Raw genomic sequence first — 121896 nt, 5'->3', positions numbered from 1 at the left:
GTAGCTAGATTCATGATCCACCGTCGGCCATGTTGATGGAAAATGCGAGAAAAACATGTTTACATATTTATTAATATTCTTGAAAATATAAAAAAGAAAAAAAACCTAGTGGCATTAAAGCTTTAAAACAAAGAGGCGAAACACGCCTGTTAGCTTGAGGAGATACATGGAAAATGGTCGTAAAGCTATCTTTTTTCCACCCAAGGTGTCGCTTTTTATGATATCCTAAATGTCGGCAGGTATAATTTTCCCTTAGGGGCTCGTATCCAACTTTTCTTTTGCTTCGCAGAGCTTACCATGTACGTAAATTTATAGAAGCAGCGTAGTCAGTTATGGAGTAATATTTAACGCTTCTAGCGGATAAAAAAGAAAGTATCGCCAGAACTAGTACATTGTACAAAAATTGATCACATGGTTTTCGTTCTGCTCCTTTTTTTTTTGCTTTAGGTGGTACGTGGAAGCAGGCTATGGATGGCAGGCTTCTTCTACCTTCTTCCTTTTTTCCTTCTTTTCATATTAAAAAAAGAAGTCTATATCAGATCACTTCTGTTCAAAACGTGTACCAACTTTGTCTTGCTTGCTCTTCCGGAACTTCATATTACAAATACTCTTTTTCAAAATGGTAAGCATATGTCAAGTAATTCCTAACATTTCAATTATATTCCAATTCCTTGACTTAACAGGCCAATACACTCCGACGATTCAAGCCTTTGATGGACCGCGTTTTAGTTCAAAGGGGAGACGCCATTTCCAAGACCAAAAGTGGAATCCTCCTTCCAGAAAAAGCACAAGACAATGTTCGAGAAGCAACTGTGATCGCCGTCGGACCTGGATCCAGAAGTGAATCCGGAGCTCTGAATCCCATGTCTCTTAAAGAGGGAGACACAGTTTTGTTGCCGGAATTTGGAGGGTCGAAGCTTACGTTTGAGGATAAGGAGTATTCGCTTTTTAGAGAAGCTGAAATCATTGCAAAGTTTTCTGATAGTTAAGCTTTAGTTGCATCACCTAAGCGAAAGATGATAAAGTAGCTATCGTTTTTTAAGAAACTTCCAAACTTATCCTTCTTGATGTCCCATGGTTTATTTGTGTTGGGATATTCAGGTCATTTATTAAGTCATGGACTCTTTAAAAAAAAAAAAAAAAACCCCCAACACCAGAATTATATAGAGATAATTAAATGACTTATAATAAACGAACGGGTTATTAATCATAGTATTCTATTTTATTATATACGTTGCTGTGATGAAGACAATAAAAAAACATTTTTTTAAATCTAATTTATCTTCAATTGAATACATTACCTCAGTGTGGAAAGCTCCATAATACCCCCTCATATATACAAGGAATACCAGGATAAAGAATGTTCCAAGAACGGATTTCTTTTCCAGCTGTAGATTTGTCATGTTATTTCTTCGTTGTATCTCAAACTAATGAATTCCCTACTCAGTTTTCTCGTATTTGGTTTTTATTGGAAAGAAAAAGTCGATAATTACTTACATTTTGACAAGTCTTTAATTCGGTTTATGTCCCTGAAAGCTATTTTTATTTTAGTGAACATGAAGGAAAGCAAAATGTTATGTGGACATGGTTTCACTCCTCCTGATCATAGCTCTTATGAAGGCAAGTAAGAAGAAGTTAGGTCCCACTAATTCTTGGTTTATGTTCGTGTTTCTTTTAGATCTCGAAGGATATAGCTTCGTTTTTTATTTTGTTCTACCTTAATTTTGAGCGTAATTCCCATTACTTAAAGATTATCGTCGTAGATTGTTTTATAAGAGCGTGGTTTTCGTATAACAATACAAAAGAGGAACAAAACATTATTTGAATTATGAGTCAAGATTGCAATTCAATCATAATGTCTATCAAACTTGTCAAAATATACTATTCTTTTTGGTTTGCACTCATGAGAATTTAGTACAATGCTTGCATCTTTAATCATAATAATGTTCATAGTTGAAGAAAGATATGATTTCCTCACTTTTAGAAATGAGTGATTTGGCATATGAATTGACTAAGGTACTCAATAGTCAATACTTATTAATGCCCACCGTTACTTTGCAGTAATTTTGACACTGAACAATTTAACATTCTTTAATTTGATAAAAATAAACATATGTCCAGTATTGACGAAATATAGACCGGCGGGGTTATATGCTAACCGGGAATAAAATCATAGGTTTACTTTAATCATTCAGTCTAATAAAAATTGTATTGAATCACAACACTGTATGACTAATTAACATGGGAAAGCTTTTCCAACCAGAAATATTGAAAACAATACACATAACATACGATTTTGATCTTAAGGTTTTCACCTTCATCTCTCTCTCTTCCAACCATATATGTATCTAATGCTATAAAAAGCATTACGTAATTGTATAAATGAGAATATTCATGAACATATTAATGCATTGTTTCGCCTAAGTATTTCTAATTTTGATGTATGAAAAGAAAAATTTTGCCGCTCGGCATTAATGGTTTAAATGCAGTTTCTGTTATAAGGAGATTTCCCATTTCCTGGACGATATAACTCAACATAATATTAATATGGAAGCACATTTTTCTCAGCAAGTAATATTAATATGTATATATCTAAAAGCGATAGATAATAATTTTACCTATTGATTGTTGGATATAAATAATTAAATACATAATTCAATAGTAATGATTATGCTATCAATGAATTAATATGGTTGGTGGGTGAGAGCTAGATCGCCGATCAAAAAGACCATGTGACAGTGAATGACAGCCTTGAGTCATTTAAATGCGAAATGGATGACGTAATAAAAGAAGATACGCAAGCGCATCGAATTGCAGGGTCCTATGGCTCTTTGATCGGTTTGATGTCCAACTCAAATTCACGAATTACTGCTCGATTATTGTATTTCTATTAAATAATACAATTATATGGCAAAACGCGTTGTTTCAAATTCTCATGGCTACCATTTCTCCCAGGATACAGACGCTAAAGCCTTGTTTAGCAAGTAAAGAAATGTTTTCCTTTATTTCTAGAGATCATGTTTATTTCTTCTTTCAAGTATTAAGGGTGTCTTGAAGGAGATTCAGGAATCCAGCAATAGTAAACGACAAGAACTATCTCTTGATGGAAGCGGCGAGTGGATCCCATCCGTTATTAATCTTTCCAATAATCTCAAAAAAGAATTCCCCGACCTCGACATATCCATTAGAACATCTCAAACTAAAAGGACTAGGGATCAAGGACTTCTACCCCAGCCCAATGTGAAGATCCTCCTCACGCTGCAAGGAACTAATCACTCGGACCCAAGTACTAGTTGCTCTGTAGCTAATGGTAGTAACTAGTAGTCTTAGTCATGTTTTTTCAACTCCGTGAAATCCTCCGATGGTTTGGCCTCACTGTCTTTGAGATCTTTGTGGGTCTCATTTGCTTCACACTCTTCACCATTTTCCTCACATGTAAAGTTGAAGGGCTTCTAGGTCATTGGTCATGGTGGCTAGTATTTTCACCTCTCTTCGTCTCAGATGGCTTAAATGCCTATTTCGTTATTATCATTTATATTAGGATGCATCTGGATGGATCCTACAAATCCGCTCAAATTAGAATGGCTTGGTCTCTCTTTGTCCTTATGGTTCTTCTTGTATTCAAGTATTTCTTATGTCAGAAACTGAGTGGTGAAGCCGTTATGGATTACTCCGAGCTAATGTCTCCCATTTTTATACTTTTACAATTGATTATGGTGAGGGCTTGCCAACTCAGCTAGGATGCTTATCAATAACAGACTTACAAATCCTTTGACTCCTCTCAAGTGTTGTTCAGTTGTTGTCTGAGTTACATATATATCATTTGGAAATCCCCATTTTTACGTCCCACAACAGTTTTAAAAACATCCTTCATAAATGCCTCATTTCCCCACCCCTCTCTTTTTAAACAGTGATTATGATGGTGTATAGATACCTACTGTGATATATTTCATTCATCGGACTTATGTTTTATTCTGGTATATGATTATTTTGTATATATTTTTGCTAAAAGAATATACGTCTAAAATTATGTTGTTATGGTGACCTTCCATTGTAGAAATAAACCAATTATGTACCTACACAAATGTTCCAACTATATGACAATTTTTACTATCTGAACCCCTCGACTTTGTTTGAAATACAGGGGTCGGGTAACTATTTTTAGCAATATCCCAAAAGAACTTGTAGTAAAATTAATTTACCCCAAACTAGTATAATGATGTTTATTTCATTTAACAAAAGACAGTAAAATTCTTTCTTTATAGCATGTAAATACCATCCAATCCAATCACCCCAAAGAATTTTTTATATACCCCATTTGGAGTCATTTACCCCTGTTCCCCGACCACTGACGTAGTATGTTTGATTAGATTGAATTTAAAAAACTTTTATTAGAGAAATTATGCAACTTATTTTCAAAAATAATATCATTATTTTGTTGGATTTTTTTAATAATTTGTACTTAATAAGGCTACTTTTTTCATGCATCCTTAGATTTAGTTATTATAAGAGAAGTGAAAACGCGCTCATTTTTAAGCTTGCGAATATACAATGTATTGTCCACTTGTACAAGTAGATTGTGTTCTCACAAACTTAAAAATGCAAGCATTGTCACTTCTCTAGTTATTACTTATTATAGAGTTTTATGCAATACCCTGAGGTTTTATTATAAAAATTAGTTTTGAGCAAAAATATTGCCATTAAAGACGTCCTGAGGTTTAGAACAGGGTAAATGAATAGTTTGTTTCAGACAATAGACCAACTTCTTTTTTTTCATGACGCAACTCTGTATCTTCCTCTGTTTTGCCATGATTCCTTGTCCAAATAGTCATTAAAAAATACTTATTAAGGACTAGTGACCTCATTTTCAAGCTAGACAGTTCAAATTATAGGTAATTAAAAAGTGGTATGAAAATAGCCCAGGTTCCCAAAGGACTCACATGTTCAAAATCTACTCAATGTACCCAGCCGTTTTGGGGTCAATACGTCAAAAACCTTTATACCTCTAGGAGGAATAGTAATAAATATATATATCAACACTCAGAATTATTTAATAGATATTGACGAATTTTGGATTTAATATATTATCGGATTGATTCGTACTTAATTATGTTTTGGATATTTTTAAATTACGATTTTAACTATAAAAATGAATTTTGTCAATTTCGAAACTAACAATATTTTTAAAATTACGAATATCTGTATTTTTTTTTTTTTTTTCATTTGTTTGATAAGAAGTTTACTAATATACTGAATTGAAGGTAGTTTTGTCTAACTAGCCTTAAAAAGTTAGTTATCTATTCTTTAGATAAAAGGGTAAAAGTATTCATTTTATTTTTATTAATTTAATGTTTTTCCTACAAAAGGAAATGATAATTTGTTGCGTTAGTATATAGAAAAATATTTTTCTCTACTTCTTATGTTTGATCGTTAATTTTGTTATGAACAAATTAATGGGTTGATAAATAACCAAGTCTAAAGTTTAGTTCCTAAACTTTATTTTCCAAAATATCATTTGTATCTTAAAAGGAATCAAATCCATATTATTAGCAAAATGTCAATGAGCTAAAAACTGAAATAGATTTTCTATTATCTTTCTATCAGGATGAGTAGGAATGAGTTATTTTCAACGATTTTGACAACAAAATATTAGTCAGGGGTGCCATCATTGTTCTTTTAAAAGTTATTAACCCCACCGTTGAGGTTGTACGGTAGATCTGGTGCTACTCCCGGTTTCAATAGAACTTACGGGTTGTTTTTATTACTATCCGTAGCTGTCAAAATTTACATGTGACGTCATAGTAGAATAGAGAAGATATTTTTATTAATAAGACTTTTCAAGTAGGCAGTGCGGATAAAAAAATTATTGAAATGGGATCCCTCAAAATACCTCCAATTCCTTCATCTTTGAAGGCCATTGCTCACTTTTTGAATGTTGCCTCCGAGCATGAAAATAGGGATCCGGTCGTCACTTATTGGGCGCGTGTCCACGCCCTGGAAATTGGAATGAAATTGGACAAAAAATCCAAAGAGGCCCTTGGAGTCTTGCTCCCTCTCATGGATTGGCTTGAATCAGAGAAGAAAGTGCTTAATAATAGAGAGGAAGTGACATCCAATGTGGTTGCCAATGCTCATATGGAAAACTACGCACTTAAGGTCACTATCAGTTTAAAAATTGTTAATGTAGATTTTAACAATATTTAATTTAATTAATTATCATTTATGTATTATAGTTATTCTCATGGGCTGACAAAGAGGATCGCGCATCCCGCTTTAACAAAAATGTCATTAAGGCCTTCTACACTGCTGGGAACATATTGGAGATACTTTCAACATTTGGAGAGCAAACTCAAGATATCCTACGAATAAAGAAATATGCCAAGTGGAGAGCAGCCTATATTCATAAATGTCTGAAAGAGGGGATCACTCCTACACCTGGTTCGGAAGAGCATGAAACATCAGATCAAGAAGAAGACGAGGGAAAAGATAACAATTTGACTCCTGTAATTGGAGCCTCCTCTTCATATCATCAACCTCAGGATAGCAACGTTGTCGAGGAGGAAGAAGTTAATCTGCCTGCCTCATCCAGAAGGGAGGAAGAAATGGATCCCCATGTTGTAATTCAGGCACAAAAGTATTGTAAATATGCGACAAATGCTCTAGACTTTGCGAATAAACAATCTGCTATTGAAAATTTGGAAAAAGCTCTACAATTATTGCAAATAGGTGCTTTGAGTCATTAATGATGAGAATTACAATTTCTTCGACGGGCCATTCCATCAAAAATATATTAAATTATATATTAATAATTAATTAACGAAATATTATTATTATTTATTGACTTTGTCATGAGTCCGTGTACGTATAAAAGTCGTCCTAGATTGTGCCTGTCCATGGTTAAATTATAAATATGCACATTTTTATCAAGTATATATTTTCATTATTTCATTCGATTGTTTCTAAGAGAATTTAAATCTACTACTCTTTTAAGCAGAGTTCAACAGTTCAGGCAGAATAAAACTAAATATTTATACCTACCCAAAAAAAAAATTAAAATAGAAACATCAGGAGATCTAAGATATTATTGAATACATCAGTCTAAAGAATATCCGAAACGGGTCTTTTCTAAATGTATTCTAATTCATCCACGCGGATATGGAATTTAATATTTCGAATTATTTCAGAAAATTAATCGATGCCATTTTCTAAAATAATCAAGTTGACAAATCAAATGTTTTCTATTAAAAATGTCACATCGAAAATAAAATAAAAAACCCGAGAATTTCGTTCCACGAAGCTTGAAAATTTACAATATTCCCCAAATAATTTAACATCTCAAGTCTGAACAAGATGAACTGCATGCAATTATATTGTATATATAATTAGACGAATCCTCAATAATCTTTTAATCAGAATTAAGGATGTTAGTAATGATGGATCTCGAGTGACAGAATGACAAAATTGATAACTGAGTTGTGGTTCTACATGTTTGAGAATAACCTTAAAATGACCAAAATCGCGTGTTTGACCCAATGTATTCAGATACGGATCTGGAAAGCGGTACAAATCGTATATTAAGAAACCCGAATCGTGTTGTGAGTTAAAGTAAAGTTTCCAAGGGGGCGGAACCATAGTGGCCATAGTCTCACTAAATTTTGCAGAACTTTTATAGTTATAACAATTTAAAAAAATCTTCTTGTATAATATTATAATTCATAATTAGTGATGGGATGATTAATTAGAGAATCGGGTGTTTTTTCTGGAATCGGCATCAGGAAAATAATGTTTCATTTGCGATTCCGATTTTTATTTATTACTAGTATTTAACTATTTATTACTTTTTTAGGTGATGAAAAAAAAATTGCTCCCTCCAAAATTAAGGAATTTTTGTTTTTTAGAAGAAAATTTAATTAAATTTTTGAAGTTTTTTCATAAAAATATAACTTTCTGTGAATAACTAAGTATTTTTGAAATTTTTCTAAGAAAAATGTAATATTAAATTTTTTTTTTCAAAAAATTTTATATTCGAAATTTAATTTTTGAATTTTTTTACATTTTTTTTAGAGCAGCCATGGATTTTTAAAATTTTTTCAAAAAATATTTATGTTTTGTGGATTTGGACAAATTTCCTTCAAATTTTTTTAATTTTTTGCGAATATATATTGTTTTTTGAAATCTTTTTCCTAAAAATTCAACTTTTTGTGATTAGTTGTATATTTTTGAAAAAAATTAATATTTGAAATTTAATTTTTCAATTTTTTTTCCAAAATATCCTAAATCCATGGCATCCTCCTAAAATATAACCATGTAGACGCCTTTGATAGCAAAATTGTATTCTTTAAATGTTATTTAAAATCGGTATTAAGATTTTTTTTTTTTAATTGTCGCATCACTATTCATAATAAATTCTTGCAGATCATCTAATAAAAGGTAATACTCTCCTTCTAAACATTCTTCATATTGTCAGTTTAGAAGGTCATATTTGGGGTTTTTTAACATATCGGCATGTCATATTTTTTACAATTCTAATAGTGGTCCTTGGTCATTACGAATTTATCCCTCTAATATGACGACTTATAACGTAATAGCTGTAATACCGGCCATTGTCCATAGTAAGTAAGAATCAACAAACAGACAAACTTTACTTTATTAAAAATTAACTTCCCAACAAATCCTCAGTAATACTTTCCGCTTTTCATGAGCACACCTAGTGTGCCGGGACCATAGGAAACCATTTCAATAAAGTTATTCATTCAAATTTAGTCTATTTCCCAAAAATTTAACACTAAAAAGCTTTGAAGACAAATGATAAAAATTTGGCTTCTAAAATAATCAAAAATATCCTGTCGAAAATGTAAGAAAAAAACCTGACTGCCCCACCTCCATCCCCCCCCAAATGATGCTCATTCCCTATATGACGTCACCTATATAATTTGAACCCCAATTTCAAATACTTTCTAGCGCCAGAGCCAAGTTGTTATAATTTATGCCTAATGATGTTAATCCTATGAACTGTTTAGGAGGCCAGTGTTTTTGGAATGTGTAATATAAGAATGAATTTTCTTTTCTTTCGACGTTGTCATTATTATCTAATTCGTGAGCAGTGAACATCCTTTCCTAAATAGTTTCTGTTATATTCTAAAGCCGATTAAACATTCGTATGTGTCCATAAAAGACGGAGTGTATCCCTGAGGATTTGTTGTGGGGTTATAATTGTAAGTCATCGTTGGACTCAGAGTAGAATTGGGGATCGACATTGGAGTAATATTTGGAATTGTTCTTGTTTATTTCGTTCTCACCGTCCTCCATTGTCACTGCTGATTGTAGCTGATCTCCTCCAAAACATTCCATGTTGATTTTGGGTTTCTTTTTTTTAACATGCCATTATACACATGATTTTGATCACTGCTCATAAAAGACAACCTTGCCCAGTCTAATCCTAGTCATTTTGAATAAGGAAGTTAAGAATTGAACGGAGAAAATTTAAATTATTGTTCTTGGTGGTACTACAATCGAGATCCGAAAAATTTACTATGTTCAGCTCTGGCTCCAAGAACTGAAAAGTAATACAAATTATTCTATTTATATATATATAATAAAAGAACTGAATCTACAATGAGGAGCCTAAATCCATTATTAGATGGCAGATTGGTGTTAGTTAGAGTTATGGACAAGACCTCCCACCCCCTAATCCAGGATTACGGTATTGAGAAGCTAAGCATAGAGCATAAATGTTGTAATATGGCAATTTAAGCTTTATTAAAATGAGTTTATTCCAAATCGAATTGATAAACAGGTTTATCCCTTGAGACTGGTTCTAAAGTATCAGAAATCTTAACTATAAATCATATTAGTAAAAACAGAGTAGTAACATTTGGCTCTTGATTGGATAAGTTCGTTCGTTCTGAAGGTTCGTTCATCTTTTTATTTATAATTTTTTTGAATTCGTTCATTTAATAATTGTAACATACTTATTTGCTTCCTCCAGCCGTTTCCGTAATGATTTTCAACTGCGTAGCTCAACGCTCATTTTCGCTCATTACCCAAGCATCTCGTGGTAAACGACATTTAGGACCCTTAGGAGGTGTTCGTTGTATAACGTCTAAAAAAACAGATAAGATCATTTATGATAAATTTAACGATCGTGGCGATGGGGAGCCCAGGTGGGTTTTTTCTTTCGTCACCGTTGTTGTGTCGAGCTTTACTTAGGATTGAAGACTGTCAAATTCAATCTTAGTCCGGTCCAGTTCAGTCCTAAAAACTTATAAAATGTAGTGTTCGATGACGTCACGCAACTTTATTACTTCTTTTTGAATCAGTTCTAGTACTGAGAGTCCGGCGGTCTTAAGGATCAGTCCCAAGACTGGACTGGACCTAATAAATAAGGACCCCCACAACACTCATTTCTATTAATTATATTTTTTTTTTCTGTATCATATCCTAGTGTATCAAAAATGAATATTGCCAAGTACAAAGCGAGAATTTTTACAACAAATTGGATGATTGCTATTTTTGCATTATTTGGTTTCGGTTTTGCCGCATACCTAAAGTTCGGGCCAAAGAACACAATAACAAAAACGATTGAAAAACGTGAACCATGGTGAATTAATCATTATTCCCTTGTTTTAAAGGATGATTTCGTCTGAAGATTTTTTACCACCAATTTGACTTATTGAATTCATTTCCATACAATATTACTAGTTCTATTTGTCATAGATTGTACGATTTTTAATGGATTATATAGTCATGAATAAATAATGATGATTGAAAGTAAAATTATCACTACTTACTCAAAAATTTACATTGTATTTTGTATAATTAGATAGTGGGGAAAAGTTGCCTAAATACCAACTGATTTTGCGCCTTCTCTAATATACCCATAATATCTAAGCAAGAGAGAATAAAAATCCCACGAAACCTGTTAGATTTAAACTACATCATGCGAGCGAAGGAAAAATAAACAAAATGATTTAGCTCTTTAGGTAAAAATAGTTCGTTACTTCTCAAGGTTAATAGATATACAAGGTTAAACCATCATGTAATCGGGGTTGCAAGATTTTCAATTTTATGTATCGTACCGACTGCTATGCAAGATAGGCAGATTGTCAAAAAACACACAACCACTCATCTGCTATGACGTCAATATTAAAAGCGTGGTGGAAGTCAAAGATCAGTTGTACACGCGTTATGGTATAACCTTGTATTTCTATTAACCTTGGTGATTTCTATTAGAATAATTTGTATATATGAATCTCCGTCCATTCAGATTAATTGAATTCATATATATTTATGACATTCGGATATGCAGATATAATATTCAAATTAATTTCAAAATCAATTAACCACTCATTGCCATTGGTAACTCCATCCCATTTGGTGTCGAGTCCCACCTGTTGGGGGAAACAGTTATGACGTCGTTAACTTTCTTGTATCACGCAACCTGTCCTCCGAAAAATTAAAGAAAAAAGAGTTAGGCAAATAAGTCAATCATACAAGCTTCTATATATCACTTATGTAACTCAGCTTCTATATATCACTTATGTAACTCCCAGACTATCAGCGTCATATTACTTCTTAAACCTCATTTTTACAATGAATCATATACATATTTCGTAATATTAAAATCTACATAGTATATTATTCGATACGGTATTATTATATTCCTGAGTAATATTCTATTATAAGCGTAGCTATCAATTTGTATTGCCATGTGATAGCCAAAGTTATTGTATTTTCTTTTGGAAACGGAGGATAAGTATAGACAATGAATTCTTAGAAATCTGAGGGAATCGACAGCTGACGACAAAATATATAGGACATTTTTGTGTTAGTGAGGTAACACCGTGATAGAGTAATATTCAAATATACGCAACACCCCCAGCGGACAAAAAAGTTATTGCCAAGTCAACCTATTTGAACAAATATTGATAAAATTCTCTTCGTCTCTTCACAATGTTTATAGGCTTGCAGGAGGACAAGGTCCTCCAGATTTTCAGGTTCTTGATATCCAATATGAAAAATAAAAATATGTAACTTTATTCCTAAGAAAAGGCCCCTTTGTTTAAGTTTTATCTTTTTTTTTTAAATCTTTCATATATTTTTTTCAAAAAATACAAAATCCGTCAAAAAAATTAAATTTTTTTGTGTGCGTAATTGAAAACTAGAGATTTTCAATCTGTGGACTAGGGGAGCAACATTAGCCATACTTTGTACAGATCTTGGCACATTTTTAATCTTCAAAGTACCCTCCATCAAATTTGATAATGCCCCTGGTGCACCGGTGGAAGCTCTGACAGGTGCTCATAATGTAATTGTGTGCAACTGAGTTTCAACGTACATCTTGAGAGCTTTGACATTCCGTGCCTGTGTCTGGCAGGCCCTACCCTCGAAATGCGTCCAGAAGGAAAATTTGAGCATAATACTACATTGCTTTCGGACATAATGGAACTTTGGTCTCAAACAAGGACTGCGTAACCTCTGCTGTGTTTGCCGGATCACCATCTTGTTGAAGCTCGTCTGTATGCCAATACAGACATCAATTGTCTTCGTGACGTTGTAAATACCGAGTGGTGCATTAAAATTCGAACACATTGAATCTGAAACTTAAACAAGATATAATTTATAAATTAACAATAGAATTTCAAAAAACTTAATACTATAGATGGATTTGTGCCTGACTCTGAGCTCTCTTAATCATTTATGTAGCCATCCTTAGCGGCTATGATGGTTTCCAGGAGGATGCAGAAGGCAGATGTAGTCCTCTGTCCAGGCGTCCCAGTGCTGCCTGACAGTGGCTTTGAGGGTCTCGGTGTTTGGATAAAGGGCACTACATGCCTTCTTCTTGACATACACCCAAAAGGTGACGTTGAGTGGGTTGACATCGGGTCTGTAGGAGGGCAGAAAGTGTCAAAAAAGTTCAAAAGAACTCAAAAAACTCATTCAAAAGAGTTTTGCATAGGAGGAGATTGGTTACTTTCCTTGCTGGTGTCAAAAGTGGCCTCTCTACCCTTACAATGCACTTTCCACCAATTTTTTTAAAAGATCTCTGTAGAGTCTGGTGTTAACCCCCGAGATCTCTTGTATTTCCCCTTATAGACTTGAAGAGATTGACCTGGGCTGTTTTTTTTTAACTCCTCCGAGTACTGTTTGGTCTTTTTGTCAGAGCACTTCTTCCTCTCCAACGTTTTGGACTTGCTAACGGCGTCGAAGTTGCTCTTGGAGAAGCTCAACTGGTTGGAGTGCGCGAATGGAAATTTGTGAATTGTGTACTAGTCTCATTTCTCAACTCAATCATTGGTTGATTGTGTTAATTATGCAACAGTTTTTATCAATTACTCGTATGTTTCTTTTTAATTTCTTATTCCTGTCTTTAATAAGTGTCAAGATATTAACTACGCACCTAGTAGTCTAAATCAGTGGCTCCAAAACTTTTTTAAGTTTCACCATTAAAATATGTGGCTAGATAATGTGAGACCCCTTCATTTCTCATTGCAATTTGAATATATAAATTTGTAGTGTATTTTGTAAAAATAGATAACTTGGTTTTTGAAAAAATTTCAAAAATTTCAATTTTCTCTGTGCTACATAATTTGAATCCTTGTTTTTTTTTCTTAGAAAAAAACACGTTTTTTGCTCCTATATTGCCATAAAAAAATTTTATCCTGAAAAGTAAAACAAGTTATTGTCAAAAACAAAACTTTGGGAGGGGGGACTATAGCCCTTCCATCCCCCTCCCCCTGCAGACCCCCTTCGTCGTATCTAATATGTTTTTGTGGAGCACCATCTTCTGGAAATTTCTTTTTTAAATGATCCAGAAGAGACTTATAAAAAATATGGCCATTCATCATAATTTAAATTTTGATAGCACAATTTAAATTGTATTCTTCTCTTTTGGAAATCATTTCGCAGCCCTTTGTTGTTTACCGACACCCCCATTTTGGGAACCACTGCTCTAAATAAAATGTCAGAATACTGAATACTGATAGTAAACATAATTTGCTATTGATATATTCCAATAATTATATAATGAGTGTTTTGTCAATTACAATTATAAAAACAATTTTTTTTTAGTTTATAAAAAATGCTGAATCAAAAGATTTAAATCGTCTTCAAATTAATATTAATTATCCATTGATTGTATAATATGTTATGAATTCTTTTACAACATAAAAAAGTCCTTACAATTTTTTAGTAAATGCTTCAAAAAGTACGACGTGGCAAATATCACAAACTCTTGATGGTTTTACGGACGACGTCAGATTGATCTTGTTATCGCTACATTTGTCACAAAAAATCTTGCCACAATTTCGACAATGATGCTGAAAATATAGAATTATATAGAGGGATAAAAATTAGAGTTGTATAGGTATTTATAACATGGAAATTTTTACAAGGACGCTATATTTGTTTTATTTGGATTCAAAAAGTTTCGTGTCATCACTAAAGATGGCACGAGGTTCGGATCCAGATCCGAAGTAACCAGGTATACTATAAGTAACCTTGTATTATATTAAAAGGTCAGAGATCCGAATCGTCCTCGGGTACTTGAAATTTGATGGATCTTAAAAAGATCCAAGGGATTTTTAAGATCTTAAAAATATTATATTATTTCTTAATAAAGATAGGCTGGGTATAGGATCCAGGTTCGAAGTACTTGGTTACGCTGTTGGTAAATTTTTACTATCCGAAATCTGGGATCAGAACAGCCTCTAGGTACTTGACCTTTAACGAATCTTAAAAAAAAAGTTCTTGAATAGCTTATAATATTGCTTAATAAAGTTAAGACGGGTCTTGCATCCCGATCCACATTACTTGGCTACGATATAAGTAAATTGGTATTATCCCAAGGTTAATAGAAATCCAAGGTTACACCCTCCATAACGCTTGATGTTTGACTTCCAACATGCTTTTTAATTGTGACGTCAAGGAGTATAGTATACTTTTACTTTTAATCATATCATTTTTGCATTATATGCTGTTAATATACCATTGATATAAGCTATGACGTCAAAATATATCTGTCTTGCCCAGCAGTTGGTATAGTACATCAAATTGAAAATTCTGGCAAGGCCAATATCATGATGGTAAACCTTGTATATCTATTAACTTTGTATTATCCAAAATCTGGGATCAGAACCAATTCTAAAGGCCCTTTAGGATATCTGTCCGTTCCCTAATATCAGTGCTCGAAAAAGTCCGAAATTTTAAAGCACCCTAAACAAGGATTAATTTTTACTAATAAAAAAAGGAGTAAATTATGTCAGTTTACAAATTGAATAAGTTTAAGTTATCTGTCAGTTTGTATTTTTAATGCACAAAACTACATAGTTTGTCATTATTCTAAAACTTATGTCTAATTAAAATATATATTATTATTCTTAAAAAAAATTAGCCAATAAGATTTTTCAAGTGACAGCTTTTATCTCCAATTAAAACGCATATTTAAGGACCGATACATTTTTAATGAAAAAACTGAAAGAGAGCCACCTTTCTCCGAAAACTATTAAACTCAATGGTACAACTTCCACACTCCTTGACTTCATTATCCTTTTGCCAAGTTTGTCCATAAATCAAGTCCTTTTCTTCTTTTAGGGTATCCATTTGAAGCTTAAAATGACTTAATTGTGCGCCAAGATCCTCCATAGTGGTTTCATTTTCAGAAACTTCTATTTTCAACTTTCTGTTCTCCTCACAAACTTTGTCATAGTCCTTTAATCGCTCTTTTAATTGAGTTAACTCCTTTGAAGAAGTGGTATGCTCTCTTTTGTACTTTTCAACCTCCGTTTGGAGATGTTTCTTGAGGTTCATTTCAATCTTTAAGTCCGCTCTGAGAGATTTGGAGTCTGCGTAGCTTCGATCCACTATGAGGTTTAAATTTGTGATTCTTTCCATTAGTGTTTTTTTCTCTTGTTCAGAATATTTAAATCTGGAAGAAAAGGATTAGATATTTATTATTTTTAATATGAAGAAATTTGGCCTTTGCTCCAGGATTTCAAAATACTTTTGCCCAAAGATTTTTCAGGGATTTGCACTAAAAAGAAATTACCGACGGAAAGAATATTCCCGTTGAAATTTTATTTTAGATTTTGTACAAGAATTATACAAGAATGAGAATAAAACTTTCAAAAAATTGTTTATTTATCAAAAATAGATATTTATTATAAAATGCTTTATTATGACTTATTTTATGGGTAAAAATTCTATAAATTTCTTAAATTTAGAAACCTTTCAACATCGATATATATGGCTTAAACTTATATTACTAATGTGTTCTTTTTGATAAAAATAAAGAAATATAGTCGGCTAAGAAAATAAACAGGAACATAAGCAGGAATTATTCACAAGCTGATCCTCAATTTTATGCTGAATCCAACAAAGGCTAACACTTATAACTTCACAAGGGCGTCCACAGGATTATATTCATGGGCTAGGGGAATTTTTTTACAAAAAAATAATTTAAAAATTAATTTTTTTAGAAAAAAGTTTCAAAAATTAAATTTCAAATGTTAAATTTTTTTCAAGTAGTTAATTTTTTCGAAAAAAATACACAGCTGCTCACAAAAAAATATTTTTTTTTGGAGAAAAAATTTAATTTTTCGAACAAAATTTGAAAAATTAATTTAAATTTTCTATTAAAAAGAAGAAATTCCTTAATTTTACGGGAGTGGGGGGGGGGACTACAGCCCTCCAGCCCACCCCCTGTGGACACTCTTGCTTCCAAACTATTCATCTATATTACCCTCCGTCGTTCCTGAGCGCACACACTCGTGGTTTCAGTTTATACTTCTTTTTTTTTAGCTCGTCCGTTTTTTTGTTTTGTTTTTGAGTTGGAAACCTGAAGAGGGATATTTTTTTTCATAAGCTGCTATCATTATTATTGACATTCCGAGGAGTGAACTTCCTTTTTTTTAACACATACAAGCTATGATTGATATATACAAAACTGGATTAAATATTTGCGAGTACTCATAAAAGACAAAGAGTAACTTTTAGGATTCTTTGAAGAGTTATAATTGTAAGCCCTTCTTGGAATCAGAGTAGAGATCAACATCGGAGTAATCATTGCCTATGCCCTTGTTTATTTCCTTCTCCCCTCGTCACAGTAGCTTGTAGCTGATCTAATGAAACGTCATAACAGCTAAGCTGCTCTACTCCAAAACATTCTTCAAATTGTCAGGGTTACCATGTTGATTGTCGGTTTCTTTTTTTTAAGATGCCCAACATGCTCCCAATTAGCATCACTACTTATATTTTCTCTCCTCAAGCATGATGAATAATGAAAACAATTTTAGAAAATTAAAAACACTGTTCAAGTCTCAACTTGTACAAGCAAATTGTACAAGTTGAAATTTCTTCGTATTAAAATTCATTTTTTAATTGCAACATTGAGGATTCTAATTACCAACTGTACATACAGCCTATCATATTATTTTAATCTATTAAAATTACATGGTTATCATGTATTTATGAGTAATATCACTCTGGGCATTTGAACTATATAATGTGCTATAAAATACTTATATTTTAGTAATTTTGAATGATTTAGTCAAAAATATCAGCTTTTAAAATATGGATCATCCATGGAATATTCAATTATTGCATGAGCCTCATGCCAAGTACTATAACTCCTTCCTCTAAAATTATCCATCTCATTTTTTGGTTGCAACTTGTACAAGTTCTAACTTGTAAAAAAATTGCAAAGACTTTGTGCAAAACATATACATATTATGCATTATTTCGTTCATTATTTCATTGAATGATACTTTTTTTCTAGGAAAAACAATTTTTAATAATTTTTTAAAATTACATTCTTTTAAAAATTATTTATTGCCTTTTTTTAAAAATGTATACAATTAAATCTGTATTATGTGGCCAGACAAGGGACATTGAATAGCCACCACTTTGTGGAAATTACCTCTTAATATATATTACAGAGGTATTGTAAGAATTTAAAAAAAATTGATAACTGAATATGACCGCTTAGGGTTATGACACGTTTAAAACAGGTGACAATTCGCTAAGGTTACAACAAAAAAATCACGTTTTGTTTCGTGGGACTGCAATCTACAGCGGTACGTATGGTGCTTTCCCAAAGGTAACCTAAAATCCGCCCGGCACATACATACATTCGTTAAATATCCAAAATTATATCGCTTGGGCGGGTAAGACTAGCTTAAATTTATAATTTTTCTACATAAAATTAACTACTTAAATTTCACTTTATTTATGTTTTTCTATCTCCTCCCAGAGTTCCCAGGGATCTTGAAGTTATAAGATTGGTTTCCCAGGATTTTGCTGAAAAACAATTATGGATGAAATAATGAATTCTTACCTGTCTTTTAGAACTTTTAGATCATCTTTATTTGTGATTTGGTCCGAATGAATATTGGACAATTGGTCCGATGCATTTTTCAATGAGATTTGGCAATCCTGTAAAAAGGAAAGGAGTCGATTAATTGGTTAATATATAAGGATTTGAGCATCACAAATGAGAGTTGACAGAAGGGTATAACTAATGGACGATCCTTCTGATATTAGAGAGTGTAGGAATGTACATTAGGTTTGTATATGGTTAGATTCAGAATGTGTTTGTTTCGAGGAGGATTAAATCGATCTTAATTAACAGGGGTGTCCGCAGGAATATATGAATATATTTTTTTTCTGAAAATAAATTTCAAATATTAAATTTTCTGAAAATAAATTTCAAATATTAAATTTTCTGAAAATAAATTTCAAATATTAAATTTTCTGAAAATAAATTTCAAATATTACATTTTTTATTGATAGCTAATATCAAAAATCAATAGCTATTTACAGAAAATTAAATTTTTTGGGAAAAAAAAAATGAAATTTCAATATAATTAAATATTTAATTGTCAGGTAAAAAGCAAAAAAATCCTTGATCGGGGAAGGGGCTACATCCCCTACAACCCACCCCCAGCGACGCCCTCGATTATGTACTGACAAGGTTATAGTCGTGATCCTTTTACCACTGAATGACTGGAGCAATGGATCACTTTCAATCCCTTGAACATATCAATTATAATTGACTAATTAATTGTTTAACTATATATTTGTAAAAGACCTTGATGTGTTTTTATGTTGATAATATTTATTACAAGGAGAGAGAAAATGATGAAATGAAGGGAAAATATGCTTTATTTTGCTCAAAAACAGCCTCTAATTGACTTTGGAAGCCCAAAAAAATATCATAAGAATATGCTTGGTTATTTTATAGGTCTAATTGCTAAATTCCAGACTGATTTGTTCCACTGTTTTGATTCCACGTGTGATAACACCAAAAAAAGACTTATTAATATATAGAAGATTTTACATATAATTTAAATAACATAATTGATTATATTTTAATAGTAAATATCAGGTCGATTTTTGTCGGAGCAATGGGCAAAGTGCCTTCTGGACTCTTCTCTATTGTCCTTATCGTTTTTCGTAGAGTTTGTAGGGTATAATTTAATAGTTCTACTTAATCTCTTTGACCAATACTCCATTGACCTAAATAATCTGCGACAAACGATACCGGCAATTGAGAATTGAGTTCCACCAAAAATCCACTATTTTATATAAAACCTGAAATAAATACAATTATGTTAATTAAGTAATGTGTTTGTTTGTTTTTTGTCTGTTTGTCGACGCCTAATAAATCCGAACAATGTCGGATACTCCCACTAGTAGTTCATAATTAATTCATTATATATCTTTGGCTTAGATCAAAAGTTTAAGTAGTCATTTTTTGTCAGTAATTAGATCTATTACTTGATTAATCATAATTATCCATATATTATTTAACAAATATTATTCAATAGTAGTAAATTATAACAAAAATAAATGGAAATTCTTTTTTTGAGAGGTTATAAGACAATATAAAGGACTGACCATTTCTAAATAAAAGTCTCTTTTAAAAAGGAAAAATTCATATTTCTTAAAATGTTATTCAATATGTATCCGATCTAATAAAAAAGGCCGTTTGAGAAAATAAAATTTTACTTATCCCTCTCTTTAAAAAAAGGTCGAAAAAAGACACGAAAAAAATATTCAATTTTACAAAAGGGAAAAAAGATCTGATTTTTTTTTCTCGAATAAAAATACAATATCTGTTGTTCCCCTAACAATGGGTCCCATTAAAATAAAAATAGATTTGTAAATGCGTACGGATGCTAAAATTTACTATTGACATATCCTATCAAAATCGGGTAACTCTTCCATTGCCTAACAGTTGATCAGCGTCCTTACCGTATACCGACCACCAAATATCCTTCAGAGCCACAATAATATGTGTCTTTATCTACATAAGTGCGCAGGTCTTTGCTAGTCTTCCCATAAATTGACTCCAGTTTGAGAAGCTGGATCCTTAATTTTGATTCTTATTATAGCGAGAACTTTCTTAGGTTACGGTTTGCCTTTGAAGGCAAATATCTTTTTGAGGCACAACTGATATTAATAATCTTTTCTCGGTCATTCCATGTAGGGGGGGGTTGAGTACAGGGTTGTTCAGATAAATCCGGTTAATCTTTAACTAGATCCTGAACAATAAGGAAAATATTTTACTCTGTTATTTCAATTTTAAAGTGTGAGGTTGAGCCTTAGTTTTGAGTTAGTTGTACAATTTTTAATTGAAAACAAGTATTTACGATGGAAGTGACCCAAAGGAACACCATCATTGAATTGGCTTGCGCATGACACAATGTAGGGTGCAGGATGAAAATGCTCGTGTACCCAAAGAGTACAATAGACAGCCACTGGAAGGAAGGGAGGGCATATAAGAGAAAAACTCACTCCCAGACTCTTCGTAGGTCTGAAACGGTCCGGGAAGGCATCTCCTGGGTCTCCGATTAACGATCTTGCCAAAAAGTGCTAAGTTAGCCATTTCTCCAAGGCCATAAGCTCTGCTCTGAGGATGAAGTCATTTAACCTCTTGAAAAGACATATTCTTACAGAGAAAATGAAGGCCAACCAGGCTGCCCATGGAAGAAAATTGCTGAACAATTCGACGTCCCTAATAGATATCGAGATCCATTAATTAATAAGATATATTGTGAAATGTAACTATTTATTTTTACATTTTAAGAAGAAAGATTAAATTTTAAAATAGTCTTAATTAAATCCCTTGCAGGCCTTAACGATGTAGGTATACTTGAGCTTAGTCCACTCCTTCTCGATGGAAGCGTCTAGAGACTGGACACTCATGTGATGAGTACCAAGTACCCTCTTCCAGACACACCTAGATAGAGTAGTCCAAGGGGTTCGCGTCTCGAGAGGAGGGTGTCCACATGTTGAGGTCTAAAAAGTCCAGAAAGTTGTTTCTCAGGAAGGCGCAATGACACGGAGCTCCGTCTCGAGTGAAAAAACAGTTGTCCCCGAACTTTTCTATGGCCCAAGGTAAGAATATCTTATCCATAAGTTTGATATAAGCATCTGCATTGAGCCACTCTTTATCTCGATAAAAATGGGAGTTCAGACTGCGCCTGTACTGGCCACAACGTCAAATACAATTGTGGAGGTGAATAAGTCCCTTGTACGATAAACAGAGGTACGGGTTCACCCGAACTCCTTCAATATGTCCATGGTGTACATGCCACGTGAGAGAAGCTCCAAAATTTAACGCCTTGGTTGCTCCATTTTTCTCGTTTTCGTTTGTTTTGTTTGAGTCGAAACTTTCCATAAGGAATCCTGAGTCACAAAACCTATCTTTTACGAACTTTGAAGACAATCGACGAATAAATTTCTGATTTATTATTTTTTAAATAAAGTGTACCACTATATAAGATGAACCCTGTACATAGATTTTACCTTCGGTTTCACCCTTCAATCTCATGCTAAGACATAATACAAAAACTTCAGAGCCCCTTAAGCAGGAAATTCCCATATACATATATATTTATGTACAAATAGGGACTGTCTGTTGTACAAGAATGGTGAATAGCCCAATATTCAATCAGAACTTGACAGGATCTGAATTTTTTAATCCTCATAGGATATCAAATTTTTGTTGGAAAATTCAATGTAATCCGTGTCATCATTTTCTTGTGAAATAAACTTTGTTTTGAGGTTGGAATTTTCACATTTCCTAATGTTTTCAGTCATAATTATCCTTTTAAAATCATATTGAGTCTTGCCCCAATTCAAGTGCCGTGGATCTGCAGACAAGTCGTGCTGGACATTAAACAGTCTATAATTAAGTTATTGATGACAAAAAGACATGAAAGATATGCAGTCATTATATGGTTTTTTAGTAGTAGTTGTGCATCTCTTGGGTGGTACTACAACTGGAGGATTTCAATTTAAACATCAGTGAATAATGAATAGTGATGTAAATTGAATTGGGGATCCACATCGGAGTCATTCTTGCTAATGTCTACTCATTTTCCCCCTCCTCCATTGTCACAACTGATTGTAGCTGACCGAATAAAACACCATAGTATCTATGCTACTCTCCTCTACCAGGTGGCCCAGTGAAATCTGAACGCTTACTTATTCAATAATTCATTAAGGTTGATAGATTGAAATTAATTCATATTTCGATACATTAAAACATAAAAAAATATTTACAAAACAAAACAAATCTGAGCTCTCTAGCTTACGTACAAGTCGAGAAAATGGCACTTGACCGTGATCGACGAATTTCCATTCGCACACTCCAAGAAATTGAGTGACTCCAGGACCACCCTCTACGCCGTCAGCAAGTCCGAAAAGTTCAAGAGGAAGAAGGACTCTGTCAAAAAGTCCAAACTTGTCCAAGATGAGTTAAAGAATACAGCCCAGGCCAATCCCCTCAAGTCCATGAGGCCTATGTAGGAGATCTCCGGGTTTTATACCAGACTGTCCAGAGAGCTATCAAAAAGAGGGTGGAAAGATACTTCTAAAGGCGGAGAGGCCATTTTTGACACCAACAATAAAAGAAACCCATCTCCTCTGTTGCAAAACTCTTTTGTAACTTTTGGTTGCTTGTCGAGAGGAAGGGCTGCAGTGTCTGTCAGCCAAACACCAAGTCCCTCAAACCCAATGTCAGCCAGCACTGGCACCCAAATACAGGGGACTATATTCATAGCTGATGCTATACCTTCTGTCACCAACTAGAAGGCATCATTGCCGCTAAGGGCGGCTACATTAATGATAAAGAGAGCTCAGACACACATCCATTTACAGTATTAATTTTGTTGATATTCTATTGTTAATAAAATAAATTATATCTTGTTGAAGTCCGAAAGTTTTAGATTTTAATGGAATACTCGGTATAGCAAATCTATATTTTTCATAAAATTGTTAAATTTACAACTTTAAGTGCTATGAGTAGTAGTAACCTTTAAACATTGATTAATAGGGATCAAATTGTATATTTCTTCACTTCTTATAATAACAAACCATTTCTACTTGGTCCGTCACACATTTCATTTTTTTTAATTATAAGAATCAGTTTGATATTTACCTATATAAATAATAATACAGACATTATTTGTCTTCTATTTAGTAAGTTTACAAATATATATTATAATGTGATGTAAATCACCACATTAATATCATATGTATTAGCCAATGTGTAAATTAATTATGACACAGTCCAAATAAAAATCATATTACATAATATTTGTATAAATATATAATATATGGATAATCAATTAATTATTTTGAGAAGGATAAGATAATTAAATAGACGATCAAATTCATTGCCTTTGAATATATATTAGAGCGATACTTACTTTTTAAATAATTATTTCTTTATGAACCCCTGGATATCCTTTGGAAAATCTATGGCAGAAACTTTTTAATACCACACATCATTACTTGTATTTTATGACGAAAACTTTTCTCCGAAATGAAAAAAAAAGGGACAAGGTCCAAAAGGATTTGCCAGTCAGCCAATTATTCCAACTATTTGAATCAAGGACGGTTTTGGAGAGGCTATAGCCCCCCCCAAAAAAAAAAAGGAGTTTTTGCTGTTTACTATAATTTTTTTCCTCGTTTCGACAAATCATGCAGAAAAACAAACAAAATTAATATTTGAAATTTTTTTCAAAAAATTTAATTTTTCAATTTTTTTTTTCCCCCAAAAATTAATTTTCCGTGAATGACTATGGATTTTTGAATATTTTTTTCCGAAAAAAAAAAAAATAGCATTTGAAGTTAATTTTTGATTATTTTTCCAAAAACAAAAATAGTATTTGAAGTTAATTTTTGAATTTTTTATCAAAAAAATAAATTTTTCTAATTATTTTTCTAAATAATTTAACTTTCTGTCAATAGCTATGGATTTTTTATATTTTTTTCAAAAAAAAAAATTTTTTTTTTTTTAGTGAATAGTTATTTATATTTTTTTCAAAAAATTTAAATGTTTTGATTTTTTTTAAATAAGCATCCTAAATATATATATATATAGTCTTGCGAAATTATATTCTTTAATAATGTGGGAAAAATAACTCATTCAAAATTCAACCAATCAACGTTCAGAACATTGATTGGGAGAAAAGAACCAGAATCAACGACAGCTGACAACAAAATACACAGTATATTTTTGTGTTTCCAATTTATATTCATTTTTGGTAGAGGTTGCGTTATTATTTTATAAGATAATTGTTTTTAAAATATAAACAATATAAAAAGATAATGGTTTACTTTAAAAAATATAGTTAATTTGAAGTTTGTGAAGTAGTTTGAATGTTATATTATAGCCAGAAATAAATAGTCATCTCCTAAAGCTTTTAATTTAAATTTCTTAAATGCAACGAATAGAATGATTATTTGAAGCATCAAACTATCATTTATATGATTTCCTGGATTTTAGATCGCAGATAGTCTGAAATTTGTATCATAATATTTTTAATCATTTAATCTCTACCATACATTAATTCAAATTTGAAATCGACATTTATGAGTTTCTGTTCTAAATATTTTGGGAAAACAAAAATATTTGAACAATTTTTGTTAACAAATCCCGTGGTTCACAAAGAAAACACCATTTAATAAAATAAGGATCCCCCTTGATAAATAGGTACTCACTATTACTTATGTCAATAGTTATTTGATTACAAATGGAACATCATTAATAATTAAAATCAATTACAAATAGTAGAAGATACAGAGACTAGCAGAAGTAGTCTGTCTTGAAATCTGTCACAGTGAAATAAATAAAATAAAAATTGGAGTTATATAGAATAGAAATAAAACACTTATAAGGGAAGCAAATAATTACTTATTCAAATCTGGATAAAATACCTTTAAAAAAAACATCCTCACGATTATAAAATCTCAAATAAAATGGGATATTATATTGGATAATTAATTGTGCGAGACACATTTAATTAGAATACTCTTACAAAATCAAATACATATATAATAATTAATTTATAATTACATAATATTACACTTAAATGAGAGAAAACAAAAGTTCTTAGTCAAAAGCTTCTCAATTCTTGAGATGTTCGAGGATACGGTTCATATCCTGCGTCTTGCTCTCCAATTTGGCAACTGCCTCTCCTTTCTGAGAGATTTCTTCCTTACACTCCTGGAAATAAAAGATCAAGGGGGGCACAAAGAGAAATTAGCCGTAACTCTCATAAAATGTGATTCAACTCAATTGACTAGATTATTTAGGTTCAGAGACTCTAAGGAAAAAGGAGACTAGCTATTCAATAGAGAAAAAATATAACCATGAATTCTGATCAGTGATCTCATCAGTACTTTAATTGTATCTCGCAACCTTTCCTTTAAAAAGAACAGAAAAAGGGCCCACAATCCGTTGGTAGTCAGCCAATTCTTTTCAATTCATAATTATTATCCAATAATTGTTCAGAATTATTCGCAGCTTAATAACCCTCGTGCAAATGCAATCAACCAACGTTCAGAACAATATTTAGCAGAAAAGAAGCAGACAAATCGATAAATGGAATTGACCAACCCCGAACCGAATTTGGGACTTTCCTTTCAAAGGAAAGGTTGCATGATACAATTCAAAATTGTTGACTGCTTAAGTTCATCTTTTGTATGACAAACCATTGCTAGGGAGGTTATTTTTGTAGAAAAAATTAATAATTTTATTTTCCTCGCTCTTTACAAAAGTTCCATCCCTAGTCATTGCTAGAAGCTATATACAAAGTATGTACGCAAGCAGGGGGGTGTTAAAAAAAGCGAATAGAAACTATAATGTCCATACATGAAAAGGAGAAGTATTTTTGTGTATGATTATTCTCGCCTATGTTCTTATTTAGAGTCTCTATAGATTTAGGTATGTAAGGATAATCATGATATACATTTACTCACCTGAAGCTTGGAATACATTTCCAAATTAATCCTCTTGATATCATCAAGCTGATCTCGAAGGGATATAATTGTGTCTTGCTTTTCGTGCACGTCTTTCTCTAGCAATTTCATCGCCATTTCCATTTCTTCACTGATGCGGACCTGTTATACATATATGGGGATTTATTAGCGTTCTAGTAAACCTCCCGTGGAAAATGGTAATTGGCCACGAGGATAATTACCATTCATTTACGAAAAATGGTAGGTTAGATAAAATACTTCAATAATCATATAAACATCGATTAATTAGTATCAAAAGAGTCAAGCATCGTTTCAAGGACGAACATAAGCATTTGCAGTCGCAGTCAATCCCACACTTTCAATAGGCCAAGGGCTTATTTTAAAAAAAAGTCCATCAAAATATGGTATAGCCTCATAAACGGCTACATAAGTTTATTTTGTCTTTATTATCAAAATATTGCTAATATTCTTTAAAATGAGAGTATTTTAAAAGAAATATTTTCTCGTTCTATGCTAAGGATTGGAAAAGTATATTTTAGTTAGTTCAATTTTAACCTTTTAAATGTAAGACTATGTACTAAAAAAATATTAGGTTTTGAAGGGAGTATTTGGCATAGAAATAAAATATTTTTTATCAATTTTTGCGCATGAAAATGCAATGTTATATCCTTTTGAAACTAATTAATCCACGTTTATTCAAGTATTATGTAATCTGAAATTTTTAGTAAACGACAGAGTTGGGAAAGGTATTTTTACTGCAAGTCCAAGTCGAGTCTCTAGTCAAGTCCTTGAATATTTCCATCGAGTCCCGTTCAAATCATGATAAACTAAAAGATACTTGAAAAAGTACTTTATTCCCAGTTAAAAAATTGAAAGGACTTGCGAGTCCAAGTCGAGTCGTTAATCCTAGCTTTAGAGTACAAGCCAAGTTTCAGGTTGTCTTTGATTATGCGGTCAAATTAAGTTGGAAGTCGTCAAAATATGGACTTGAGTCCAAATCCCAACTTCTAGTAATTGACTGGGAATTTTCCATGCACAAATATTATCATATGTAAGCAGGATTGAAGGATCTTAGAACTAACGGCTACATACCTGTAAATCCATCTTCTTTTGAAGATTCTCCTTCTGCAGGATTTCACTCTGAACACGTTTTTCCATTTCTTTGTACGTCTGTGGATTTATATTAATTGAATAATTATAATTAATTACGTATCATCTCATGTTCACCTTAGAATCAAATGAGATATCTACATGGGATATTTGCATTTCATTTTTATTCCCCTCGTCATTAGAGGAGTCAAGTAAAGTCATGCCCATAGTGGAGAGTAGTTTTTGGTTCTCTTCCTCGGCACAAAATAAAGAGTTTTTGCTGATGGCCAAGTCTTCTTTCATGAGTGCATTTGTAGCAGTGAGACTCTCTACTTTAGCTTCCAAATTAGCTACAGTGGCGTTCAAATGACGATTAAGCTCCTCAATATAATTCTTTTGATCAAGTACTGCGGATATTTTTTCGGGTTTCTTTCCATTATAGTTCTCAAGCCCTCCTTCGTCTTCGACAACTACTCCATCATCCTCATTTGGGGAATAGTCTTTTTTACTCCGGAGATAGAGTGAAAAGTCTATAACTCCTTGTTGGCTGTCTAGATCCTCTTCCTGGGCGAGATCATGTTATTTAGGAGTAGTCTTAATAAGGCGTAAGGTTATAATTACCTTTACACATAAATTACAGTCAACTACATTTAGGGACACTAAATGACCCATGACAATAATGGCTTCCTCAGATCGGAGTAGTGCTTGTGGATCGTAAAACTCAGACAAGTCCTCATCCCTAATTAAATTTTGATTTAAGTCAATAAGTATTTGAAAGTAATCTGACAATCTTTTCTGCATTAGAGCCAATCTTAACCAGGCTCTGGCTCGTCCAATTTGAGTTCTATGTTGATAATGAAGAAGAAACAAGGTTAGTTCATAATTAATGTATGGCTAAATTATAATAATTATTCTCATCATGAGCCTTTACCTGACGGTGGGAAGGTCTCTGACGGAGGCAGTAATATCTGCGGCCTCAATATCATGTTTCTCAACTAACTGTAGGATATCCCATAGTTCCTTCTTTGGTCCAAGGAGACCCTATGAAAAGTTACAAGGATGAAGAAGAGACTATATTTAAGTAGATATTTTACCTTTTTGGGCCTAAGTCCATGTCTTAGTACATGCTCAAGAACTATAAAAAAATGCTGAAGAGGAATATGATCCGAGTCCAGTTGTCTGCCAAAACGTAGACTCGAGTCAATAACTTCTTTTATCACAAGTTTGAGTATGTTGACAAGGTTACTTCTTTCAATAAGTATGGGATCACGATCTGCAAAATTGGATCATGATAATTGGCGCATTAAAATATGGATTAAACATATTTTATATTTGAGAACAAAAAGAAACACAAAAAACCACCTTTTGGGCCATGAATGGGATAAGTGGGATAGGTTGCAGAGATCTTTTCAAATTCTGGAGACTCAGAAGCAGATCTTGCTTTCCATGAACCATAGTAATAATTACGATAGCTTTCAATTACACCACCAGGGGATGATAAATTTGAGGAGAAAACTCCTGGGGAGTGTTTCTGATAAATTGGATCATCCTTCCTTTCCAATTCCTTCAGACAAAGCCATTCCCCATCAACAGACACTCTAAAATTGCAGAGATAAATGGTTTCTTCACTAGCCACATGCTGTAATAAATTAAGAGGATGGGGGAAAGAAGAAACGAATTTAGTTTTTGATATTTCAAGAAAGAAAAAAACATTTGAAAAAACTAGTGAAAAAATATATCCTTTCCTTGAAGGTGGGGATATTCTCATCCTGTTGTTCCTTGTTCATTTTTCTATCAAACATTATAATACCAAGAGTCAAATCAGTGAGATATGGAGAGGAGAACCATTTCTTTAAAGTCGAAATAAAGAAATGATAAAGATGATGACGTCAAATAATACACGAATAAAACTAAACTTATATGTCCATCAGTTATTTTGCAATACAACGGATGGCAGGGGGCTCCTTACCCAAAAGTGTCTATCTTTGCTCTAAAAAGAGGTTCAACGCGCATGTGTCGTTTTAGAAAGCAAATATATTAATATTAAAAAAAGAGGGGACTGATGCATTTATCTATGTCACGTCATTATCCAACTTTGTATCTCGAAACCTTTCCTACAAAAAGAAACAAAGAGTCCAAAATCAGTCGATACTTAGCCGATTCCTCCCAACTATTGAATTATATATAGTTAATAATTGTTGGGAATTGATCAAGGCTTAACAATTTTTTTAATGAAATTCAACCTAATAACACCGTTTACAACATTGATAACGGGAAATAACACATAAAATCAAGGGCTTACATCAAAATACAGTGTACCTTTGTGTGATGGTGAGGTAAATCTGTGATGTATGTATATAATTTATAGGCAGATAATAACAGCTCACAATCTCAAATGGCATTGAGCTAAGACTTTGGATTAGCTCTGATGGAGAAAAAAAATATTTTGAAGTGAAATAAAATGAAAAAGACTGATGATGTCAGGATACTAATATGAATACAAATTAAATTGATATTGGTATTTCGATACTTTTCGTAACTTTTTTTACTAATACTAATTACATAAGTTTAATTAATTCAACTTTTAATTTGGTGATTGTTTTTAAGGTACAAAATGACTCTGAACGATCATAGTCTCAAATTATCATAATCCTGGATATTTCAGAATTCAGATGACTGAGGTCAATCTTGGATTCTGCCCTCAAAGATAAATTCCTTTTTTGGCTTGAATTCATTTGCACAAAATGAGTATCGTCCCCCTGTGTAATCATATATAAAATAAACAATTATGAATAATTACCCCGCCATCTACTACGAGAAACTGAGGGGTCCAAGGGGGCTATAGCCTCCTCACTCTTTGAGAATTACAATAATCATATAATGAGGGGGGGGGAAGATTTATATGGTTCATTATAGTTGTTGGCCTCCCCACTTTCATAAAGAGTGTCCCTTCATCACTGGCTCGGCTCAAGCCATTGACGTAGTAGTTATTGAACACGTAGTTCCCTTTACTGTACCTGAAAACCTTTCTTTCAAAAAGAAAGTGGAGAAAAGGTTCCAAACCAGTTGGAAAAGTACATTATGAGCTTACATAGTATTAATAATAGTTCAGAATTCCTCACGGGCTAACAAGAGACCATTCAAATTCAATCAATCAACGTTCAGAACATAATGATAAAGGGGGGAAGCAGAAACATCGACAGCTGACAACAAACTACAGTGTAATTTTTTGAGGTAATACCGTCTGGAGCCTCCAAAGTTATAAACAAGTTGGTAAAGTGCTCGATTTATATCCAAATATAGTTGGCTATGAGAATACTTTTTTGGTAGCAGATATTGGATGTTACCCTATAGCTAACGAATAAAAAAAGTCGACTAGCACATCTCTAATGCACAAGCAGTAATTATATTTATTTCACAGATAAATTCATTATTTCAGAATTCTAATTGTGTTAACAAAATATTAACTAATATATATCCAACTTTTTGAACAATCCAATCCCTTAAATTAATTTTTCTTTTCAATTTCTTTTTAATTAAGTCTTGCCTAGAATGCAATAACAAGCTTGAAATACACCATGATGACGCAAAAGGAAAGCCAAAAATCATGTGATTATTACCGGACTCATCATCAGGTGTTCATAATTTGTCTCTATGACAACCAAATGTTTACAAATACCAAAACACTATGGCTGATATAGGCAGTCGGAGTGAAGGTATATAATTTTACAGGACAGAAGTAGAAAGTTCATGGGAATAACCCAGGAAATACATAGTACCTTTTTCATGCCTCCTTCCCTCCCCGAAAGGCACATCACTATATACAGAGGTGTAGAAAGTATGTCCTAGAAAGAGGGAGTGGTTTTTTTAAATATTTTCCACAGCTTTTGTCATTATTATTTAATTCTTGAAGACAGAACATATAAGTAATAAGTAATAACTAAAGAAGAGACCCAAGTAAAACGAAAAATAATTGTTTGGCAATTACAAAAGGAAAAACGGTTGTTTCGTGTGCTCTTTTTTCTTCATTTTTTAATAGGTCGTTGTAGTGTTAACTTCTCCTGCCGATGTAAGGATTCTCACCTATCTTTGGTGTAAATTGTTTAAAAATGCATAATAGAATAAATATATTTGAATAGAAATATATTTAATTCATATTTTCCCTAAACTAATGATATTTTAAATGTAGAAGGGTCTCCTTAAAGCTTTAAACCAAGTAGCGAAACGAGCACGAAAACAATAAACATGTGAAAAAAGGTCTTGGTCCGAATTTGCTTTTTTTATCCACCAGGGAGATTATTTCTATAGTAACAACTCTAGCTATAAACTAAAATGTATTTGCGTATTAATTAAAATAGCTATATTTGAGTTAAAACTGAATATATTCAAATTCTAGTAATAATAAATAGCTATTAACTTTAGTTTATTTATTTTAGTAATACATTATGAGAGGTGATAAGTTGAATGTTTGGGAGTCTTCCTAGAAAGATCGGCCTTGACAGCTATGCATCTCGTCCTTCCAGGAGCGGATAAGCTTTAAACCATATCAAGCGTAGTTATAGAGAATAACTCTGCTTGTCAATTGACCCCTACAAGTACTGTATGGCTTTGCTTTGCACTACCGGATGAAACCTACTGGAATATTAGTCTAAATGTTCTCCATTTTTTGGATTAGTTCAATTCTAAAATTAATCATACTCCTCCAAAATATAGAACTGAGAATGTTCGACTAAGTCACCGACAATCAGGAACATAGCCTTACAATGCTTGCAGTTGAAATTATTGAAAGAGATTGAGTTCGACGAAGCTTTTTCCTTCCCTTCAAAATGAGTCTTCGCATGATCAAAAAATTTGTCTGCTCCATTGAAGGACAGATTGCAGACCTTACAGATTAAAACATACAAATACTCCAAAAGAGTATTCTTGTCAGCTGACATAATTTATTTATAATTTAAAAGTAACATAATTAACTAAATATATAACTATTTAAATACTAGAATATGATATAATATAATATATTGATAAACAAGAAACACATGTTACCGTCGTCAGTAAAAATAAATGAGTTAATTCATAGGAAAAGCGACATCTAGCGAAAAAATATGAAAAATACTGACCAAACTATTTTCTCAGGCTAACGGTCGCGTTTCGCTACTTGGTTTAAAGCTTTAGTTCTACTCTTTATAGAAGTTAATTCATTTCCTCCCCTTCCCCCCTTAAAATCATATAATAGAAAACTGATATTAAAAAGGGTCTTAATTCAGTAAACCATATGTCTCATTCCATACTTCTCCTCACCCTCTTACAAAAATTCCATCTTAGTAATAACTAGTGCGTGTACTCATGAAAGACGAAGGGTAACAATGAGGGTTTGCTCGGGATTTGTACGTCCCAGTAGGGCTCGGAGTAGAATTGAGGATCGACATTACAGTAGCTCTAGTTAGATTTGTGTTTATTTCCTTCATCGTTGGCTGCTTGCAGCTGATGTAATAGAACATCATGACAGCTAAGCTACTCCCCTTCCAAACATTCTTCAAATTGTCATGATTACCAGGTTCATTTCGGGTTTCTTTTATTTTTAGATAGCGACAGGGCATGCTTTATAGATATATTCGAAATAAAGTTTATTTCTGCAACTTTTAATAAAAAATATTTTTGTACATTTGAAATAATTACTATGGATTCAATACAATCTAGCGGTTTCGTAGTTTATAAGCTGAAATGTCGTTTTAGAAAAAGAAAGATAAATACAAGGTTATATACAAGTTGCAACGTCTGTACAAGTTGTCTAGCAGTTTTTCATAAATAAAATACAGCTACTACGTCCCGTAATTGTATCTATATCCAAGAAAGGACATTCAAAATTCTAGAGAGGGGTCAGAGTCGTGATTAGCAAAGATTCAAATAATATTAATGTCAGTATGGTAAAAGAAAAAAACGAAAATAACATGGCAACCCTGTCAATTGCCTTAATGTTTTGCTAAGCTGTCATGACGTTTCATTAAATTAGCTACAAGGAGCTGTGACGAGAGGAGAAAGGAAATAAGCAAAGTATAGGAATGTAACAAATTCTAAAAAAATCAAAATATGAATCTGAAAATGGGCATAAATACCTCCATTATTAAGATCCATTGTCTATAAACTGAGAAATCAGAAAATTAATGGTCGAAAAATAAACCGTCTTCCCCTTTAATCGAACGTACTAAGAACTGGTTTCTTAGGACTGACGTATTAGATATGACGCACGGACTTTGTTGATTATTATGGCAATCAAATTATGTCTATTTTCATTTAAAACTGTCGTAGGTTCAATCACTGAATATACACTCTCCTAGATGTGAATTGTACGATGTTCAATAACCAAAAAAGAATGAGCAAAACCCAAACATATCACTCCTCTCATAATTTATTAGCGTCTACAAACTTCTTCATCTTATAAAAACTGATTCCGTGTATTAATTTATATATTTTTTTACTAATGACTAGATAATGTTCCAGGTTTCGTAGGTTTAAAGAAATATATATATATTAATTAGAAAGGTCATTTTTACCCCAAAACCCGAAGCCAATTTGAAGATAAATAAATAGTCCTATTATTTATTAGCGACAACAAATTTCTTCATTTCATAAAAATTGATTTCGTCAATCAACTTTTATATTTTTTTCAGGAATGAATAGAAAAATGTTCAATCTTCTTTTGGTGTTTTTAAAATTTTTCTTTGTCAACTGGAAGGGAGGATTTTTTGCCCGAAACTGCCACGCAAATCTGCAGTTCATTACAATCTTTATTTATTAGCGACTACAAATTGCTTCGTCTCATAAAAACTGATTATGTCTATCAATTTATATATTTTTTACCCTAATGAATAGAAAAATGTTCAAGCTTCCTGAAATTTAAAAAAAATTCTCTATTCATTTTTGGACCAAAAAAAGTGGAAGCCAATTGGGGTGTCATTTGAAGTTATTAAATAAAGCTGTATATTGCGACTTTTTCTTGAATTTTTGCAAAGCCAAAATAGTTTAAACCCTCTAGAACATTATTTTGGTAAATTTTTTGTGATGTCTTTAAGAAAAAGTCATCAATATATAATTTAAAAGAAGTATATATTTATGGCGTTTTATGCGCCACGAAACTTCTTATCGATCAGTTGTTCAAGAAACTTAATACGTGAGGGCGAAAAAAGATTAGAACATCCTAGAATACATAACATACCTAGACAAAGGGACTCTTTTATCTGCAGATCCACGGAGACTATCGCAGCAACAATTAAGAGGATTTTAAACAGAAATGAGGCTATAGAACAGTAGAAAATGTGAAAAATCCAAGTTTATATCAATAGAAACCCCACGAAGTAATTTCAATTTTTGAAAGAAACTCTACTTCCTCCTTATGTTTTCAATTTGAGATCCTCTCAGGGTTTGATGGATAAGGAGCCCCCTAGTGGCTATTTTGTACATCAAACAGTTCCTATAGGCAAGAATTACTTCTATGTCGATCCTCAATTCTACTCCGAGTAGAAAAAGGGGACCTACACTTAAAGCTCAACAACAAATCCTCTGAGCTCACCAACTGGTGATTATTTTTAAGAATACTAGAATAATGATGGCAGCCTTACTAAATATAAAATTATTTTGAGGTAGCGATTACAAAAATAGCACAAAATTCATATATTCATATAACTTCTAGTTATTAGAATTTTTATTTTTAAGAAGTAGAAGGTCATCAGCACAGAAATTTCAAGTTTCTTTGTACTTTCGTGCGATGATATTTATATTTTTAATTTTAAAATTTTGAATTGATTTTTTCACGGAAAAAAATATACATTTGACAATACATTTCACAGACTAGTTAAATTCTATTGTACAAAAATTTAACGTGTCCTTGGACGATTTAAAAATAAACAATTGTTAAGCACAATAATCGAATATGTGGTATTTAATATAACATTAACAGGCTTGGATATTGTGTGGACAACGAGCGTCGTTCTTGCTTACCGTTCATTTTTGGGCATTTGATCCCCTGAACGGAAAAAATTGAACGACTATACGGTGAAAAATCTTTTAACGACGTTTGTTTTCTTTTTTCCATATTTATTGTTCAAAAAGGACATCTTTTATCTCAAAATCAAAGATAAATAACCAAGTGGCGAAGAGATGACGAGTGATCAGTTTTTATACTTTTTACTTTCTTGGGAAGGTTCTATTGATGGAGTATTTATTAGTCAACTTAGGCTCAAATGAGCTAATTAACTAAAACAACCTATTTGGAACTTAGAGTCAGTCTTATAAAGAAGGATATATCACCTCTGTTGGAGAACTTAAGAGGGGTTACGGAGTAGGGGTAGAAGTTTCCACTAGAAACATGATTGACTAAGAATTTGGCCCACTTGCTCTAATTTTCATGGTAATTCGTACGGCCGAATCTAAAAGAATCCAAGATTTCTTAATTCGAAGAAAAATAAAGACGGTACCTCCAAATTTAGTAAAGAGAGGACTGGAAAAGCTCAGTGATATTTCACAGGAAATATGTCCTCAAATCATTCATACCAGCTCTTGTACAACTTTACAGCAAAAATGGTTCCGATATAGACTTGCAACCATTTTACTTGTCTCTATTACCAAGATAGGAAAATCAAAATTTGCCTAATTTTATATTCAACTGTAACCCTTGCATAGCAAATGTTTGTCTATTGAATTAAATGGATAGCTTCCAAGATTAATAGAAATAAAAGGTTATACTATACAACACTTTTTTCCGAATGATGTTTAACTTCCACAACACTTTTCAATAGTGACGTCATCGGGAATAATTGTTACTTAGAGTACCCAAATGTCACCCTACATGACTATTACTGATAGATTGCCAATGTTATTGTCAATGACGTCAAAATTTGTCTGTCCTGCCTAGCAGTCGGTACGATACATAAAATTGAAAATTCTAGAAAGCCCAATTACATGATGGCCTTAACTTGTATTTCTATTAACCTTAGATATCTTCTAGTTTTTCATCGAATTATAAATTATGTTGATCATTTAAAATAGTTTTATATAACTTAATTCTCTTTTGTACTATGTAGTCGGATGGATATATTTATTTAATAAAAAAACTATATAAAGACATCCAAATCGGTTTTTTTATTTTATTTTTTTGCTAGCGAAAGTATTCTATCTTTGGTGCAGTATTAAAATACAATGGAAACTTTCCGTCCGACATTTTGAACAGATACAAGTTTTGACATACTTGATTATGTCATTCTCTTGTTCTTCTTTACTATTCCGAATGTGGATTCATTAGTTTCATGCACGTTCCTGAAGATCCTTCTTTTTTGTTCCACCTTAAGCAAGATAATTGCGATTGAAATTCTTTTAATCACCTATTTCCATGGATGATCTTGATTTGGGTTCAAAATGATGATGGAAAATTATAAGAGGTGGGCATTCCACTAATAACTTCCGGTAATCCGCTAATTAGTGGACAAAGAAAAAATTAGCGGATTAGTGATTAACAGAATACCAAAATTGATGGAATGTTAATCCCATTATTTACTTCTTACTTACTTAGAGATCTACTGTTTTGAAGATTTGATATTTGAGCCTATAGTTTCAGTAACGCTTTGAGTTTTCCAATTTTCAAATGGATAGATTTATAAACCCGTTGTCTCTGTCATATAGCCCTGATAGCTTCATTTCTAGGAGGTCAAGTGAAGAATAAGTTCAATGACTAACACTCTTAGCCTGGAAGACAGACAACCCGACCAAGACAATGTGCCCCGATCTTTTTCCACTTCAAAAATTACTCATAATTTCTCCCTTGTTGAGAAACACACAGACCTAGAGAGCTTCCTTGGTAATCAGCAGATAATTTGACAGACATTTGCATTAAAATAGTGTAATTAGTAGAATAAGGTTAGCAGATTAGTGTTGGCTTCTGATAGAGTTGGTTAGAATAACTTCTTACATGGGTTGGGGTAATCTGTCATGAAGGATTATCTAAACCCCTTTGCAAGGAACAAATTTGTATAACTAACGCTTTTATAAACGACATGCCGGGTGGAAACTTGAAATTTACAAACTTAGAAAGAAAATACCCAGCCAATCTTTAATGATACATGTAACAAAAACCTTTATAAATCTTTTTCAGATACATTAATTTATTTTATTCGGCCCCCTTAGCATCATAGATGGCTACAAGCCTCTTGTGAAAAGATTAGCAAGTACTGCAAATTAAGTTCTTATCCATGGCAGCCCACTCCTCGTCGACGGAGGCCTTCATGGCTTCAACGTTTTGGGTGACATATGCTACAGACTCTTCTCAATGTGCGGTCAGTAAGAAAAGTGGAGGGTGATTGACATCTAGACTATGTGGTAGCCACATTCTCTTTTCTGATAAAGCAATGTTGTTAGCTAAGAAGGCCTGTGTATTTTTGGCAGTCTGAATATACAACGTCTCGGAAATTTTCTTGGATCCAGGGAAGCAGTTTGGTCTTGAAAACGTCGATGTACATGGCTGCTATGAGTCTGTAACCCTCCAGGAAAAAGATCCGCTCCTTCTTGATGCCGTCCTTGAGAGCATCCACATTAATGATGGGTTTTTCCCCGGACCCCTCCTAACATTGTAGATTGTCTTACAAACTAATCCCAACAGCCTGGCCAACTCTGTTGGAGTGTGCCCCACACGAAGGACAGTTGATTTCGAAAACATATTTATGTCACTTATACCATTTGTATTCATATTTCTAGGGTAATTTGAGATACTTAAGGTTAACTCTAGTTTAAAGCCGTTAGTTTAGTTAGAAGGTTTAATTTGAAGCCGATATGGCCTTCCAGATAAAATCTATTCATTTCTATTTTTTTTTTTTCGTTGTGACGATGAATTTTAAATACTTTAATTTTCAATTTCCAAGGATTAATTAGAATAATTCCTGGTAGAAATGAACAATAATTAATTTGTCGAAATTAAAAATGTAATTCAGAGTCAATTGGAAGATAAATCATTTATACTTTTGACAAACAACACAACATACAAAATACATTCTTATCCATGAGTAAAAATGTGTTACAAATTTAATAAATTTAGCTTCTGTTGATCATTTAAAATCTTATTATATTTATTGTCTTCTACATAACGAGTCAAAACTTGATTCGAATCTGTGAATAGCTTTGGAGATAAAAAAGGAGAGTAGAGGTTAACCATCAAAACAATTCACGTATATGTTTGTTTTTTATACGTCATTTAGATAGGATAATGTAAAATTAATTAACTTAGCAAAATATAATATTTTAATTATCAAATTATAATAATTTATTCCTCAATCTATACACTTATCTGTATGAAACCGACATTAAGTCACATTCACTTCAAATTATACTATATATAGTCCATTAGTAGTTTATAAATAGTGATGAAAATCGTGTGTATTTTGGGCGTGTTAAAAAAAGAAACCGAAAATCAACATGGTCACCCTGAAAATTTGATGAGTGGTTTGGAGGAGAGGAGCTTAACTGCACTTAAATCAGCTGTGACAAGGGAGAAGGCAATAAACAAGGACATTGGAAAAAATTACTCGAACGTCGATACTCAATTCTATTCTGAGTCCAAGGAGGACTTACAATAATAACTCCTCAACAAATCCTCAGGGTTACGCTCCGTCTTTTATGACCACAAATAAATGTTCAGTCAAGTTTTGAATATAGCTGGCTACGAGTGTTGTGTCAGTACTTATTTAGGACTGAAGACTGCAGTCTTGTCCAGTTGAGTCTTGGTCCGGCCCAATACAGTCCATCATATCACTGTCAGTCCTAAAATTATAATGTTCGATGACGTACCTCAAATATATTTCTTCTTTTTTAATCAGTTCTTGAGTACTGACAGTCCACAGGACCGGTCTTAAGACTGGACTGTGCCGAATAAAAGGAATGAAACGACATTAATGAAAACAGCTGAACAAAATTCATTCTTCAGATCCGGGCTGCGCAGTCGGTGCCTTTTTCGGTGGATTCGTAGTTGGAAAATGTATACAGACTTATTTATGTATAGTCTAAGGCATACATTGAGTGTAATTTTGTTGTTGTTTTTTTTCTGAATGGTTATAAATTATAGGTATTAAGTACTATTAGTCACGATCCATGAAAAATGAGATACATTTTTAAATGAAAATTTGAAAAGCCTCTTAAAAATATAAAACTTTTAAACCTGTAATTAAATTATATATCGACACAATTTGGGAAATAGTCCTTCAAAAAAACAACTTTCATTAATCAATGCCCATACTTTAATTTTCCAAAAAAAAGTAATGTAATATTTAAGTTAACATTAACTTTTGAAGACCTAACTGGACTTTTTTTTTTTTAAATGGTCACAAATTAAATATTTTTCTTTTTTTTTTTAAATTAATTTATCTTCTAAAAAAAGAAGTTGGGATCGAATCAAGGCCAAATTTTACAACGATCTCGAATTTGGACAGAATTAGTTAAAATTATAAGTTGGAATTAATTTCCTTTCTCAGTAAGGGCTAAGACTTCTAGACCAAAACACAAGACTACTTGCTATATTGTATACATACAAAGCATATAAAGCCGTAATTAATCAAATTTCCATAGCATAATCATCATATAATAATCATATAGCTCTCTACGGAAAATATTAAATAAAATTGATTCATTATTATATAACTAATTTGATATGATTTAGAACAAGAAAAGGAAGTGAGATTTTCTAACAATAAATATAACCGAATAACAAAGTATAAAAAGTATTATGATTTATGAACTAATTGCAGTCTTGTTCGCCATAGGAACAAACATCCTACTGATTAGTCCATTGAGTTTGTTTTTCTGACTAACAGTATGTGGTATAACTATTTATACGATATACTATAGGAAGTAGATCTAGTTTGCTTCTAGTTGATAAATATAACAGTATAACTATAATATTAATTTGTAGATTATATTACAAGTATCTACGATATATGCAAACCCTCAGCATAAAAGGAAGCTATCCCCTTGACTAGTTCAATATTTCTCAATCATGGGGCTGAGGCTCATCATTTGGCCGTGAATGTAAGCAATTGGGCATTAAGAATAATAAATTCTGCTCTCGTATCTTGCAAGGGCCGCAGTATATAAACCTAGTTATCAAATGAGGCCTCCTTGACATTATCAAACTGGAAGTCACACTTTTCTGTCGTAAAGTGTACATGGTACTACCGTATGATTGGAACGCGGAACAGAACGGAAAACATGGCTGAACGAAACAAAAAAACGGAAGATAAAAATCATCGATGATTTGCATAAAACAGGATCACATCAAACATTGCTTACCTCGAAATAGAGAATTTCAAAAATACAAATAAACAGGGGCGTCCGCAGGATTATATATTTTTTTTATTGGGGGGGGGGCTTAGTCTTTGGATTTTTTTTTGCAAAACAATGAAAAATTAAATTTTTTTCAAAAAAATCCATAGCTATTCCGATAAAATTAAAATTTTTTGGAAAAAAATTTCAAACAACTATAGCTGCTCACAAAAAATGAAATTTTTGGGAAAAAAATTCGAAAATTAAATTTCAAATATTAAATTTTTCGGAGAAAAATTTAATATTTGAAATTACTTTGGGAGGACTACAGCCGCGCCGAAAACCCTCCCCCTGCGTACGCCCCTAGTATCCAAAAATTGTGTTTTTTTATATACTTCGGATATAAGAAAAATCCGGATATAGTCAACTTTTCATCTGAAAATATCAGTTTCTTTTATCAGGATTTGACTGGTTTAATAAATTATGATAACGGTCACTTCATAAATTTATAATAAAAAAAGTCATCCGACGGGATTTAAAAAGGGGACATGTCCTGGCAAAAGAGAACGGTTGGTCAATCTAAATAAATTATCAAATATCTAATATTAACAATAAATTAATTTAATTAGATACAAACATCATTACAAAACTACCTATTATTCATTATAATTTATACGGCATATATCCCTAATTTTTTTAGAGTCTACACACAATTAAGGCACTACTAAGATTAACAACATTTAATATATTAAAATGACATAATAATGACATTCAGGAGCTTACCTTTAAATTTCCGAATCTTTTCGTTGGGATTCCATGTGGTAAAGAGATTAGAAATACTAGAAGAAGGAAACTCTTCCGAGACGTTATTATTCGTTGTTGATGAGGATGTTGCTGACTGAGGAGGATAGAGAAGATCCTGGGACAAAGAAGACCAGGAACGAAACCAATCAAATGTCTTTTTGTGACTAGTATTCGGTGGAGCACTCAATGGAACATCTTGATCCATTTTCAGAGCAAAAAACTCCCTTGGAAAATGATAAAAAACTATCTTATATACACTGTTTATATATGTGACGTCACAAACTATGTCCTATATTTTTCTCTCTACCATTTGATTATTTGTGTTTAAAAGTGCTTTTCTAATGGCAATATTGCTTTAGAGGCGTATGTACAACTTAACATCCAAATGGGAGCTCTGTTTTACTTCGTAGATATTGTAATACTTGTTACTAACTCATTTAATATTATGATAAACTAATTGCTTGCGTACTTCTTTTATAAGTTATATATTATATCTTAACATCAACATTTTATAATAATAAAATAACTTTAATCATTCGGAATTACAAATATAAGTATGAATAACAGGACATCTTAAAAATAATAGATTAATCTAAGTATATGACGTGTACAAGTTGTCATTTTTGAACAAGATAACAGTTGGATAGAGAGCTTTTATAAACGAAAATTTGCATTTCATATATAGAGGACAAAATTATTATCAAAATTACATTTTATGTTTAATAGGTTATTGCATCATGATATTTACAAATTTTAATTCGTGTTTTTCAATAGAAAAATTAAGGATCTACACTGCACGGTAGTAGGATCTGTTGTAAATACAGTTATGGCTATTAATAAATCAATTAAATGATCTGTTCAGCTTATTAATATAAATCAAAATTAGTGATGTTCTAACTGAATAAGTAGTAAAAAAGTTTGGTATTCATTCCATTTCACATGTGAGTTGAAAAATCTATCAAAAACAGGATCTAATCATATACGGGTTGCCTCGAAAATGGGAGCTTCAAAATGAGTTATTTTCATTAGTATCAAAAAATGTATACTTCGGATTTCCGTTATCCAGATTTGACTAAAATTGTTGTTAAATAAGATAATTAATTGCGTAATTAAGTTGTTCTCAAACTGTAGTATACGAACTTCCTTTTTTGCTTAACATCCTCTCGTAAATGGTTTAATTATAAATAATGATGGAAATCTCAACACTTTCTTATGTGGCACACAATATAGAAAGTTTGAGAACCACTTGTACTTTTAATACTTCATCTCTAGTAAATATATAATTAATAAATAATACTATTAAGTATAAATATAATGATCAATCTACTTATAGTTGACAATTAAAATGACTGGTATTATCTACGTTGAACATATGAGTAAAAAAGACATTATTAACACAAATTGTAATATATATTATAAAATCCCAACTTGTACATAACTAGAGATATTATGTATCAAATAATTTATAAGATTATTTGAGGAAGAATTTCACCAACACGACTATTAATTTTCAAATCCGCTAATTTATCCGCTCTAGTCGGACCAATGTTCACTATTGCAACTTTCATTCCAACTTCTTTTGCCCATAAAACTATTCTATAACCAGAGAAGACTGATAAGGAGGAACCTAAAACGAGGAGTCTTTCTGAATTCAGAAGAGAGGACTTGACTTTATTGACACGCATTTTTGGAACATTATCACCAAAAAATACCACGCTTGTCTTAATAATACCATCTCCACAGCGTGGGCAAGGAGGAACCACGAAATTGTCGACTTCTTCCTAAATGGAAATAAGTTAAATATATATTTTATCACGGTAGTCATTTCTCATAGTCAACTGATTATTTTTATCGAAAATAAAGAAATGAAAAATGTCAAACTTATAGAATATAAAAATAAAAATATATTTAAATAAAAACAAATCCTCCCCAGAAATTAAGGAACAATAAATAAAAGACCATATTTTCAAAGTTTAATACAGTTTTTGTAGTTCAAAATGATAAATTGAAAAAATAAGGTGTCTCATTTGGCATAAATGAACAACAAAAGTACATTTAGTAATAATATATTTAACATTTGATATCAAAAAATGAGATTAGTAATAAAAATGAAGAGAAACATCAAAATATATGCGCGTAATAAGCGGTACCAAAAGAGAATATTTATTCATTGACAACATGTTTGGAACTAAAATACTCACACCATGAGGCAAGTTAAATATAGACTGTTAAAATATTTTTGCAAAATATATGTTTAATCTTAAATACTTAATAAAATAAAAACCCTGTAACTTGATTCAAATCGATAATTTTAAAGAAACAACATCAAAATTTCATTTTTTCGACATTTTACAGATTTAAAAAAAAAACTGCGTGCATGAAGGACCATTTTTGTGGACGTTTGATGGTGATTTTCTTGTTTAGATGAATATAATGTCAAATAAAAAATATTCGGCGATACCAAATCCCCAACTTTTGTCATTACGGTACACCCTAATATACATATATAATAAATATTAGTAGGTGACACTAAATTGGATTCAAGTGACTCACATAAATTTGAAACCATATTTTAAAACATTAAAATTATATAAATACTTTTGCATTTAAACAATTTAGATGGCGTCAACTTTGATGCCGTATTTGGCATCGAAAAGTTAGTACAATCATAAATATTTTTTTTCATACCATGAAATTTATAAAGTAATATACTCAATGTTCGTCTTTAATAGATACAAGATAAGGTCCTTGTAATGACATAATTCTTGTTATTTTTTTAAATTGAGATCATCTTATTATGAATGACATTACAAAAATTATATATGGTGCATCAACATAAAAACAATCTCCAACAAAAATCAAGAAAATGTCAAAAAAAAAAAAAAAATTTTTAGGGATCAATCGAAATCCCGTTTCTCCGGGTTTTACACCAACAAGATATCACGTATTTCATTATTTCATAATATACGTACAATTTAATTATATATAATCCACCATATATTAGCCAGTTCATTACTTATTATTTAAGTTTTTAATTCCGGGTAAGATTATCGAGTAAGGGAATTTGAAAATATGTACCCACGGACTTTAAAAAACAACACGCGTACTAGTAATCATAATAATAAATATGAAGAATATGAGAATTGGGGATAAATTTATGGGTAATACGCGCTTAAAAAGTATTAGTTCCTTCTTAAAATATAAAATAAATACTTAAATTTCAAAATATTTATTATTTACTAACGGGATCTCGGTATTTCCCAGGATCCTGTAGTTTACAAATTTGTTTAGCAATACATATTGCATAAAGGCATAACCGACTATTATGGGTATTGTTCTCCAATTTCTCAGATGAGTTAATAATCCAAAGAATGTTAACTATACATAATCAAGGTTAATAGAAATATTATATGTATTTATATTAACTTTGTACTTTAGAACCTTCATTTGATTTATGAGAAGGTTAATTTGGCCCCGATCCTATAACTCCTTTCAAATACATAAAATCTATAAACTTCTAATTATTTTATAATGACGATTAATTTTTGCTACATTAAATGCCATTAATCATAATAATTTGTTGGTAGAAATGAACAATAACTAATTAGCTGAAGAATACAAATGTAATCATTCAAGCTTGCATTAGTAATGATGGAACAGGCGGCAAAGTATATGAAAACTTTTTAAGCGCAATTAGGTCATACATTATTAATGTGACATTACTTAAGGAAATACATAAATTATCATAGTGCAAGGGATTACAGTAATATCCTAAACAGCTAAGATAATTGGTTCCACAGATTTACTCTTCTGTTTGAATCCACTAGACCGACGCAGGTTAGTGATACGAACTAATAATTCAATCATTTTCTCTATGTAAATTGTGGATTGTATTAAAATAGCATTCAAATGAAAAAACGTACAATAACAAAATCCAGACTAAACGGGATATTGCTTTATTTCAGTAAATTGCACTAAATCAGAGTGAAACAAACTTTTTTTCGGTGCAGAATGTTTCTTGTACTTCTAAATATAATGTATAAATTGCTCTGAAAACGTTTTTTTGAAGAAACCCAGGCTTTTAATGAATTCCCTATGATAACTACATTCAAAATATATAATTCTTATAATATATCATCAATATTAAATGGCGAATTTTAAACCTTTAGGACCATCCCATAGCAATCTTTAAATATAACACAATACAAATTACTTATTTTTTAAGGGTTATTATCGTTTGATAGCTTTAAAAATTTTTAGAGGATATTATCAAAGATCAGACTAATATGAAGAAAAACTTTTTTAAATGAATATACCCCTGAGTAAGAATTGAAATATAAACTTCACTAGAGACAAATCCTATACATTTTTGTCACTTACAGAGGTTAAATCCACATCACCATCGGGTCTCATTAATCCTTCAGACACTAATTTAACACCCAACTCCGAATTAAAATCTGAGAGAATTAACTGAAATCTTTGCCGAGGCATATGATGATTACAACTCATACACGTAACAATGGAGTTGGATCCATGAAGCTCTGTGACTTGAGAACTACCGGATTTAAAGTGAAGCTGATCAACATTTTGTGTCACAATGCCATTTGAGAGTTTTCCCAGTCTTTCCCAACGAGCGAGTGTGCGATGACTATCGTTTGGAAGTATGCTTGACCAACGAGGCCATCCAAGGAAGTTACGAGCCCAATAACGTCTCCGTGTCTTTTCTGAGTTCATAAAATCTGCGAAAAAAGAGGATTTTAAATCTTAAATAAAAAAGACTCAGAAACGATTTACCCTGGTGCTGAATTGGTCGTGATTTAGATCTGGCATAGACACCCACGTCTTCGGAGCGATAGTCCGGAATCCCACTCTCTGTGGATATTCCAGCTCCGGTCAGAACGTAGAGTGCACCTTTACAACCTCCAACGAACTCACTCAGGTTTTTGAGATCGATTTCACTAGGAGATCCGTGTTTAGGAACGAAAGGCGAGATACATTTCGTACCGTAAGATGCCATGGTCTTGATATTTTGAGTTGAGAACTCTCCAAAATTGCATAATCCTTTAACATTACATAATGTTTACTATTTAGTATTTACATTTAACTATTTTACGCAAAAATCATATTAATTCTACGTCATAGTCCTGGTATATGAAACACAAGCGAATGTTCTAATATAAACATTAACACAACCTCTCTCTTTCTTTGTACCACTATGGAATGACTAGCTTGTTTATTTTCTCTCTCAACCTTGAATGTCAAAGTGAAAAATGACAAATTTGAAAAAAACAAACAAAAACATGTTAGCTAGCCTTTTGTATTTTTTCTTGTTGCCAAATGTTCATTATTTTACAGAAAACTATGTACATTGAATTGATAATCTTATCAATAACTGATTATGAAATAACAAGAATTCTATACTATAAAAATCCAAATCTTTTGTAATACCTTATTTTTCTTCGTAATACGTAGAGTCATCCGCTTTAAATTATATAAGAGTCAACTCATAAAAACCACAATACTTAGAGTTTCAAGTAAGTAAGGGATGTGTGCTCTTACCGTATAATACTCAAGCCTTTTATGCACTAGATATAATTCATTCTGTTCTTTGCTTTTATACTTCAATCCTATCTAGGAGCAAAGAAAATAAAAAATATACCTAGGACCTGGAGTGATTAAACATGGACTAAACGAGATAATTTGACTCTGCAACACATCACAAAGTTTCAGTACTCACAGCTAATTTACTCATAAATGAGTAATTTTAATAGATTTATAATTAAATAATACTCAATGAGTTATAGTTGTTAAAAATGGTTGGTTTTGTAATTAAATTAGCAGAAGTACCCGAACTTGTACAGCTTTAAAAAATAATTTTGAAGCTTAAAACAAAATAAACCCTTTAAATATAAAGTTTTTTGACCATTTTGAGCAAATAGATGAACTCAAGTCAAATATTGACATAAATAAAACTTGCTTTAAATATTCTCAGCTTATTTTTAAATTTATTACTTTTCCAATATAAGATGTTTTACCTCTCATGGTCTCTCTGGGATTATTATGATCTTTTTAAGACCTATTTAAGTTCATTAAATTATTTATTCGTTAATCAAATTTTTTGTTCCATTAGTAAAAAAGGGTTGAAACCCACTTTTCTTTGCTATTTTAAGGGATTATTACAAAAAAAAATGCCAATTTTTTTTGAAGCAGCAAACCAAAAAAGAAGTCAAACATTCACTTCTTAAATTTCAGACTGATTGGTTCTCCTGTTCGCCAATTTACCCCCAAAGAATACATACTGTGATGTATACCTTTCAATGTTTTTATTAATATAGAGATATATAGTATTTAAAGTCGAATAAATTGCAATCTATGCATTCTGCATTTACAAGTTACAATATTTTGTACAATTTAATTCGACATATAATTTGAAAGGTTTTGTTAGTAAACTGGAAGTAATATAAAAAAGTCTGTATTAATAAATTTTCACATAAGAGGAAATTAAATGTTATTATATATACCAAGGTATAATGAATTTCATTTCTATTACCCTGATATATACATAAAATTCTTATACTCTTGCCGTAATTATTGAGCGATAGCAGAAAATATTCGTCTCCCTGGATCAATTAAGATTTAGATATCTCATCTTTGTTTTAATTTCTAAAAGTAACATTTTTAATTAATAGTATAATACGTGTATCAATGTACTTTCAAGAATTAATCATCTCTATAAATTAACACTATAGAGGATAGACTATATTAATAATAACGTTGAATAAACTTATCACACTTCCGTTCTTTGGGGTAATCTGGCAAATGGGCGAAACAATCAGCCTGAAATTTGCCAGGTTAAGACTTTTACTGCGTTCGTGGTAATGCGGTAAAATAAAATTTGCCCATTTTTCGAATAAATCCTTAAAATAGCAATATAAATTACTTATTTAATTTGTGTAACTAATGAACCAAGTTTTTTATTAAATTAAGAATGAAATAGGGAGTAATCATAAATCAAGTAAAACCCTTTTTTTGGATTTAAATACTCCCAGGGAGGCTAAAATATCTTATATTGAAAAAGTCATTAATTATAATAAATTATATACTTAGGTTTCTGTCGATATTTGATTTGAGGTTATTTTTGTCCTCAAAAAGTTTTTATTTACGTGATTTATTTCGCTGTAAGCTTCAAATAAACTTTAAATAATCGAATAAATTCAAAGTTATATAACTATTTACTTAGTTATGAAGATATGATTTAGATCTGATGAAATATTTTATATATTGTCAATATTTAATCATTTGATAAAAAAACAAAATGCCCGTTGTTGTTGCTGTTATTTTAGCGAATTTAGTAGAATAATATATTCATTGAAATCATTCTTGTGTCTTCATATTATAAGAAAATCTTATGAAAATTATCATTTTCATGTAATACATACTAAATAGTTGAGAATTACGTTTTTACTATCTATAAACCTTATCACCGCTTTTATAATTTTGCCTCCCACCTATTTACTCATATTCTAACTAATATTAAAAAATCAATATTGAGTTATATAAATACGTTTAATTTCTGTTAAATCACCTTCATTCTACTTTTTTATTTTAAAGAGAAAATTGATTGAAAAATGGATTCCATCTTCAAGTACGTAGATGACAATAAAAGCAAGTTCATTGACACTCTGGATGAGGCAGTAAAAATAAAATCCGTATCTGCATGGAACCATACTCGTAGCGATGTGGAAAAGATGGTCAAATGGACTGGAGATAAGCTCAAGAAGTACGGAGCGAGTGTGGAATATTGCAATATTGGGACGCAAAAAACTCCCGAGGGGGAAATTCCTTTACCTTCCGTCATCATGGCTCAATTAGGAACGGATCCTAATAAAAAAACCCTTCTTATTTATGGTCACTTGGATGTTCAACCTGCCGCAGTTGAGGATGGATGGGACTTTGAGCCATTCGTCATTACTGAAAAGGATGGAAAACTCTATGGAAGAGGAGCATCTGATGACAAAGGCCCGGTTTTAGGTATTAGTCCAATCAACATATAGGAGGTTCTATAATCTATAGTATCTTAATTTTATTTTATACAGGATGGCTCAATGCCGTTGAGGCTTTTCAAGGCACAGGAAAAGAAATCCCCCTGAATCTTAAATTCTGCCTTGAAGGAATGGAAGAATCCGGTAGTTTGGGATTGGATGAGCTTCTTATTGCCCGAAAAGATACTCAATTTATGAAGGAAGTAGACTATGTTTGCATATCTGATAACTATTGGTTAGGAAAAGAGAAGCCTTGTCTAACCTATGGCCTTAGAGGAGTTTGCTACTTTTTTATAGAAGTAGAGTGCTGTTCTAAAGATTTACATTCTGGAGTGTTTGGTGGTACTGTTCATGAAGCCATGGCAGACTTAATTGCCATGATGAACACCCTTGTTTCAAAAGAGGGAGAGATTCTAGTAGAGGGGCTAATGGACACTGTTGCACCTCTTACAGTCGAAGAAAAAGCATCTTATGAAAACATCGATTTTGATCCCAAGGATTTTAGAAAGGATGTCGGCACAAAAAAGCTCATTACTGGTGAAGATAAAATGAAAACTCTTATGGCACGATGGAGATATCCCTCTTTGTCCCTTCACGGAATTCAAGGTGCTTTTAGTGAGCCTGGTGCAAAAACTGTCATTCCTCGTAAGGTTATTGGTAAATTTTCCGTTCGAATTGTTCCGGACCAAACCCCTGAAATAGTTGAAAAAGTTGTTGTGGATTACCTTAATAAGAAATGGGCAGAAAGGGGGAGTGTAAACAAATATAAGGCCTATATGCACCATGGCGGAAGATGTTGGATCTCTAACCCTGATAACAATAACTACGTCGCCGGTAAGAAAGCAACCAAGCTAGTTTACGGAGTTGAACCTGACCTGACCCGTGAAGGAGGATCAATCCCTGTGACACTGACTCTACAGGAAGCAACTGGGAAGAATGTACTATTACTACCCATGGGTGCCTGTGATGATGGAGCTCATTCTCAAAATGAAAAAATCGACATTCGTAATTACATTGAAGGAACAAAGTTACAGGCTGCCTACATCGAAGAACTTGGAAAACTTGCTTAAGTTTAGAAATTAATTTCAGAAAATTAACTACTCTGTTTTTCATTTTATTTTATATTTTAATAAAGAAGGATTCATCCTCATTTTAGACTTACTTCACCTACTGCAAATTAAATTTTATTCGTGAGCCTATTTAATAAGGCTGGGTTTCGATATTTTATTAAAACGAGCAATAAGCTTTGTAATTTGTAAAACAACTATGATTTTAGATTGAAGAAAATGATGAACAACTGAAGGGAAATTCGATATTAGTCAGCTTTTCTGTTCAAACAGAGGTTTTGATGGGCCTTTTCTACAAAAATTAAACATTGGTGGTAAAATTAGACTAACAATTAGTGATTGGATTGATGTACATATATAGACTACTCCACGAGAAATTTTTACGAAGCAACTAATTTGACTCAAATTTGGTATGTGGTATCCTACTCGCAAATGAAATATTGAATCTCAACCAAACTTTGAGTACTGAGGTCTTACAGATGAAGAAATTAGCTTTTTGACGGACTTCTAATAAGTGATATATCCATAAAGACATAAAGTTAGGAATAATGGCTTTGCTTATAAAAATTAAACTTCATTTATACAATAAAAAAAAATGAAAATAGGATTTCATTGAGCATACCCTCTTTTTTTTACTAAAATATAATAAATGGACGACAAAAATATTATATACCTATATAATTTTTAGAAATCACACCATTACGACTAATTCCATAACTTGACCACTCTACACTTCCTTTTTTAAGATTTAATAATTAGTCTCCTATCTTTAAATGCCTAAAACTTCAAAAAATCAAGACTACCAGTCCTAAAATATTTAAGGTCACAGTTGACTTCTTTTTTTCATAACAAAATGGGAAAAATTATATCATACGTTTTGTTAAGCCAACTATTAGCTTTTCAATGATGTATTATACTTGCCAATCATTGATTTGATTTATGATATAGGCATCACTAATCAAACTGCCGATTCTTTGTCTTCTTTTAGAAACAATTAAGGGTTTTTTTTGTGACCATATATATATATATATATTACTTAGGGCTGATAATATTTTAATTTACAATTAGAATAAGCTAATTTGGCTAACCTTACTTTTGGAGTGTGATCATAATTTGATTATAAAGATAGCTTAAAGCTTAAAAATGTATTTTAAGGTTTGTTAGTGCATATCATTTTGATTTATAAAGATTTAAAAGATTAACTAAAATAATTATTTGAGCTCAGGGTATTGAGTATTTACAAAATACTTGTTCTAATTAAACTATCAAATACTAAACTTAATGTAGGAGTTTGAACAAGTTTTTAAGGTAGCATGCTAAATCAGAAGGTAGATCTAGGAGGTCCTAGTGATTAAGTTTTCATTTAAGTTGACCCTTGAAATGAATTTGCTATCGGCCTTTAGATCTGAGTAAAACTTGGGCACTATTTATGCAGGCTCTTAGGCAATATTTGGTTAGTTGTAAAAATTTTAGTAAGTAAAAAATGAAAAATAAAAGAGTTGCATAGACTTAGAGTGTACCGAGGACAGGAGAGTTGCTAGACCTATGCACGCTTCACGTACCAGGTTTGATCAAAATCGATCCATAACTTTTGCCTTAATCCTAGTGATTAACAAACAAAAAGAGGCAAAAACATTAATTTTTTTGTTAATAAAAACGTAACAGCCTTTCGTATACTTAGTCACATATGCAGAGCATTTTTACTGACCATGAAGGAGATGCCATCTTAGGGGCTCATAATTAATATTTTTACTACACACCAATTTCCAATGAATATTGATCAAAATTCATCCAATGACTTTAAGAATGAAAAAAGACTTTCGAAGCTATATGTACCGAAAATCCCTGACTGTCTAAATTTGAACATTTTTAATCGATTAGGGATGAGAAATGTAGAATGATTAGAGTAAAATAACTCATTCTTTCCATTGCAATAATTAATTTTTATCTAGACTATGGAAATAGATCGTAAAACAAATCAATAACGTACTTTTAATACAGTTTAGGGTAAGATATATTATAAAACTAGGCAATCAATTTTTGTTAGATTAGGGCCTTATATTTGTAGTTCCCATTTAGGCATTCAATACTTCAACTAATTTTTCTTAATATTAATATTAAAAAATGATCTTCATTCTTTTAAAATTTGGGTTATTTAGGCCCCAAAATGAACGACATTAACAGTTATGACGTCACTTGAAAACCACAAATACAAGATTATAACATTTTACGAGAACAATCGAAAATGAATAAAGAATCAATGAAGAAGAAAAAATTGGACTTCTACATTTTTACCATAACAAATACGCCCAATGACGTCACAATAAAGAGTAACTAGTCTGCTTACGTTGTTATCTTTATTGTATCACGGAACCTTTCCGCCAAAAAGATCATCTCGTAGTTAGCAAAATAACACAATCATACCATCTGCCATTTATCTCTGATATACTCTCAGACCATCACGGTTATATTATTTCTCCTAAAAAATGTCAAAATCAAGACAATAAAAATTTTTTATAAATAAATTCATTGAATCATTTTTAAAATTAATGACATAATAATAAAATCTACATGGTATTTTATTGCTGAGTAATATTTGATTAAAAGAGTAGTTATAATTAGTTATTATTTCTATGAAGAAATAGCCAAAATTTCTTCAAAGAAATAATAAAATGGCCAATATATATACGACGAGGGATCAACAAGAAAAAATATTCATGTTCTTTTGGAAACGGGGCATAAGTATAGAATAACTTATTACTTCGTGAATTTATGAAAAATAATAAATTATGAAATAGCCATGACATATCAAGTCAGACGAGGGAATCGACAGTTGACAACAAAATACAAGGTGTATTTTTGTGTTACCAAGGTAACGCCGTGTGCAGTGTTCATCCTACGATTTTTTTATTGCTTTACCTTGTTCCAATAACATTGGTAAAACCAAGTATAATTAGGTATATTCAGCCTTGTGAGCGATCAGGAAAAAAATTGCATCCGATCAAAAATTGAGATCAGAAATTCACTGGGATATAACGATCAGGGTCTTTTTCAAGCAGCGATCCTATCAATTTAATTGCAATCATATTCAAATATACAATTTCTTTAAACCTATATATGCAGAGGTACCAGAATAAATGTTTCTCATAGCCTATGAGCTCCAAAACTCTGGTTCCTCAATTGGCGTCGTTCTGTGTATATATTTTTTTTCCTCTGTGAAAAGAAGAATAAAAGATTTTATTATTATAGAACCATTTCTTTTTCCTCTATTTTCCCGAATTCTGCAAATTACCAAATATTGATGTATATAGATTTTGCCAGGAAAACCCTACTTACATATACATAGTTCTTCTATTCTTTTAAAAGTGGGAATTTTAAGTGAATCTATTACCATAACGCCTTCTCCCTCTCTTCAGTAATTGCAGTGCCAAAAAATTATATTTATAAATATCGACTGAAATCAGTTCCCACGACATATATAAGTATCAAGACTGAGGTTATAAAGTTCGAGACGAAAATCAACTGAGAACAAGACAAGATTCTTTATTTCGAGACCATGACACAATCTTGGCAGTAGGTCTAATAGACTCGCTGTGTATTAGACCCAATACCACGACTATGATACGTAGAGACCGAGGCAAGACCAAAACTATTAACAAGAAATCTCGAGAGCAGCCTCCACACAAAGACCTGTCTCGAGAACCACTGCACTATTGTATCATACGTAATTTTGAACAAATAGAACAGATCGCCATGTTTTTTGCTATTTCTGTTGCGATATTAAGATTAGGATCGATTGCAATACTGCTATATAATATCACAATTGATCGCCTTTCAGAAAAAAAATACGATCAACAAGCATGGTCAAATTATGGATTACTTAACTAGATAGACTATTTATATTTAAAATCATATTATCTCTATTATAACCATTACTATTTTAATTGGATAAATGACGTCAGGTTAGACAATCTATAAATAAAATATATTCATAAAGATATTTTCTTCTCGAATATAAGCGAAATATGATGAACTACGAAGGAACTGACAATATAATAACTATGTCGTGGATAGTCCCTTACAAAAAATGTTGTCCTTTGATGATATTTTATAAGAAGTCCTTCCTCCATACTCACTAATAAAGGAAATAGGGGATTAGAAGTTAGATTTGAAAAGAAAGATATCCTATGGAAAACTAGCTCTTTCTTTGAATAAATTGAGTGATACTTGATAATTGCCCAAAAAATGAAATTTTCCAATAAAATATTTTGTCTTTCCACAGCTTCATGATTAAATCACACATGAGGATTTTCAATGGACCAGGGGACAAGCCCCTGACTCTTTAATAAAAGTTAATTCTTCTCCTTAAAAAAATTGTTATTTAATGGAAGAATTATTTAGTTATGTAATTTATGATTAAATAATAGTTCCATAGTTGGGGGGAATGAGGGAACCAACTACACATGTACATACCGGGTGGTCATTGAAATCTAAACACTTACTATTTAATTAATGTTGAGTTATTAAAATTGATTTATATTTCGATATATTGAAGTACAAACAATTACTTACAAAACAGAACAAACCTGAGCTCTTTAGCTTAGATACAAATCGAGAAAATGGTAAGTGATCGACGAATTTCCATTGCCGTCAGAAAGTCCGAAACGTTGGAGAGGAAAAAGAGCTCATTAAAAAAGGCCAACTGGATCCGGAGGAGTTAAAGAAAACAACCCAGGCGAATCCTCTCAAGTCATTGAGGGACCATACAGGAGATCTCGGGATTTCACAACAGACTGTCCAGAGAGCTATCAAAAAAGTGAGTGGAAAAAGCCTTGCGAGGGACGACAGGCTACTTCGGACTCCAGCAATAAGAGAAACAGTCTCCTCCGTTGCAAGACTCTTTTTGTTTAACTTTTGGCCTACCTGTAGCCTTGATGACATCCTCCTCGACTACAACATTTGGATGCAAATCGAGGGGAAGGCCTACAGCGACCATTATTAAAACACAGAGGCCTTTTAGACCACTATCAGTCAGCACTGGAACGCCAGGCCTTTCGCCACCGTTTAGAAGCCATCATTGCCGCTAAAGTTTTAATTATGTTGAACTTCAATTGTTAATGAATCAATTATATCTTGTCTAAATTAAAAAAATCAAAGTTTTCAGATTTTAATGAATCAATTGTTACTAACTAATTTTGGACCATTATAGGAGGATGAGAAGGAAAGGTTGCGAGATACATACAATAAAGGATACGACGTGACCTCACACACTCACTTCATATAATATATATTTATTTATTATTTTTTTTCTTAAAAAAATGCACGAAATATTTTTTATGTGGATTTTCCGATCTTTCTTTCAATACAATTAAGAAAGAAAACACAGAATCATGTGTAGCTGACAGACAACAACACAACAGACAAAGAGAGAGAGAGATTTCAATAACCGTTTGAAAACATATAATATAACTATGGTTATATAACGAAGAATCAATAATATCTAAAAATGAAAATACTGGTAAATTATTATTTGTCTTCTTCATGATAAATGAATAGATTATTCATTAATATTATTTTCACACAATAAGTATTTAAACGAAATAATATTGGGTATATTGTTTATACATCATCATAGATAATATGTAAGTTATTGGTTGTTGTATGTGCGTTGAAATGTCTATAAAAATGAGATATAGAAATAGAGTCAAAAGCTATATATGATGATCGGGCGATGGACTACAGGTGTACGTGAGTAACTTATACTGACACTGCCATCGCGGCTTCTTCTCTTCCTTCGAAACTATCTCTTAGTAGTAGTAGTAGTAGTAAAAAACAACAAACAAACATTAACAGCAGTAATAATGAGGTGAGCCGTCATTATTCTTCATATTATCAAAATATAATATTAGGAAGAGTAGCAGTATTCGTCATGGCTCGCGGCGTCCAAAGAGATGAGAGAGAGATAAGGGAGAAAAAAAAAGGAGGGGGGAGGTCCGTTGTCCATGTGTCTCTATTTGTGGCACAAACAATCTCACACATTAACTGGAAATTAAAATACTGAGGTGAGGTGGAGCAAAAGTGAACAACACACTGTTAACACTAGTCACAGCCATTTTTTTTAAATCTTCGGAGCGAAGAAGTAATAGATAGTGTAGTTGAAGTTGTAGCAGGAATGTAAATTTCTTAAAAAACGTCTAATTTTATAGAGTTCACGCGTTTTTGTAAAAAGACATTATTATATTCTCTTTATTTCGTCATTGGAGAGCCAATGGGTCCACCAACACCAGGGGGTCCGCCCCCTCCTCCTGGGCCACTAAAAAAGTTCTGACCTTGAGGAGGACCTCCACTGCCTGGAGGTGGTGGGCCTCCACCGCCCATATTACTATTTCGACTTGTGTTTGTTGCATAGAGTTGTTGCTGAAAGTTGTGAAATTGCTGTGCGTAGTTGGGGTCATTCGTGGTGTGATTGTTCATGAGTGGAGAGTTCTTGAAACCTCCAACTGGTCCACCAGGTCCATTAGGTCCGGGTACACCACTATTACCATTTCCAGCTTGATGACCCATACTATTAGGAGGTAATGGCTGATCAGGACCAGGACCACCCATACTCATAGGTGATCCTTTAGGACCAGGTATTCCACCCATAGGACCTCCGCATCCCATTGGACTACCCATTCCAGGACCCATAGGACTTGTGTTATTGGGACAGGGTCCCATTGGTCCACCAGGACCATTTTGCATGTTACCCATAGGACTGTTCATTCCTGAATTTGGACCACTATTCATGTTATTTAAAGGACCGTTAGGACCCATAGGTCCCCCAGGCATAGGACCATTAGGTCCCATGGGGCCCATAGGACCGCCTGGACCCATAGGACCACCCATCATCATGTCAGGACCACCATACATACCAGGATTAGGACCACGCATTCCTCCTGGACCCATCATTCGAGAATTGTTAGGCATTGGTCCATTAGGACCCATAGGCCCGAGAGGACCGTTTGGGCCCATTGGACCGTTAGGACCCATTGATACACATCCCATACCAGAGTTAGGCCCATTTGACAAAGATCCATCAGGTCCGAGGGGACCACTCCCTCCACCTTTTCCATCAGGATTTGCGAAACGTTGAAGGAAATCTAAACTAGGAGGACCTCGAGGCCGGGTATCGTTGTACTGAGTTCGAGTAGGTAGATATTGTATGGTATTAGGTGCACTAGCTTTGACAGTTGTAAATGTACTGGGACCTGATGATTCAGATGTTTCTGGCATCATACGATTGTCATTGGGACCTGAGGTATTGGGACCACCGGGACCCATAGGACCTCCCATCATTCCTGGGCCCATCGGACCACCAGGACCCATCCCTGGGCCCATTGGACCACCTGGTCCCATAGGACCCATCGGTCCACCCATATGATCACGCATTGGTCCTCCTATCATATTAGGTCTCATTGGTCCACAAGGACCCATCATAGGACCGTTTGGCCCCATATGCCCCATGTGTCCCATTGGGCCTCCTGGGCCCATATGACCCATTGGACCTCCTGGACCCATCATAGGACCACTCATTCCTGGAGGAGTCATTGACTTCATTCCTCCTTGGCTAACTGGAACACCATCAGGGCCTAAAACTGCATTACCGTTTGAACGTCCCATATTCATCATACCCATATCCATGTTGCACATACCGTCATTATTATTCGGTGTTCCACAAGGAGTTGAAGCATTTGTTGTGAGTTGCTGACTCATTTGAGCCATTGACGTTATTGGATCAAAGTTACGATTCATTCCCATGGTGGAGACTGACGAGGGCGTACTTGGGTTAAGGGGTGTATTATCTGAACTAGAACTGCACATTGGAGGTGGAGGAGGACCGTTGTTTCCCATATGATGATTAGGAGACATTCCACCACTGGGTCCACATGGAACCATATTGGGTCCTGGGAAACGACCTCCACACATCCCTGGACTTGGAACATGATATCTTGAATGAGGTCCCCCATGATTATCTACCATTCCACCTGGACTTTGAGAGGGAAACCTTTGGTTTTTGGGATTATTATCTGAGGAGGAAGGACCATTGGGTCCGTTATTTGGACCTGATATTCGTTGTTGTTGGAGATCATTATTTGGACCACTAGAATTATTACCAGGACCACCACCACCTGAGTTCCCTGTATTTGAAGGAGCCATAGATGGACTTCGAACTGGAAAGTTTGAACTATCACTAACACTTCCCGGTGTGTTTGGACCAGTGTACTTTGGCGGCATATCCATTGATACTGAAGATGGAGTAGGCGGTCCTCCCAAAGGAGTTGTTCGACCTTTACTAAGGTCAGGCTGTGGTGTTCGTGGATCTGTGCATGAGCCCCTGCAAATAATAATAGTTTAATGTTAATACAAAATAAAGAGTGCTTAATAATAAAAAACATACGAGGGTGACAAAATATCCGTTGGATCTCTAAGACTTGTGTTGGGTTGTTTTTGAATGGTGAGCTCTTGACCTTCTAAAGGACTTAAATATTGAATTTGTTGCGGTGAAGGAACAGGCATTAAATTAGCCTCTTTGTTGGAAGACGACGAACCCGACTGGGAGCCTTGTTTGTTGAATGAACCTAACTGACGACCAAACATTGCATCTAAAAAAATAGAAAGGAGTAAAATATAATGAAATCAATAAAAATGAACCCAAGAAAAAGAATATATTATGTTTAATAATTACCTGGATTCCCTCCAGAGGGAGGACCACCTTGAGAACTGGGAGAATTTTTCGAACCTGTAACAGGTGAAGACATGGTTGGAGCAACAGAGACAGGAGTTCCAGGATTACTTCCCATTGGCCTAGGAGAGTGCATCATGCCAGCTGGTGAAGACATAGGTAACGAGGTAGCAGGTGAGCTGGGATTAGGACTCGCCATGGCACCTGGAGGAGCGCCTCTAGGACCAGGTTGAGGGTAAGGAGGAGGAGGTCCAGTTAAGCGATTGCCCATAGGTGCTCGAGGACCCATCATTGGACCACCCATCATCATATGGCTGCCCATCATTCCACCACTTCCTCCTTTTTTTCCTTTTTCATGCATGTACTGCTGATGCATTTTTTGCCATTCCAGTTGAGCTTGCATTGAAGTTGGACCACCAGGCCCCATGGGTCCTCCTGGACCCATAGGACCCATCATTCGATTGCCTGGACTCATCATGACACCGTGAGATCCGTCAGGTCCAATTCCACGAGGCCCTCTCGGACCCATAGGGCCCATTGGTCCTCCCATTAATCCATCAGGACCCATAGGACCGCGAGGTCCCATTAATCCATCAGGACCCATAGGACCACGAGGCCCCATTATTCCATCGGGACCCATAGGACCACGCGGTCCCATTGGCCCTCGAGGTCCCATGCTATTATTAGGACCTCCCATCATGTTATTACCATATCCCATTGGACCACAAGGACCCATAGGTCCTCCCGGACCCATAGGGCCACCCATAGGACTTCCTGGTCCCATAGGGCCATTGGGACCCATTCCTTGCATAGGTCCAGGATTCATTCCTCCGTTTTCTTCGTCAGGAAAGAGTTGCTTTTTCATTTCGTTAAGGAAACCAAGTTTTTGCGCTCTTGATTTTCTTTGCTCTGGGTTGAGATTTGCGTCGGGAACTTTGACAGCTGTAAGAGTTTAATGATGTATAGTTAGAATTATTCAGAAGATAAAGAAAATCATATTTCTTAAATTGCCAGCAACAATAAATAGATGAAAAAAACCAAAAAACATGGGAATAAGCAGAAGAAAAAAATAAAAAAAATAGGGTTATTACATTTTTTACCTAACCCCGAGCTTTCTGACTCGGATGATGATGGAATGTCATTTGCCATGGATGGAACTATTGAATCTTCATTAGGACCATTGGAACATGAAATTGACATAGATTGAGATGAGATAGGTCCTCCAGGTCCCATATGACCACCAGGCCCCATAGGACCTCCCATGTGTCCACCTGGTCCCATATGACCTCCTGGACCCATAGGGCCACCCATATGCCCTCCCATATGAACACCAGGTCCCATTGGTCCGCCGGGGCCCATATGAACACCAGGCCCCATTGGACCTCCAGGCCCCATAGGACCCCCCATATGACAACCAGGACCCATAGGATTAGGTATTCGTACACCACCTCCAATGATTGGTCTCATTCCAGGCCCTGGCATGGGTTGACCTTTAGGCCCTTTTATCATTTTAGCCATAGAGTTCATGCGCATATTTGGATTCATCATTGGTTTGGGATATTTTTGATTCACCATCTGGAAAAAGTGTTGCTAAAGTTAGAAATGAGTTCAGAGGTATTAAAAATTCGGGTAAATATAGTATGATATTAATTGTGGACATATACCTTATATACCTCTAAATGTTTTTTCGTCTCAGGTTGGGACTCGTGCCATGAAATGATACTAGGGTACTGATCTTCCAAAACTGCTTCAGCTCCTCTATTCGCCCACTTCGTAGAAAACACATATATCTGGCTGGATTGCTGCATGTACTGTGAATCGAAAGACCGATCTCCTCCCTTTTGGAAGACATTGGAAGGTAGGGGTTGTGCAGGAGGTGCGCAAATGGGAGGCCCGCAAGTACTCATAGGTGGCATTCCTCCAGTAGAACATGGAGGACCCACAGGACCACCAAGGTTCATGTTTCCTCCGCTACAAGGAGGAGGTCCTCCGAATCCTCCAGGACCCATTCCGAAATTTGGTTCTATAAAAAAGGCACATTAGAGCAATAGTTTTTTTTTAAACAAGTACATAGATGACAAAAATAGATGGAAAAATTATAAAATACCCTCTAAGGCATCAACATCACGAGAGTTATCATAATTATCAAAAAGTAAGAAGTTAGGTTAAAAAGAAACTAATGTTAAAATTCAATGGGAAAGTAATTATTTATTAATATTTTAGTTAATCCAAGAAGGAATCAACTCTCATGGACAAAACCTCAGTATAAACCAATGATATTTATCCTTTTGACACAGGAGGTATTTAACCTATCCTTTAACCGTTCCTCAATTACCCTTAATGTATTTATTTTTTTTTGCTTTTATGTTTAAACCTATAACACCCACTAGAGATCGGTCAATGCGTGACTGGTAATAATTTTCTTCTTTAAAAAAAAAAAAAATTAAGATCATTGTACATATTGATCATGGTTGAAAATGGCCAATTTATTCTTATGCTCCATTTTTGAATGAAGAAGTTCTATGATCTAAAATATTTCTTATTTGGGGAAGTGATAAGATTGTAATGATGCATTCAAAATTTATTTTTTATTTCACTCCTTCAACCAACCAACATTCTAAATCACAGAACCTCTACCATTTTTAAAATGAATCATTGTTGAGGTTTGAAGATTAAAATAAAAATTAACCCTTGGTCTGTTACAAAAATATTCACGTATTTACATGTACAGGATTTATTGATGAGGAAATTCACCTTAAGAACAAATTTTTCTTCTTATGGAAAATCATTTTCAACTATTTCTGCCAATGTTACTAAATAAAGTAATTTTCTCGTTATAATAATAATAATCTTTAAATTAGATATGTCATTTAAAAAAAACACAAAACCGGTAGTTCTAATAGTTTTTCTATGAGGCAATATGTTCGACTGAACAAGGTCAAAATTCGAATTTTTTTTTGGAAATGGATCCATTCATTAAATATTTGAATCAAAAAAATTATCTAACTGCTGAAATTAAGGAATTGAGGTTGTTTTATATATGAATATTATTTTCTTCAAATTAAATAAAATCAACAATAAAATATAAATTAATTTTGATACATGTTTTTTTCTTTTTTTTTTTAAATATACACTTTGGCTTTAATTAAAAACTATTTGTCCCACTAAAACAAAACATATAATGAATTTAAATGTATATTTTTAGAGCCCCAGACGCACCAGACAGGATTTAAAAAGTAGAGGACGGTCAGCAAGCCTAGAACATGATACATATGGCGTTACAGGGTAAAAACAAAGTAGACCTTCAAGGATTAATGATTAGTTTCATGTGTGTTTAACAATTCGAAAACTCTCGTGACGATTTGCCAAAGAATTTTCGTACCATTAAAATCTCCGCAAGCGTCAAATTGATCGGTTTTAAAGTCCGTTAAATTTTCCGGATCGCAGGATTCATCTTTAACTATAATAAAAGGAGAGGAGAAAAAAAAGGAAAGAGAAAGAGAAAAAAAAAAACGATGATGAGTATTGTAATAGATCATTATTCTTATGCAATATTTATTAATTAAGGTCAAGGAGGATAGAGAGTGGATTTTGTTTGTTTAAAGTACAATATTATGGTGTATAAGGAGACTTGATTGATGAGTACATACAGAAATAAGGAGGAAAATATATCTTCAAGGGTTTCTCTCCGGGTATAACAGGATTTCTCAGGGTTTTACACCTACGAGAAATTTAAGATAATATTACTCTTCCCAGGAAATCCCTTATTTAAGTATTTCATGATTTAAGCTTCATTTAATCTATATTAATCAAACAAGTTTGCATGTCTGTCTGTCGACCCTTCATTCTTTAATATGTAGAGTTTTATAAAGAAAAAAACAGTGCAAGAAGAAGGATAGAGGGAGACTTGTGGTATACCTGAATTAAGACCTTTTTAATTGTCATCAACCTGTTATGTGATTTTTATGCATTCTTAAAACAATTTACACCCAAGATAGGCGATAATGTTTACTTCAGAGGGAGAAGTGAACACCGTCACGACCTATTAAATAATGAATAAATAAAAAAAGAGCACAGGAAACAACCCTTTTTACTTTTCTAATTTTTAGTCGTTAGATTACAAATAGGTTAACTCTACTAGCATCTTAGAACTGTATGATTTTCTTTGATTAGGGAAATAATGATGTAGGAGCGAGCGTGTGTAGTTAAAACTCAGCGCATCATAATAAAAAAGAAAATATGCATATACATATTAAAACAAAGTTTTTATATGTCTGTCGACGCCTCATTTTTTTAATGTGGACCTTATATCTTAGAACTGCGCGAGTTTCTTTGATCTAAGAAATAACAATGTGGCAATATTGCGTGTGAAGCTTAAGCTCAGCGTGTGATATTAAAAAATAAAGATATTTTTGGAAAAAAGTTTGTCTGTCTGTGAATTGACATCTAATAATTCCGAGCAATCCCGGGTTATAACTATACTCCTGGATAGTTATAACTATATTAAATTAAAGGCTTATACTTCATACATATTTTCACAAAAAGAGTTGCTTTGATTCTATAAAAGGATAGTGAGGTGGCTCTTAATCTGCAGGCCGGGTTATATATTTTACAATTATACAACCCCCACCCCCTGGTTTCATAAAAAAATAGTTTGTTCAACACATACTATTAAAGTTTCATTGTTAAGAGACTGATCAGGTCATGGGAATTTAAAAAAAGAGGGACTCACGGACCCTAATAAAACCAAGGACTGCATTATTAGTGATAATGCTACAAATGAAGAAAAAGGACATGAGCATACGTGTTAATCCGGTGGGTTTTTTAGCTGGCCCGTTAATTTGTAATTGGTAGTATAAAAAAGGAATTTTATTTTCCTGAACAGTTGTCATTATTATTTAATTCCTGAGTTTCATAAATAGATTCAATTATATTCAAACCCTGTTTTAACGTTTATATGTGTCCATAAAAGACCTGATGATTTGTTGCAAAGTTATAATTGTAAATCCTTGTTGGACTCGGAGTATAATTGGGGATCGACATCGGAGTAATTCTAGCAAATATCTTTGTTTATATCCTTTTTTCCTTCCTCTCTTGCCACAGCTCATTGTAGCTGATCTAATGAATCGTCATGAGCATTATTCTTTCCCACCTCCAAGACATTCTTCAAATTGTTAGGGTTACCATGTTGATTTTCGGTATTTTTTTAAACATGTCCATTCCACCCTGGATTTTCACCTTTGGATCCGGGTAATCTTGAACCCAGCACATCAATTTAAAAAATATGTGTTAACACTTTAATTAATATTCTTATGACTATCCAGCCTGTTTTTTTTTAGGGGAGGGGGCGCGGGTTAAGTCAGACGACATGTCACATGTGATACCGTCTTAAATTGCATCTAATATTTGCATACTTAGAGTACTTTTTCTCTGTCTATTAATATATATATATATCAAAGCTGCAACAATTATGTAATAATTTTTTTGCGCATTTTATTTCTTGAGCAAATTAATGATATGATGAATCATCATGGAAATATTGGCAAAGTTCCAATGTGCATAAAAACCACGCCGGACAGAACTTTTGCATGTCAACTCTCCTGACAGAGATCACTATAAATAGAGCGCTATAAAACTTGGCCAGGAACGCGTAGGAAACATTTTGTAGTGGTAACTTGAACAGGATTTTTTTATTTTGCAAAGCTGTTATCATTATTATTTAAGAGAGAAGATCTGAGTGTAAAGTAATTCTGAACCTTTTTTAAGTGATGTTCCACTAATAAAATATAGTTTTTCAAAATATCAAGTATTCCCAGGGGTACGCATATCCCTAGTGTTGTGTCAGTCCTTACTTAGGACTGCAGTCCCAGTTGTCGGCCCTTAAAGAATGTAAAATCGATCACTCGTGACGTCAATGAGGGTGGTTTTCCTCTTTTTAATATAATAAATTACATAACTAAGTAATAATATAATGTATGACCATGAAAAATATAATATTTTTTGTAAGATGTGTGCAATAATCTTACTACATATTTCATATATCTAATTTGCCTTCATACACCATCGATATTTTTATGAAAAAGGACTGACAGATAAGGAGGACCTCATAAATAAGCACCGACACAGCACTACCTATCCCCATTTGAGACCCACTGAACGAGTGCTTATGCTCAAGAAAGACGGAGAGTAACAATGAAGGTTTGATCGTGAGTTTTAAGTGTAAGCCCTTGTTAGACTTATAAGTAGAATTGAAGATCTACTTTCGGATTCAGTCTAGCATATACATCCTTCCTTTATTGGATGAGTATTTCTTTACTTCCTCCCTTGGTTGCTTGCAGCTGATCTAATTTAAAGGCCATGAGAGCTAAGCCACTCTCCTCCCAAATATTATTCATATTGTGAGGATTTTCGGGTTCTTTTATTTTATATACATCTAAAAGTCGCTATAAATTTTAGTTTTCCTTGCTTGCTGATACGTTAGAATGTTCAAAATAGGGAGGACAAATCAATAAGAGCATTCATACATTTATTTTACCAACACATACTTCTTTTTTTATTTACAAAAATTACGCTCACCGCAATTTAGCCAATATTCACATCCCTAGTGATGATAGAGAGTGTTCCTACTCTTTCTTTTCTATTGATAGAGCGTCTCATAATTTGATTAACGAGAGAAGCAGAAGGAGTAGGGTAGTCTAGGTCAGTAGGAATTAAGGGGCTTTCTAATATGATATAATACGTAAAAAAAATCCTTCACAACCCCTCCTCCTTCACAAGTGTGTGATTCATCCCACACTTTTGGTATATTATGTTGGTAAATAAGTATATCTGTGGTACGTCAACATGAAAGGAATCTTAAACATTCATAGACCTATTTGAGGCAATAGTAGGCCTAGTATTCAAATTTGTGGGATGATTTAAGATATCTAATAATTTTAGCTATATTTTAGAATCATTATTTGATTTAATTGACTCATATTGGTCATTCTAGCTTGATTTTGTGTTGACGGGCCATATATTTTTTGTATTATTTCTTCCTCTCAGGGCTCACTTGTTACTTCTTGAGAGAGTAGTGAACCATTGTCTACTTTTCCTTCTACTTATTACTCCTAGCCAAAGACTCTCTTTTCTCTCGATGATATTTTGATATTATTATTAAGAAGAAACGAGAGGAAATTAATGTTAAGAAAAGGAAGGAGAGAAGAGAATAATTCAACAGCATAGAAAATGAAGGATGATTCATGCAACGGCGTGACGACGACTCCTAGCCCTTTCACACATTTTCTGAGGGGAGAGATAAAACGTCTATGATTTTTCTTCTCCTCCAGAAACTGAAAAAGTTTTTCATCGAGCAAAAGTTTTGTTTACTGTATAATGACGTAACCAGTATAATGAGTATGAAGTTGAGGATATATTTTTAACATGGGATCTAGTATTAGTAATCAAATTTGATTAAGAAGACCTTTGAATTAGTTAACATTTACTTGATAAAAGGACTCAATATCGATATTTATAAATAAATAATTGTCCTTTAAAGATAAAATTTAAATGTGTCATAAATCGATTTGAAAAAAATCCCCTGTACTTGTTAAAAAAAAGAAGATAAAGATTCATTAGATCAGCAACAATCAGCTGTGAAAAGAGAGAAAGGATATAAACAAGGACATTAGAGTAAAATTGGAGATCGAAGTCGTAGTAATTCTAGCAACTATAACTATACCTCTGCAACAAAAAAACGCTCTGTCTTTTATGAACACACACGAATATTCAATCAGGGTTGGAATATAATTGAACCTATTTAGGAAAGGATATTCACTATGCAGAAATTAAAAAATAATGACAACTGCTAGGGACAAGAAAATTCATTCTTCAGATTACCAATCCAAAAATAACGGGGCAACTAAGGATCGCATCTCCAGCCTAATGGAGGAAACGGAACATGTAGAGATGATTTGATATGAACAAAGAACTGTTAAAGCAACCGTATTTAGGATTTTTTTATAATGTATTTCTTCAAAATATACATATATAAAAAATACTTAAATTTCACAGTATTTATTATTTACTAACGGGACCCCGCCGCTCAAAGACAATTTCCCGGAAATGAGAAACCTTATTACATAGTCTGTTACAATGAAATTTAATATCTATTGCATTCATTCCTTAATGTGTATTATATATGTATGGTTTGAATCCCACCAAGAGATTATTTCAGCTCTGTATCTCAATTGGTTCAAAAGTGATGGCCAATATTGCGCATTTGACTTTTTGATTGACTTTGGTCTTCAATCTTGTCCCTGGATTTTTTGTTATGATATATTAAGTATCTTTATTATACCTACATCATGACACTAATTTGAGCTCTGTCCCTCAGTATGTTTCGAAATTATTGTCTATTATATATATTCTAACATATAAAATCTTCCTACCAAGTTAGATTAAAATCCATCTATAACTTATCCCGGTTTCCTGGGGACCAACAGAGACAAAAACATAGCGTCCGCTCAACTTCATTGGCGTAGGTAATGTTCTAAATATGCGGATTCTGGGGTACATTATTCAGTTCAAATGCCTACAGTTATATACTTCATAAATGCATAATAACCATGTAATTTTAATAGATCCAAATGAATTGATAGTGTCTACTAATAGTCGGTAATTAGAATGAGGAATGTTATAGTTCAATAATGGATGATTCTAAGAGGAAGAAATTGTAGCTTGTACGATTTGCTTATACAACTAACTTGCAACTTGTACGTAACATATATATATACATAAACAGTGCAAAAAAACAATATGTATTAAGAAAACGAATGCGCGCGCGCGCGCGTTTTCTGTGTTATGAAAAAATAAGGCTTGAATGAAGAGGGGTACAAATTAAAAAAAGTGTAGCATAAAAGAAGAGCTATTGGCTTTATTGTCGTTATTTCAATGATTATTTTTATTTTTCTTTCTTCTTCCTTTTTGTTATTGTTATTAAAGAACCACCACCATGGCAGCTGTCGCAGCTGCCTCTAATTGAACTAACACAAGGGAGGAGAAGAGAAACAAGTAACAACGACAACTACACTACACTACTACCTGGCAAAGGCGCTCAAAATCATCTTCAAATAGACACAAAAAGAATATGTGTATATATAAAAACAATGAACTTTCAAAAGTGACTGACTTCTACTACTCATCACCACCACATAGCAAAGCATAGGCCATGGCCCTCATAACTAACAACACACACGCGCATTGAATTTCTAATTTCACCCCCAAAATGAGGAGTATATGTGGTGAATTAACACGAAATCAAGAAGAAAATTCCAATATATTTTGTGTCTTCATACATATATACTTACAGACCAATATAGACATCAGTTATGGGCTTTAGACTCAAATTTCGTGCATACCTTGAGACACCCCCAATAATGTTAAATATACTACTTGTAACTTTCATTTGATTTGAGACATCATTTGACCCCTTAGGATTTATTAAAATAGTTTGTAAATAGCAACAATTGACGAGAATTTGTCAAAGAATACAAAAGATTGCTCAATTTAACAAAAAAATAATTTTAGCTTGCTTTTGTGTTTTGTGTTGACGGGACACATGTATATATACAGTCTAATATTTACGAAAATATATCTTTCGGTCAATTATAATTCATAAGCGTCTTCCTATTCAAATTTCTGGGATGAGTTGCGATATTATCTACTCAAATAGAATGTAAGTATAGTTTAGAGCAGGGATGTTCAGCCTTTTAATATAATGGGCCGCATTGCCACTTGAGATATACTAATAGGCCGCAGAACCTATTTAATACAATTTCATAAAAAATGCCTACATCAAACAAAACTATTAAATACAAATTTATTCCAACTTTAGGGCCAATATAAAGAAAGGCTAAACTACTTCAAAAAAAGACCAATCTGGCAAGCCTGTTAAGAGTGTCAGAAAATACGAGATGACGTCAAATATCTATCAATGTTTGTAGGTATTTTGCGCGTTCAACGCGTTTTGATGATATTGTTACAATTTTGATAAAAAATACTACTTGAAATGAGATTGAGTAGTAAGCCGTACCTAAACATATGGCGCAGGCCACGGGTTGAACATCCCTGGTTTAAAGCCTTCATTTGATTTATAATACTTAATCTGATACCCCCCAGTCCCTTTTAAATACACCTCAAATCCATCTATTTCTAATTATGTAGTTGTGAAAATGAATTTTTTGCTACTTAAATTTGCAAAGAAAGGATTCATATTATTAATAACTTGTTGATAGAATACAACGATATTCTATTCTACATTATTTGTGCCTAAATACATTAAATATGTTGAGAGAGGGTTCAGGGATTTGGAAATAGACAATTATACCGTCTTTTTTTATCAGTTAACAACTGAGGGGATTGCTTTTTGTCAGACATTTTCAGAGTTTTGTGTAATGTTTTTCTCCTAGGTTTGAGAAAGGACGAATGCCCTAGCCTTAATTTGTAGAAAAATCATTATAGTTTGATTTATTGTTGACATGTAATGTATATGTACGTATATAATCAATACATTCATGATTTGTACTTACTATAGGCATGGATTTAATCATTATTATGCAGCTATTTAGAAAGCAGGCAAAGAGAACATCAAAATCATTTTATGAAATAATGTTCACTCAATAATTGCATTAACTGTACTTTTTACAAAAAAAAAAAATTAGGGTTTCATTTTCACAATTTGAAATAGTAGTGTTGGATTCGAGTCAGCATTTTCGAGTAGTTCATAAGTTTTTAAGAATTTCCACATCTATAATGTGGTTTACAGATCCTTTCAGATACAAGATCAACTCTTCTTTTAATAAAGAATATACACGGCTCGCTTTTTTGAAAAAAAACTGATGCAATGTATTTTATTTTCAGTTGTTTTCATTAATTTTAATAAATTGACTCTTGTATGATTTAAAAGCCAGCTGACTCAACATATTATGAACTCAAAAAAGGTATAGGGTTAGGATTTTTATTTTTTATATTCATTTATAATCAATCAAGGGCCTTTGTTTAGAATTCGTGTGATTTCATACTCTGACACTGATAGGATTATCAATTCAATGTATATAATAATTAATAACTATTCTCTAAATAATAATTAACCGTTGGCAACGAGAAAAATACTGAAGACTGGCTACCATATTTTTTCTTTTTTTATTTTCTCTTCCCCTTTAGACAGTCAAGGTTGAGTGTGGATAAACAAACTAGTCGTGATAGTTAGATTGGGTGCTGACGTAAATAAAACGCTATTATATAATATTGGAGCCGGGACTTGCTGCGTCCCTAAATTATAAAAAAATTAGCCACCAATGATGTAATCCCCAAGTTTCTGAGTTGGGACTATTTAATGTACAAAATACAATGAGGGTGCCCTTTATCCAATAAAAATCTGACAGGATCTCAAATTTATAACACTAAGAGGAAGTCGAATTTCGGTCAAATAATTCAAATTACTCCGTGACATCATTAAATTTCATATAGACTTTGCTTTGAGCTTGAATTATAATAATTATATAATTATCGTTTAAAATCAATTTGTCGTGAACTAGAACTGTGCCTCAGGAGACAAGTCTCATGGATGTTAAAAAGTATCTATAGGCACTGTTTAATGTACAAGAATAGCCACTAGGGTGCCAAATATCCAGTCAAAATCAGACAGGATCTCAAATATTTAAAGACTACGAGGAAATCGAATTTCTGTCTAAAAATTCAAATTACTCGGTAGCATCATTTTTTGGTGATATAGACATTGCTCTATCTTGGATTTGTCACATTTTAATATAATCTCAGTCTATATTATACGTGAATTAGTCCCTATAAAATATGACCGCTATGTGAAAATAAAGGAAACCAAAAACAGATACGGTTACCATAACAATTAAAAGAATGCTTGGGGGGGAGCAGCTTAGCTGTCATGACATTTCATTGAATTAGTAGCTATGGAAGGAATGAAACAAACACTAATCCGACTCCGCATCTAGCAAATACATACCACAAGGTATTACTCCAATATTGATCTTCAATTCTACCCTGAGTCAAGCAAGGAGTTAAAAACCCCTCAAAGTTCGAGAAGTAAGCTTCTATGAATCCAACACTAATATGAACTGTGACGTAGGAAAAACTAAGGAATGTACTTTGATTTGTATATAGGTGGTACCTACTTCTATATTTTTTGACTTTTACTTAATAAAAAATAAAATAAAATAACTTGGCAACCTCAAAGAGAGCTAAAAGAAAGCTGTTTTCGTTTCTTTTTCCAATATGTACATAGTACATAGACTTTAAAACTCTTTTGCTACTACCTATGAAAATATGTAATTTTTTTTAAACTTTGGACTTCAAGCTACTATCGGAAGAGAAAAACCGAACATTCGGCCAAGATTTTTTGTTAATAAATTGCTCATGTATGTATGTAGAAGGGAAAGGAAAGGGGTCATCACCACATCATTACAGCATGTTGCTGCACTCACAAGGAATGATATTACTTGCATATATGTGTTATGCCAACATGTAAACAATATTGAACAAAAATCAAGATGAGGAGACATCCGTATGTATTTTTTTTACTGAGTCAATTATTTATATGCTTCGTATTTAAATGTGTGGTATGAGTTCAAATACCTCAGAACTTTTAGCTATAGTTTATAACCTTTATTTGATTGAAGAGACTTATATTGGCCACGATACGGCCTCTTTTAACCATAAAATACGTCAATTTATCATTTCTTCATTGTGACGATGAATTTTGACTAATTCAAGTGCTATTTTCTGCGTCTACAAAGAGTTAATAAGAATCATTTGGTTGATACAAATAGACGATAACTATTCTTCGAAGAACTCCACACTCAGTTTGATTAAAGAGGGAACTCGCGTATCATTGAGAATACATATGGGCCCCCTTAAGTTATTAAAAGCAAGATGTACAAGGGGTATTTGTAACTAATAATCTGAATATTAAGAAGAACACTTTTTGATTCATAGCATCATATTTGTGACTGTACTACAAGATGTCTAAAAATGGGCCAATTTCAACAAAAAAAAATCCCATTATTTTTGTCATACAAAATGGTATGTACCCCATCAAAAATAACCTGAGATGCTTGTAGCTTTGGCAGAAAGTTTTATAACGGTTTCTATCAGAAAGGGTATTTGTCTAAATACATATTTTAAAGATGTGTTAGCAATACGAATATTAATTAAATTATAATCAAGGAGAGGGAAAAAAAGAGTGGGTACTTTGTAGGTACAAGATAGGGAAATCGAAGGAATATAGATCTAAGTATAAGAAGAATATGAGGAAGAAAAAGGAAAAAAACAAAACAACTAACCTCCATCCTTTGAATCTAATTGATCTAGGAACAAATCCGCTTCAGACTTTAAGAAAGGGTCTGGATCAGGCTTGAGATTTGACTGATTGCCACTGGCTGATGATGAGTTATTATTATTATTCGGAGTCACAGGAGGTTTAATATCAGAGTCTGTAGTTGGATCAGGAACAACGTTATTACTATTATTTGTCGATCCCGTTTGATCAGTAGGAGTATTTTGTCCACTATTATTTCCTCCTCCTCCGGAATTATTACATGAAGAAGGGTTAGAATTATCACAGTTGCTGCCGGGACCACCGACGTTATTACTACCATTAGATGAGGCATCTCCATTGAGTAGAACGGATGAAGACTCTGGATCTGTTTTAACTTGAGGTTGAGTTCCTCCTCCTTGTTGCTGAGAAGATGAACCTGGTCCTCCACCTGAGGATCCTGAAGAAGGTGGTTGTTGCTGGTTTGAAGAAGGGGGAGGTCCACCACCACCGCCGGACGACGAAGATGAAGAAGTGGATGTATTGCTGGTCGACACGGGAATCGGAGTGCTAGCTCCACTTCGAGGCCCTCCTCCCCCGCTACCTCCTACACTTCCAGGATTATTATTTTCCATATCAGAAACTACTTCAGTCTTTACTGGACCCGGTGTCGTCGAACTACTAGTAGTAGGAGTACTCGACGATGTCATTCCTGTAGGGGAAGATGTTAATGACGGAGAATTCTTCTTAGAAGGATTTTCCTTTTTCATTGTAAGGTTGTAGAGATAATATTATATATATATTTCTATATAGATCGTTCACAACAACAGAGATGTAGTAAGTAGTATTATGTCGTCAAATCAATCTGGGTATGCAGAAGAAGCACTTTTTATCGTCTATTTAACTTTTTAATTTATTATTCTTTTTTTATATTATTGAATTCTCCTCTAGTTGTTTTGTTCTTAATCTGAAATGGAAATTATTCGTCATTTTAGTCACGAGTCTAAGAAGAATAATATTACTTACTTATCAACTGAAAGGATATTTATTGAGTTACGACACACAAATTCAATCGAAGACACAAGACAACAAGCCTGAAAACAAAAGAACAATGGTTATTAAATTCTTGATTTTTATATGTAATAGTTATATTATATTGTCAACCAATTGGAAAATATAATTTCAAATCAAATAGAATAGAACCAGGAGTTGTCAACGTTCTATACAGATATTCACGTATATGATGTCGACATTGATGAAAGCATTCCGAATAATGTTACAAGTTATTAAATATAATATGTAATTAATTATTTCGATAAGGCGGATTTCTTTTATATGGCGAATAGATTTTGTGAATCCCTTAAAGATCCGGGTTCTACTATGTATAATGAATGTATTCCAATTCTACATTCATTATACAAATTACGAGAAATAGAGTACATCTCCATGAATGGAGATGTACTCTATTTCTCGTCATTTTTTGTACAAGTTGATACTTATAATACAAGCACAAATTACAATTTATCTGGCATAAATGTCTTATTTAATTAATATAAGCGTATAACACCAACCATTGTAATGTATTTACGAGTAATATAACTGTGAGCAACTGTAGATTACTTGCCAATAAGGTAATTTCATAGTGCCCAGAGGATTGTTATTGGAGTTATACTACAAAATATATGCATGATTCATCTACCGATCTGACCCTTCTAAGGATCCGATGATAGTCTCCCATCTGCAGTAGGATAACCTTAAAGCTTCAAGAAAGGTTAAAAACTACCACCACCACTTCAAAGAACTCCTATGTTCTGGGTAAATGGGTAGTGTACTATAAACTTGAAGCCTCGACGCAGATTAATAACTATTACCACCGCTTCATAAACCATAACAGATTCCTCTTAATTTCCAAATACTTTTCTAATAATCACAGCTTCGAAAGCAACCATCTATGTTCAACGGCTTTTCTGCAGATGGGAAATCTATCTACGGATCTTTAGATAGAACCTATCAGTAAATGAATTAAATACACATATAGTATGATAAAAAGGAGTATTCCGACAGCAATCTTTCTAGAACCAATTTTCATATATGAATATATATAGTCATATAATACTTCCTTAACATATATTATGTTAATCTTCTTATTGAAGATCAGATAATTATGTTATCTGTATTAACAGTAGGACTGAAAAATCTTTCATTTAAATGCTTCATCACACTGTTTGCCAAACATGCTAACACTATGCAAGTAAGGAAGAAGGTATGCAGAAGTTAAATAAACTGTTAGTAGAAATGTAGAACACTTGATGTTCTTCGGGCCGGCATTACAAATACAGAAATATGTTAGAATATATAAATTGATAAAAGTAGTTATTTGTAATATAATATATATTATTTGAAGCACCTTCTAATAATTATAGGTGACTAAGAAATCAATCGACATCCCAAAAAAGGAAGATAACTCAGCTCTTTGACAAAAAAGAAGCCATTTCATAGATTTAATGCGTAAATAAAATTGAATTTAAAGCAAGTAGTTATCGAGAATACGTGTACCATGATATGATGATAATTGATAAAGAATCATCATCTGGCAAGAAGAAGAAAAATTAGATTTACTGCAAGGGAAGTAATAAGTGAGAAGGAGAGGTTTGTCCTCTATTTGAAATCAATTCAAAGGACTGAATCGGGCGTGCATACATAATACACTGTTGCTTGTCATCTAAAGTTTCTACTTTAGTATTGTATTAAGTCTACCCTGTTTTAATTAAACAAGTGGTAAATTGTAATAGAAAACTCCTTAGAAGTAGAAACTTAATATAGTTAATTAAACGTCACAAACAGTACCTACAGTGAAGCAGGAAATATATTGTTAATACTCGGTCCGAGACCTAATTTCTTCCGCTTTGGTCTTGGTATGATGTAGACCTATTTCGGTTCTGTTCGCAGTTCTTAAACCGTAGAGCAGTTATACACAACAATTTCTTGTCTTTTTAAGAACAAAGAGAATAATTTTGTTACGAAAAGAATAATGTCAGTTTTTATTGTGAGACCGATAAAGACATGGGTTTACTACGAGACCTAGCTTGGACCAGGATTAGTTCGGTCTCAGACTAATGGTCACAGTGGTTGTGGCATATATTTTATCTAATTGTTTCAAGTGGATAGCTTCAAATCTTCGTTTTAGGAAACTTCATTGAATATAAGTAATTCTGATGGAAATTTCATTATAAAATTTGAAGGATGTTCAAATTTCATGATTAAAACTAATAATTTCATCAGAGAGTAGTTTATTTATTCAAAAACTTTGGAGTTAAGCCAAAAGATGTTTCAAAAACTTATAAATAATTTTTTTTTTTAAAGAATAAAATAAATAGAATCTTCATTGAGATGATTTAATGCTCATACAATTTTGAAGTCTGAATTATACGAACTCTGATAAGACTTTATCCAATTGAATTAGACAATGATATGATCCTTCAAACTAGACCACTCTCAAAGTGTTGATTCAACAACAACATAAACACGAACCTAGCCAACACCTACGCAATAAATATGTATATAAAAAAGGGATAATAATATCTGATAATCCTGTCTTGACATGGAGAACAACAGTGTGCATGAGTCGTCTACGACAAAGTAAGACAACTTAACTAATACAAAAATGATGAACAAAGAAATCTATCAAAAGCTAGATGTACTTTTGAGTCAGAATGGTCAAAGTAAGTAACAAATATAAATAATGAATTAAATTCATTATACTCTTTGTCAAATTTCAAGGATCAAGGAGATACATGATGTATAGATGGATGGAAAATCATTGCTTACTTGTAAAATGCGGTTTTGATTGGCGTTGAAGGCAATGAACGCCTCCTTTGTATCGACGACTTTTCCACATAATTTGTAATCACTAGTATTAATTTAGAGGGTAACCTGTAAGAAGAAGAGAAAATATATTATCGTTAATTATTATTAACTAAATAAGAAGTATGAAGTAATAAAGCTGTTTAAAACAAATGCAGGAATTAGTAGTTTTTTCAACACTTGTATTAATACTTTCAACCTTAAAGTTTGTTTATTACTCCGAAAATTCGTTTACAGTTAAGAAGTAAATGCAAAGAACAGGGGAGGGGAACGAACCGGTTTAAGAATACAAAAATCTACACACAAATGTATAATAGAATAATTATATTGAAGTAAAAAGGTATAGCCCTCTCTTAAATTCTACAACTAAAGAACAGAGATTACATTAATTCCAATTGGAATACGTGGAAATTAACCTTGAATATTCCATCCATGCTTTGAAGGATGAATATATATACATTTTATATCAAAGCATTAAAAAATGACATTGCTAAGAAGGAGAAGAAATCTCCTTCTATTACAAGAGACATAATTGCATTAAGTAGGACAGTGGAATAATAATAATTAGGGTCTAAATTTCGAGGTCGATTAGAGAGAAAGGTACAAAAGATCACGTGCTCAATGTCATTAAGGCATCCCTTTCCTTCCCTCAAAGGAACCAAATTGAGACTTGCATTTGTTGTTAGAAAAATTCGCATCATTACAGCTATTGGAAGGTTCAATGAGTAAGGACAAAATTGTTCTTTAGGAAAATATAAAAAAATAAATAGGGATTAACCATTTGACTAAGTGTTATGGGATGATTTATTCATTCTCATTACAATGCTAATATGTATCAATTCGGGATTTGTAGCATTTAAGATCCTAATGAAACATCTAAAACACTAATAAACAATTGCTCCTTTTACAATCAATGGCCGCCAATATCATTTTTATCCTATGATATATCTAATATTCATTGTAGCATTACTTTTGATCCCAAGAAGACATCAAATGTTCTTATTCATAACTGATAACTCAACCAATCCCCCCCCCCTACAATTACTTCATATTAATATAATATATCTCAAATATATATACAAAAAACATAATTTGCCCAGTACATATTATTTAATATAGATGTGATAGCAAATTGTACATTTTTCTACGAGCCTAAAAACTCGTTTTCCCACATTTTGTACTGATTTGTTTATCGTGCTAACAAAATATATATCTACACGAAAGAGGGGGGAAAAGCCGGTGATGGAGGAGGAAGAAGCATCATATTATTGCCAAATGATAATTAATAATCATGGTACAAGTAGAGGAGGCTAGCATACACAACCGTCTGGACAACCTGGTCAATAGACACTGAAGCGGTTTGTAGTAGTAATAGATCAAAAAGAAGAAGAAAAAGGGGGGAAAAGAAAACGAGAGAGAGAAAAAAAAAGAAGAAAGAGAGCAGCTTGATAGACGGCCGAATCAGCCTCACTCACGACTGTTGTAAGTAAGTAAATACCCGCAGCTTCATTTCTTCTTCTTCTTCTTTTGAGTCGTTGGAAAAAAAAGAAAAGAGAAAAGAAGAAGGGGAAAAAAAGGAGAAGAGAAGGAAAAAGTGATCAGTTGGATTGGGATTTCTGCGTGTGGAGCGGGTGGATTTTTTAAGGGATTAGGATTATTTTGATGAGGTTACTTAGCGGTTGTAGGTGGCTATTATTGTAGAAGCTAAAAGAAGGAGAACACTCATTACCTGATTCCTAAACACTAAATATCATCTATGTAATTGGAGGCCTCCTTTTTAAAATGTTCTTCATTCTCATGAGGTACATCCCACCAAATCCTTCTTCATTATCACTTTGAATGCACAAATCATCATTATAATCATCATCATACTAATAATAACAATGAAGAGCTCGAAACAAAACACGACACAATATAATAATAATATTGAGGAATCACAAATCAAGACGCGTTGAAGAAATCACATCACAAATGAAGAAAACTCACTTTTTGTATAAATATTATAATTATCAGAGAGAGTTAATTATATTATTATATATGTTTATTTTAATGACAAGGATGAAAGAAATAATAACAACGTCGCGTACGGATTCACTCTTTTATTCAACTGCCGCTTCTCTTTTTTTCTTCTTCTTAATTATTTTTTTTTCTTTTCGTTACATGAAAGCCGGCCCGGACGCCTACTCCTGCCACACAATCATAAAATATATAATATAAGAGATACGACGACGACGCCTTTCTTTTTTATGAGTCGTTGTTGTTTTTGTGTAAAGGCGCACCCGCACGCTCTCTCCCCCTTCTTCTTGGTACACACTGCAGTATGTTTACCTTCAATGAATTTTTTACTAAATCAATTAGAGTTGCTCCCTCTTTTCTTCAAACTCAAATCCACCACCAACACCACTAAAAAAACACGCGTCCGCTCGTTCATTTATTAATGTCTACACATTATGTAGTACATGTTGTATTTAGAGGATCTTAAAAAACTCGGTTTTTTAAAATAATCACAACAACTACAGACGCGGGCGCGCTTTTTTCTTTTTGAGGAACGACATACCGGGTCATTTTTTTATTATTGTTGTTGTTGTTTTTATTATTAACTCCCCTCTCTCTTCTCTTCTCTTTTCAACCTGGGGATGAAGTAGATTCGAAGTTTGGATATTATTTTATTTATTATACAACTCATAATATGATTGGGGAAGAGAGGGGACTTGTAGGGGTTGTTGGGTCTCTGCTGATATGGAAACCTACTATTTTGAAGGGGGTTTAAATGTTTCTTTAGTGCGGATAGAGTCCTAAAGGATTCTGATATATCCAGGGGTTTGTTTCTAAGATGCTCTTGAAATTGGTGATATTATTAATATAGCTTAGTTACTGATTGCAGGTAGAAGACAATAATAAAAACAAAAATGCATACCAGCACAGCAAAGATTTTCTCTTCTTTTTCTCTTGTTTTCTTGTATTTTCTTCATCTTTTAGAGAGAGTTCTGGGTAAGTGTGTAGATCTTAATAAACTAATAATAAATCTATAATAATACAAATATATACAGTGTATTCTGTCGTCAGCTGTCGTTAAGTCTGTTTTTTTCTCCTAAAAGGTGTTTTGAACGTTGATTGCTTAAATTAGAGTCAGGGATGTGGAGTCGTAAGGTCGTAGTTGGTGCCTTTATTGGTGGAGTCGAAGTTGGAAGATTTATACCGAATCCGGCTACATAAATGATTATAATTGAAATAAAACATATTTATGATCTAAGGCTTATATTGAGTGTCCGTAAAGATGTTTCCGAAATGGTTAAATTATAGGTATTAAGTAGTATTAATTTATGAAACTTGAAAGTCAACTATACTATCAGTTAACTTCATTCAAACGTGCTCAATTGTCTATACAATCACAATTCCCGAACATCTTTTAAGTCTAAATTATTACGTGGGGTAGAGTATATCCACTAGCCATGCTAGTTCATTACAGCGTCTTGGAATAGTCAATATCATCAGAGTAAAGTGTAACGTTGGAGTGAGAAGTTTTTTGTAACGTTGTTCCTTGGTTACGAATTGATAAAGTATGTTCAGAAACTTGTGAATGCTTTAACAATAAATGGATTTTGATCCATTTCATTTTCTTAAATATCTTTTATACCTGGCAAATTATTTACTGCATATAATTAATAACTACCTATAGCTATAAATTAGATCTATATTTATAGTCTCCAGACACACATGACTCAATAGTACTTATATAGGCTACAAAATATATTATTAAAAAGAAAGTGTGTTTGAGTGGGAATTGGTGACATTCAAAATACTGGAGTCGGAGTCGGGCATCTTATTTATCGAATCCGTAGTCATGATTAGAATGACCTCTTTATTGCCTTTCCCCCGGTTTCTTTTGGGATGAGAGGTTGCGTGATAAAATAAAGGTAACGATGTCTACCAAGTTTATAGAAGCTTTTTTAAAAGTTGTTGAGATTGAGTCTGATATTTCTAAGTGGGTTGAAGTTAGTTAGGCAGTCCAAACATAGAGGTAACAAGATATGCGAAGGACAGTTCTATTGCCTTCAATTGTTAGCTTTGGTACGTTTTAGGAAAAGTATTTTGTGGAAACAGCCCTCAATTTAATAGGTTGGCATTTTTTCTCAAGATTTTAATATAATATCTACCAATAGACCAAACACAACAGCTACCTTAATTATATCAAGATTAAAGTACTTATTCTCTATCTCTCCTACTAAGCCAAGTCGCTAAGTAAAAATCCTTGCCACTTCTTATATACTTATTTCTCTATGACTTCAACATACAGAACTGGGAAGTGATACTCGGATGTACGTCTTGTTAAACTACACGACTTGTCTGTTCGATCCTCACTATATTTTACACTTGATTATATTTGTTCTTTATGAAACTTTTCTGTTTTTATAGAGGTATAGGATGATTCCATACAAGCTCTCTTATGATTGATGCATAAATAACGATATATTTAATTATTTTGGTTAACTAAGAAAGGCTTCAAAAATTACCTTGCTTTTATTTAGTGTAAGCATTCCATGTGTACATATTTTATCTCTGCTTCGACTCAAAAAACGGCATTTCTCCTCTAATATAACAATTTCAATTGTATTAAATTATCAAATGTTGATTTTTTAAGCAAATGTCAGTGTTTTGAACGTTGAATGCTTAAATATTCGAATTAGTTCTTGTGAACCTGTAAACAATTCTCAGAGAAGATTTGAAAATTCATATGCGAGTAATTCTTTCATAGATCAAGGGCGTCCACAGGATTATATACAGTAGTGAAAAAATCCAGTGTTGAATGTTAAAAAAAAAGAAACCGAAAATCCACGTGGTAATCCTGAGAAACTGAAGAATGTCTGGGAGAAGAGAAAGAATAATGTTCATGACATTTCATTAAGGAGGAAGGAGAAAAGGATATAAAATAGGATATTTGATAGAATTATTCTGATGTGGATCCCCAATTCTACTCCAAGTCCAACAAGGACTTAGAATTATAACTTTGCAAAAAATTCTCAGGGTTACGGTCTAACTTTTAAGAGCACATACGAATGTTCAATCAGGTTTTGCATATAATTGAATCTATTTAGGAAAATATTTTCACTACTCAGGAATTAAATAATAATTGCAACTGCTATGGAAAAGAAAATTCTTTCTTCATATTACAAATTCCAAAAAAAAATTGATTTCCTTTCAATTTTTAAAAATTAAAGTTTTTTCTGCTCTGCATAATTTGTTATTTTTTTTAGAAAATAAATCCTAAAAAAAAATTTTAACCCATATTTCCTCATAAAAATTGGGGGGGGGATGCAGCCCCCTCCTTGGGGACGCACCTGTAGAAATAGAGTGGGATTTCTGTTTTTTTCCCCTTCCACGCATTGTTCCTCGTAGCTAATCTAATGAAATGTCATGAGTCATGACAGAAAGACTTCTCTTTTCAAAAACATTCTTCAAATCTTTTGTGTTACCACGTTAATTTTTGGGCTTTTTTATCATGCCGAAAATGCTTATGATTTAGAACTTAAGTTATATAAGTAAGTCCCTCTTGAACTCAGTCTATAATTGAAGATAAATATCAGAGTAATGCCTTGCTGGTTATACCGAGCGGTCCATTAAAATATGAACACTTTGAATTTTAAACTTGAACAGGATATAATTTATTTTATTAACAATATTATACCAACAAAATTAATACTATAAATAAAAGTTTGTCTCAGCTCTCTTAATCATTAATGTAGCCGCTCTTCTAAGAAATGAAGGCTTCCATGCGGCTGCAGAAGTCTTGGCACCCGCTGCGGATGTAGTCCTTTGGCATAACGTACCAGTGGGGGGTGAAAGTGACTTTGAGGGCCTTGGTGTTTGGATTACGAAAACTACATGCCTTCCCCTCGACATCCAACCAAAAGGTGTAGTGAAGAGAGTTAGTACCAGAGTTGCAGGGGGTCCAAAAGTGTCAAAAAAAGTTCAAAAGACTCATTTAATTGTGTCTTGAAACTTACTGGTGTCAAAAGTGGCCTCTCCACCCTCACAAGGCTCTTTCTACCTACTTTTTGATAGCTCTTTGGACAGTCCTGTGTGAAACCCTTGGATCTCTTGCATGGTCCCCCATGGACTTGAGGGGATTGTACTGGCCTGTTTTCTTTAACTCTCCCTGATCCAGTTTCCCCTTTATGACAAAGTGGTTCTTTGTCTCCACCGTTTCGGACTTGCTGACGGCGTAAACAGTGGTCCTGAACACACACAACTGCTTGGAGTGTGCGAATGGAAATTCGTCGATCTCATTCAAGTGTCATTTTCTCAACTTGTACGTAAGCTAAAGAGGTCAGATTTGTTTTGTTCTGTAACTAACTGTTTATGCTTTAATATATAGAAATATGAATTAATTTCAATCACTCAACCTTCAATAATTATTGAATTAGTAAGTGTTCAGATATAGATTGAAATTGTTGTTTATTTCCTTCCTCTTACAACTGCTCAGAGCAGATTTAATGAAAGGTCATCACATCAAAGTTTCACTTCTCCTAAATATTCTTCAAATTGCCAGAGTTATAGTTTAAAACTTCTTCTATAGATCGAACTGATGATTAGGCTTGTAAAAATTGTCAAATTCCTGAAGAACATCAATTTAAAAACGTCCTTTAAATAATAATTTTTTTGAACATTCAAGCGTAATAACGAGCAAAGGGGCTATAGTTTTTATAGTGACCTCTGCCTGCAGATATGTCGTTTATCAGAGTGGGCAAGTTGTTTGTAAAAAGTTAGGTGACTATTTACTATTTTAGGAAAAAATATTTATTTATTCATCAATATTTATCTTGTTCCCTTCAAAGTAATACCACTTAGATAAAATTCACTTGTCCCAACGCTTTTTTTTCAATCCTCAAAGCACTTATCAGTAGCCGTTTTTGGTATAGCCGTGAGCTCTTCCAGTGATGTAGTCTTTGTATCCTCAATCGTTCAAAATATCCATTCTTTCAAAGTGTCATATGGGGTATAACACAGTGAATATGGTGGCTGAAGCGTGATTATAGTGTGGTTTTTGCCAAAAAATGCGACGATCCTTGTGGTCAAAATTTACCAGTTTCGGAATAAACTTTGGTGACAATCGTCTCATGCTCAAAACATTGTAAATAAATCCATATTCCTGTCCATCTTGGAAGATTTTGTACCACATGTAAACATTTTTTTACTCAAAACAGTTTCACCGTATACCACTGTCAACATATCAAGTGTTTTGGACCACTTAAACGCATCATTCATGTTCTTCAATGGCAAACATTCGCCGATCACGCAAAATACTTTTAAGCGGTATGCCTCTCAGAAACAAACTAAACATATTATATAGGTAGACAAGTAAATATATGTTCGTAGAATGTTCGTTCAACGTACATTTGGGAGGATAAAAAAAATGACCTCCCAAATGTACGTTGAATGTTAAGTTTGTTAATCACCTCGTAAACTTTTCTTTTTGATATGCACTCACGAGGATTTTGACAATTTTCACATCCCTACTGATGACTCCTTGAACTCAAGTCTATTTAACGATCATAGGGCTGTAGAATACAATTAGGAGGGGGGCTTTCAATCTATACACTACTTCAGTTGCTATAGTTTCATATTTGACTCCAACCAGGGACTTGTCATAGACTCATAAAAAATGACTATCGAAAAGTTAGTTTAAATATCAACCAGATTTTTTAGAGGGAAGCATGTTGTGAAAATGTTGGTAAAATGGATCTAAGCCAGGAAAATGTTTTCATTTAACAATAAATTTCTATCATTTATTCTTCTTCTTTTTTGATGTGGATTAAGTACCCAAACCTTTCTCTAAAAAAAACACCTCTAGTGTGCCCACTCAAACGCAAAATGGTTCCTAGATTATTTAATTACTACAATAACCCAAATAATAAGGATAATTGGTTCTCCAGATATACTACCAATGTTATAACTTATAGTCTTAATTATTTGTGTACCTATGTAGAATTTATAAGAAAATATAAATCTTTAAATGAATTAGATGAAGATAATAAATTTTTTCTAACGACAAAAGCAAAAATGAAAAGTAACGTCATTTGCCCCATCTCAAAGGTAATATTTTGCAGGGAGATATAGCCAAGGGAATTTTGGAAAACTAGTATATATTTGTTTCCACACTTTGTTTCAAACCTGCACCAGTTGAAAAAATAATCAATTGACGAATTCGTTGTACAAAATATTTGGAAAAGGCATGGAGCCCTCCTTAGAATCCACACCGGGAGTGAAAGCATAACAATTGCTCAAACTCTGGGACTTTGTTAGACGTTCGATTGCAAGGTTAAGATGGAATTTGAGGCCTGTAAAGGTGAGTTTGAGGCAACAAAAAAGCGGAATGATATCAAAGGTTGAAGTGACTGTGTCCAAACTCCAGAATTCGTGCCCAAAATCAAGTAAATCGTGAATGAGGGCCCAGGGAAGTCCATTGAGAATAGTTCGAGAAATGGGCCGTTAGAGTCACTTATATGGCTCTGCATTTATATTGGGCTACCTGCAACACCTCGAAAATAAGTCTCCAATGGCTTCAAGATAATTTTGACGTCTTCCTCTCCTCGGACTTTTGGCCTTCAATTTTGCCGGATCTGAATTTGATTGTTTTTTTGACAAATCAACGGAACACCCCACAACACCAAAGACGAACTTATCATTCGGATCAATAAGGAATTCTAGGATTTTCCAAGGTACCAAGTGGCGAAAGCCTTTTTGCTCTTTTGGGGCTTGTGTAGAAACTTATTTAACTAAAACTAAAATTATAAACTATCAAACTTTCAGAATTTGGTTTTATTTTTTAATCTGATAACTGTTTGGAAAGAAAAATTGGGTTAAAAAAATCATTTTTGTGGAATAGATAGCTATCGCAACCTGTATATTCACCTGATATCAGCTGATATGAAATAATTGGATAACAGGACCCTCATGTAAAGTTTTGTCACTCTATATATGTGTACAACGTTTATTAGGCTGACCTGCAGACAAATCTGCATCGCAAAATCCCAATCATTCAAGAAATGTTATGATTTATCAGACTACACGAGGTATTGCTTTATATAAGATATGCAAAACTTTGGGGGAGGGTATATAGCATAAAGGACATTCATAAAGGTTTCCCCTCTCCTCCTCAATTTTTCCTTTGCCATTGCATCGAGGGATTATCCTTGAAGAAGCCTTTTAAAAAAATTAAGAATGGATTAAGAATCTAATATATATATATATAGAACATGACTTTGGTCACATGGAGGGTGACCTCCGACTGTATTGTCGTACATAGTATGTATTAGGGCTGGTACTGTACAAGGTTGTACTGAGGTTCAGTTCGTTACGTTCTTTTTCCTGTGTGCAGTACGTATTAATACGAGTATAATCACATACTAAATATTATAAAGTTTTGGTTATGTATAGAGTTGGGCAGCAAAACGATGACTGTTAATTAATATCAATTTTCGTATTAATATAGAAAGATTTAGTGATCATTTTTTGACATTCTAGTTAAGCCATCTTTTGTGCATAAACAAACTATAATAAACATTAATTCATGTAGTAATCATGAGTAAGCAAGACGCCCAAAGGTATCAATTCTCAGATTTCAAGATGAAGAATGACGAAGAAAACCTCTACAGGATAGCAGAAAGTAAAGGACATCATTTATAGAAGGATCCAGAGCTCATGTACAGCTGGGAGATGAAAATCAAGGAGGACCTCGCCAAATCGATGAATCCCCTCGCCAATGCCTTCTCAATGGATGCTAGGACCATGACAAGGTTGTAAAGGGGGACTTGGGATTGTCATATTACACGCGGACCCCACGTCACCATCCGTTATAGGTCATGAAGGACAGAAGGTTCGAGAGGCAAAGAGTTGTAGCTCCCTTCATCGCCATATTTGAACACAGTAGACTTTGCATGGGCCACTTTGGAGAAGGAGACCAACCACATCCAAATGTGGACTCATCGAAGGCGGGCATAGTGGCTGCGTGGGACACTTGCCTAGGGAGTTTGTCATTAACTCCTGCATGGCCTTCCGGCGAAGTGTAAATGTGTTTATTGATGCTGAAGATTGCCATATTAAGTGACCAAGTTTGCAAGGGCCTTGTTTATAATTTTTGTCAAAATCATTTTTTGTTTGTTATTAGTGAAAATAAAGTATTTTAAAAACAAGCTCTCGAGTACACGTTTTACTGGGCAACCCTGTATATTTATATTTTTTTTAAATTCATAGATTCAGATAGTGAGGTAAGATTTTAATCCATAAATATCCTTTGATAAATGAAATAATTTCTGTATTTTTATGCAAAAAAAAATATATAATGACTTAAAAAATAATAAAATACATACAAGTTGACGAAAATCCCATGGTATGTGGGATAATTTAAATGGAAAGTTAGAATCACAACATGTACATATGTATCAATATAAATAATTTTTTCAACATCCAGTGATATTGTGATCGTTAATCGGTCTTTTTTATGACCAGAAAATGTAAACAAACTCATCTTTTTGCAAAAAGATTTATAAATTCATTTACCCCCCTCCCCATACCCCCCCATGTGTATTTTATGTATCAGCCTTTGTTTTTAGAGAAGTTAAGTATATTTAGGGTTATATTTATTTGTCCAAAAAATAAATTACGACAATAAAATATCCCTAAAACTTGAAAAACTACATTAATTATATAACTTAAAAAAAAACATCTTACTATGACACCGTACCGAATCGTGTAGCCTGAAGGGTTTAGCGGGGTTTGTACCGAACCTTGGGTAAAGCGTACCGTTTCAGCCCTAGTATGTAGCCAGCATATGTAAACTCCGGGTACTATTGCAATATCCACAGATGTACATAGTACGAGTACAAACATTGAATCAATGTTTGCACACTTGTTGAGGAAAATGAAGATAGAGAAGTTGATTTAATTGAATATTTTTGTCATACCAAAATCCTGTCATGGAGATAAAAACCCTTGACAAAATGAGTAAAATATACAGTTTTAAAAAATTCGGGGAATGGAAGAAAGCATTTTTCCCCCTTACGTTATGAGAGAGGAAGGAAATACAGAGTAAAAAGAACCATGAGGAGGCTGACCCGCAGCTACTGTGGGAGAAGGAGAGGATTAGCCATAGTAACAAAAACAAGTTTTACGTTGTATTAATTCAAAAAAAAAAAAAAAATTGTAAAAAAAAATATATTATCTTCTTCTTTTTTTTTATTCTATATATTCTAGGTCTCTCTCTCTCTCTTTTCTTCTTACTTAATTAAGCTTGCCTTAATACAACTTTCCGCCTAAACGTCAGCCACCAAAAGAAGAATAAAAAAAATATATAAGAATATTTCCGAAAAATCAGGTAAAAGCGGGTCAGTTACTTAGTAGTTGTGTGATGTCTTCTCTTTTTCTGTTCCTTCATTGATATTCTTATTTTAAGAAAGAAACCGAAGACGTCCATGCAAAAAAAAAAAAAAATAGAGATGTGTCGACTGGAAAAATTGTTTGACCCGAAATTTTGAGTCAATTTTTATTATAAATTTAAACAAACACGGGTTGACTTTACATTTTATTGGGTTGACTTGAGCTTTTATTATGAAATCTTCTCACATATTTTGAGTTTCCAGGGGCAATCAGGGAGGTCTGAACATTCGTTTCAATATTTTTTTAAGATCAAAGATTATGCAGCTCCTCGGAGTATGAAGGACTACACCTATTTCAAAATCCTGGGCCTGGCCAAAAGTGATTTTCTCATTACTCTTAATTTATAATATGGTTCTTTAAATCACTGAGGAGATAGACTGACTAGGTCTATACAACAGTTTGTTACGAAGAATTGCTGGATTTCTCAGCTAATAAAAATATTCTCTCATTCCTGCTAATAAAAGACAATCAAAATTCGCCGAAAGTAAGGGTACAAGAAGTGTGGGTACATTGTATAAGTTTGTCCGCACGTTTATTTTTTTCTTTTGTCCAAATATCTCGAAAAAATAGAGATATTTGGACAATTAGCACTTTGGAGGATCATGAAAGTAAATTGAAAGCCTCATTATGTGGAGGAGGCTGTGAGTTTGTATCTAAAGAAATAGTCTGGGATGGAGGCAAAGTGTATCTCCGAACTGAGGGATTAGGCTTGAGGTGATCAATTCTTATTCAGTAAAGCACTACGACTTTTTTCTTGTATCTACCAGTAACCATTACAGCATAATTACAGGAACATAGTAGGTATAATGGAGAGGATTCTTTGCAAAACTTAGCTAAGTTATTTCCTTATTATTAAAAGCTTGCAATAATTGAATTCCCGCCTTTGATATCTTCAATTTCGAGATAGAAAGATAATATACATATAACGTGCGGGAAACATATACAATGTACCCTGACTTGTTTCACTGAATAATTAAATGGACAAGAGTTAGTTAATTCTCCCCCCCTCTTGTCTAATTCATTGACTTGTGTGGATCCCTAAAAACTGGTTCGACTCGACTCAAGTCGACCTGACCCTAAAACACAACAACAAAAAACCAACAACTTGGAATAAGTATTAAAAATATATTTCTCATTAGCATGGTAGATACTCCTAGAGAACCAAAGAGGAGAAGAAAAAAACCAGTATCTGACTCCATCGGTAAATAAAGTCTTATTCTCCTTTTTTCCTCTCTCTTGTTTTGTTATTATACTAGTACTGGAATAATGAGAGTCCTTTCCCTCTCCCTCCCTACCGTCCTAGTGAACGAAATCCCTTATTAGTTACTCCTACCCACGTGGTCCACGGATTCTTCCCTCCGCCGCATGCAATCCCCTCCAATTTGACAATATATAATCCTAAAATCCCTTTATTGTTATTAGTAAAGCTACGTCATCAATGACGTCACAACTATTGTAATGTGTATTTTTCTTTTTACAGTGCAGTTCCAATGCATTTTTCTTTCTTTTTTTACAGTCTTGTTGGCGGCTCTCTCCCTCTCTAAATATATGTTATATAAATGTAAAAATAACTATTCAAAAATATGTGTAATAATAATAACAATAAAAAGGTGGAGGCGAAACGTCGTGTTTTCCGCACGCCCGTTTTTTTTTTTGAGTGTGTGTGTGTACATATTTGTCTTCTTCTTCTTCCTTGTTTCATGTGACCCCGAGGAGAACACACTCTAGCTCTCCAGCAGTCATACTACTCCTAGGAATCATATTGAAAAAAATAATATATTGTTTATTATTATTTATGTTGTAGAATGTTTCAATAAGAAGATACGCGCGCCCGTTGGAAGGAGCCCTTGAAGTAGTAGCAAGTAGTAGAATAATGAGGGGGAAAAGCACGCCTAAAACAGATTTAAATAGCTCTTTAAACTATGTATGTAGTCTACTGAGTGTACACCATAGAAGAATTGACTTATTTTTGGCTTAAAAAGTATAGAAAAGGAACGATAATAGAATGAGTTTGAGTTTCCTGTGCATTTCTTCTTCTTCATTTTTGTGGGGGGATGAGGGTTGAAGAGGAGAAGCCGCCGTCGAGGTCCTTTTCTTTTTTTTTTCTTTTTTTTGTTTACGGGGGGGAAAAAAGAAGGAAGGATCCATGATGAATATTACAGCAAGTTTTGACAGAAAAATAAAAGATTTTTTTTATAGACAAGGACTGACTCTTCAACAGCCATACAATGACTCCTTACTCCCATATTGCTCACTCCTCCGCAAGTCTATATATAAAGAGGATTCATCCTCCTCAAAGTCTTCTATCACTTCATCCAGTACATGAATGGCCTCATCCACTTCCTCTTCTACTACTTGTTGTTCGTCGTCATCCTCGAAATCCGAGTCCACTTCATTCCTGTAGGTATTTGTGGAGTAGTTGTTGCTCGGTAGGGATTTGCAATGGTTTGAATCTGTGTCCTCCTGATCAAAGGAGGTTAGGGAGAGGGCTGTTTGGAGTTTAATTCCATAACGGATAGAAGACATGTGGAGGCTCTCATTCTCTAAGGTTAAAATAGATACATATTTATTAACTATTTTTATTTTGGTGAAATGATTATTCAATTAAGCAGGCCTTTCTTAAACTGTAGGGACATATCAGGCTCCGTTTTTGAAAGTGGGAGGCCAATAAAACTGCAATGTAATTTATGGCTTTGGTGGCTATATGATAATTATTAATTATATTATATATATAATTAAGACCCTATGGTTCCCCTACACCCTTGCTACATGTCCCCGTATAAATATCTTTATTTTTAAAAAAATATATCGCTGTTATGATCAGGTTATAGAAAAAAGTAGGGAAATGTGCTGGTTAGCTTTAAGATATCTATTACGTGAAATTGCAGAGTCGTAGTCGGTGCCTTTTTTGGTGGAGTCGAAGTTGGTAAATTTGTACCGACTCCGGCTACAAAAATTATTATAATTTATGTAAATAAAACATATTTATGATCTTAGGCTTACATTGAGTGTACTAAAAGTGTTTTCTTAAATGGTTATAAACTATAGATATTAAGTCAAATTAATTTATGAAACTTGAAAGTTAAACATTTTATAAGTTTACTTCATTCAAACGTGCTCAATAGTCTATACGATCACAATTCCCGAATATATTTTAAGTCTAAGTTATTACGTGGGGTAGAACATAGCCACTAGCCATGCTAGTTCATTACTTAGTCTTGGAATAGTCAACATCATCAGAGTAAAGTGTAACGTTGGAGTGAGAAGTTTTTTGTAACGTTGTTCCTCGGTTACGAGTTGATAAAGTATGTTCAGAAACTAGTGAATGCTTTAACAATAAATGGATTTTGATCCATTTCATTTTCTTAAATATCTTTTATACCAAACATTTTCTTTATACCTGGCAGAATTATTTACTAAATATAATTAATAACTACCTATAGCTATAAATTAGATCTATATTTATAGTCTCCAGACACAAATGACTCAATAGTACTTATATAGGCTACAAAATATATTATTAAAAAGAAAGTGTGTTTGAGTGGGAATTGGTGACTTTCAAAATACTGGAGTCGGAGAGGGGCATTTTTTGTCCCCACTCTGCAGGCCTGCCTTTTCTTGACCACAAGATTATGCTTTTGAGATAGGACTGATTGTGTTACTTTATGATCGTCAGGAGTGCAATTTTGCCTTCCCTTCGTCGTAATTTCTTAGTTCAATAAAAATGACATAATCAACTATAGAACACGTCGATACCTTCATTGAATCACACAACCTTTCCCTCATAAACAAACAGAAAAAGGTCCTAAAATCAGTTGGTAGTTAGGCTATACTTCCAAGCTATGGAATTATTATTCAATAACTGTAGAAAAGTATTTGGAGGAGCCTAACAAGAACTAATTCTAATTCAACGTATCAGCGTATAGAACACTACCTATGGGTAACGGAGCAGAAAAATGGACAGCTGTATACAAAAATACAAATACAAAAATATACAACGTATATTTTTGTGTTAGTGAATATATTATGTTCACATATGTATATATGTCTTGAAAATATTATTCATGGCATCAATAATATTTAGTGCCCAAGTGGACAAAAAAATATTTTCATAGGCAACTTAATTTTGATTAAAAAATATATAGCTTGGGTTAGAATTAGGTTGGAAATTAAAAAACCTTAAGAAAAACATATTCATTACCCTCTTCGGATTCGTTTTCTTGAGAGGCATAAGTAGCATTGATTTTACGTATTAAGGAGAGATCAAAGCAATGATCAATTTTCACCTCATCCTTGAGTTTGGTAGAAGAAGTAGAAGAGGATGAATAGGAATCAAAGGAGGTGTTGAGTCCCGAGTCTCTCGAGGAGGCGAAAGCCGTTGAGGTAGTGGAACAAGTCCCACCAAAGAAGAACTTGGAGTTCATGTTTGAAGTTTTCATATTATTATTCAACTGAGTCAACTGGATAGAATGTATATTTCTTTCTTTAAGAAGCCATCTAAATGAAATGGAGGACCTTTAAGCCTTCGTTTCTATAGCTTACGTTCTATTTCTGCTATATATCACTATTGTTTTATTTAGATGACGTAGGGAATAGTTTCTAGCTATTCATGAACCTTTTAGATATATATACCTTAATCATTTTAGTAGTACTTATTTTTTACATCTCAATCCCTCACTGCTGGTACGCTAAAAAAGAAAGCAAAAATTAACGTGGTCACCCTAACATTTTCAAAAATGTGTGGGAGAAGAGCAACCTAGCTGCTACGACGTTTAATTAAATTCAAACACAATTCCCCACTAAGTACCCATCAATAATATAGGAAGGGATTACTCCGATGTCGATCATCAATTCTACTCCGAGTCCAACAAGGAATAACACTTTCAAACCCTCAGTGTAACTCTCTGAAATTCATGAAAGGGATTACTCCAATGTCGATCCTCAATTCTACTCCGAGTCCAACGAGAACTTACACTTATAACTCAGTAACAAATTTTTATGTTTACGTTCCGTTCGTTAGACACTAGTGATTAATTTATACATTTGTGTTCTCTCTTGAAGAATAAAAGAATAATGATAACTGTTTTGAGGGGAAAACTTTATGACTGATGATTGTATCTCCAATGCAGAGGTCATTATTTGAAAGCTTTTCCTCTGGTTTTTTGCTTTCCATTTGGTGTTTCAACTTCCATATGAGCATCTAGGAATACCAAACTATGCACGTTCATTTAGACCAGTGATTGTCAGACTTTTCAACACTGCAGACACCCTAAAGGTTATTTATTTTTAGAAAATACATTTCTTGATAACTTTGATAACCTCACTGAATCCTAGACGATGCACTGCTGAGCTCCAATTGGGAATAACTACTTTAGACTTACGAATATTTAAAAAAGATGTATACAGGTTAACCAATATTGATTATGCTTTTTAAAGTTTAAGTTAAACGCTTATTCATGAAAATTTCTTAAAGCCGTTTGTACCACTGAATTTTCTAAGGCTGTGAACTTTCAAATGTTGGATCACATGTTTGAGTCTGAGTAAATAATATGGATGCAAACACTATAAAGACAACCTGCATTTTAATAGATCGTTGCGCAACGGCCGAGCAAGAAGCTTGCTGACATCTGGAAATTAAAGATCTGGCCATCTTTTTGATCAAAAATGGACTAAAAGGTTGGTTGGAGGATGAAAAGGTTGTCTATAGGATTATATATATATATATATTTTTTTTTTTTTGGGGGGGCTTCATTTTTGAAAATCCGAAGCTATTCACAGAAAATTCCTTTTTTTTTGGAAAAAAAAAATCTAGAATTAAATTTTTTCGAAGAAAATTTGGGGAAAAAAAAAATCACATATTTAATTTTTTACCCCTGGAAGAGGATTGTTAAACTTTGAAAACTTGTTCAGGGGCTATTACATGTTTCGAGGACAATTATTACAAGGAGGTTGGCTTGAGGTCATAAATACGAGTCCAGAGGCAAATGTTTAAAATCTTAATGGAGGAAAATCTCAGACGATGCAAGGGAATTTTTTACTTTTTTCAAGATAGGGACAAAAATATCTTTACAATTGACACTGTCTACAACAAGTGTAATAACAAATATCTGGCATTTCCACCATTGATGCTGATAAGTTTTAATTCGTACGGAAAGTAAATACCACCAATTTTGTCGTTAGACTAAGAAAGATCAACTATCTTGTCTCTTTCTTTCGTTTGCATTGACATCTTTACTCCAACCGGAACATGCGCTACAAAATTTGAAAGCTATGATACTACACAATTCAGCAGTACCAACAGCTTAAATACATTTTTATAAATAAGTGTTTAATTTTTACTTTTTTTTAAAGAGAGACTTTTCTATAAAAAATCAAGATTCGAAATGAAATTGAAATACAAAAAAAAAGAAAAATAGGACATACAAATATATTTTTGCCCTAGACCCCACTTATGTTAAAAATGCCGGCCTAGAATTTGTATTACTCAGTCTCTCTATACAAACAGAGTAAACATAATTTTGCCCTCAAATTTCAGGGTGAGTTCCGAGTTCGACTTGAACTTCAAGTGCTGTTGACAGGCCTATCAAAAAACAATAAATTTATAATTCTCAACTCCTTAAAAAATGTAGAAGAACAGTGCTCTGGACTCTCTGAAATTTCAGGGCGAGTCTGAGTCCGACTTGAACTTCAAGATCAAGTCCCAAGTCTAATGGGAATTTTAAGTTAGAGTCCCAAATCTGACAGGGAACACACTAGGATATATGGGATTGCAATGTATCTTTAAATGTTGATGAACCCTACGACAAAAAGATGAAAACACTCCCATACTCATCAAAGTGGTCCACATACAAAAGTGTATGAGTAATACTTAATAGAAACTTGAGTAATATAGTTTTGAGTTTCATAAAAACGGAAGGTAATAATTATCTTCAAAATTAAACATTTTTAATAATGTAGATACAAATAATGTATAAGAAAATACAACAAATATGTACAGGGTTCTTCAGGAAAATCCGAACCATCTTTAATTACCTCCTGAACAAGAAGGAAAACATTTCATCAATCTATTTCTAGCCCTATTTTAAAGTAAAAAGTGGAGCATTAGCTTTAAGTTAATTGCACAATTTTTAATTCAAAACAAGTATTTTCGATGTAGGCCATATTCGAATTGGTATGCGCGGGACAGAGCAGAGTATCCATCAAGAAGATGCTCTGGTATCAAAAGAGATGTAGAAGTCTACGACGTCTACAACCGCTGGAAGGAGGAGGGACCATATCAGAGAAAAGCTACCAGATTCCTCGTAGGCCTGAAACAGTCCGTGAAGGCATCTCCTGTGACTCCGATTTACGTTCTTGTCAAAAAGCGCCAAGTAATCTGTACAACAGTCCCCAGGGCCATAAGCACTTACCTACGGATGAAGTCATATCGCTTCTACAAAAGAAATATCCTTACAGACAAAATGAAGGGCACACAGGCTACTCACGTAAGAAAATTGTTGGAGGATTTGAAGTACCATAGTAACCAAGGCATATTTTATTCGGATGAGAAGACTGCTGACAGATCCCACAACATCCAGAACAACAGATGGTTGACCACAGTGAGAGGTAATGTTCCTCACATCTATAAAACCAAGTTTCCAGACAGCATTATTACCCTTGGGGTAATTGGGAGCAACGGCAGTGGCATGCCCCCATTTTCTTTGAGCTAAAAAAGAGGATGGGTGTCGACAGGTACTGTGAACTCCTGTCTGACCAAGTACTACCTTGGATGAAGGCTGAAGCCAATAATGTAGAGTTCCTGTTTTAATAAGACTAGGCTCTCTCTCTGAAGGCCCGCTAGACCCAAAACTTTTTTTGAAAGAAGAAAAGTGCCATTTTGGAACCCCAGACCTAGCCCTCCAACTCCCCCATATGAATAATGGGATCAAGTCTGCTCGCAGACTTGGTCAAGGCCTACAAATCCTTTAGACCTCATATCCAGCGAATGACTGGCGAAGATGGCAAACACATTGAATGAATTTGATCTTTTCTATTAAGAGAACTTGTGAATAACATTTCAATGCTCTACTTGGTTCCCTTATTGATCAGGGTGCCGTTAAAGTTTGTTCAGATTTGCCTGAACAATCCTGTATTTACATAATTTCCTAGGTTGAACTTAAGAAAAGGATTGCTTTAAGAAGATCATAGAACTCTACTCTGCTGCGTAAATATGAACTGTAAAATTCAGCACCAGACTGAATGGGTGCCTTAATAAACTTTGATGAACAGTACAAAAATGAAAGAAGGACTCGGGACTCACACTAAATATAGAAGAGTCCAAACCAAACATTGCAAGCCTGTGAGTTCACCAGACTGAGTCCATAGCCCTGAGTACAATTGAGTTATTTGAATCTATTATCTTTAAATATATAAAGAACATATTTGGAATTTTACATATTATTATTCTTTTCTCTAATGACTTGGACTATTCACAAGTCTAATTAATGAACTAGCACGGTTAGTGCCTATGCTCTATCTAACATAATAATTTAGGCGTTAGAAGTGCTTGGGAATTGTGACTATATGGACTATATAGCACGTTGGAAATTTGTGAAGTAAACATATAAATTAGTTAATTTAGTAAGTTTCATAAATTAATTAATTACTCCAAGATGGATTGACTTAAACTGGTCAAATTTGGACGCTACAAGCCTTGATATATCTGCTATTGTTTGAATCTATTTAAAGGTTACACTCTCAAAAATAAGTAAATAATAATAATGACAATTTAATACTCAATTTTGCCTCTTTTCACAAAAATACTCACAACAACTTACTCAAACGACTGTTACGTAACAAACGACCGTCCAAAATAGCTCAAACTTTGGTGAGTAGCTGTCATTAGATGCTAGATATATGTCACTAGCTCTTATTTACGAGTCCTGCCATCTTCACGTTGAGGTCAGAAACTTTTCAGACCCCCTCGTATTATACTCTAATATCAACAACTCTTCAAAGGAGAGATGATTCATGACAAGTCCATTTTATATTTTTTAAGTGACGAAATCAGAGGATGATGTATATGTAATTTAAATACCATTAGAGATCCACACATTTTGAGTCATCTTCCCGATTCATATGAATTATATAGGTATTATACATACATATATTTCATCATAATGTGTAAATGACGGAATTAAATAATTGTTTAATTAGTCATCTTGATTATTTCCTCGAGAGTTTCTCCTTCATTTAATCATTACTAGTGATGGATTAAATATTATTCGAACTCGAAAAAAGTAAGTATATCTGGGTGTTTTTTTTTTTGAAAACTTCACTTTACTTTATTTCAAAATAATAATTAAAACTCTAAACATTCAAGTGATGATCAACAAATTTCAGGCGCCACTGAAAAAGACAGTAAAAAACTATTCTGTGTCTCTTGGAAATGTCAGAGTTTCGCGGCTGACCAATGTGGCACTCTCTAACTTTTTTGCTTCCACTTTTATTAGATATTAAAGTATAGCAATATTTCATTACTTTTTTATTAGCTAAGAAATCAAGTTTACGCTGATATAATGGACGAAATTTGATTGAAACTTTAAAAAACTTCTTAAATCCTCGTCATATAGGCGGTCAAAGACTTTTCGAAAGCTTGGTATATACCATTCCTTTCCTACTAAAGGAAAAGTTGTTCATTTATTAAAAAGTATAAATCACAATACATAATAGGTGTAGTAAAAATAAATCAATTATTTTTCCAATGGATGGCTTTAGTTATGTGTATCTTGTGTTGTATTAGTGCGATCGGTTTAAGGTAGATGGTGTTGGACAGATAAGATTTATTACTAAAAAACTTCTTTACAGTGATGTTTTGGCTCAGTATTGTTTTAGCTTGCATCAAAGTTGAACACCAGCAAAGAGAAAATACGCCCTATTTTACAGTTTTTCTTCGAATAAGTGGAAAACGAAAGCAGGCGGCTCAAAATGAAGAATTGTGTATATCGTTCTGATACTGTAACAGCCCATCAAACGCAATGTAATGTCCGTTTATTCCGGTCCGGAAATTGTTATATCAAAGATGCGCCACTCTCTGGAATGTCAATTGGCATGTATCCACTCTGTTGAAGGCCAAGGAGATGAACATTAATGGAATTAAAAATTATGTATTTCTTTTTACAGCCAAATTTTCAAAAACATAACCTCGACCATACTCGAAAATTGGTATATTGTCCCAACAGAGACTTAACTCCAGCCAGGGCCAAGGTCTTCCAAGACCAGTTGATGCCGTGCTCCCAGTATTATATACACTCTATGCCCCCTTGGCAGCACTTGATTTTTTGGCTGGCACACTGGCTGGCATTCTAAGATGAAGAAAAAAAAGTACGATTTCCAGCATACTGAAATTCCGATTTCTTGCACATACGTATGCTACATTGAGCCGGACAACAGACGTTAAAAGCCCATGTCGAACATGATACTGGGTTTTAAATTTAAAACTACAACCCGGAATTCCTTAGCCATGACTCAAAAACTCGACCTTGAATAGTCTGACTCAAATACAATACTAATAATTTTCATAGGCACTCGGTAGAGCGCAAACCTCCCCCTAAAAATTAACATTGATTTGAGTTAACGTATAAAACCTTCCTACTAGGAGTCAACGAAATCAATTTCTGCATTTTTCCGTAATCCTTCTTTTAAAGAAATAATTAATGAGCTTTTACTATTGATATTTAATGGGAGCATAGTTGAAATCTGTACACTTATAAAAGTCGTCAAGGAATGTATTTTGTAAAAAAAAGTTCTAGTTACCAATCTTCAAAGAAAATTAGAATCCCCCCTCCCTCCCAAGAAAAAAAAAGAAAAGAAATCCACTTCTATACGCCTATGCCGAAACAAAAAAAAATAATCATCGGTCTCGACTGAGTCTTAACGCTAATATCCCTAATACACCAGGTGTTGTCATTGAATACCTATTCAATTGCATTTTTGAAGGACTTAGTGAATTTATATGACATTGTTGCTTGACTAAAAAAAAACAAAGCCAGTGTATATAGCTTTAAAATATGACCTTAAACATATTTATGCCTTAGTTAGAAAAGAAGATTGAGGTAAAGGTGTTAGAATTTGATGCTTTGATCCACTCCTACAAGACCACTCATGACATCATCGAAATACTAAGGATCAGATGCATTAGTATTTGCAATGACTATAAGTGATTGTAAAAAAAAGGAGGAACCTTAAGGATAATCCTTACTCTGAACGGTCGATCAAACTTGATCTTTTTTTGTTTTTGTAGGCAATGGTGTTCTTGTGCATCTAAACTTATATATAAGAGATTGTACTTTGCCAGTTATGAAATTTATTTCCACTTGATATGGGCTCGTATAAAGATAACAAAAATCTTAATGACCAAGACTCAACTTAAAATTGAAAAGTCCAAAAAAATTTCAATCACTTAGTTCATTATACTCATTATATGAGTCTTTTTTCTTTTTTATTTGATCTAAAAATTGATTTTATTTTGATTTGCCAAACTTGATCTTGAGATCATCAAAACATTTTTTTAAAAAATCTAGAAATGTCAATGATTGAACTTGCCCAGAAGAAGTTTGTTTGCCCAAGCACTGTGTATAATTATGTCAAAGCTGTGGTGGGTTAGTATTGGAGACATTTAGAGAAGCCCTTGCTCTCTCAAGGGCACACAGGAAACTCCGTTTCGAAGATGTTCGATGCTTATTGAATTTTATGATATAAATTTTGTTGACTTTTTCATGGATGAGAAAAGACGTTCGATATTGATCTGCTCATAATTCCACAAAATTATTGGGTCAAGGGTGGACCACATATACATAGAGTAAAAAATATCCCAGATTAGTAATAATACTAGGAATTGTAGCACTAAATGCAGCAATCTGGTTTGATGAAGGACACCGAATAACAGCGACCGAATACTTGGTGACCTTCAGCAGAAAAGGTTCCCCCCAGACATCTACAAAATCACTAAGCAAGACAAAAGAGTATTGGAGTATTCCTATACTACAAATATTATTCAGGAGTTAATGGTAAAAATATGGTCGTTTGAATGAAATAATTTTGGCCTCTACATAACTGTTATGTATTTAATATATCCTTACATGTTTTATCTTCTTGTATATTCGTCTATGTATTATAAGTACTGTGTTTTTACGTATTATAAATAGTCTCGTCTTTTGTAAATATATTAGAGTATAGTTAGAATACACATGAGCATATAAACTGTGTAGCTTTATTCCTCCACGTCATTTCTTCTCCTCATTTCTCTCGGTCATCCTGGATCTCTCCTATTATAAATAAGTTTGTGTCTCTCCCTCGTCAAGACGCAACAATAACAGAGCCTCGACTTCAACTCGCTGTACTACTCTAAAGCTGCCAAATAGTAAAATTGAGGAACTAAAGTCATTTGTCAACAAAGGATGGGGGAAATTTGCAAGAACTATAACTCGTATATATAAAGTCTTTATGACTTTCCAGCTTCGTGTGAAGATCAATATTGAGGCCAATGGGGATCCTATTAATGAGGTTTTTCATATGTCTAATAAGTTGATATAAAATCAAAACTGTGTTAACTTCATCAACTTGAATTAGAGTTAAATCAATCATTTGATAGTGAAGTCTTAAAATAATTTTTAAACACTCGTAAACACTGTTTAACGTCCGGCTCAACTTGTCTGCAGATGAATGGTCCTAGTATCCCGACAAACTCATAAGGATTTTATATGTTAATTATGATTGATGGGATAGAGGGCGCTCTACAGGCTATTATTGCACATAAACAGTCCCTATACATAAGTACGTAAATATATGTACAAGGTGTGTTCAAAAAGTAAGATGACTTTTCAAATTTCGCGAGCAACGTACGGCTAGTATGCTCTATTTTTTTATGTTAGTACACTCGCCACGAACATATAATTACTGTTTGAGCTATATAATAGGTTTAGTTTTTTTTTTGAGAGGCATAACAGTTAGAAGTATTTTCCATATTAGGCGATTTTTTTAAATTTCCATTAGGTTCTTCCATTGGGACGATTGGGCTTTGTTTTCGATATCAGAACCATATACCCATGATTTGTGACCAGTTATGACCCTTTTGAGGTCTGTCAACAGCTAACGAGACGATTATTTTTGTCAAAATTAAAAAGTTTCGGAACAAACTTCGCTGAGACTCGTATCATACACAAAACAATGTCAATATCCCCAGCAACTTCTCTGATAGTAATTTTCTTCACTGCTTCAACGTTTTCATCTTTTGTTGACGTGCATGGGCGTCCAGAGTGAGGCTCTTCATTGGCATCTTCCTATCCATCTTAAAAGAGTTTGTACCACCTGTAATTTTTTTTATTTAGAACAGTTTCACAGTATGCCACTGTCAATATATATTTCAAGTGTTTTGGAGCACTTAATTAATTTTTTACACAAAATTTGATTCGATCAATGTTTTTAATACGAAAAAATAGCCAAACACACAAACAAACTAAACTTATTATAGATCTGAAACAGTAAGTATATGTTCGTAGCAAGTGTACTAACACAAAAAATAACGAGGATACCAAACGTACGTTGCCCGCGACATTTAAAAAGTCATCTTATTTTTTTGAACAGACCTCGTATAATTTGTATGGTATGTCTGAAATGGAATTTCCTGCTTCAATTTGATACAAATTGTAAGAAAGTATAATGACGTCACTTCTTTCAATAGGTACTCTATTCAGTTAGTCTATTGATTGATTTATCATTATTTAGTTAGGTGTACAATGCATATACATGGAAATAAGGAAATCTGACATGATATGTACATCGTTTTTATTTGTAGAGCCTACTGTTTTCATCTCTCATTTTTTTTAAAAGTATGTAAATATATATCTGCTTATATGTAAAAAATACATTGATCTCATGTCTTGAAATTAATTTGACGTGAGATTTTTAATCTTACAAAAAACGTCGTCAATGGCATGCGTTATGGCTAAATTCCACTGGGTTCTCAATATTTTATATGTTTTTAGAGTATTAGACTAGAATAGGACTTTGATGAAACGCCTAACATCATGTCCCCTAAAAATAACAGCAAATGACACAAATTAAAGTTATATATGAATTTGGTTTGTGCAACCTTGCCCCTCAAAATTTAGTTTGAGTAATGTTTCTCAATTTGTTCAAATTTATGTAGGATTTTGCGTTTTTAACATTTTTGTGTGACCTTGATCTTTATATTTGATCTTTCAAAATTTAATGACCTCCTACTTTTAAAACAAAGTAATCTTCCTCCAAAGTTTCACTGAAATCTACCTGTAACTTTTTGAGTAATCCTGATAACAAACATAAAATGTGTTCCAGATTTTTAGTAATAGGCAATCCGGCCAGTTTTTATTTATTTTCCAAAGCTGTTTCAATATTTTTGTGTTATAAATTGCATAAGTCGTCATTGTACTCAGAGTATAATCGATTGTAATTCCTTCCTACGTCTTTGTTTTATACAGAGTGAGATTTGGGATATTTTCTTTCCTCTTGGAGCTTCTTACAGCTAATTTAATAAAATACTATTACAGCTAAGCTGCTATCATCCAAAACATTCTTTAAAACTTCAAGATTACCACGTTCTATTTTAGTTTTTTTTTTTTTGTATATCAAAAATGCTTACGATTTACAACTGTAAGAGTAAAGCATTTTCAATGATGTCCTAAATGGCAATATAATTGAAGAAACCGCCATCTTAGGGCTCAAAGTTGAGATTTTTACTACTTAAACATGACAAATTTCCAATAAATCTGGGGAAAACTTCATTAAATAGTTTTAAGAATTAAAAAAACTTAACACTTGCATTGAGCACAACTAAATGTCAATGATAAACACTGATATTTGAATTAAATCAAATTATTATGTACTGAAAATCTCTATGAGACGGCTAAAAGCTTCTTTTTTTTTTTTTTTTTTGGTCGATTAAGGAGAAGAAAAGTATGACTACTAGACAAAAATATTGCTTAGGATTTTGAGCAATTATTTTGGCTAAAATGAACAGCAAAAAAAAAAAAAAGGTGCTAAATTTCAAATAATGAGCACCCAAATTATCACAATCGAACAATTTGTATTTTAAGAAAAATAGAGTTTTATAAGGATAATTTAAAACAGTTGGTATTAGTTTATATTTATCATAATTTATTCATAAATTTTGCTATATTATAAAGACAAATCAAAATTACGTCTACATTAGTATTTGAAGTTCACAAGATCTTCAGGATTTGGACCAAAAGTATTTCTCCTTTGTTGCAAAATTCAAGTCAACAGTCAGTTCTACTCTAAATTTTTAATTTATCTAATTGGCTAATGGAGAAATCTGGTTTTTGCAAGTGGACTTTCCCTCAAAAAATATTATCAAAATATTTTTTGAGCGATTGCTCAAAAATGCATTTTTAATGTCATGTTTATAATAAAACTAGGCAATATTTTTTAATATGGAGTAAAGGTTTTAGTTTTTTCATATGTAGATCACATTTTTGACATCCAATAGTTGACTATGATCCTTAATATGAATGAAAAAATGGTTTTCATTGTTAAAAAAATTGGTTATCGCTCAAGTCCAAAAATACTTTCTTAGCGTCAGTGAACAACAAACCAAATATTTTTAAAATTTTAAAACACACATTCAAAAGTTGTGATGAAGAGCTATTTACAGCCACGAGTTTCACTTCATTTTTTATTAAATATGTCCTCCTTCACAGGCAATACCAGTTCGACACAGTGGCGAACAGATTGACAGTTCTTGTCGATGAAGGCCGTGCCCATGGCGTTCACGGCTGGCAGGATGGCAGCTCAAAGCAAATCCAAATTTGGACGTCCCAAAGTGCAAAGTCCAGGAGATTGAGTTCAAGAGGAGGACTCCTTGGAGGCAGGCCATAAGTCAGCCATATTGTTGCTGCAGAATTTTTGATTCTTCTTGGATGTATTGGAGGGTGCCATCTAGATGTTACAGGCAGTCCGGATGGAGATGTCAACAGTTTCTGTAGCCACTGGAAAAAATACATTTTTTTATTGTTGCTCAGATATTTTTAAACAAAACTTGTTTATATTTGTTTCAGCTGTCGTTTGGTTGCATAATAAAACTTCATAATTAAAACGAATGGCATCGATCAAAGCAACTTAATGTTTCTCAGAAATCCAAGCAAGCAATCTCTCAACCAAAAGTGCTCTGGGAGGAAGTTTAAATTCAATTACTGAAGGCTCTAGAACATTCTACAAAATCGCAATGTAAACGAAAACCTACTTCACTTCTCATTATGCGGCATAATCAGTCAAAGAACAGGTCATAACTACACAGGAATATAAAAAAAGTCTGGACTAGTCTTATCCACCTGAATTGTGTCCGTTGAATCTGTTCAACTTCCTTAAATCGCCTCCTGGTTCATATAAAGAAGGAATTTGGGTAGCTAATCATTCTGAGCTTGGAGAATCTATTTACAGTGAAAAATAGGATCTACCTTTTAAATTTAAATAACTAATATAGACAAGTCCACCTTAAACTATATTCTGAAAACGATGGATCATAAAAAACACAAGGTACTCAGTAGAGATCTCGGTAGAGATAAATTTTTGAATAGGCAGTAATAGGTTTATGTCCTGCTATTTGTTGGTTCCATTTGACAATACAAATACACGGAAGTAGTTCATCATTTTCCCTAGTTTTAATTATTATAAAATTTGGTTCCTCAAAGCTCACCCAAGATGACCAACATCAACAATTATGACCTCGTATAAAGACGCTCTTATACGAGGGTGTTCCCAGAAGTATCCAGCCTGACTAAGAGATGACCGTAGCTTCTAAAAAAAATCATTGCATTAGAAATTAAACAGTCTATAAAGCATATGTTTTAAGCTTGAAGGCGCTACGTTGTTCAGTATTTAGTTGGGAGGCATTAATTATGACTGTTGTCAGTAAATTAGTGAAAATGGAGAAAATTGATCAATGTTTTTATTTGAAAAACCTCAGTTTAATTAATATAAAAACTGAAGTTGATTCTACTCTGAGTGAGTCTGTTCCTTCATTTACAAAAGTAAACTTTTGGCAAGCTGAGAATAAATGAGGACAATACGAGCATTGCAGTTGTCGATCAAATGAGATGACAATGCCAGAAATTGTGAAAAGTATATAGAGCTGAAAGAACAAATAGAACGACAGAAATGGGTGGAACCATAAATGTTTTTTTAATTGAATGCTACATTTAATGAAATTCAATTATTAATTGAGATCCGCCTGTCTTGATAATCTCCCCCAGACGGCGCCGGAAGATATGGCAGGCCGGGCGACCTTGTCCAGCTTTGCCATTGATAATCGATTTCTTCAGGGCGTCCACAAACGAATGGACTCAGAGGCCTCATGCTCAACTGTCCTCTAGAGATAGAATATGGGGACAAAAAATCCGCCCTCCAAAAGTGAATACATTTTATGGCCAAGACATTTTCTGATTTTTGGCTGTGTGGACTCGTACATTGTCATGTTGGAAGTTGTAATTTCTTCCTGGGGTACTCCATCCATCCAGAGAATGTAAATTAAAAGTACAAAACCAGTACAATAGCAAAGCAGGATCTGCACGAGGTCCCCTGGGCCTGCCAAAACTTCCAGCGTCGTGTGGCAGACGTTATCTGGAAATGCGGATCTCATTATGAATAAATAAATGTCATTAAATGTAGCCTTTAAATGATAAAAAAATAATCGTTTTACCGTGTCTAGTACGTTCTTTAAATACCTTTAAAGACTTTTCCAATTTATCTGGAGCACCATATATCCATATAAGGTTCAATCATGAGAGCTCAAAATAGGATAATATTAGTATGGGACTTAAAATCGATCCCCATCCTGTCCTTGTTATGTGTCCATGAAAAAATTTCCAAAAATTAAAGCACCCCCCATAAAATGCATCATTTTTATTTATATTTTGGTAAAGTCCGACCTCAGTTTACCAATATTGTATGAGCGTATTTAATTATAATAGCGTTTAAAAAAGGCGACAGAGAGTAGTGCCGCCTTGCAGTCAAATCATACAACTTCCTGAATTATGATATTATTTAAAAATGTATGTTATTCACATAGAGGGTACTCTAAAAATTCTTCTTAGCATGCTCCATTTTTTTTAACAACTACTTTAAAGAAGTAGCTATAGACAGTCACATCACTCTGCAGATTTTTTAGTTTCTTCATGCCCTAATGAATTAGCTTGATAGTATAGCTTTATTAAGTATTTATCAAGTACGAAAATAATTTGACATTGTTCAAATAGTAAGTATTTATTATTCTTATAAAAATTGGGGGAAGGTGGATTGATGATGACGAGAAATGAAGAGATAATCATTTGGGCTGGCGACATTGTGACTTCTAATCGATCTTGTTTATTACCGGAAAATGTACAAGGTTATATTCTACCAAAAAAATAGTATTACATAGCTTATGTATATTTTATATCAACCTTTGTTTTGTTTTTTAGAAAAGTAAAGTGCATTTCGGAATAATTTATTTGTACAGAAAATATCTTATTAAAGAATAAAATATCGAAAAAACTTGAAAAACTACATTAATTATTATTATTCCGTACCGATCTGCGTACCGCGGTTTGTACCGAACCCTGGGTTTAGTGTACCGTCCCAGTCCTAATAACTAAATTAAATTTATATTACCCTCCCAGAATAGCCATCTTCGGGTAATGTCACTATTTTAGCCCTTCAGAAAGGTAGTTTTTTCCCCATTTTTGAAGAATATAAATTACAGCTAATATGTGAGCACAATCCTTTTCTGCAAGCCTCATTAGGCAATAGGTGGATAAATACACTCAATAGACCCAGTAGAACATGACGCGTACGCATCTTGTATAAAATGCGTTCATGCACATCAAGAAAACGATTATTATTGAATTAAGTGAAATATGTATCAGAAATGGTCTTAAACTTTTGCAAATGATTGTAATATAAGTATTTATTAATTATTCTTATAAAGAATGGGGAAGATGGATGGGTGATGACGTCACGAGTGGATATATATAAGGACGTCATTTAGAAAACATTGTTATATAGGATGGCGTTTGCGTCCGATTTGGACACGTCCGACAAATTTAGGAGAGGTTTAGAGGGGATGCCAAATTTGGGATCGCAATATATCTCTCACACAATGCCTTTTCCCACTTTTTTTGGGGAGGGGGGGTTCTCATGGAAAGAGAAGAACACAGAGAGAGATAGAGAGAGTTGTAATAAATTAGACGTAAAAGATAGATTATATTATATATATGAGAGTGGTCTGAAAAGTTTCCGACCTCAACGTGAATATGTAGCATGTTTAAATAAAGGCTAGGCACATCTATACAGCATCTCCTGACTGTTCCTGCCCAAAGTTTCAGCCATTTTGAACGCGTTGGTGTTATGTAAGAGTCGTTTGATTGAATTGATGTGAGTGTTTTCGCGAAAATGGATAAAATCGAGTATCCAGCTGTCATAAAAATGTTTTATTAATCAATCAAACGACAGCTGTAACAAAAATAAAAAAGTTTTTTATTTATCTCATGTCTCTCATTCTAAAAATGTCGGCGTAAAAGACATAAAGGCGATATTCAAAAACCCCCAATTCAACTAACTCAAACGACTGGTAGATGACGAATGACTCTCCAAAATGGATGAAATTTTGGTGAGTATCTGTTAACAGATGCTAGATAACTGTGACAAGACTTTATTTACGTGTGCTTCCATCTTCAGGTTGAGGTCGGAAACTTTTCAGACCACCCTCGTAGATGAATCTATTTCATTTGGTCTTCAGTTTATCTCCTTCAATATAATTATAATTGTTTCATCCTTTTTATGTCTGTAAATATAAAAGGCTGGTTCTTCTTGAAATAATACATACATAATATTAATAATAATACCTAAGAACTAAGACGAAGAAGAAAAAAGAAAGCTCCTGTTTCATCCCATCAAATAATCAATGTTTTTCTTCTCCCTGTCTCTAAAAAAATATATGATTTTTGGGGGTATAGGGAAGGCATATTTAATCAATTCAATACCTTTCTCTCAATACCATTCTTCTTCTTCTACTTGTAACAACACTAATACTAATGATTACCCCCCCCGTCTCCCATGTCTGTCTTATTGAATTTATCGATGAGGGCTTTCTAATGCCCGAAATTCTAATTAAGATCATTATGTAATAAGTAAAAATATGATATAATATCTTTTACAATACTAATATATAGGTAAAGATTACATAAAGAGATGGAATCTATCCACTTCCTCTCCCCTTTCATCCACTCTCCTGCAACAGATGGTTCGAAGGGCTTTCCATTTCAAGATTTAAAGACGACACGGAATAATTGTCTCTCAATGACAGTATTTCCATTCACTTGTTGAATCATTTTATTCCTCCCCATCAAAATTTGACATTTCTTTAATCATATGATTGGTTTTTAATATATGTCCCGCTAACATAAAAGCAAGCTGGAATGGTTTTTTTCCTTAAATTATGTTTGTATCATTTGATGAATAATAATTGTTCATTTCTATTATTAGATACAAAATGAACCATAATAAGACAACTTTAACAGCCAAGAAAGTACATAAAATTTATTTTCTCGAAATGTACTTTTACACCATCAATATGAAATTTCCTTCAAAATGAATGCCAGTTCATTTCCCATGCCCACCTTTTGCGGCAACTAGAGCTCTCAGTCGATTTAGAACTACTTTGTTCACGCTGTAGGTATGATCTCTTCCGACAAGTTGTTTCATGCAGACACTATGGCATACTTCAAGTCCTCGATGCTGCTGTAGGATGTCACACTAACCTCCCTTACCAAAATGAACTATATAGAGAAGTCCATCATGTTGAGATGTGGGGAAGAAGTGGCCACACGTCCTTGCTCCAAAAGTGCTCGTAAGTGGTTTGGAAATACTCTTGCTGACTTTGAAATATGTGAAGGTGGTCCGTTCTGCTGGAAGTTGTAAGACCCTTACCAGTGCTGTTTCTGGATCCAAGGAAGTACTTGGCACTGTAACATGTCCAGATAGAGTCGTTGATTGACCTTCACACTCTCGGGAATGAAGATCAAGGGTTTCATACCGCAGGAGGTGATACCCACCCATGCCATCCCCAAGATCGACTTTTGGCCCCTGAACACACTGCTTTTGTTCAGGAGAATGTTATTGATGCTATAACCCAACACCCGATCGTTGTGGCTTTTGTAAGCCAGCTCAACATTGAATATCTAATCGTCAGTCAAAATGGTTGAAACGTGCCTACAGGAATTGATGGATTTCAGAAGAACCTTCGCTTGGACTATCCTTTTGGCGATTGTAGCCTCTCTCAGAAGCTGTCGCTATGGTAGACGATACGGCTTCATTCTTAGGTCCTCCTTGACCACCATACACATAATTTATACTCGACCTTGTTGACTCGATCAACCTGGGGTCCACATGGAACTGGAGTGATCTCTCTAGGGTCTGTCATCGACACTCCCGGTCTCCTTGTACCGCTTTATCGTGTAGTAAGGGTTACCACGTTCATTTACAGTTTCTTTTTTTATATACCGGCAGCTCTTATATATTTATAGCTTTAAATATGTATGAGTAGAGTTTGAAAAAAAATATCCAATACTCGTTTGTAAAAAAATATATATATATTTGGCAAAATAAATAGTCTTTTTTTATTTTCCAATGCTGTTTTTTAACCCTTGAGAAGCCCCATATGAAAGACTGGTAGAACCCTACCAAAAAATGAAATTGTTTAAGTATTAAGAAAAATAAAATATAAAACTGTATGAAGTTATTTTGTGCATCAATAATATTTTATTTCTTTAACTATTTAAACAAAAAGTACTGAAAGTCATGAAAACTATTTTTCTGCTGCATCGAGAAAAGTTCAAGGGACGAAAAACTATTGTAAATATGGTTTTAATCAGTTCATAACATTCCAAGAAAGGTTTGCATGCTTCTCATAGTATATCTTTCCTGATTGCAAGATCTGGTAAGAATTACACGAGCCGACAGTAAGAAATATTATGCACACAGTTATACATGAAGTCTACAAGCTGCTGTAGAAAAAGTACTGGGACCTGTCTCTAAGTATTCATTAAAATACTCATAATTTGTCAGGATGATGTTATACATGGAAGATTTGATTTTATAACATTTTTTACTGTAACAATGCTCATTAATTATGAATATGCCCTCCATCAGCCTCAATGGCAGCCTCCAACCGCCTCCGGTACACCTTGTACAACGTAGACTTTTTTCATGATCCTCCACTGCTGGTTACCAGAGGTCTTCAGGGCATCAATATTCGGGTGGTGAACATTGCAGGACTTTTTCTCAATTTACCTCCAAATGTCGTTATCCAGTAGATTCAGATCTGGGCTCTGAGGGGGTCAAAGGTTCTTGGACCAGAAGTTCATTTTGCTACACATCCACTCTTTTACAATATCAGCAGTATAGGACGGAGCGCCGTCCTGCTGAAATACGTACGTGACATTTGTTGGAATTCTTAATGGTCTTGTTCATCCTTGGGACCACATTTTCCTTCAACACCATGAACTAGTGACCTGCAGGTTACCGGTATCCAATAGGAAACCAAATTTGAGGCATTTTTTCTCCAGTTGATGTCACAACCCCCCAACATCATCACAAAGGCCGGATGTTTAGTCTTGATGACTTTCCTGATGCTGTGGCCAGCTTTGCCAAGCATTCCACCCGATCCTTTTGCTTGTTGTAGAATGGGTGTACAGTAAATGTCTTTTAATCAGAGAAAAAAATTACCCGGTTGCTATTGTCCTTCAGATCATTCAAGAGTTATTGACATCACTAAAGACGAAGTTCTTTTTGACGTTGGGACGGAGTAGCCTCTCAATTCTTCTAAGCAACCATCCTCCAGCCTTTTGGATGGCCTTGCTCACAGTAGGCCGATGCACCTTCTTCTTGACGTACTCTAGCATGTTTATCGTTGGGTTGACCTTAAAGCCATCCATGACGTCTTCAGGCTTCACTTTGGTGGGTCTTCCACTCTTGTGTGTATCCTTAAGGTTGTCCCCCCATCAGCCAAACGATTTCTGACCCGACAGACTGTGGCCTTGCTGAATCTTTAAGCCCTTCATGATATCTGATGTGGTGCACCTGGCACAGATTAAATTACCTCCATTGCGACATATACATAATTTTTTGTTGTCAACATGTACATCAAACAAAAGCTTAGAATCTAGGCTATTCAAAAATAATCGGAACTTTAATATTGAATCAACAACACGTATTCAAAACAGTATTTTAGAATGTCTCATTACTTTTTCTACACACAGTATTACGACTTTTTAATAAGGATGAAATAACTTCGAAGCCAAGTATTGGAGTAGGAGGATAATTGCTCGAATATGTTTCCACGAAGGATTAGAGAATCATTAGATTTTGGGCTGTATATTTCTAATTATGTATGTATATATTAATTTTCTGTTACATGAGTTATTAAATTTGATGACATAAAAGATCCTGTAATTATACTTTAATGGTTCATGGTAGATAGGCAAAAAAGTTGTAGTGATTTACTTAATTAGAGGTAATCTCTCGCGGCTACATCCCTCAGTTCACGGATAACATCCTCCAAAAAATGTGAACTTCTAGTTACTTTCATTATCTCCTAAAGTGCTAATTTACCGAATATCTCGACAAAGTCTCTCTTTATAATCCAATAATATATTCTTCGTTTTTTGAAGTTATTTCCTTATTATTAAAAAGTTGCAATAAATGAATTTCTACTATACATTGTCGGTGTCTCCAATTTCAAGAAAGAAAGAGAGAGAAATAGGACGTACAGACAAACTTATACAAAGTACACGTCGTTCTTGAATAAAAATAATTATTGAACTACCTCTCTTGTTTCCTCACTGCTAACTTCTAAGACAAACCAGTCTAGTACTATTAGCTATCAAAGATCATGAAATCGTTCCGACATGTATCTTTGCAACTCTTCCAGGAGAGAACAGTACGATTGAACACCGGATATGTTATTTTCTTTATCCAATTCACAGCAGCTTGGAAACAGGGCAGCTTTCCACGTAGAAGGTAACAGATCTAACTTAAAAATGATTGGTATAATTTCCTTGCATCTGTAAATTAATTTCATTAAATTTTGTTCATATTTTTGACAATAAACCATCTCATCTTTGATGTTTTTTAGATCATCACAAAGCCCAATTTGGGAGTCGAAAAAAAAATCAAATTGTTTCAGGAAGTTTCCTTTTGATAGCCGTTAAAACTCTTCATCATTATCAATACCAAGCTGTCAAAACAGTCTGGAGGGTAGAGAATGCACCTGGAGCTTACTTTGATAGCAGTATTTATTGAGTTCCGAAGTCGACCACTAAGATTTTTATGTGAATAGATGCTGCCTGTGGATTGCACAAAGCACTTCAAGTAAACAAGGTACAGTTTTTGAAGAAACTGATGCAAGAACGATGATGTCCTATAATGGATGGTGCACCATCTATTGCATCTCAAGAATGTTAGCATCTGGGTTGTTTTGCTCTTTAAAAAAATTATCAATGATATCCAATACCGACTCTCCTATAGTATTTATGATAAGATTTCTTTTCTTTACAAGTATCCTTTCTTGAAACAATTTTTCATTTTTGACAAAAACAAATGTTAGCGAGAAGTACACATTAATTTCCTAGTAAAATGGACACATCTAACTGCAAGCAAAATTATACTGCAGCAAGAATGCTGCACAATTTATCTTAGATGTGTTCAGCCTTTTAATCTATTCTTCCTTAAACTGAGTTAGTAGTGAGAGGTATAGGTAGTTGATTTTACACTATCTGGTCCAATTTAGAGAAAAAAAGGAAAAGTATGACGTACGGGCAAATGTATCAGTGTAATTGTCTTGCTTTTTAAGCTTAAAACTACCGAACGTGGGGGCCCGCTTCTTCTGTTTAGCAAGTGTAAGCCTCATATGAAGGAACTAATACACTACTATCCCAAATACACCTATACCATTATTTTCATTTTGGAAAAAAACAAACTTATATATGTTTATGAAGTAGTTTATATTTAGCCCAAGGTGGCGCCACCCGTAAAAAGTTTAGGAAACCCTCATTTATACGATAATAATTATGTAATTTTTGGGGATGAAGCCTTATGGATGCTCAAGAAAAGGTGTCTTTTTCAACAGTTTCCTATGTCCTTACAATTGTCTAAATATATTTCAGTAAGGAAAGTGGGTCCAGTTGACACACAGGCCATGTTAGCATTCCTCGAATTTAGCCAAATGTCTACGAATTGTGCTCTGGCACATTCGTTAATTAACTCGTAATAGGGTAACATTAGCTACAGCTCTTAGATGGTGGTAATTGGTGCTGTGTTGGTCCACTATTATTAAGTCCTGGTATAGTCGTAGGACCGATCCTGATATGTTCTAGAATTTTACCTTTTTTTTTAAAATATTCCTTTAATTGGTTAGATGGAGTTGACTTGACCAAGTATAAGTAAACATTATTTTATTACAATTTTACTTCAATTTATCTTTGAAGTTCATATATATATAATGTATATGTCCATATCTAGGAGAGGCCAAGTATAGAACACATTAAATTCATGGGAATAATTTCTCCTGAGCCCGTTATTCACTGAGCTACGTTCCTCAGTGAGTTGTGCTGTTTTGATAGCAACTTATTCGGCATACACTTAACACTGCCCTATCTGTCCTTGAATTGTTTCTTAAAAATATTATATATGAAATATGTATTAAGAATATATAGTACATATATCTTGCAAAAATATTCCTATTTTCAATATGGGTAATATGAACATATTATTTTTAATTAGTTAAATAATATATTTTATTATAATACGTGGTGGAAAAAGTAATTCCGTATTTTTCGCTTTATTACTATACGTCATAAGAAGTATTATAATCATTTGTTGTTAGCCAAATATGTGAGTTCTGTGCGAAAACTTGTTGCCAACGAAAATCAAACTTCATAATTCCCTTTTCGTAGAAGCCTCTCTTGGCAAAAAAAAACAACTCTGACAACCAATTTTCATAGGCCTTTATTGAGCAAAAATTTGTACCACCAAGTGCGTTGACCATCGACAGGAAGAGATGATAGTCACTTTGTGTAGGTCCAGACTTAGGGTGGGTGTATAAGAACTTCCCATCCGAGCTGCCGGAGCTTCTGGAAGTTCATCAAAGATGTTTCCGGTCCGGGGTTGTCTTGATGATGTCTTGTTGTCTCTGATTCACCAATGCTGGCCTTAACACCTTACCACGATCGAGTTGTTAAAGGGGAGAATTGTGTGAGGAAACAATTATTCGAAGCACTGTTCTTGGTTGCTTTGGAGCCGTTTTTCCCTTTCAGCCATTCAAAATGTAAAATATGCAAAAAAAATCATTTGAGAAGTCCATACTTGACGCACAATAATTCACGACTGAACTGACCAAGTGCATTAACGTATAAAAAGCCTTTCTGTTGTACACTCACATCTTCATAAACCGTATATAAAACTGAACAATAAATAAAAAGATACACACCTTAAATGACGTTACGAGGGATGAAACTAACCTTCATCAAACCAGTGGAACACTGGACAGAATAGCAGTCATCCTTCCTAGATAAGGAACGACATAGTAGTGAGTACAGCCATTATGATTTGTGACGCATTTGCTGAATTTAAAATCACGGAGTAATTTTTTCATGTTCATTAATTTTATTTTCAAATTTAAGTGGTAGATTACACTCTTTATAATTGGTTAAACAATAATTATTTTTGTAGTTAATTCAAGAGGTAAATGTTGTTAATTGATTAAGTATTCATTGAGATATTTGTTATTGAAGTAAATGAGTAGCTGAAGGTCAAGTTGACACACACTATTTGGGACACACAAAGGGAACAAAAGTAAAATAATACAAAGACATTATACCTCCAAGTAATTATGTATATAGCTGTAAAAAATATTATCTTAGACGATTGCAAGGCTCTCTGTAGTTACAAACTGAACAGGATTTTTGTATTATTTTTAGAATGTCTTATGATTATTTTTCAATTTTTTAGTATGGAATATTGAAGTATAAAGACTGTGAGCACATGAATGGTGGAGAGTAACAATGACTGAGGAATTGTTGGGAGTAAGACCTCGTAGACCATTACAATATGAACGCTTTGAAATTTATACTTCAACAAGATATAATTTATTGATTAACAATAGAATTTCAACAAAATTGATAATATAAATAGATGTCTGTCTAAACTCTCTTAATCATGGATGTAGCCGCCCTTAGTGGCAATGATGTTTTCCAGGCGGCGGTGGAAGGTCTGACACCCGCTGCATATGTAGTCCTATGTTACTGGCGTCCCAGTGCTGGCTGAAAGTAGCTTTGAGGGCCTTGGTGTTTGGATGATGGACACTGCAGGCCTTCTCCTCGACTTTTATGCAAAAGATGTAGTGGAAGGGGTTAGAATCAGTGATATAGGGCAGCCAAAAGTGTCAAAAAATAGTTGTAAAAAGGATCATTCAAAAAATCTTGGAACAGAGAAGATGGGGTTCTTCTTGCTGGAGTCAAAAGTGGCCTCTCCACCAGCACATGGCTCTTTCCTCCACTTTTTGATAGCTCTAGAGACAGTCTGGTGTGAAACCCGGAGATTTCCTGCATAGACCCTTATGGACTTGAGGGGATTGGCCTGGGCTATTTTCGTTCGCTCATCTGGGTCCAGTTTAGCCATTATTTGACATAGATCATCTTCCTCTCCAACGTTTTGGACTTGCTGACGGCGAAGACAGTAGTTCTGGAGACGCCCAACTGCTTGGAGTGCGCAAATGAAAATTCCTCAATCACGTTCAAGTGTCATTTTCTGGACTTGTACGTAAGCTAGAGAGCTCAAGTTCCTTTTGTTTTGTAACTAAGTGTTTATGCTTTAATATATCGAAATATTAATTAAATTCCATCACTCAAACTTCCTTAAATATTGAATTAGTAATTGCTCAGATTTCAATGGACCACACAGTAGAATTTAAGATCAACATCAGAGTAATTCCTACCTAGATACGAATACGAATTTGTGTTTATTTACTTCTTCTGACGATAAATATTTGATAATCTAACTAAACGGCATGACAGCTAAGCTACAAAAATTATCCAAACTGTCAGAGTTGCTATGTTAATTTTTAATGTATTTTTTTATAACTTTAAAGGCAGGTCATATATTTTTAGAAATATATTGATATCCTAAAAAGTGATTTTTATACCAATTATTCCTTCGATTCTTCATAATAGAAGATTCTACTACCCTTTACAGAGATCAAGAAGATGTCATCTTCCTCTCACTCTTTGTATCTAAAATCTATTTCTGAAGTTTCGAAATCTACTGATGCATACATTATCTCTAAGAACTATATAGTGAACTTTAATCTCCTCAAATATGGGGGGCGAGAACATCAATGATGGACGGAAGTTCACCTCCCTGTTTTAGATTTCGACTAGTTTGATTAGTTTTTGACTATATTGCAAAGAGAGTGGACGAATTTATAAGGATACCAAACATCCCTTTGTTCAATGTCCAGTTTTGAAAATTATAAAGGATTTTATATTACCCAATTCTAAATATATTATAGATTGTGAAAATCCGGACTACCTTTAACTGCATCTTGATCAATAAGGAAGCAAGTAGTGGTTTGTAATTTACATATCTAACTTTCCCTAAAAATAATAGTCCATGGGATTCAAATAAGGAAAGTTAAAGGGCAAGGTCTGGGGGTCCCAAAATGGTACCTTCTCTTCTTATAATGAGTTTTGGGGCTTGCAGGCCTTATGAGAGGGGCAGAGTCTTGTTGAAACAGGAACTCCACACCATTGGGATCAGCTTTCATCCAAGGCAGCACTTGGTGAGACAGGAGTGCATAGTACCTGTTTGCAATCACTCTCTTCTCTGGTTCAAAGAAGGGGGGCAAGACAGTGCTATTGCTCCCAATGACCCCAAAGGGTCATGATCATGGCTGGTAACATGGTTTTAAAGACGTGGGGGACATTAGCTCTCTCTGTGTTCAACCGAAAGTCGTTCTGGAGGTACTGGGATCTGTCGAGAGTCTATTGTTTCTCATCCGAATCAAATATAGTTTTTATTACCATGGGACTTCAAATCGTTCAGAAATTTTCTTCTGTGGGTGCCCTTCACTTTGTCAGTAAGGATATGTCTTTTGTAAAGGATGTATGACTTCATCCTTGTGTCAGTCTTCATGGCCCTGGAGACTGTTGCAATGCTTACTGTGAGCTTTTTGGAAAGAGCATTAATCCCGTCCCAGGAGATGATGTTATGGAAGTAACTTAAAGCTGATACCCCACTCCTCACTTTAAAATTGAAATTCCAGAGTTAAATTCTTTCCTAATTGTTCAGGATGTAGTTAAAGATGGTTCATATTTACCTGAAATACCCTGTACTGGGAAGATTTTTAAGTATTTGGAATTTTGTCTAACAGGAAGCAGAGTTCAGATGAGGAAAAAACAAATATTGCAGCTCTCAATAACTGTAGAGTGTTGATTGCTCAACAGCTCACAGAAGATAGGGTTATTGAAGGAACCATCCGAGGACTATCTTGATATCGGCTGTCGCTAGATTAACCGCTTTAACACTGAGGATTCCCCTACTACAAGAATCATTGTTGAATTACGCTGCTGAATTAATTAAATAGTTTCTCACTTGGGTATGAAAGTACTCTAAGGCATCTTATTCATCGATATAAGAAGTATCTGAAAGAATCTTCGGACTTAGTTGTCTTTGTCACACTCAGAGAGTGAATTTCGTACCCACCTTTCCTCCATTCAACTACATAGAGTTTGAGAACTTATGCCCTAGATGCAAAATAAAATATAGGGGATTTATTTATAATATAAAAAAACTCACAAATTTTGAAGTTCCACTACAACTTTTATGTTAGGTACCTACCTCAAAAAAGGGTAAAAACCTTGTCAAGGTCATTACAGATACCTTATACGTCAAAGTTCATGAGCATTATACCTATAATTATTGTCATAATTATGTTAGAGTGACCACATTTTCGAAAGGTTAATTTTTATAAAGAAACGACGTAGCTCAGTGGACAACACGATCGGAAGAAATTATTCTTATTGTGTAGATGGTCGATACTTGGTGGTTCATTGACAAGGAAATATAACACATGAGCTGAAATGTCACGGGATTCACCCATAATTTAGTAGCAACCTTCAAAAGACAGCTGTCGAAATTTCATGACAATCTGTTCTTTAGTTTGTGAGTTATTGTGCACTAAGTATGACATTATTTTTGTCATTTCCAAAACAATGGATCAAAAACAATTATTTATTTTAATTTTACACTACTTTTTGATGAGGAAAAGCTCTGTTTAAGCTAAGCAATGGCTTGAAAAGTGTTATAAGGGTCATTATTATGTTCAAGATTAATTTATAATGACGTCACCGGCTAATATTTATGACATAATTTAGCATAGATGTTTCCATGATGGGAGTACTTTTATGCCCGATTCGTACACGTCTTTAAGATTTAAGACGAACGTTTAAATACGGGGATCCTTAGATCTGTGATATGTTCAAATCAAATTATACCTAGTATCAAAAGAGCATGACTAAACTAAAAAATATATATTATCAGTAAGGTGGTATGGCTGTCTGTAGCTTGTTGCTTAGAAAAATGACACATGCTCAGAAGAATTTTGAAACTATATTTTATATTATAATTCTTGGAGTTGTATTATTTTATTTCCCCACAAGACTCTCTTCCACTTTGTTTACAAGCTAAGATAAGTAAACAATGACTCCAACTCCAACAGAAGTTATTAATTTTTGATAATATATTTTATAGCATATATAAGTGCTATTGAGTCATTCAAGTGTCGAAACTATAAATATAGATTTAATTTATAGCTATATGTAGTTATTAGTTATATGTAGTAAATAATTGTGTCAGGTATAACGAAAATATTTGGTATATAAGATATTTATGATGATGAACAACAAATGAAATGGATCAAAATCCATCTATTGTTAATATATTTGTTAAGTTTCTGAACATAATTTATGACATCATAACCGAGAAATGGCAATACACACAACTTCTCATTGTAAGGTTACACTTATCTATAATAATATTGACTATTCCAAGACTAAGTAATGAACTAGGATGGCTAGTGGCTATGCTCTACCCCACGTAATAATTTAGACTTTAGTGAAGTTCGGGAATCGTGATTGTATAGACCATAGAGCAGGTTTGAAATTAGTCAAGTAAACTTATAATTGAGTCAACTTTCGAGTTTAATAAATTAATAGTACTTAATAACCCTTTAGAAAAAAAACATTACAAAAACTCGGTGAATACCTTAGATTATAAATGTGTTTTATTTACAAAAGTGATAATAATTTTTGTAGCCGGATTCCTTGACTCCAATTCCACCAAAAAGGCACAGCCTCCAACTCCTTAGCCCTGATTTGAACCCAAAATTGCTTATGAATATCTGGTATTTAAGGTACGGCATTACGTAGCCAAATGGGTTAGATAAAGGCCCTCTGCCCTACCCATGTTGTTTTTTACTGGCCAAAGGCTAGTGTGTCTGCCTAGCCTTGCTCATACCCCATTAACAGTTGGTTATATTTTTTAAATGCCCAATGTTGTTGTAATTAAATAAGCCGTAATGAAATTAAAGCGTGTACAAATCCCAGCTTATAATATACATTTTTAAGTATAGCCAAAATAATAAATGAACCAATCTGATTAGAGAGGTATGTAACTCTTCTCCTTCCCCCCTCTCCCCCCTATGTAGGTGGGTACGGGTGTAAAAGCTGTTAGAAAGGCAAATTATTATTTATTCAAGATTGATTCGATATGTAAAAAGTAGACATTTAGGCAAAAAGAAGGGAACAGATTCATAGAAGCATAAGTTATGAATATTTTAAGGGAATGAAAATGAGGTACATGTATTTAATGAAAAAAAAAAAAAAAAAAACACTAGCTTAAATGCAGGTAATTATTAAAGCAACCAGTTTTCCTCCATCAACACGAGTAATGATTATTAAGAATAGGATTTTTGAAGAGCGCAAGGAGAAGGTGGGAGCGAGACTTATGGTGCGTAATAAAAATGGCGTGTATTATGGGGCATGTTAAAAAAAAACGAGCATCAACATGCTCACTCTTAAGGTTAATAGAAATACAAAATTATGGCATCATGAAATCGGGCTTGCCAGAATTTTTACATAGATGCACGGTATCGACTCCTGTGCAAGACAGAGAGATTTTGACGTCATAGAGTATTATAGGGGTACTCTAACAGTAACAGTCAAGGAAGGCGATATATAGCTACTCGTAATAACAGTTATACTCTTTGACACCACTATTAAAAAGCGTTGTAGAAGTGAAGCATTAGTAGGAAAAGCTTTATGGTATAAAGTTTGTATATCTATTAACCTTGGGACAGGAAGCCTGGAAGTGATTGCCCTATAAAAAAAGTCGTCATCTGTGCATTATGATACTTTTTATTTAATTCACGACCGGTTACAGGCTCACGGCGACCGATTATGTCTTCCAGTTGAAATCCAAGCGGACCTCATAGGTCAAGGCCAGCTTCTCTATCAACAATGTTGTTCTCCAACAGGGTGGAGTACCCCCACATGTCGCCAAAGTGACCAAGTCTTTTCTCTAGAAGAACATGGTTTACTGGGGCAAGACAATGTGTCCATCATAATCTCCAGACGTGAACTTTGGACTTTGTCTTCTGGGTGCATGAGTAGAGAAAGGCCTTTGGCAAACGTCATGGTGTTTCATTAGATAACCTACAATCAGCTGTGACAAAGGGAGAACATATGCTTATAAGAATAATAAATACTTTTGTTAGACATATATTAATCATAATGAACATCACTGTAAAAATTATGATCTCCCAGTATGCTAAAAAAAAGAAACCAAAGATTAAGGTGGCCACCATGACAATTGAAAGAATGTTTGGGAGAAAAAGAGCTTTGAGAAGAAGGAAAGAAACACAAACACCACTCAGTATCTTGCAAAAATTTAGGCAGGACATACTCCTTTGTCTAACCTTAATACTACTCTCAGTCCAACAAGGACTTACATTTATGACTCCACAACCAATCCTCAATAGCACTTTTTGTCTTTCACTCACTAGTGATAATTTTATACTTATAGGTTATCTCTTCAAAAATAAAGTAATAATGATTACAGCTTTGGAAAATAAGCATATATTCAAGGAACCTTTTCCATTATCATATGATCGTGAAAGACTATTCTCGTACGTTAAATATAAGTAGTAAAGTTTTACTACATTAATTTTAGGGGGTAGGAGAAGAAGTTTTGAAATTGTGAACACAGACTAGAATATAATCCATATATTTTTAGTATCAAATGCGAGCATGCAGGAGGGAAGGGGGTAAAAGAACTAAAAAAAAACTCCGTACCTCATTTGTAAATGGTCAAAATGGTAAATTGAGATACCTGTTCCAAAAAGCAAACAAATACTAATTAATGCCCAATGCATTTCAAGTTTCACACAAGAACCTTCTACTACCAGGGGTCCATGGAATCCCGAACAATTATTAAATAAATAATGAATTAAGGTTGAGTGATTGAAATTCATTCATATTTCGATATATTAAAGCATAAACAATTAGTTACAAAAGAAAACACACCTCAGCTCTCTATCTCACGTAAAAGTTGAGAAAATGACACTTGACTATTACAGCTGAACTAGCCCTTTTAGAGACAAATGAATTCCTTTGGCCTACAAACAAACTAAAAATCATGGATTTATTCATTTTCAAACAAAAACATTAACAAAACATTGATTTTTCTTCCAATTTGGATACTCCAAATGATATGTAAAACCAAATTTTAAAATAGAATACAATTTTGCAAAGATAAGGGGTTTCTTTTCATTTATGTAGAATCTTTAAAAAGAGTTGA

The 121896-nt window shown here is 33.5% G+C and overlaps 7 protein-coding genes, 3 long non-coding RNA genes and 1 other non-coding gene across 28 annotated transcripts; 7 read left to right on the top strand and 4 right to left on the bottom strand.

Annotated features, from left to right (window-relative positions):
- Window positions 1-484: 484 nt before the first annotated feature.
- Window positions 485-1272, top strand: LOC121116164 (10 kDa heat shock protein, mitochondrial). The gene is made up of 2 exons (XM_040710399.2): window positions 485-622; window positions 684-1272. Exons 1-2 carry the CDS (start codon window positions 620-622, stop codon window positions 987-989), a joined length of 309 nt encoding a protein of 102 aa, XP_040566333.1. The 5' UTR covers window positions 485-619; the 3' UTR covers window positions 990-1272.
- A 1508-nt stretch (window positions 1273-2780) lies between these two features.
- LOC121116163 (uncharacterized) lies at window positions 2781-4085 on the top strand. Its single transcript, XR_011779882.1, has 2 exons — window positions 2781-2984; window positions 3039-4085. It is a non-coding gene; the product is annotated as an uncharacterized protein (transcript).
- A 1706-nt stretch (window positions 4086-5791) lies between these two features.
- Window positions 5792-6930, top strand: Vta1 (vesicle trafficking 1). The gene is made up of 2 exons (XM_040710396.2): window positions 5792-6156; window positions 6234-6930. Exons 1-2 carry the CDS (start codon window positions 5872-5874, stop codon window positions 6741-6743), a joined length of 795 nt encoding a protein of 264 aa, XP_040566330.1. The 5' UTR covers window positions 5792-5871; the 3' UTR covers window positions 6744-6930.
- Window positions 6931-9810: 2880 nt separating this feature from the next.
- Window positions 9811-10797, top strand: LOC121116161 (uncharacterized). Its single transcript, XR_005863783.2, has 3 exons — window positions 9811-9910; window positions 9989-10163; window positions 10445-10797. It is a non-coding gene; the product is annotated as an uncharacterized lncRNA (long non-coding RNA).
- Window positions 10798-13979: 3182 nt separating this feature from the next.
- LOC121116156 (RUN and FYVE domain-containing protein 2) lies at window positions 13980-41852 on the bottom strand. The gene is made up of 10 exons (XM_040710392.2): window positions 41437-41852; window positions 28455-28633; window positions 28292-28401; window positions 27982-28204; window positions 27499-27924; window positions 27364-27441; window positions 26272-26412; window positions 18332-18429; window positions 15487-15925; window positions 13980-14318 (listed from the first exon to the last, which is right to left on the bottom strand). Exons 1-10 carry the CDS (start codon window positions 41660-41662, stop codon window positions 14178-14180), a joined length of 2061 nt encoding a protein of 686 aa, XP_040566326.1. The 5' UTR covers window positions 41663-41852; the 3' UTR covers window positions 13980-14177.
- A 74-nt stretch (window positions 41853-41926) lies between these two features.
- On the bottom strand, window positions 41927-46851 carry LOC121116158 (NAD-dependent protein deacylase Sirt4). The gene is made up of 3 exons (XM_040710395.2): window positions 46252-46851; window positions 45838-46196; window positions 41927-43238 (listed from the first exon to the last, which is right to left on the bottom strand). The coding sequence occupies exons 1-3, from the start codon at window positions 46472-46474 to the stop codon at window positions 42921-42923; spliced, it is 900 nt and encodes a 299-aa protein (XP_040566329.1). The 5' UTR covers window positions 46475-46851; the 3' UTR covers window positions 41927-42920.
- A 1096-nt stretch (window positions 46852-47947) lies between these two features.
- Window positions 47948-50660, top strand: Cndp2 (Cytosolic non-specific dipeptidase 2). Of its 3 annotated transcripts, none has more exons than XM_040710393.2 (3): window positions 47948-48126; window positions 49069-49488; window positions 49554-50660. In XM_040710393.2, exons 2-3 carry the CDS (start codon window positions 49086-49088, stop codon window positions 50567-50569), a joined length of 1419 nt encoding a protein of 472 aa, XP_040566327.1. In that variant the 5' UTR covers window positions 47948-48126; window positions 49069-49085; the 3' UTR covers window positions 50570-50660. The 3 variants fall into 3 exon arrangements, with proteins under 3 accessions (XP_040566327.1, XP_040566328.1, XP_071744124.1); XM_040710394.2 differs by lacking the exon at window positions 47948-48126 and adding an exon at window positions 48751-48885; XM_071888023.1 differs by lacking the exon at window positions 47948-48126 and adding an exon at window positions 48782-48902.
- A 5177-nt stretch (window positions 50661-55837) lies between these two features.
- Window positions 55838-78942, bottom strand: LOC121116151 (uncharacterized). 16 transcript variants are annotated; one of them, XM_040710384.2, is made up of 10 exons: window positions 78209-78933; window positions 76444-76548; window positions 73642-73709; window positions 72644-73582; window positions 62671-62748; window positions 60953-61311; window positions 60380-60878; window positions 59292-60230; window positions 59004-59208; window positions 55838-58940 (listed from the first exon to the last, which is right to left on the bottom strand). In XM_040710384.2, the coding sequence occupies exons 4-10, from the start codon at window positions 73383-73385 to the stop codon at window positions 56813-56815; spliced, it is 4950 nt and encodes a 1649-aa protein (XP_040566318.1). In that variant the 5' UTR covers window positions 73386-73582; window positions 73642-73709; window positions 76444-76548; window positions 78209-78933; the 3' UTR covers window positions 55838-56812. The 16 variants fall into 16 exon arrangements, with proteins under 16 accessions (XP_040566318.1, XP_040566320.1, XP_040566321.1 ...); XM_040710386.2 differs by having other exon boundaries at window positions 60389-60878; XM_040710387.2 differs by having other exon boundaries at window positions 60380-60863.
- Window positions 75324-76632, top strand: LOC121116153 (uncharacterized). Its single transcript, XR_005863777.2, has 2 exons — window positions 75324-76337; window positions 76396-76632. It is a non-coding gene; the product is annotated as an uncharacterized lncRNA (long non-coding RNA).
- A 56-nt stretch (window positions 78943-78998) lies between the features above and the next one.
- LOC121116154 (uncharacterized) lies at window positions 78999-79738 on the top strand. Its single transcript, XR_005863778.2, has 2 exons — window positions 78999-79470; window positions 79578-79738. It is a non-coding gene; the product is annotated as an uncharacterized lncRNA (long non-coding RNA).
- A 9616-nt stretch (window positions 79739-89354) lies between these two features.
- LOC121116150 (uncharacterized) lies at window positions 89355-92400 on the bottom strand. The gene is made up of 2 exons (XM_040710383.2): window positions 92117-92400; window positions 89355-90458 (listed from the first exon to the last, which is right to left on the bottom strand). Exons 1-2 carry the CDS (start codon window positions 92352-92354, stop codon window positions 90130-90132), a joined length of 567 nt encoding a protein of 188 aa, XP_040566317.1. The 5' UTR covers window positions 92355-92400; the 3' UTR covers window positions 89355-90129.
- Between the last annotated feature and the right edge of the window lie 29496 nt (window positions 92401-121896).

The sequence above is a fragment of the Lepeophtheirus salmonis genome, chromosome 4, assembly GCF_016086655.4.
Source record: "Lepeophtheirus salmonis chromosome 4, UVic_Lsal_1.4, whole genome shotgun sequence".
NCBI lineage: Eukaryota > Metazoa > Arthropoda > Copepoda > Siphonostomatoida > Caligidae > Lepeophtheirus > Lepeophtheirus salmonis.
The sequence above is the reverse complement of the archived record's forward strand: the minus strand, read 5'-3'. Positions and strand labels throughout refer to the sequence as shown.

What these genes read in the sequence shown, in the direction of transcription:
- Vta1 (XM_040710396.2), top strand. Translation starts at nt 5,872, where the DNA reads ATGGGATCCCTCAAAATACCTCCAATTCCTTCATCTTTGAAGGCCATT. An exon ending in TGGAAAACTACGCACTTAAG is followed by an intron (nt 6,157 to 6,233) that starts GTCACTATCAGT and finishes TATGTATTATAG; the next exon opens with TTATTCTCATGGGCTGACAA.
- LOC121116156 (XM_040710392.2), bottom strand. Translation starts at nt 41,662, where the DNA reads ATGGATCAAGATGTTCCATTGAGTGCTCCACCGAATACTAGTCACAAA. An exon ending in AAATGTATTCCAAGCTTCAG is followed by an intron (nt 18,430 to 26,271) that starts GTGAGTAAATGT and finishes TCCTTTTTACAG; the next exon opens with GATTGCCAAATCTCATTGAA. An exon ending in TTAATAGTTTTCGGAGAAAG is followed by an intron (nt 14,319 to 15,486) that starts GTGGCTCTCTTT and finishes CTATATTTTCAG; the next exon opens with CATCATTGTCGAAATTGTGG.
- LOC121116158 (XM_040710395.2), bottom strand. Translation starts at nt 46,474, where the DNA reads ATGGCATCTTACGGTACGAAATGTATCTCGCCTTTCGTTCCTAAACAC. An exon ending in ACGACCAATTCAGCACCAGG is followed by an intron (nt 46,197 to 46,251) that starts GTAAATCGTTTC and finishes CTTTTTTCGCAG; the next exon opens with ATTTTATGAACTCAGAAAAG. An exon ending in GTGATGTGGATTTAACCTCT is followed by an intron (nt 43,239 to 45,837) that starts GTAAGTGACAAA and finishes ATTTCCATTTAG; the next exon opens with GAAGAAGTCGACAATTTCGT.
- Cndp2 (XM_040710393.2), top strand. Translation starts at nt 49,086, where the DNA reads ATGGATTCCATCTTCAAGTACGTAGATGACAATAAAAGCAAGTTCATT. An exon ending in TGACAAAGGCCCGGTTTTAG is followed by an intron (nt 49,489 to 49,553) that starts GTATTAGTCCAA and finishes TATTTTATACAG; the next exon opens with GATGGCTCAATGCCGTTGAG.
- LOC121116151 (XM_040710384.2), bottom strand. Translation starts at nt 73,385, where the DNA reads ATGAAAAAGGAAAATCCTTCTAAGAAGAATTCTCCGTCATTAACATCT. An exon ending in AACATTTAGAGGTATATAAG is followed by an intron (nt 60,879 to 60,952) that starts GTATATGTCCAC and finishes TTCTAACTTTAG; the next exon opens with CAACACTTTTTCCAGATGGT. An exon ending in TCCCTCTGGAGGGAATCCAG is followed by an intron (nt 59,209 to 59,291) that starts GTAATTATTAAA and finishes CTATTTTTTTAG; the next exon opens with ATGCAATGTTTGGTCGTCAG.
- LOC121116150 (XM_040710383.2), bottom strand. Translation starts at nt 92,354, where the DNA reads ATGAAAACTTCAAACATGAACTCCAAGTTCTTCTTTGGTGGGACTTGT. An exon ending in AGAAAACGAATCCGAAGAGG is followed by an intron (nt 90,459 to 92,116) that starts GTAATGAATATG and finishes TTTTAACCTTAG; the next exon opens with AGAATGAGAGCCTCCACATG.